We start from the raw sequence: 144,179 nt of genomic DNA on the forward strand, positions 1-144,179 counted from the left end.
CTCATGTATGTGCAAGAGATGATACATAATCTCATGAAGCGCCTTTTTTTTTCATTCTACTCGGAGCACTATTAGTAAAAACTTTTCCTAGTATATGTAATGTGTAGGTGCATTAAAATACTCACCGAATGCAGTCTTCCCCGGTTTCCAGCGTTGCGCCCCTTCTGGGTCACGTGACATATATCAGAATCGACGGCTCACACTGGTTTAGATGTGGACTGGGAGTCTTTCACCAGTGTGTTTTATGGAGTCTTATTTTGAGGCTTCATAGTCTTATATTGGTGAAAATAGCACTGCCACCCTCAGCTGTGTGTGTCTGTGTATGTGTGTGGACATATACATTATATATATATATATATATATATATATATATATATATATATATATATATATATATATATATATATATATATATATATATATATATATATATATATATATATATATATATATATATATATATATATATATATATATATAATATACAATCTGCTCAAAAAATAAAGGGAACACTTATATTTTGTTGTTTAACTCCAAGTCAATCAAACTTCTGTGAAATCAAACTGTCCACTTAGGAAGCAACACTGATTGACAATCAATTTCACATGCTGTTGTGCAAATGGAATAGACAATAGATGGAAATTATTGGCAATTATCAAGACACCCTCAATAAAGGAGTAGTTCTGCAGGTGGAGACCACAGACCACATCTCAGTACCAATGCTTTCTGGCTGATGTTTTGCTCACTTTTGAATGTAGGTTGTGCTTTCACACTCGTGGTAGCATGAGATGGACTCTACAACCCACAGAAGTTGCTCAGGTAGTGAAGCTCATCCAGGATCGCACATCAATGCGAGCTGTGGCAAGAAGGTTTGCTGTGTCTGTCAGTGTAGTGTCCAGAGGCTGGAGGCGCTACCAGGAGACAGGCCAGTACACCTGGAAACGTGGAGGGGGCCGTAGGAGGGCAACAACCCAGCAGCAGGACCTCTACCTCCGCCTTTGTGCAAGGAGGAACAGGAGGAGCACTGCCAGAGCCCTGCAAAATGACCTCCAGCAGGCCACAAATGTGCATGTGTCTGCACAAAGGGTTAGAAACCGACTCCATGAGGGTGGTATGAGTGTCTGACGTCCACAGATGGGGGTTGGGCTCACAGCCCAACACCGTGCAGGACGCTTGGCATTTGCCACAGAACACCAGGATTGGCAAAGTCACAACTGGCGCCCTGTGCTCTTCACAGATGAAAGCAGGGTCACATTGAGCACCTGTGACAGACGTTACAGAGTCTGGAGATGCCGTGGAGAGCGATCTGCTGCCTGCAACATCCTTCAGCATGACCGGTTTGGCAGTGGGTCAGTAATGGTGTGGGGTGGAATTTCTTTGGAGGGCGGCACAGCCCTCCATGTGCTCGCCAGAGGTAGCCTGACTGCCATTAGGTACCGAGATGAGCTCCTCAGACCCCTTGTGAGACCATATGCTGGTGCGGTTGGCCCTGGGTTCCTCCTAATGCAGGACAATGCCAGATCTCATGTGGCTGGAGTGTGTCAGCAGTTCCTGCAAGATGAAGGCATTGAAGCTATGGATTGGCCCGCCCGTTCCCCAGACCTGAATCTGATTGAGCACATCTGGGACATCATGTCTCGCTCCATCCACCAACGTCACATTGCACCACAGACTGTCCAGGAGTTGGCGGATGCTTTAGTCCAGGTCTGGGAGGAGATCCCACAGGAGACCAGGCGTTGTAGGGAGGTCATACAGGCACGTGGAGGCCACACACAAAACTGAGCCTCATTTTGACTTGTTTTGAGGACATTACATCAAAGTTGGATCAGCCTGTAGTATGTTTTCCACTTTAATTTTGGGGGTGACTCCAAATCCAGGCCTCCATTGGTTAATAAATTTGATTTCCGTTGATGATTTTTGTTGTCTGCACATTCAATGAGAATATTTCATTCATTCAGGTCTAGGATGTGTTATTTGAGTGTTCCCTTTATTTTTTTTGAGCTGTGTGTGTGTGTATATATACAGTACAGACCAAAAGTTTGGACACACCTTCTCATTTAAAGATTTTTCTGTAATTTCATGACTTTGAAAATTGTACATTCACACTGAAGGCATCAAAACTATGAATTGACACGTGGAATTATATACTTAACAAAAAAGTGTGAAACACGTAGCCATCTATACACAGTGGGAGGCCGCACGGCGCCCCCCCAGAGACAGCGGGAGGCCGCACGCACACACAAACATATACAGACATATATATACACGCATACACACATTTGAAACACAAAAATACATATAAACAGACATCACACAATGGTATCTGCCTACACACACACACACACACGCCCCCTCACCCTCACCATCCCCCGGCTCCAGTCCTCCTGCTCCTCTCCGGTGCTGCAGTGCAGGCCGGGTGCGCACTGCGTGACGTCACACTAGCAGACACGGCCGCGCACAGGGCTGTTAGCTGTGACGCGGCCGGGCCAGCACAGGGAAGTTAACAGCTGCAGTGCTGGCCCGGCCAAAGAAGAAGTAGCGGCCGTGCGCCGCTGCTGGGGGAGCGGTCCGGGGGCCACCCCCGCCACTGTCTGCCGGTATGTGCCGCAGCGCCGCACATGTAATGAGGGCAATCTGGCCATAGACACCCCGGAGCCTCGGGCGGTAGCCCAGATTACCCTCATTATAATCTGCCTATGGCGGCGTGCGTCCCTGTTTCTAGGGGGGGGCAGCTGCCCCACGGTGGGTACGCCCATGACTTGAATCATATTAGAATTTCGAGATACTTATCTCCTGTGACTGTTCCATCAAAAAATATTGGTCCTAAAACACCAAAACTTGAAATACCACCCCAAACTGACACTAGGCTCATTTAGTTGTTGCTCTAATGTTAAATGCATGTTCTCATTATACCAGTAAATATGTGTTAATATGGCCGGATAAGTTGAAAGAAGCTTCATCACTCCACATAATGTTTTCTAAAATTACTGTATTTTCTTCAATTTCATTAAGCATAATCTCACTAAATTGCAGCAGCCTGTCTGGATCATCCTCCAATAATCCATGAATTAGACGTGGACGATAAGCTTTCCACCCAATAGATTTCAGGATTCGCATGATAGAAGCTCGTGAAATTCCCAATTCCAAAGAGGCTCTTCTGATGGACTTTTTTTGGACTCTGAACAATTGTTTCAGCAACAAGTTGTTTATTATCTTCTGTACAGACTGTTTTGGGTCGACCAGTTTTTGGAGCATTAAGGATTGAGCCAGTGGCATTGAATTTGTCACGAATGCGGTAAATGGTTTGTCTCTTTGGGGCTTGAGTACCAAATGTTTCAACCCAATTTTCTCTAACGGTTTCAGCATTTTGAGATTTCCAATATTCTGTTAAAATCCATTTTCTTTGATCTGTATTTAAATTATTTGCCATTATGTGTTATCTGAATTATCTGAAAAGAAAACAGATTTGGGGGAGATCTATCTGTGAAAACTAGATCTGTGAAACTGGCTCAGTTGCCCTTAGCAACCAATCAGATTCCACCTTTCATGTTCCAAAGAGTCTGTGAAGAATGAAAAGTGGAATCTGATTGGTTGCTAAGGGCAACTGAGCCAGTTTTACTTCACACCATGTTTGATAAATCTCCCCCTTCATAACCTTATTACACTTTCTGTCCACCTACTTTTGAACAACCCTGTATATTACATATATTATATATATATTGCACTTATACTGTAAATGTTGAAAATGGGTTTCTGTGGCCGACCATTTCTTCCCATTACTTACGGGTCCAAATCCTCCTCCAGCAGAAATGTGTTCTGGGAATTCTTCCAAATCAAATAATTTCAGCTGCTGCTGTGGAGTCTGAGATGTAGACAGTCTCCAGGGCTCCGACAACACCTGTAAATCCCACAGGACAAGATGAGTGGTCATGACATTTAATGATGCAAGTCCTTTGCAGTAAATTAATTTATTGAAATAGAAATTTCCCAGTTAAAGGAACGCTAATTTATCCCACTAATATATCATGAAAATCAGAAGTATAAAAGTTACATGTTACAGTTCTGCAATGATTTTCCTGGCTGCTGAAAGAGGAGCTGATGGATTATAAATTATGGGCTTCTGCAACTGCAGGAACTACTGCTTTACTGTACTTTGGGATTTTTGTTGGTGGGTGAAGAATAGTGAATAGAGTGTAATATTTGTAACTTTGCTTTTTTTAATTTGCACTTTCCCGAGATTCACCCTGCTAAGGCTACGCTCCCACTATGAGCTTTTGGTGATTTTTTTACGCTGTCTATTTAAAAAAAAAAATGCAATTAACCTATTTTACTTAATGGGTGCAGAAATGGTGCAGAAAATCTGCAACATCTAAAACTCATCATATGAACGTAGCCTTACACAATTCTGTAGACTTCAGGGCCGAAAACCCACAGCCTTCCTTGATCGCTCAGCTTCTATTTTCTGCATATTAAAATCAGCTCTTTTACCGCCTTTATAGGTGCACAGGAGTTGCAAAAAGCAGTAACAAACCTTTAGGATGGTCTAGTACAAACGTATCGGCTGTGGAAAAGAAATAATCAAAAAGATACAAAAGATGTGGCATCATACAAAATATTCCAATTTTCAAAATGAAAGCAAGCATAAGATTGTGTGGTTCTGGCAATACCATGCAATTCCCATTAATGTCCACATTGCATTGGCCACTTTTAAAGAGATCGTCCACTTAAAAAAAAGTACCTCTTGATGTGCTTAAAATATAAATAGATACAACCTAATATACTTGTATTAAGAAAAGTGTCCCAATCTGAAAGTATCAGCAATGGTGCCATCTGCTCCACTTCTGACTTACACCATAGGAAAGAGTTTTTAGTGTTGGCATATGAAGAGTGCTTTTTCTAAAGGGGACTGGTCAATTGGCTCTTTTCAATAGTCATGGGCGAGTGTCGCAGTGTTTGCTTCATCACCCCAGCCCGCTACACAAATATGGGGACATGCTTGCCCCTGAGTATGTGTGGTGTGCTGTACTTTGAGCTGTATGCTGTGGGAGTCTTTACTCACTTTCATCCTTGGTTCAGATGGGTGCAGATCTTCTGCGCTTTCAATAAAAGACGACCCCATTCTTTAAATACAAACAGTCCAATTTACTTCACCAGCACAGCTGGAAAAGGCCAGGATCCACAAATTGACCTTTAGAGTATAGATCAAACTGTGGTGTGTCCGTTCCTGTTAAGCCTCCTGGTTTCTCCCACACAAACTCGTCTCTCTTCTTCTCTGCCTCTCCTTACTTACTCACTGCTACTTCTTAACTGACCAAGATGGAGGAAACTACCTCCCAGAGATCCCTCAGTCCCTAGCTTGTCACTGAGGGCGGCACCCAAACTTGTTAACCCTGTGTCCCACTGACATAAGGGTAATGTAGTATCAAACAGTACCTCTGCTGCCATCTAATGGACGTACCTGAAAATAACACATTTTCAGATGACTAAAACATATACAGAATTACTAAAACAGTACAGTTCTATAGGGGAGTGGAGTAGACATTCTTCACACACCCCTCACATTAGTAAGTTGTATATACAGTACAGACCAAAAGTTTGGACACACCTTCTCATTTAAAGATTTTTCTGTATTTTCATGACTATGAAAATTGTACATTCACACTGAAGGCATCAAAACTATGAATTAACACATGTAGAATTATATACTTAACAAAAAAGTATGAAACAACTGAAAATGTCTTATATTCTAGGTTCTTCAAAGTAGCCACCTTTTGCTTTGATGACTGCTTTGCACACTCTTGGCATTCTCTTGATGAGCTTCAAGAGGTAGTCACCGGAAATGGTCTTCCAACAATCTTGAAGGAGTTCCCCCTTCAAGATTAGCACTTGTTGGCCCTTTTGCCTTCACTCTGCGGTCCAGCTCACCCCAAACCATCTCGATTGGGTTCAAGTCTGGTGACTGTGGAGGCCAGGTCATCTGGCGTAGCACCCCATCATTCTCCTTCTTGGTCAAATAGCCCTTACACAGCCTGGAGGTGTGTTTGGGGTCATTGTCCTGTTGAAAAATAAATGATGGTCCAACTAAACGCAAACCGGATGGAATAGCATGCCGCTGCAAGATGCTGTGGTAGTCATGCCGGTTCAGTATGCCTTCAATTTTGAATAAATTTCCAACAGTGTCACCAGCAAAGCACCCCCACACCATCACACCTCCTCCTCCATGCTTCACGGTGGGAACCAGGCATGTAGAGTCCATCCGTTCACCTCTTCTGTGTCGCACAAAGACACGGTGGTTGGAACCAAAGATCTCAAATTTGGACTCGTCAGAGCAAAGCACAGATTTCCACTGGTCTAATGTCCATTCCTTGTGTTCTTTAGCCCAAACAAGTCTCTTCTGCTTGTTGCCTGTCCTTAGCAGTGGTTTCCTAGCAGCTATTTTACCATGAAGGCCAGCTGCACAAAGTCTCCTCTTAACAGTTGTTGAAGAGATGTGTCTGCTGCTAGAACTCTGTGTGGCATTGACCTGGTCTCTAATCTGAGCTGCTGTTAACCTGCGATTTCTGAGGCTGGTGACTCAGATAAACTTATCCTCAGAAGCAGAGGTGACTCTTGGTCTTCCTTTCCTGGGGCGGTCTTCATGTGAGCCAGTTTCTTTGTAGCGCTTGATGGTTTTTGCAACTGCACTTGGGGACACTTTCAAAGTTTGCCCAATTTTTCGGACTAACTGACCTTCATTTCTTAAAGTAATGATGGCCACTCGTTTTTCTTTGCTTAGCTGCATTTTTCTTGCCATAATACAAATTCTAACAGTCTATTCAGTAGGACTATCAGCAGTGTATCCACCTGACTTCTGCACAACACAACTGATGGTCCCAACTCCATTTATAAGGCAAGAAATCCCACTTATTATTTCCGGTGACTACCTCTTGAAGCTCATCAAGAGAATGCCAAGAGTGTGCAAAGCAGTCATCAAAGCAAAAGGTGGCTACTGTGAAGAACCTAGAATATAAGTTATGTATAATTTGTTATGTATATAATTCCACATGTGTTAATTCATAGTTTTGATGCCTTCAGCGTGAATGTACAATTTTCATAGTCATGAAAATACAGAAAAATCTTTAAATGAGAAGGTGTGTCCAAACTTTTGGTCTGTACTGTGTATGTGTGTATATATGTATGTGTGTGTGTATGTATATATATATATATATGTGTATGTATGTGTATATATATATATATATATATATATATATATATATATATATATAATATATTATGCGCATGGACTCTACCTATCACAGCAGGGGGTTTCACTCTCGACCCTGCTCTCCCTCCCTTCACAGTGACCTTTGTACATGCTCATTAGACACTTCAATACAACATAAAGGGTCTGATCTATATGGCTAGAAAAGCCCCAGTGGCCAGTGTGAAAATTGCAAGATCTCTATTTTTTATATTTAATAGATTGTGACATGTAAAGAAAAAGAAAACTACCAAAAGAATGGTTAATAATACATGTAACATAAAAACCTGTATTAAACCAATAGGTAATGTTCTGATTATTTTCCCTGCTGCCCACACACTGCAGGGATTTTCTAACACTCAATCAGCTCATGTTGGTCCAGGATGACACTTTGCTTTCCATGGTCGCCTGTGTATGTGCACTCATGACTGCAGTAGTCCTTACTGTGGCTGACTATATAATGTTTAGCTGCTCTCTTCTGTAAGAAATTAGCCAGTTGTCATTTTAATAAGTTATACTCTGGGATTTGCTTCCTGTGCATGTGAAGGAATGACGTCACTTTTGGTTTGCACAAGTTCACCTTGGAACAAAAAAAAGTACAATGTGAATGCAGGTCAGGTTCCCCAGCAATGTTTTGGGTCTAACATAATGTACACAAGGAATATTACGAGTCAGTTCCAGCTCTCCTTACACTTGTAATGTTCCTTCTGCCTGTATAAATTCAACAGCTCCTTTCTGAGTGTTGGCTCAGGTTACACTGCCTGGTTTTTGGCTGGGACTTGCACACATACTGGTGCACTTGAGGCTGAAGGACACAGAGGACGGAAGGCAGCAGCTGCGTCGCTGGGTGTCTACTCTTCTCTATGCTTGTGCTCCAGGAGCCCTGAAAAAAGTGTGATAATCAGGTGGGTCTCTCGTAACTTTATTTTTTTAGCTATTTGTCTGTTGCTGCTGATATTGTCGCTTGCGGTTGTATATGTCCTATTCTACTACTTAGTTTATACACGCTTTATACTTGGCCAGCTGTCCTAATTTGCCATTTTTGTTATCTCTATGGAGAAGTTGTGACCTAGTTGTAAGTGGACTTTATATGTCTCTTTGGAACTTTCTCTAGTTTTTGACCTTTTTATATTTGATGTTCTGCTTCCTGGTATTTGCCATTGTTTAGATTCAGTATTGTCTAATTTTAATGAAGTTTAAAGTGCTGAATAACCTTAGCTTTACAAGCAGGATGTTATTCTTAAAGGCTTCTTAAAGCGTTTTTCTGGGAGTTTGAAATTTAATTCAGGTGCAGGAAATTATAAAATATATAAAATTAAAACAAAAAAAAAAAAACCCATAACTTGCTTACTAGATCCCTTGGCACTTCAGTGCTTGCTTTTCCAGTTGTCCCTTCTGGTCTTTTTTTCCTTTTCTAGAGTGGTGATGTACCGTAGTGACACATGACCGCAGCAGCCAATGACAGGCCTCAGCAGCGATGCTGACATATATAGCATGTGACCACTGAGGCCTGCGATTGGTTGTAATGTAATGTCATCACTCCTCAAAAATAACTAAAAACTATTGGGACCACTAAAGCATTGGTACTGGAGTATTGGAAGATATTACAGGTCGGTTTGTTGTGTTTTTATATAACATTTACTGCAACTAGCTTAATTTCTTTAACTCGAACATAACCTCTTTAAAGGGGATTGTCCAGACATGGGACAGAAGTCTGCAGTCCTTCTATATGACTGCTAAATCATGACGATGTGCACGCTGTCACTATTCCCGGTATTCCAGGTGCGAGCTGGCGGTCACTTGACCACCCATATGCAATTTCAATACTTGCGGTCACTTTCCAATTAGTCTCCTCCGGTTTCTCTCAATTCACTTCTATTGTGAGAAGATGAATGCGTTTAGTCAACATGTGTCTGCTAGTATGCAAATCACATACATGCGATCACTTGGCCACCGGCTTGCATGGACAACCCCTTTAATTTGACATAGTATTGTCATGGCTTTAGGTATAGTGATCAGTATGAAGTGTTGCTATTGTGTATTCAAGTCCATATTAGATAAAGTTTATAAATCACCAGTTAATGCAGAAGGTTCATTCCTAACGATTGAGTATTGTATTTTAATGACTGCCCCTCATTGACGGAAGAGGCCCTTTGCCACTAACACAATGCTGAAATGGATTTTCCATAACTTTGTCGTGATTTTAATGGGACACTACATTACACATAAAGCCTACATCTGAGTGTGCTTTAGAGACCCCACACCCATGGACTGGTCGGCCTTACCCATACTACATGCTGGCATCTTACAGCCGCCAAGTGATCATATTAAATTCCAGGAAATTATCGTAGCTTCTTTTGTGACCAGTCTGGTATTTTTTTTAGGAGGGGGGGGATTCGTTATCTAATATATAGATGGCATATAAATGTTAATGAGCCCAGTCTCTCTACACATATTAAAATAAATAAGAATGACTTTAGAGGAGAAAAAGCATCACTATGATATAGAAAATCTGTGCATGTTTTTCTCTATTAATTGATTTTAAGAAAAACAAGCATAAGTGGAATATGGAGATCTTGTATCTATTACTGGATTATGCAAAAGCTCCAAGTGTTAATTCCTCCACTGGTCTAAATTGTAGATCGGCCTATTTCTATAGGTTTGTCATTTATTCCTCTTGGTAATATTCTGCTTTTTTACACCCTTTTTCTCATAATTCTACCAGTCTAGTTTGAACCTGAAGTCTTGTTTCTCGCTAACCTTTCACATACTTGGATGTCATCCAAAAAGTTCCATGTGAAGATAAGTTTACAAGTTATGTTGTTGCTGCTGTAAGGGAATGTGGTTGTAGCCTGGAGAATATGTAGACAGACCAAGAGCACACTGTCAAATATTTCTTGTGACATTTCACAGGATAATATGGAGAAATACTGTACAATTTATAGAATTGCAAACTTATAAATTCTCATAGATCTACAGGAGGCCAGGAATTGGAAATCATATATGTGAGGGGTGTCTACTTCTGGGTCATGTCGTAGGGGACTTGTCATGATCTGGACCCCCTATCTGAGCCACACTGGAGCACTTGTAATAAAGAATGTCTCTTCGGCCCGTCCCCCCAGACCATCTTTGTAGTATGTATATGGTCAAGCATTCATCTAAATGACTAGCAGAAGCATTAAAGGGGTTTACCCACGAACGAAAGTTCACTTTAATCAATAGATCTTGGAACAATAATAACTTCCACAATTGGATGTGTTTAAATAAAATGTTCTTGTGCTGAGATAATCCCTGTGTAATGGCTGTGTCTGACCGTACAGGAACATGGTCTGATCATACCACAGCTCCTGGCAGGGAAGGAAGCGAAAGAGTATACAGACAGGACAGCATGGGATTGCAGCTGATTCTTTCTGTGAGGTAAATCATTTCCCTGCCTGATTTATAAACAATTACAAACAGTTTTACTTCAAAGAAAGAATCAGCTGTGATCCCATGCTGTCCTGTCTGTATACTCTTTTGCTTCCTCCTCTGCCCAGGAGCTGTGGTAAGATCAGATAATATTCCTGTACGGTCAGACACAGCCATTACACAATACATAGCAGGGGCACATTTATAAGATTATCTCAGCACAGGAACATTTTATTTAAATATATTCAATTGTGGAACTTGTTAATCAATAGATCTTGGAATAATATCAACTTTTTTCATGGGGGAAAACCCCTTTAATATAATACTATAGTGTGGCTACTACATAACCGCTCCATTTCTGAACTCGCACTCCTCAGGCTCAATCAGTTGATCTCTCTGGCTTTAAACTAAAATAATGTAAAGAGACGACTCCTTGTGTTCTTACTTTTTACAAGTTTTTCAAAATGAAATGCCTGGCTACAGTTATTTGAGATATTTTATAGGTCCCCATTCTAAAACATTTTCATTTGAGAATAATTGTCAATGTTTAGTATCATGTGTTTCTTTGTCTGATTATAGTGTACCAGAAGAAATCCCTTACGCAGAATTTACACGTGTCTTTTATGTGTACAAAACTTGGCATGAGTGTTCATTATAAGTGGGTTGTTCTTTGGTTGTGTTACCCTACGTTCATTTCCCTTTTGTGAAGGTCACAAGATGGCAGAAGCTCACCAGGCTGTAGCCTTCCAATTCACTGTGACACATGATGGAGTCGATCTACAATTGGGTCGTGATGTTCTGCGACATCTCTACTTATCTGGGCTGATTGCCTGCAGAAAACGCCTGATCACACTTAAGGTAACTGAGAGGAGTGTACTGTTCTGTGACCTTGTAATGAGAAGTTATGCTTGCAGTATAGGTTTCACAGATCTACAAAACTGCCTTCATAATGTTGATATCCCATGAGCTTTTGATTCCAGATTTGCGAAAGTTCAATATGACTGATTTTCTGTAGATCCGTTAATCAATGCTATGTAAGAGGGACAGCTTTGTACTTGGGCAATGCATAACCTCAAGATTTAGCACTGGATGTATGATATTGTACAATACTTGTCATTCTTGAAACTACGTCCCCGATTCACTAAGACTGGCCTTGTGCATGTCAGTTTTAATGAACGGGGCTGCTCGAGTAAGATTCATCTAATACATTAATGAACTAGGCACGTCTTACATGTGCCGTGCTCCTCCAGCGGAAATGTTGCTCCAGACTGGAGTAAGTTATGCAACTAAAGTGGTGTAAGTCTTTACAAAATTGAAACCCCATCCTGCCCATGCTCCACCCATATCTGCATAGCTGGCCAGGACTGACAGCCAAAAGTCACAATATTTTTGCACAATTTTCAAGTTACGCACAATTTTTGCAACTTATTAAGGTATTTTACACCAGAATTGTGGCATAAACATCATAATGATTTAGCTCATGGTTGGCAGGAATAAAAGTACACTGGCAAACTATGTAAAAAGTCTGCACAATGTCAGGCAGCAGCTCCTATTTCTTTTATACTACTAACTAAAACTCTTTAAGAATTTTTCTCCTTGATTTCTTTATGACAGAGCTCTGTACTTAGTGGTGTCTATCCTGCCAGCCCTTCCACATGGTTTGCTGTTGTAGCGGTGACACTTGGCTCTTTATATGGAAAAGTGGATATATCATTTGGACTCATTAACAAGATCAGTAACCTCTTACCTGGACAGTAAGTCGCCATAACACAACAGATGAGATTTACAATAATAAAAACACATTTTCCACCATTATGTTCCATTTACAAGTTGTACATGGTTACTGGGATTTTTGTGCGACCTACAGTAAATTGCTCATTAAAGTAAATTCCTGTTTATAAGAGTTCATGGTAAAGCTGTGCCGGGCACAGGGTTTCCTACCAGCTTGTATTAGGCTTTGTGTACACTGAGTCTTTTAGACAATTTTTTCAGGCCGCTTCAAGAAAATGTTGTTTCCACTAGGAAGAATGGTCATTTCCAAACCCTGAAGTGAATAAAAGAAGTAACATAAGGTAGAACGTGTGCACAGCAATGTTGACATTGCTGCACATTATGTTCACTTTTTGTGGCGCTTTTCCATACGGATTCCGGGTAGAATCTGCCTGAAAAAAACGCTGTGTGCACATAGCCTTACAGACACACAGCTCTTTATGCAACAGTATGGTGCCTCAATGAGTAGATGCCTATGGAGGTACATTGCGACCCCATAAAATGTTGCCCTATGCATGAGACCTTATGGGTTTAGTCATTTTGTTGTAATATCATTTCATTCCATAGAGCTCTTTCTAAGACCTTTATGTAGCAGGCTGCTGTGTAAAAATGTTACACATCTTTCAAAGCCTCATGTGTCTGATGGCTCTGTTTTCCCCATCCCTTTTATCAGTTTTAGGCCAGTCTCCGATATCTGTGGATGATGGACCGTGCTAAGATTCAGAAGACTCATCTTGATGCCAGGTCTCCCAAGCTGAGCTGTTTCATATATGCCTATGAAGCAGTTAGCTCAGGTCTGGAGATCAGGCAGCTGGGCAGAGTACCCTGAGCATTGTCTGTGTTTCACGGATGTCCGAATCCGGATGTCCGAATCCGAAATAGCAAGATAGCGGGAAGGATATTATATACAGATCTCAAAATCGGAGACAGGAGAAAGTATTGATGGAGAAACCTATATAAAAACTTAGGGGAAACTCAAAAGGTTTCACACGTTTGTCAGTTTTGATCAAATCAGGGAGTCGATAGATCGGAGACAAGAGAAACACACCAATTCTGTCTTTGTCCCAGACTTGTCTGCTCTCAGATGCCTGGTCACATATCTTTATTACAAGCAAAGAGATGAGGAAAAGGGGATTGTCTTTACAGGCTTTACATTACCTAACGTACAAACTATGTAAGTTGGGAATAACAAATTCATAAATCATGGAAACTTAAATTCCTTGAAAACTGGTTCTACCCAGCTTTCTATGCCTTCTGTAACAAGGAAACTTAATACAAAGACATCTCCGTATCAGAGACAACGCCATGTGTTATCGCTTTTATGAATAACACTTATTAAACTAATATTAAAATACAAAATTATCAAAGATATATGAATTGTCTAAATAATAAATCAAAGTATAAATATTTGTCATAACAGTATCTACAGTCTCGGGGAGGGTAGAGGAAAACAGTCTACAGAAAAGGAGGAAAACACATGAAGTGGAAATAAGTGTTGAATAGAAGCTATGAAGATACTGTGGTGCTTGAACCCTCCTGAATTTTCTATATTTATACATAAATTTGACCTAAAATTATGTTAGAGTTTCACAAAAGTACTAAAAGTAGATGACGAGAACCAAATCTAACAAATTAGTCAACCTCCACTTTCATTACCTATTGTGGACCCCCCTTATGCAGTAATAAATGCATTTAAACATTTCCAGTAATTGTTGATCAGTCTTGCACGTTGGCTGGGAGAAATTTTAGTCCAGATGCAGCAAACCATGATCAAACCATAATTCTACCACCACAGTGTTTCACAGATGCTATGAGATTTTTATGCCATAATGCAGTGTTTCTCTCTCAACACATGCTTCTCATTTAAACAAAAGGCTCTATTTTGTCCATAAAACATTGTTCTAATAGAAAGATGTAAAAAACTGCAGTAGCACTGTTGCTATAGTACGATCAGATAGGTAAAGAGCCGCAATCTCAAAGCACCATATGCCCTGGTGCAAATAATAATAAAATGATAAAAAGAAAAGAGATGCGCTGCAAACCACTCATAAAATACCAAAAGAGTGATTCCTACCTGTCTTAGAGAAAATGGTAGTCTAAATGAAGATATACGCGTGCTGCTTCCAGGGGTCCTTTGAAGAAGTCACAACTGCAACTAGAGGTGATGGTCAAGTGCCGGAGTCTGTAGAACAAGCCGTGAGTGTTGCAGAAAATGGGTTCAAACAGCGTATTAACGCCGGAGACAGAGGGCTGCAGAGACTCTCAGAGACTCGGCTTTCAGGTACATGCAGCCATTGCACTAGGTGGATACAGGGATGAAGATCATGGGTGAGAAGGACTGCAGACAGCCTGAAAGGTGTGTCGGCCGGTCACACCTGCTGGACAGCTGATGATCAAGGATATGAGCGCTTAGTATCTATGTGACGTCACAACAGCTGGGGGGATTCCACTGAGGGAAAAATGTCCAGCGCTTATCCGACGCGTTTCCGAGGTCACGGCCTCCTTCGTCATTATCTAATGTGAGATAGACCTTTAGTTGTTTAGAGGTAACCTTGGGTTCCATTATGACCTCTCAGATTATTATATACCTTGCTTTTTGTTGGTGGACCACTCCTGAGAAGGGTAACAATAGTCTTGAATTTCCTTCTTTTGTACACAATCTGTCTGACTGTGGTTTAGTGAAGCCAGAATGCTTTAGTGATGATTTTGCAACCTTTTAATTTTTTCTAGCTGGATGAGCTTCAACAGTTTTTCTGAGGTCCTGAGAAATCTCCTTTGTTAGGCCACAGCCCCACTATCAGTATTCGGTCAGTATTTTTTCTCAGAAGTGGGAGCCAAAACCAGGTGAGGAACAATCAGAGAAAAGGTATAATAGAAACAAGTGCACCAATTTTGCATTTATCACCCACTCCTGGTTTTGCCTCCCACTCCTGAGAAAAAATACTGACCAAATAGTGATAGTGGAGCTGTGGCCTTAGTGCCATGGTACACTTCCACAAATGTGTTATGAAGATCAGACTTTGATAGATCCCTGTTTTTTAGATAAACAGGTTACCAATACCCACCCACACCTACTTTTTATCCCATTGATTTAAAAGACCAGACTCAAATTTCACCTTCAAATAATCTGTTAATCCTAAAGGTTCAGATACTTTTGCAACTCAGACATGTGATATTGGCTCATGTTACTTAATAAAAAAAATGACATGGTCTAATATTTTTGACTCCTTTGTTTGATTTGGTTTTCTTTGTCTACTTTAGGACTTGTCAAAATCTGATGTAGTCTTGCGTCAAATTTATGCAGAAATTTTTAAATTTCTGAAGGGTTAATAAACTTGACACACCACCTAATATGAGCTAATCAAGACAGCAGCACCCTTTATAGGTATAAACCTTACTTCCAATATTTATTACTGGAGGAACACTCTCATAAGATAAAAATTTGAAACTTGGATCTGACTTCAAAGTGCTCATCAGGGGGTCTGATAAGGAATGAGGATTGTACTATAGACTGAAGCTCACTGTAATTGTATTAGTGAAATGTAAGCAGTAATATGTCAAAAATAGTTACATGCAGTAAGTGAACTATTTTTTCCTATAATATAGTTAGATAAGTAATTTCTTAGTGACAAACTTTCAATTACGGTTACTATGGTTAGTATTTAATTATATATATATTTGTGCTGGAAAGTCATGTGATCTGGCTGTTTTGCCTGTTTGCTTATTCAGAGATCAGCTCTTATTATCAAAACAGTTTTTTGTCCCTCCCCTGTTCCTTTAGTGTTTTGTGTCAGTTTTCTTGATGAGCTTTTGACAACTACTTAGGAAAATGACATCACTTTAAGGAAAAGTTCATTTAAAGAGTAACCGTTTTAATTTCATTTTTCATACATCAATAGTTAATGTGAAAATAAGAAACTTTCTAACATTTCTTAGGAGAGAAATCTGATTCTTTCTCCTCCTGAAACTGATCATTTTATTCTCAAAACTGCCAATTCATGGGTAAAATCTGTATTCAGTGAATACAGATTTTCCTCATTAATGAGATAGGAGTTTCAAATTGGTGCTTACAAAATTCTTTGGAGAACTGTAACTGACGTTTCAGGAGAACTTGTAGCAAAATGTCTGTCTGCCTCTAACTGTCCCCTCCAACCCCTGTCACTTCCATAGCTGCCATCTCCTATCTCCATAATGAGAAAGCCTGGCTTCATTGAATACAGATTTTACCGGTGAAGTGAGAGTGAAAGATCAATTCAGGAATAAAAAGTTACAAAGTTGAGTATTTTCATGTGCACTATTGATTTATGGAGTAAAAATGAAAACAACAGTTACTCTTTAAAGTAATACATAACGGCTCATGGTGGACGTTGCTATAAGCTTGTTAGAAAGATTTGCTTTACATTTTGCTTTCAAGCATTTATTACAGTGTTCTCTCTCTTCATTTTTTTTCCATCTATCTGATAACAGATCTGTAATTTCTCCTGTGTCCCGAACTGTGACAAGTGCTGTTATATTCTCATCAGGAGTTTGGGTCTCTGGGATCCTTATCTACCGTCAAGTTCTGCGTGTCCTTCTTTCTTACCATGGTTGGATGTTTGAGCCACATGGAAAAAGGAGTTTAAAAACCAAAGTCTGGGGAGTAAGTCTTTTTTGCTTTCCCTGTACTTAATTCATTTTTTAACCCATATCACAGAAATTAACAGGCTAACAGCAAACCATTTATGTTCTATTTAGATGACATTGTGAGCTATTGTGCGATGTGCTATGGCCATGATCGAGCTGTCACTCCGGCAGCCTGATCCTGTACTGCCAAGGAACTAATATAATCACTCTCCGTAAGACCCCTAAACACAGCACTCATGCCGAATATCCATAAGATAAGGGATAGCTTACTAACCGGCAATTCCAAAAATTGCTGCCAGATGGCTATGCTGGAAAATAGCGCTTGACTATTTCTGGCAGTCTCACAGACAATGAATGGAGCTGAGGTCCATTATTCACCTGTCTCTTGGGATCCCCAGCGATCAGTAGGTTATATTTGTCCTATGCATATTGGATAACTTGCAAATTGGGGAATAATCATTTAAACAAGGAATTGCTGGGGCATTTTTTAAATTATTTTTTATGTTTAAAGTATAACTAAAGCTAAACCATTGTATATTTTTTTTATATAATGAAGCCCTATAGTACCCTGCAGCTCTATGAGGGCCTAGGTTGTGAGACCACCATGGATTGCTCAAAACACAGTGCTGAAGTGCTCCGCTCCAGAATCATTGAGCTACCGCAAAAGCGTGTGCACAATGGTGTACAGACCCACACAGGCTTGGACTGGCCCACAGGCGAACAGGAGAATCCTCCGGTGGGCCCCTGTGCAGGAGTACGCCACCACCCTCTTATATGAGCAGTACTTGCCACTATATACTTCAATCTCTATGTACAGATAAAGGCAGCATCTTATTCATTTAACAATCTACCCAGTTCATTGTTGTTTAAATTTATGATTGAGGATAATGTCACATTTGCATGTAGGTGAAAAGTGGTACCCTGGAGTTGGTTACTGGTGGGCCCTTGGCACCCCAGTCTGACACTGAACCCACAGACTTGTTATTTTGCCCTTACAGCATTATGAATGGGTATAGGCAGAAGCTGATTGCTTGTCCGCTCTAGTTTGTGCGATGAATGGGTTCTCTGACCACTTACACTTTAACTCCTTGCAATATCACGTACAGTACAGACCAAAAATTTGGACACACCTTCTCATTTAAAGATTGTTCTGTATTTTCATGACTATGAAAATTGTACATTCCCACTGAAGGCATCAAAACTATGAATTAACACATGTGGAATTATATACTTAACAAAAAGTGTGAAACAACTGAAAATATGTCTTATATTCTAGGTTCTTCAAAGTAGCCACCTTTTGCTTTGATGACTGCTTTGCACACTCTTGGCATTCTCTTGATGAGCTTCAAGAGGTATTCACCGGAAATGGTATTCCAACAATCTTGAAGGAGTTCCCAGAGATGTTTAGCACTTGTTGGCCCTTTTGCCTTCACTCTGCGGTCCAGCTCACCCCAAACCATCTCGATTGGGTTCAGGTCTGGTGACTGTGGAGGCCAGGTCATCTGGCTAGCACCCCATCACTCTCCATCTTGGCCAAATAGCCCTTACACAGCCTGGAGGTGTGTTTGGGGTCATTGTCCTGTTGAAAAATAAATGATGGTCCAACTAAACGCAAACCAGATGGAATGCCGTTGCAAGATGCTGTGGTAGCCATGCTGGTTCAGTATGCCTTCAATTTTGAATAAATCCCCAACAGTGTCACCAGCAAAGCACCCCCACACCATCACACCTCCTCCTCCATGCTTCACGGTGGGAACCAGGCATGTAGAGTCCATCCGTTCACCTTTTCTGCGTCGCACAAAGACACGGTGGTAGGAACCAAAGATCTCAAATTTGGACTCATCAGATCAAAGCTCAGATTTCCACTGGTCTAATGTCCATTCCTTGTGTTCTTTAGCCCAAACAAGTCTCTTCTGCTTGTTGCCTGTCCTTAGCAGTGGTTTCCTAGCAGCTATTTTACCATGAAGGCCTGCTGCTGAAAGTCTCCTCTTAACAGTTGTTGAAGAGATGTGTCTGCTGCTAGAACTCTGTGTGGTATTGACCTGGTCTCTAATCTGAGCTGCTGTTAACCTGCAATTTCTGAGGCAGGTGACTCGGATAATCTTATCCTCAGAAGCAGAGGTGACTCTTGGTCTTCCTTTCCTGGGGCGGTCCTCATGTGAGCCAGTTTCTTTGTAGCGCTTGATGGTTTTTGCAACTGCACTTGGGGACACTTTCAAAGACTCCCTGAAGAAGCGAGGAGAGAAACAGCGTTGGAGTGGTGTGAGAGGGCCAGGGTATGTTCACTTATTATTTTCTTTATGTTTATGTGGTCTCCCATTTTGGATGTATTATTGAAGTGCTCAGGATCTCCCCATTAGTGAGAGCCTGCACATGGCAGGTATTTAAGAAAATGTATGGCAGCTAATCTTTCTTGAATGGGATTTTTTGTGATGAACTAAATTTGATTTTTTCTTAGATGTATTGCACAAGCACTTTACGCTTATTGACTTTGATATATATATTATTTCCATCACATTTCCATTTTTTTAAGTGACTACGGATGCTAAATTTATAATAAAGTGGGATTCCTTTGGGCTAATTTGTGTGCTTCTCTTTATATGGCGGTGTTTATAGCAATAAATTAACACATATTGTCTGCTATTTTTACTTAATTTTTCTAAGTTGGGATAAATTGATAAATATATTCTGTGCACTGGCACTTTATATTATATATATTTTTTATATTCTTAATATATATTCACACTATACCGCCACATCTTGATGAGTATGTTTGTTGGAATGGTGACTATGAACAATTTATCTAGTAATTGAATCTATGTGATAGACCCATTTGATGATATAAAAATATTCCTTTTTTTTGTGAGCATCCCCTTTCCCCCTCTTGAGTCTTATTTTAATTGTGTTTTATATTCATTTTTAATTTTAGTCTTGTTGTCTGTTTTTATTTCTTTATGTATTCAATAAAAATTATGTATTAATAATTGTCTATATTGTAGTTCTTTATACCTCTTTGTTGGTTCACTTTCAAAGTTTGCCCAATATTTCGGACTGACTGACCTTCATTTCTTAAAGTAATGATGGCCAATCATTTTTCTTTACTTAGCTGCTTTTTTCTTGCCATAATACAAATTCTAACAGTCTATTCAGTAGGACTATCAGCTGTGTATCCACCTGACTTCTGCACAACACAACTGATGGTCCCAACCCCATTTATAAGGCAAGAAATCCCACTTATTAAACCTGACAGGGCACACCTGTGAAGTGAAAACCATTTCCGGTGACTACCTCTTGAAGCTCATGAAGAGAATACCAAGAGTGTGCAAAGCAGTCATCAAAGCAAAAGGTGGCTACTTTGAAGAACCTAGAATATAAGACATATTTTCAGTTGTTTCACACTTTTTTGTTAAGTATATAATTCCACATGTGTTAATTCATAGTTTTGATGCCTTCAGTGTGAATGTGCAATTTTCAAAGTCATGAAAATACAGAAAAATCTTTAAATGAGAAGGTGTGTCCAAACTTTTGGTCTGTACTGTACATGTATGTGATTGTGGGGGTGATCACGTGTTTAGGGGGCTCAGGAGATGAGCTCCTTCCACATGCGGCAATCTCTAACAGACTTAGACAGAGATGAGCTCCGGTCGAGGCTGTTAACCATTTATATGCAACTGTCAATCTTTGAAAGCGGCATTTAAATAAAATGCATGCCTCTGCTGGCGCTTACCGGCTCCCATCAGCACCCTGTGATACGATCGTGGGCTGCCAATGGGTTACTATGGCAGCCAGGGGCCTACTGAAGGTATGCTGAGCTTCAAATGAGACCAAGATTTACACAACAGGACTAAAAAATATAGTAAAAAAATAAGAAAGTAATAGAAGTAATAAAAAAATATTTGGTATCACTATGTTCATAAAAGTTTGATCTATCAATATATCAAATTAATTAACTTTATCAGTAAATGCTGTAATGAGAAATAAAAAAATCAGAAACAAGAAATGTGAAAAAAACAAAAAAAAAACCGATCAAAATATCATGTGTAGACAAAAATGGTATCAATAAAACCGTCAGCTCCTCAGGCAAAAAAACAAGCCCTCGCCCAGCTCAATCGATGGATAAACAAAAGTGTTCCGGGTTTGGAAATATGGCAACATGAACCCAAAAAATTTTTTTGACAAATTTCTGAAAAATTTTTTTTCTACTTAAATAAAAAAAAAATCTATACAAGTTTGGTATTTCCATAATCATACTGACCTGGAGAATCATGATTCAAAATGCCTTTTACCACAACATGTACGCCATAAAGACAACAAAAAAGGCAAAAAATGCATGTTTTTCCCTTTTTCACAATTATTTTTTTCCTCTTTTAGTACATTGAATGGTAAAATGAATAGTGCGATCCAAAACTACAAATCGTCCTGTGTGGACGGAAAAGTTTGTACATGGACCTGGTTGGCTTGCATATGTAAATTATTAAAACTTACTGATATAGTTAATTTATGATAGCTGTGCGGTTTTTCCGTTTTTTGTTGTTGTTGGTGCCATTATGAAGAAAGGTCCATTTCCTCTTTCATTCCGACACAAGCAGAGAACTTCCTCCCTTTCTCTGTTTTTATGATCTACTTGAAATATTCTGGCTATGTCATTCGGTTCATTAACTAAACCAACCCCCTTCTGTCTGCATCAACCATGAAGAAATAAGGGGCTTCACTTATCTAATGACCACACAGAATTTTAGATTATAAATATTTGTATACTAGCCAAATAAGTTTTTATATCCCTTGGAAAACCCGTTTAATAATATACTCCTAACGACATTTTTTTAGTTCTTGCTTGAAATGTGTCTATTCTAGGGTTGCATGAAGGTCATGGCTAGACGACAGCCAATGCTCTACAGCTTCCAGATGTCTCTCCCAAGACTGCCTGTACCACGTCTAGGAGAAACTATAGACCGGGTATGGAAGCCATGCATGTTACTTTAACTCACTCGTTTACAGTTTTATGGTAAATTAATCCTAAATTCTTACATTACTAAGAGGTAATGGGAAGGAAGACCTTTATTACCATGATTTTATGTGCTCCAGAAAATTAGATTTTTAGAGGTATGAATGCATATCTGTATTTAGTGATGTGGGTAAGCCAAAAGCTATTACAGGGCATCTGTCAGTAGAATCAACCCTCCTAAGCCGTCTGTTTAGGCATGCAGGTTGTAGAAAGCTGAATTAAGTGATACCTTGATATCTACGAACCAATGTTATATTCCAGAGAAACCCACACTTTTCTTAATATGTAAATGAGCTGTTAAGATCTATGGGCGGGACACAAATCTACACGAGAATCTGCCCACAGAGCTTTTTTTTAAATGAAAGTGGGCATTACCAGTGTGAGACATCTAATGTCTGCTTTACTGATCTACATGTTTCACACTGGTACCTCCCCCTTTCATTTAACGTAATCTCAGGAGGCAGATTCTCAGGGAGACTTGTGTGCGGCCCATAGATCTTAACTCTTAACAGCTCACTTACATATTAATAAAAACATGGATTTCTCTGGAATAAGACATTGGATCGCAGATATCAAGATATCATTTTATTCAGCTTTCTATGACCTACATGCCCATATAGATGGCTTAGGAGGAGTGATCCTACTGACAGATTCCTTATGTACACACACATACAAAATTGTTGATACCGTTCTGTTAACCACTTAACGACTGCAGATAAGCATTAAAACAATGCTGCTAAGGGGCCTTATTCCTTCATTGCCATTTTAAAACTGCAAACGAGAATAAGGGTATAGTGCCCCCCAGAGTTCTAAAAACTCCAGGGTTTCAGCTACCGGGGGTAGCTGAGACCTTGGAGAACACGAACAGGGCTGGATTTTCCAGTCCCCGATCACGTGTATGCCGTTATTCAATGAATAAAGATGATCACGTAAATAAAAAATTGTGCCTGCTATTAAACTCATTTGTCTCTTTTCTGACATGATATACATGTCAGACGAGAGAGAAATTATGTCCCCAATTCCTCCCACCGGTACCTCCACCATCCCCGGGTTCCTCCTGTTCCGGTCCTCGGCTTCCTCTTCCTGAAAAACTGCATGCGCAGTGCGCCCGCCAAGATCTGCCAGCCAGCACCTGGCAATAGCAGGGATTTTTCCCATTGGTTCCTTTTTGATCATTTTGATAGACCCTTTCACAGTGATCAAAAGCCAATAATTAGTATGTAACTCTCCCAGTGTCATCCTTTTAGTCAGATTAATTTTTACTTTTATTTTATAGTTTTTATTTCTTTCATTCTTTGCCATTAGGTTTAGAGTTGGGCTCTGGGTTAAGGTTGCACTTCGGATTGGGCTTAGGGTTGGGTTTAGGGCTTTCAAAAGTTAAAAAAAAATTATGACGAAATAACAAATAATGTTGAGCGCAAGTGCTCACTACTTGAGTTTGCATCGTTGTGAACGGGTATGCACCGAGTATCGCAGGTGCTCGAGTGACATGCTCAAGTATGTTTCGCTGCTGTTAGACTGCCAAAGAACATGTGGGGATTGCCTGCCGTACATGAGCAATACCCGCATGTTTTTTTGGGTGTCTAGCAGCCGTGAAACACGCGGGGCGGAGACTTGAGCATGTCACTTGACCACCGACTATACTCGAAGCACTCCTTATTAGTGATGAGCGAGTATGTTTTGTTAACCCTTTCGCCGAGTATGCTCGGCCGAGCACCGAGTATTTATAGCGTGCTCGGGCTTTACGTTTTCGTCTCTCCGTGAACATGATTTGCGACTGTTTGACAGATTTAATACATGTGAGGAATGCTGGAAAAACAGGCATTCCTCACATGTATTAAATCTGTCAAACAGTGGCAAATCATGTTCACAGAGCGCCGAAAACTTAAAGCCCGAGCACGCTATAAATACTCGGTGCTCGGCCGAGCATACTCAGCGAAAGGGTTAACAAAACCTACTCGCTCATCACTACTCCTTATGCTAAATCGAGTAGCGAGCACTTGCGCTCAACACTAATGACGACATATTCAATATGATGACCTAATGGTATCAAATTCTGTGTTTTACCTGTGGGTTCAAAATACTCACTATTGCCCTGGATAAAATCTTTTGGGGGTGTAGTTTCCAAAATGGGGTAAGTTGTGGGGGGCTTCTGCTGTTTGGGCACCTTAGGGGCCCTTCAAATGTGACATGTCGCCCACAATCAATTTCAGTCAATTTGTGTTCCAAAATTCAAATATTGCTCCTTCCGTTCTTCCAAACAGAACTTTTTGACTATATGTGAGGTATTGCTGCACTCATAAAGTGGTTAAAGGGAACCTGTCACGTCATAGCTACTATCTATACTGCCCCCATAGCATTGTTAGTGATGCAATGTGTATCACTAACAAGCTTTTTTCATTAAAATTGGTGCAACTATAATGATTTTATAACCTTTAATATAGAGACAAACAGCAGACACATAGCCCCCCTAAAAAATAACTTTTATTAATAATCTCTAAAAAGGACCTAAAAGTCCATAGACAAACAACAATAATACTCTAAATGATAGGACATATAGAATCAGGTAATACACCGACCGGGAGGGAATACAGATTCAAGCTGTCCCTGTTATGTCCCTAAATCCTGTCCCTACCTGACAGCGGAGGTTGGCACCCTAATTTGTACTTCGTGGCGCCCCCGCTCAACGTCGGTATCCCTAATGTCCCTACAAGGACCCTTGTCTTAAATTAAACAAAACCACAATAGTGAGAAAGGGTAGAAAAAGTGAACGTATAAATACAAAAGCCGATAATAGGTCAATGATTATAGATGGCCAAATTCATTTGGTCGGGTAAACATAAATGCTCTAGGGTAGAGGAGCACAGTGCTTGTTTCTCCATAGCCAAAACAAATCAAATAGCAGCCAGAGCAATCAAATATGGACACATGCTACACTTTGATAGTCCAGCTATATACCTCAAAAGGGGGCTCAGAAAGCAAAATCCCACCCAGGTAGATGTCTCCCCATACATCAAATGGGATTTAAGTATTGGTATTTGAAAAAGCATAATATCTATATCAAAGTATCAGGTCCAGACTCTGTCTGTCATAGATGTATATAATAGTAGACAGAAAGAAGGACACTTATCATTATTAGTCCCTATACCTTTTCAAAGAGAGACACTCATCATTATTAGTCCCTATTCCTTTTCAAAAGACCAGAAAATGGCAATCAGAATATACATTTTCATTAGTAAAAAAAACAATAACACTAAAACCTTAATGGTCCCCAATTCCAGCAGTCAGAAAGTAGATATCATTAGTAAGTAAAAAAATGACACTTATCCTTAGTAGTCCCAACGCGTTTCCCCCTAGTTTCCACCAGGGTTCATCAGGGGATCTGGGGAAGACCTCAATCCCTCACCCCAGATTGCCAGACAATGCTGCATGTGTAGGAAATTCCTGCACATATACCTCCCTTATAAACTCAGCTCAGCCCCATAATTAGTGATAATCGCAAACGCCTGTGTACTGCTGTCATCGTACACATGCCCGGCGTCCACCGCCAAATGTAAGTCCGTGGACCGCACATGGAACGCACGCACCCGGAAATGACGATATGCTAATGACGCCCACCGGAAATGACGTCACCAGACTGCATCAGAGTATCTGAAGCGCATCTGGAACGCACACACCCGGAAGTAACGGTGTCTAACTAGCGTCCATCGGGATATGATGTCATCCAAATGTGGCGGTACATAGTTAGGAGGCAAAGTCTACACCCATCCCCATATACGTTTGTCAGTAATTGTCATGGTAGCCAGCAATGCAAACACCGGCCAGACGGGCATACCTCCCACCAACATACCCCATATATTTAAAGTGCCGACCTGTCCGTCTATGGCACTTTAAATATATGGGGTATGTTGGTGGGAGGTATGCCCGTCTGGCCGGTGACGTCATTTCCGGTGGGCGTCATTAGCATATCGTCATTTCCGGGTGCGTGCGTTCCATGTGCGGTCCACGGACTTACATTTGGCGGTGGACGCCGGGCATGTGTACGATGACAGCAGTACACAGGCGTTTGCGATTATCACTAATTATGGGGCTGAGCTGAGTTTATAAGGGAGGTATATGTGCAGGAATTTCCTACACATGCAGCATTGTCTGGCAATCTGGGGTGAGGGATTGAGGTCTTCCCCAGATCCCCTGATGAACCCTGGTGGAAACGCGTTGGGACTACTAAGGATAAGTGTCATTTTTTTACTTACTAATGATATCTACTTTCTGACTGCTGGAATTGGGGACCATTAAGGTTTTAGTGTTATTGTTTTTTTTTACTAATGAAAATGTATATTCTGATTGCCATTTTCTGGTCTTTTGAAAAGGAATAGGGACTAATAATGATGAGTGTCTCTCTTTGAAAAGGTATAGGGACTAATAATGATAAGTGTCCTTCTTTCTGTCTACTATTATGTACATCTATGACAGACAGAGTCTGGACCTGATACTTTGATATAGATATTATGCTTTTTCAAATACCAATACTTAAATCCCATTTGATGTATGGGGAGACATCTACCTGGGTGGGATTTTGCTTTCTGAGCCCCCTTTTGAGGTATATAGCTGGACTATCAAAGTGTAGCATGTGTCCATATTTGATTGCTCTGGCTGCTATTTGATTTGTTTTGGCTATGGAGAAACAAGCACTGTGCTCCTCTACCCTAGAGCATTTATGTTTACCCGACCAAATGAATTTGGCCATCTATAATCATTGACCTATTATCGGCTTTTGTATTTATACGTTCACTTTTTCTACCCTTTCTCACTATTGTGGTTTTGTTTAATTTAAGACAAGGGTCCTTGTAGGGACATTAGGGATACCGACGTTGAGCGGGGGCGCCACGAAGTACAAATTAGGGTGCCAACCTCCGCTGTCAGGTAGGGACAGGATTTAGGGACATAACAGGGACAGCTTGAATCTGTATTCCTTCCCGGTCGGTGTATTACCTGATTCTATATGTCCTATCATTTAGAGTATTATTGTTGTTTGTCTATGGACTTTTAGGTCCTTTTTAGAGATTATTAATAAAAGTTATTTTTTAGGGGGGCTATGTGTCTGCTGGTTGTCTCTATTTATTAGGCCCCTCATGTGATATTTTGTTTAGGTGTTTAAAATAACCTTTAATATACTTAGATCCTACCTGCTCGTTCATTCATAGGGGTGTGATTCTCATATTCAGTCATGGATGGGCGCAGCAATCAGTCACTGCTGGCGCCGCCCATGTATTTGAATATTGCTCCCGGGAAGCGCAGTTATTATGGGGTGCATGCGCATTTGTACATGCCCTGCCGCTAGTCCCGCTCCTGCGCAGTGAGGCTGTGTGATTACAGCTTCACTGCGCATTCGCTATGTTCCCACGCATGCGCAGTGGGGCTGTGTAGTTTGCAGCTTCACTGCGCATGCGCTATGACGCTCTGTTCCCCACGCATCGGCAGTGAAGCTGCGAACTACACCACCTCACTGCGCAGGCGCAGGACTAGCGGCAGGATATGTACAAATGCGCATGCGCCCCACAATAATAGAGCTTGCCAGGAGCAATATTCATCACTAACAACGCAGTGTAGATAGTAGCTAGGATGTGACAGGTTCCCTTTAACAAACTGTGGGGTCTACTTTTTGGTGTTACCTCTTACAAAAGTGAAAAATTTGGGGCTAAAGCTTAATTTTAGAGGTAAAATTGATTTTTTTTTCCATTCCACTTTGCATTAATTCCTGTGTAGCAACTGAAGAGTTAAAACATTTCCCGACAACAGTTTTAAAGTATTTGAGGGGTGTGGTATTTAAAATGGTAACACTTCTGGGGAGTTTCCAATATATAGGCCCCTCAAAATCCACTCTCCCAGTGGGTCACGGCACTCGCAAACCATAACTGTAAAATCTGCACTATAATATGGTGCTCATTCCCTTCTGAGCTTTGCACCATACCTCAAAAGTAGTTCCCGATTACATGTAGGGTATTAGCGTACTCAGGAGAAATTGCACAACAAACTGAGAGGTCCATTTTTTTCCTATTAGCACTTATAAAAATTAAACATTTGGGGCTAAACAACATTTTAGCAGTAAAAATGTAATGTTTCTTTCTTTACTGCCCAATGGTATAAATTTCTGTGAGGCACATGTGGTGTCAACATGCTCACTGCACCCCTGTATGAATTCATTGAGAGGTGTAGTTTGTGAAATAACATCACTTATGGGGGGTTTCTGCTGTTCTGACACCTCAGGGGCTCTGCCAAATGTGACATGGCATCCTCAAACCATTCCAGCAAAATCTGAGCTCCAATATGACGCTTCTTCCCTTCTGAACTTTTGCACTGTGCCTCAAAAGAAGTTTTCGATCACATACGGTTATCAGTGTACTCAGGAGAAATTGCACAACAAATTGTATGGTCCATTTTGCTCCATTACCCTTGTGAAAATGAAATATTTGGGGCAAAACTAACATTTTTGCGGGAAAAAAAAATATTTTCAGTTCATCCTTATAAACTTCTGTAAAGCACCTGTGGGTTCAAGGTGCTCACCACACATCTAGATACATTCCTTAAGGGGTCTAGTTTCCAAAATGGGGTCAGTTGTTGGGGGGGTTTCCACTGTTTAGGCAGACCAGGGACTCTCCAAGCGTGCAATGGCATCTGCTAATGATTCCAGCAAATTTTGCATTCAAAAAGTCAAATGGCGCTCCTTCTCATCTGAGCCCTGCCATGCAGACAAACAGTAGTTTTTCATCACATATGGGAAATCTGCATACTCAGGAGAAATTACACAACAAATTGTATGGTCCATTTTCTCCTGTTACCCTTGTGAAAATGCAAAATTTGGGGCTAAAAAAACATTTTTTGTGAAAAAAAAGTAAAATGTTCCTTTTTACCTTCCACATTCCATTAATTCCTGTGAAGCACCTGAAGGGTTAATAAACTTCTTGAATGTGGTTTTGAGGACTTTGAGGGATGCAATTTTTAGAATGGTGTAACTTTTGGGTATTTTCGGTCATATAGGTCTTTTAACCCTTCTAAATTCCTAACAAAAAAAATTATGTTTCAAAAATTATTCACATGTAAAGTAGACATATGGGAAATGTTATTTATTTATTATTTTGTGTGGTATACATATAGGATTTAAGGGCATAAAAATTTAATGTTTGAAAATTGTGAAATTTTTAATTTTTTTCTCAAATTTTCGATATTTTCATAAATATACGTAAATTATATCGACCAAAATTCACCACTAACTTGAAGTACAATCTTAGAATCACTGGAATCCATTGAAGCCTTCCAGAGTTATTACCACATAAAGTGATACTGGTCAGATTTCAAAAGTTTGGCCTGGTCAAAATTAGTTCAGTCACTAAGGGGTTAAAGTAAGAAAAATCCACAATGATCACTGACGTAACTTGAAACTGACAAAAGTAATTTTCAATTTAAATTTGCTGAATATCAACTAATGTTATCAGACATTACTTTTGAATTGTGGTTCAGCAAAAATTACGGTAAATAAAAAGCAAACTAATGAAAATGGACTGGAAAAAAATGATGCTAAGAAATAATTTGACCATGGGGACATGTTTAACTAAGGAGTGTCCTGTAATTAGCATGACAAGTGTATTACTTTAACAGAAGGGTGTTAACATTTTTGTCCATGTGTGTTTGCGTGTATATCATACCATTGCTTGATCTCGTTGCAGTACCTAGAGTCAGTGCAGCCATTACTTGATGAAGAAAAGTTCAATCGCATGAAGGAACTGTCAGAAGAATTCCAAAAAGACTTGGGACGCAAGCTACAAAAATATCTTCATCTCAAGTCTTGGTGGGCAACAAATTATGTAGGTACAGTATATGTTCTATAGTTCTAAGCACAACAATATAATGCATGGATATGCAACCTCAGGAATATGATACAAAAATTATAGAGGGTGCCTATAAAATATAACTTTTAGGGTATTTTATAGGCATTCAATACTTTCTAGTGATCAAATTTCTGTTTCGCAGACTAGCGACTCCGCAAGAGAATTTGACATGTTATGGTCCTGAAAGACGCGCTGCATGTCAGTGTCCACGGGTGATTTGCAGCCTCTGATGCACGCATAGTGGATATGGGATTTCTAGAGATCTCATCCACTATGCTGTAACATCTGGACGCTGCTGGTTTGACTCTGTATAAACATGCAGCGCGAAACCTGCAGCGGTCCTGACCGTGGCCGCATACCCAAACTCACCCGCAGCATGTCAATTTCTGTAGCGGACACGCTCTGCTGCAGATTTTGACTGATTGAAGCGTCCTTATTTGCGGTGGATTCAAATGTACTGACAACAAAAGTGTGGCATTAGAACACCGCCTTTTGGACGCAACATAAATACGCTGTGTCCAAAGCACTGCTGAGTGCTGATCGGGGGACCTAATGGCTAACGAACCAGCTGTGAAATGTTAATTATGGCCAGGGAAAATGTTTGCCTAATGGCAGGTTCCCAGTCTAAAATTAACAGCTCACAGCAGTCGCATAAATTACATAAATAGAAATGCTAATGAAGATTGGGTGAATGGGACTAGCTAACGCCAAGCTCTGTTGTTTGGTTATGTCAAGGTGTCAATCAGACCTTTTCATGACCAAACTTAATTAAAGTAAAGTGAAGAGTTAAATAAACACACAGACACAGTGTAAACACTTTATTTGAATTACAGCAGACATTATTTAATCATTTACATGAGCCAATAAACTCACCTCAGTTCTATGGTAATTCAAGGGTTTAAGCAATGTCCCACCAAAAAAACTTTATTTAGCTCCAAAAAGCATTAAATGATGTACAAAAACATATGTAAAAACACATAAAAACGCATGTAAATCCGCATGCGTTTTTTCTGCCAGGGAGAGGCAAAAACGCTCAGGAAATTTCTGCTTCAAATCCACATTGTGGGCACATACCCTTATTTCATCAATAAAATAAAACTATTTTGCCCTCTTTCATCTCTCTGAAGGGGCACACCAGGGTGTATCTGTTTCCCCCCAACACACCCTGCTATTTTCTAATCTCTAAACCTTAATGCAACAGTATTAATATACTCCTACTATAGGAACACCACCACTGTGGTTGTTCTTTATATTTTTTGTCTTTTCACTTTGTCACTTTATTAGCACGGAGACACTTTTTGCCTGTTAAAGTCTAGAACTTATACTGCTTGGACCTTTTTGTTCTATTCCCCATTATTGCAAGTACACTCCCCTGATGAATTCTCCTCATGGAGAAAGAAAGACGTCGGGTAGGATTATTTTTTGGGGCAGCAGCATGATTACCACACTTGGGTACTACTCTTGTTAGGGTGGGAGTCAAAGCAAGGGGCACGACAGGGTAGACAGTCTGATCCAGTCGACCAACAGTAAAAAAAAGACCCCCTTGTGATGTGACTCCTTCACGGTAATGAATGGGTGAGATCCATACATGTCTGTGCCCCTTCAGAGAGATGAAGGAGGGTAAAATAGCTTTATTTTATTGATGAAATTAAGTTATTTTTTATAGGCATCTTCTATGCTTGTTGCAGTATATGTTCTGTTTAGTATTATTCACCTACACTAGTTTCAGAAATGAAATGATGACATATACATCTGTGTACCTTGTGGGATTTGAAATGTTTGAAGTTTGTCTTATTAAACTATGTGCATTATTTTTATTTTGCTAATAGATTTAAAGTAGTTTTGTACTCCAGAAAAATTCCATCCAAATAAACTTTGAGTCATAGTGGACTAATTAAGGGAGGAATTATTTGGCACACATTGTTTGGCAGTATGTGACATGAGGGCTCTATAGTTAAATCTATTGTATTTTCCATTAATTCCCGTATTGGCATCATGATAATGTCTTACCTTAAATTGAATCCTTACTAGTGTTGAGCCACCCCCGTAGTGTTCGAGTTCGGTTCGGTTCGTCGAACACCCGTGTGTTCGCCGAACTGTTCGTCGAACTGTTCGTCGAACACCGTTAAAACCAATGGCAGGCAAACAAAAACACATAGAAACACATAGAAAACACCTTCAAAGGTGTCCAAAAGCTGACAAACTGCTCAGAAGACACAACTAACACATGGAAAAGTGACAAGTACATATAGTCATGCGAAAAGAAAAGAGGTGGAGGAGTAAAAGGAGGGGGAGACACAGATATAGGCATGTCATGCCCTTCTAAAATCCAAAAAGTGAGAAGCCGAGACGGCCAGTCCGCTCCTGCCCGTGCCACCTCCGTGTCGCCGGGTTTGTGCCAGAGCCGCGGTGAACCCTGACGGCCAGCCCCCCTCTCCCAATACTGGTGCCTGTCCGCTGGTGGGTCGAGAGAGCCCCCCTGTGGTGGAGGCAGCTCTAAGCTTTTTAATTTAAATTGTCCCTCTAATTTGAATGAATACACTTTAAATCCATTTACAAGGATCTATTGGAGGGCAAGTCTCATGCCAGCAGCCGCGTAATTCCAGCTCCAGTAGCGTCCACTAAAGCTGCTGCAGTTAAAAAGCTTTTATAAGGATCGAGCTCGGCTGTCCACCGCAAGGCATCCTAGTGCCAGTCCCAGCCCCTATGCCTTGGGGTGCCTCCTGATGCTCTTCACTAAGTATCCCGTGGTCCCGAAGCATTTCCTTTGAAAAAATTAAGTGTCCAAACTACAGGTGGTGTAGCTTGCTTAACAGCCGGGATAATCCGCTGACTAGCAGACACTGCTACTAGGCACAAAGTATTTCCTGGGCTAGATGCAGTTAAAAATTTGTAAGTAGATACTCTCGTTGGATGCTGAGAAAGCATTCCATAGAGTCTCCTGGCACGCCATATATGATTCTCTTAAAAAGCTTGGGGTAGGGGTCTAGGGGACCCTTTTATAGCCAAAATCACGGCCCTGTATCACAATACGTCACCTAGGCTGAAGATAAATGGAACTGTAGCACCGAGGGCTCGGTTGCTACAGACGTATTGCACCTCACCCAGAGGTGTGATATCTCACTCTCAGATAAGGATGGAGTGTGGATCAGGACCCGACACCTGCATGCATTACACCACATTGCCGTGGGGCAGGGCGACCAATATGCCCCTGAGATGGGCACGACAGTCCCTGTCCCTGGCTGGAGTGGGGGGAGGGAACACTGAGGAAGGGGAACCCTGCAGTGCAGGAGCAGGGAGGAAGCAGTTCCTGGGTGCATTGAGAAGGGAGTATAAAAGGTTGGCACCATCTTAGTTCAGTGCAGAGAAGTCTGAGCAGAAGTGGCAGGGAGCAGGGGCTCTGCATGAGCTCTGCTCCGGAGGCGGGCCTAGTAACAGAGGCCCAGGCCTGCAAGAGGGAGAAGGAAGGAAGAGGAGCGGAGAAGGCTCCAGGAACGAGGAATGAAGGGATCCCAGGGGTGCGGACGGGCGAGTCGCCACCGCACGCCCGAATCCACCTGCGTGGAGGGGTCAGGCCAAAGGGGGAGACCGGTCCCCGAACTAGTGGAGGCAGGAAACGACCCTCAGCTAGAAACCGGAGGCTCTGACATTTTATGTGGCGCAGCCCCTTGCTCCACCCGCTAGGAAGGCACCACATAGGGTCAAGGAAACTGGCGCCAAGTTTACCAAGAGGAGGCCCGAGGCAGCCGGACAGAAGTGTTGGTAAGAAAGGCCAGACAAAGGACACACAAAGGGGGTCCTGTGAAGCGCTCCAAAGTTATCTGGGAGTTGTCTGAGCCCCTCACCTGGTGAGCACAGTACGACGTGGGCAGCCGTTACCTGCAGACGTGGTCTGGATAATAAGAACTGTGAGTAAAGGCCCTGAACTGCATCACTGACTCCGTGTCGTTACTGCTGCTGCCCTGCACCATCACCCCCATCCTCCGCATACACTGCCCTGAGGCTATACTCCTCCCGTGGGGAGTTATGCTACGCTCTGCTGCACCCACAACACCAGCCTTAGCGGTCTGCCCTGTAGCGGCGGTTCACTCTGACCGCAATCCACGGGTGGCGTAGTCGGACATTTAAACATCAAAACCACATAAATAGTTCCGCCACTGGTTTGACCGCCCTGAGCCACGGAACCGGATCGCCGCCACGAAGACTACAACCACCAGCATCCACCAAAAAGTGTCCGGCTCCGGGTGTCCCAAGGCCCAGGGGGTGCGTCAGAACATTTTCATCACCTTTCACAATCACCAATGGGACAAGGCAGGGATGTCCTCTGTCCCCTCTCTTATACATCCTAGTGACGGAGCACCTGCTCTCATCAATTCGCCATAACCCCAATATTAGGTGGATTGAGGTGGGAGGCACCGAGTACAAGTGCTCTCTATTTGCTGATGATGTCCTAGTATATATCACTCAATCACATATATCCATCCCTGCTGTTATGGCTGAAATAGATCACTTTGTTACATGGTAAAATTTTAAAATCAATGCAGCGAAGTCTGAGGCCCTCGATGTCTCCCTCCCTAAATCCATATAGGATTCCATCCAGTCCAACTTTCCCTTTGCCTGGCCCTCACAGGGTATCAAATACTTAGGAATTCCTATTCATAGAGACCTCTCCCATCTATGTTATCTTAATTTTGGGCCCTTTATTGAACAATTCCATACAGACCACGGTTGGCAAGTTAGAACTGTAAGATTCACTACGTGAACCACTGGTGTTTTGTGGAAAAGCACATGTACACCGCGTTCCAAATTATTATGCAAAAAGTGTTTAGGAGTGATAAGGGAAGAATTTGTTTGTTTGTCAGTTAAACTCATTGATGGTGATGTGTGTCAGGGCTCTTTATATCACTGTAAGCAATTGCAGACACCTGTGCTAATTAGTTTGGCAGGTGTGTCCAATGAAAGGCAAGACTACTTAAGAAGGCTCTCTCACATTATTAAGCAGCCTACATTTTCTGCCAAAATGGGAAAGAAAAAGGATGTGTCGGCTGCTGAGAAGCAACAAATTGTGGAGTGTTTAGGTCAAGGCATGACTACAATCAACATTGTGCGATGATCAGGATGAAGTGTCTTGGCAATCAAGAAGTATGTAGCTGATTCACAGTACACACGTGTGCGTGCTGATAAGGGCAAATTGAGGACTCTTTCCTACAGGCAATTACGTCAGGTTGAAACAGCAGCGGCAAAAAAGCCTTGTCATAGCAGCAGACAAGTTTTTGAAGCTGCTTGTGCCTCCAACGTCCCCCGAACAACAAGATGCAGGGTCCTTCAGAGGTTTGCAGCTGTGCATATGCCATCCTGTCGACCTCCTCTATCCACTTCACACAAGCAGAAACGGCTCCAGTGGGCCAAACATTACATGAAGACTGATTTCAAAACTGTTTTGTTCACGGATGAGTGCCGTGCAGCGCTCGATGGTCCAGATGAATGGAGTGGAGGATGGCTGGTTGATGGACACCCCACGCAAACACGGCTACAGCGCCAACAAGGAGGAGGTGGAGTAATGTTTTGGGCTGGAATCATGGGGAGAGAGATTGTCGGCCCCTTTAGGATCCCTGAAGGCGCTAAAGATGAACTCCATAATGTATGTGGATTTTCTCAAACAGCACTTCCTCCCATGGTTCAAGAAGAAGAACCGTGTATTTCACAGCAAGATCATTTTTCTGCATGATAATGCACCATCTCATGCTGCACATAAAACATCTGCATCTCTGGCTGATATGGGCATAAAAGGGGACAAACTTATGGTGTGACCCCCATGCTCCCCTGACCTCTACCCCATTCAGAACCTTTGGAGCATCATTAAAAGGAGTGTCTATGATGGCGGGAGGCAGTTCACATCTAAGCAACAGCTCTGGGAGGGTATTCTGTCCTCATGCAAAACAATTGAAGCAGAAACCATCCAAAACCTGACAAATTCAATGGACGAGAGAGTTCAGAAGCTCCTTTCGAACAAGGGGTCCTATGTGAAAATGTAACATCACCTAGAATAAAGTTTTGAGTTGAAAACTGTTTGATTTCAGTTTCTAACAACCTGCTAATGCTTATAATTTCAAAAAATGACCATTTTTTTGGTCTTTATTAAAATGAAAAGGTTGATCGAAAAGTTTGGGGGATCTAAGAGTGTGGCAACCCAGTAGTCATGATTACTTCGAATTCTGACAATATGAGGGTCATGCTGCAGGTAGTGCAGCAAGAAGGCACTTATGTGTCTTGCGCATCTCGGAGCCCCAAAATTATTTTCCGGGCTAGATGCAGCTAAAAATTATTTTTAATTTTAAATCTGGTGAAGCTTATTATAGATGGCCTAATAGGATCAGTGCTGCACACTGCTACAAAGCCCAAATTATTTTCCAGTCAAGATACAGATAAACATGATTAGTAATTTGAAAGCTTAAAACGGTTGGTAGGGTGATTTTAACCAATCATCAAGCTTTTACTCTCCTCAGGATGACACAGGGGTAGAAAAGTCGTTTCGGATCCATGATTTGTTCATCTTTATGAACGTGAGTCTGTCTACATTATCAGTGGAGAGCCGCGTGCGCTTATCTGTCAGCACACCACCAGCAGCGCTGAACACACGTTCAGACAGAACGCTGGCTGCGGGGCATGACAAGATCTCCAAGGCGTAAGTGGCTAGCTCCGGCCATTTATCCAGATTGGAAGCCCAAAAAGAGCAAGGGTCCAGTGACACAGTCGTGGCTTCAATGTTTACTTGGAGATACTCCTGTACCATCGTCTCTAGGCGTTGACTATGTGTCAGACTTCTTGTCTCCTGTGGCCTTGCAAAGGATGGGCTAAAAAAGTGGTGAAATGATTCCGCAAAATTGATGTTACCAGCAGATACTGTGGTTCTGTTACGGTTTGAGTGCTGAACACTTGACGGTCCCACGGTTGGCAAGTTGGAACTGTGAGATTCACTACGTGCACCACTGGTATTTTGTGGAAAAGCACATGTAAGATTCTGCAACAGTCTCTGCTGATACTCCTGCATGCGTGCATCCCTTTCTATGGCAGGAATAATTTCTGCAAATTTACTTTTGTACCGGGGATCTAACAGTGTGGCAACCCAGTAGTCAGGATTATTTCTAATTCTCACAATTCGAGGGTCATGTTGCAGGTAGTGCAGCAAGAAGGCACTCATGTGTGTTGCGCATCCAGGAGCACCAAGTCCCTGTTGTGTTGGTGGCGAGGTAACAATCATGCTTCCTTCCTCTGTCCTCTCCCCCCAACCTCGCACAACAGAAATGTGATCAAGGTCTCCCTCATCTGATGAGTCTTCCATCAGTTCGTCCTCCACTTCTTCCTGGGCTCCTGCACCTTCCTCACTAGTTTGGCTGCTACCATGCGCCCTGGTAAAACCATCTCCCCCACCCTCACATGCCTGCCGCCTTGGTGCTGCCGACCGTCTGGACCTTGCAGATGTTAGCCCTTCCGCATACAACTCCTCCTCCTCTACTTCCTCCACCTCCTCTTGTGCCACCACCTGACTCCGAATTCTGTTTAACATGTGCTCCAGCATGTAAATCACCGGAATAGTCATGCTGATAATGGCATCGTCAGCACTAAACATCTTCGTCGCCATTTCAAAACTGTGCAGAAGGGTGCATAGGTTCCTGATCTGAGACCACTCCTCCAGCGTGATTTGCCCCACCTCTGAATCTCGTTGGCCCAGGCTATACGTCAGAACGTATTGCACCAGGGCTTGTCGGTGCTGCCACAGTCGCTGCAACATGTGCAGAGTTGAATTCCACCGGGTAGGCACATCGCATTTTAGCCGGTGAAGTGGCAGGCCCAACGACTTCTGTAGAGATGTAAGTCGCTGAGCTGCGGGATGCGAACGGCGGAAGTGAGCACACAGCGACCGTGCCCTCTGCAGAAGGCCATCTAGTCTGGGATAGTGGGCTAAAAATTGCTGGACAACCAGGTTCAACACGTGAGCCATACAAGGCACGTGTGTGACATTGCCCCGGCGAAGGGCCGCACCCAGGTTTGCAGCATTGTCGCACACGGCCTTCCCTGGTTTCAGGTCCAGTGGAGACAACCATTCATGAAATTGGTTCTCCAGAGCTGACCACAACTCCTCAGCTGTGTGACTCACATTTCCCAGACATTTCAATGTAAAAACCGCCTGATGACGTTGAGCCCTACTGCCAGCATAGTAAGGAGGTGTGCAGGATCCCTTCTGCGCAGTTAGAAAGCTTGTGGCATGACCAGACAGGCTTTGGGTGCAGGTGGAAGACCGAGAGGAGGTTGAGGAGGCAGAAGCAGTGGAGGAACTTTGACATAAAGAGGATTGACGCACAACTCGTGGGGACGGCAAGACTTGGACAGCAGCCCCTTGTCCTGCTGTCACCATAGTTACCCAGTGCCCAGTCAGCGACATGTAACGCCCCTGTCCATGCCTACTCGTCCAAGTGTCTGTGGTGAAATGCACCCTGTCACACACAGAGTTTCTCAAAGAAGCGGTGATGTTGTGTGCGACATGCTGGTGGAGCGCAGGCACACCTTTCTTTGAGAAGTAGTGCCGACTGGGCATCTGGTACTGGGGCACTGCGACGGACATAAGGTCTCGAAAATCCTCTGTGTCCACCAGGCGGAAAGGCAGCATTTCTGTAGCCAAGAGCTTGCAGATGGTGAAATTCAACCTCTTAGCTTTCTCATGGCTAGGAGGAAATGGTCTTTTACTTGTCCACATCTGAGGGACCAAGGGCTGGCTATTGTGCTTAGACGGGGTTGATAAGGGTGTCCCCGGCAAACTGCCGGTCTGTGAGGAAGATGCAGGCGGACATGTTAGGTTGCCTTGATCCAAAGGTGGTGCTATCGATGTCGGACAGCGCTCAACACCAGCTGGTGTTACCACCTCCAAAGAAAATGATGACCTGCCAATCACGCTGGCTGTTGCGGGTAAAGAGGTGGCAGGTCTGCGCCCCAAAACAGGTGTGACTGCTGTCCCCCCAGTCACAGAGGATGAAGAGGCCGCGGATGCACAAGATATGGCAGACGGTGATTGGCCCGGCCGGCTAGGCCGCATTGTAGCACACTGAGCTTCCCACTGCAACTTATGCTTCATGTCCATGTGCCGGTTCATGCATGAAGTACTCAAACTATGTATTTTTTGGCCTCTACTTAGCTTTTGCTGACAAATGTTACAGATAACACGAGTTGGGTCATCTTTATCGATCTGAAAAAATGCCCAGGCTATGCAAGGCTTAGCACCCATGCGACCTGAAGAGCCACCACGACTTGTGGTGAGAGGCAGAGTTGTGTTTGAGGATGCAGTTGTTGACGTGCTTCCAGTACTACGTCTCTGTCCAGGAAGGCGCAACCTGACCTCGTCGTCACTAGCATCTTCCTCCACCTCCTCTGCTGACCTCATCTCTTGGCTGACTGTGGGTTGACAGTAAGTGGGATCTCCGACCTCATCATCATCACCCTGTGCGTTATCACACCCGTCGTCCTCAGAGCCAACCTGTTCCTGCCCTGACAAAAAACTAAAGTTGTCGCTCCAATCAGGTATTTGAGTCTTATCATCGTCTTCCTCATTGTCTCCACCAACAGGAGTTACAGTTTGGGAATGAGGGTCTACATTATGGTCAGAACCTTCTGCGTCTGGTTTTGGATCCGACTCATAAAGATTCTGGGCATCAGTGCAGATCATTTCCTCGTCTGGATTCACAGAAGCGCTGGAGTCGACCTCTGATTCCCAGGCTATAGTATGAGTAAACAGCTCTGCAGACTCAACCATCTGTTCTACCTCATACTCAGACGGGCAGCTGGAGATTTGGGAGCTGTGAGGAAGCAAGTGCGATTTGGGTGACACCTTTGAGGACTGGAGTATTTGTGATGTTGAAGTTGATGTGGAGGAGAGCCCACTTAAAGGAGCACTTGATATCCGTTGAAGCACCTGCTGTTTTTGTGCCTCATCTGGAATTTGTAGCGATTGGCGTGGCCGTAAGAAAGGGATCTTATCACATTGTCCGCTAAAAGAAGTAGACATTTTAGTTTGGCTGGAAGATGGTCTTTCTTCTGCACCTACCCCACGGACACAACCTTTTTTCCCCTTCCCAACACGCCTATTCCCCTTTCCACCAGCAGCAGGCCTTTTTCCACTCATTTTGGTGGTTAACTAATTCACAACTCTGGAGTTGTTTGCACAAAAAAACAATGGATGGTAACCGAGCAGAGCTGAGTGGCCAAACTGTGGTATTAGGCCAAAACTATTGGCTGGGCTAGATGCAGAAAAAAATTATTTTTAATTTGCAACCTGATGGAGGTCAGTATAGATGGACTAATAGACCAAGTCCCACACACTGCTAGAAGCCCAAATATTTTTTCAGAGCTAGATGCAGAAAAAAATTATTTTTAATTTGCAACCTGATGGAGGTCAGTATAGATGGACTAATAGACCAAGTCCCACACACTGCTAGAAGCCCAAATATTTTTTGAGAGCTAGATGCAGAAAAAAATTATTTTTAATTTGCAACCTGATGGAGGTCAGTATAGATGGACTAATAGACCAAGTCCCACACACTGCTAGAAGCCCAAATATTTTTTCAGAGCTAGATGCAGAAAAAAATTATTTTTAATTTGCAACCTGATGGAGGTCAGTATAGATGGACTAATAGAACAAGTCCCACACGCTGCTAGAAGCCCAAATATTTTTTCAGAGATAAATGAAGAAAAAAATTATTTTTAATTTGCAACCTGATGGAGGTCAGTATAGATGGACTAATAGAACAAGTCCCACACGCTGCTAGAAGCCCAAATATTTTTTCAGAGATAAATGAAGAAAAAAATTATTTTTAATTTGCAACCTGATGGAGGTCAGTATAGATGGACTAATAGACCAAGTCCCACACACTGCTAGAAGCCCAAATATTTTTTCAGAGCTAGATGCAGAAAAAAATTATTTTTAATTTGCAACCTGATGGAGGTCAGTATAGATGGACTAATAGACCAAGTCCCACACACCGCTAGAAGCCCAAATATTTTTTCAGAGCTAGATGCAGAAAAAAATTATATTCAGTTTGCAACCTGATGGAGGTCAGTATAGATGGACTAATAGAATGATGCTATGCCCAAAAGATTTTACTTCACTAGGTGCAGTAAAAAAATTGGTATTCTATACACAGGTGGTATATCTTGCAACACAGATAGGCTACTCCACTGACTAACACACTCTGCAATAGGCCAAAAAGGATTAGCTTTGCTAGATTCAGCCAAATGCTGTGAAAAAAACTTGCACAGCACTGGCACAGACCTGCCTGGCAAAAACTGATAGGAACTGATGTAACCTAGTCCTGAAAAGGACTCCAATTACAATTAGTCTTTACTCCCACAATCTATCTATTTAAGAGCACAGACCTGCCTGATAAAAGTTGTAGGAAATGCTGTAACCTAGTCCTTAAAAGGACTGCAATCACAACTATTCCCTACTCCCAAGCTATCTGTATATTTGTGCGAAAATTGGCTTGAAATTAACAAGGTATAGCGCACACAGCAACAGCGGTGCCGTCTAACACGCAGCTGCAGCAGTGAGAAAATGGTGGCGACGGGGAAAATGGCTTGGTCTTATAGGGCAAGGACATGTGACATACACTGCCAATCACACATGCCCTTGCTTGTGTGAAAAAAAGCACTTCGCTCCGTGTGTGCGCTGCTGATAGGCTGACAGATTGCACCTCCCCACTGCAAATGCGGGAAAGAGAAAAAAAAATGGAGATCTTCATTGTTCCTGCAGAGATCCATCCCCTGCCCCTCCCCCCGCCCCGCTGTACACTCAAACTGCGTATTAACATTAATTTTCATCATTACTGAGAAAAAATCCAGTTATGATTTTGGTGCACGAACAGTTATCGAACATAACCTCGAACAGCCGAATTTTTCTCAAATTGTTCGTGTTCGCCGACCGGCTCGAACACCGCCCAAAACAGCTCGAATTTGAGATTGGCGAACAGTTCGAGTAGAACAACGCTCATCTCTAATCCTTACACTATCTTCACTTTCAAGACATTTGGAAAACGTATATATCCCAGTTATGAACTGTCCTGTCAACTAGAAATGCAGATTCTGTAATAAACATATGTAGTTTATATGGTTTATGTCACTATCTTTAGCCAGCATTATCTTGTTTTGCTTAAAAACTTGAATGAAAATAGAATTTGTTTGGTTTGCTTAGAGCATGAATCTATTTATAATGTATTATATATTCTGATTCTGTAGAATATCTATCTGCATTATATCATGTGTGGTACCATGCATTTCTTACTTTCTGCAGGTCAGTGACTGGTGGGAAGAGTATATTTACCTTCGTGGTCGAGGACCAATAATGGTGAACAGCAACTATTATGCAATGGTGAGACACTACAGTGTGACAGGCAAAGCCTACCCTTGTGCAGCATTTTCATATCACAAATATACAACCATAAATTTCTTCCTCCATGAGATGACTTTAATTTCAGCTTGGTGCCCCATCTAATCCAGGGGTCTTTCAAGATAGACAAAGTCCCTGAGCACTTCATACATTTGTAGATATCTGTATATGGAGATTGGAAAACCTTTACATGGTCTATCTGTACAAGATAACAGAAGTCAGTGCATGTTATTTCAGTGCTGGCTGACTTGACTTGGACTTCAGTATACATTTTCACTTGAAAGGAATATGAAGTTTATTAGGTTATCTTTTTTAGTATTATTATTATAGCACCATTTATTCCATGGTGCTTTACATTTGAAAGGGGTATACATAGCAAAAACAATCTTTATAACAGGACACTACTTTTCTGTGTTCCAGTCAGAGTATTAGAATCAATATATGTTCTCTAGGGGCATATACAAGTAACAAAAGTCAATCAAGTTAGACTAATGTTGGCCGAACCTGCCGATATCAACTGGTTCGGCTGACGGTCTAATGTGTATGGCGGCTTCAGCCAACTGATAGGGTAGATGTTGATCAAGCATGTCCAATTTTGGTCTATTGAGCACATTGTCCTCACAGAGATGTTACCAGCCGTCTTATCAGTCAGCGACTTTCTCATAGAGAGCACAGGAGCGCTCATGTATATGGGAGAGATAGCTAATATTGCTGACGGCGGAAGCATTGTTTGGCCGATAGCTATCTAATGTGTTTGGCTAGCTGTTCTGGGCTGGTTGCTGTAGTTTCAATAAAATAAGGGTTTTATCAGCAGGAGATTAACACTTTAGAGCTAGTTGTTATGCTCTGTGTAGACACAAACTGCAGCAAGCAACCCAGTAAGTTACACATCAATGGAATCAGGGTTTCCGCCCCTACATCATGCTGCTCTCAGATTAGATATCAAAAACCTGGTGACAGATTCCCTTTAACCAATAACCAACAACAGTTTATGCTAGATTGCAGAACACAATGACAATCCAGTGACTGCACTCTTAGAATCAAGGACATCATTAAAAGCTTACAATTGCATTGGAGATAAATTATTTAAAGCATAAGGCATGGGGGTATTCATACATGATGCTTAGATAACAGGCATGCATAAATCCCAATAACCCAGTATGTCAAGCCGGTGCATTTCTTACTGGTCTTTAGGCCAACCATAAAAGCAAATGATAGTATGTATAAAACTCTCAGAGTCCATGTATATTAATATTTAACCCCGCTAACTTGTTTTTAGAAGCCAAACATCTGGACAGAATTATGTTCTGTCTGACTACATGTCCCCTGATGAACCTGTTATACACATGGTAAAAGTGTTTGTACTTTGCATTTTAATGATAGGATTATTACATAGGGTGCCAACTGACAATAAATAGAATTTGCTGGATGTCATTTGTATAATTTTGATCATTTAAATTTTTAATTAAAAATTATGTTTTGATGGTGGCCTCTACACATGATTTAAGGTGCATTTATATTGCACAGTTATCGTGAACGAGTGTTATTACCATTTTACGATAATCTTACAGTCTAAGCTGGCAGCCGATCACACGACGAGTGAGCAAAGCGCTCATTCATTATGTGAAATTATCTTCTGGTTTGTACAAAGATCTTCTTTCTTGGTACTGCATCATCCTGTGTAAACAGGATTTGTGCTGCCAAAAACAATGACAGCCTGTGCGCACTGAGTGATCTATTACTGATTGTTCAGTGCGTATCTGAAGCGCGGTCGACCTGTTTAAAGAGGCTATTAAATGGCCGTCGATCAGCAAACATTGTGCTGGTCAGCGGGTGCATTGCGCAGTGTCAATGGAAACTTGGCACTGAAGGAAAAAAATCAAGAACTCCTCTTGAAGACCAAACTGTTATTAAATCAATTATTCCTAGTTGGCTCACTTAAACTGGCAACTTACGATCTGCTCCTCGTAAACTTTTGAAAATGTTCCATATAAATAATATATAAAAATAAGCAGCCGTGTATACATCTACATATAGCCTTCACATATTTGACAATTTTTTTCTATGCATTTTAGTTTATTTTTTGATATATGTTTGTCTCTATGAAATAGGATTTCTTAACTGTGAATCCAACCACAAACCAAGCAGCACGAGCTGGTAATGCCATACATGCCATGCTAATGTACCGCAGAAAACTGGAAAGGGGCCTCATACCACCAGTAAGTGAAGCCAAAATGAAGCTTGTCACAATCTGTTATCTTCTGTTCATAAAGTAGATTAAAGCCATCACAAGGGTGGAACAGTGAGATGACCATGGAGGGTTGCCAAACACAGAAGATACCTTTTACCTCGTCCTGGAATGAAATCTAGTTAACAGCTATAACTTACTTTTGTCACCAGGTCATGGCTCTTGGCATAGTCCCCATGTGCTCATATCAGATGGAGAGGATGTTTAATACTACAAGAATTCCGGGAATGGAGACTGGTGGGTACAAACATAGGAAAGCACAAAGACACAAGTCAACCAATTTCCATGCCCATGTATTTGGCATTTAGGCCAAGGATAGATTGTGCGGTACTGCCAAATCACCACTTATGAAGAATGTGGTTGCACTGCTGGATTTCAGCACCACCACATTCACTATTATTAATTGCCATTGTAGCAGCACGACATTGCAATCTTAATAGGTCTTGGCAAAGGTCACTGTCTAGTTCTTATCATAAACTGATAATTCTACAGCTGGGAAATAAAAAAAAAATTCTGATATCCATTAATTTTTCTAATTTAAATTTTTAAAATGTTATGTGTAAATGCCTTCATAAAATGGGCCTAAAACAGTTAAAGGCAAATATTGAGCAATATTTATGTTAAAATAGAATAAAAATCCCTCAATCTCCCTTCTGTGTGTTTTGTCCGTCCACAGACCACCTCCAGCACCTGGTTGAGAGCCGCCATGTATGTGTGTATCACAAAGGCCGTTATTACCGGCTATGTCTATATGATGACAGAACACTCCTTAGCCCAAGGCAGTTGCAGACACAAATTCAGCGCATTCTTGATGACCCAAGTCCACCACAACCGGGTGAGGAGAAGCTGGCTGCACTTACAGCAGGGGAACGGTGAGCACATTACAGTGGAAGGGAAGGAAATATTGCGGTGTTCTTCTGAAAAGTCTGAAATCAGCATTCAAGTATTTGTTTTTATGTTGAACAGGTGATCACAAGTGCAGTTTCAGTTTTACATTACCATCCAGAAATTGTAGAAGCAATGCACACTTGATATGTGTCTACTGTCTTGTGACTATTATGAAACAGAATGTATAAGTTTTATAGTAAATTTATACCAGAAAAAGGGAGAATATTATTTAAAGGGCCCTTAGTTTGCGTTTTGGTTGAATCACAAAGGTTCAACTGTATCATAGGGTCGGTGTAATGATTCTTATCAGCATTAACATCATAAGAGTAGAAGTAAAAGGAGATGACCTATAATGTGTTTAAAATATAGTGACCCCCTGAAGAAGCAGACATGCGAACCATGTGTCAAGGTAGTACCAGGCACACGGTGTACCACCTGTTCAATATACCATAGTTAAGAACTGTTTCTAAATTGACCTGCAGTTTGGCATTTGGTAGTGAATTATGATGCTCTATTTCTTCTCACTCCAGTTCTTGGCCAGTTCATTAAGATATAAAATTTCCATATATGTAATATAAGGTATATGAATGCTTTGGTATTGTGGGTGTTATACCTCTTTTCTATGGAATTTCCTCTTATGGACCTCAAGTATAAGGTAGAACTAAATTGATGGTTTTAAATTTGTTAAAGGTATGATTTTATTCTTAATTTTGTGGCTCTGTGTCCTTTTCTTTTTTTGTGTGTTGTGTCATAGTGGTGTCCACATCAGTGTAACATGTACAAAACTCTACACTGTGTTCCAAATTATTATGCAAATAATATTTTCTCAGATTTTCCCAAATTACCTATATGAATTGCAGTCATTGTAATTTTCCAGTCAAATAATTATTAGAGTACAATTGAAAGGTTTTTGTACAAACTGCCTATGATAACAGTATATTTTTAAAAAGATAAAAAACTCAAACTGCACTCAAAATGCATGTTCCAAATTATTATGCACAGCAGAGTTTTCAACCTTTTCATTTTAATAAAGAACAAAAAAATGGTCATTTTTGAAATTATAAGCATTAGCAGGTTATTACAAACTGAAATCAAACAGTTTTCAACTCAAAACTTTATTCTAGGTGATGTTACATTTGCACATAGGACCCCTTGTTCGAAAGGAGCTTCTGAACTCTCTCGTCCATTGAATTTGTCAGGTTTTGGATGGTTTCTGCTTTAATTGTTTTGCATGAGGACAGAATACCCTCCCAGAGCTGTTGCTTAGATGTGAACTGCCTCCCGCCATCATAGACACTCCTTTTGATGATGCTCCAGAGGTTCTCAATGGGGTTGAGGTCAGGGGAGCATGGGTGCCACACCATAAGTTTGTCCCCTTTTATGCCCATAGCAGCCAGAGATGCAGATGTGATATGTGCAGCATGAGACGGGGCATTATCATGCATGAAATGATCTCGATGGTCCAGATGGATGGAGTGGAGAATGGCTGGTTGATGGACACCCCATGCAAACACGGCTACAACGCTAACAAGGAGGAGGTGGAGTAATGTTTTGGGCTGGAATCATGGGGAGAGAGATTGTCGGCCCTTTTAGGATCCCTGAAGGGGTAAAGATGAACTCCATAATGTATGTTGAGTTTCTCAAACAGCACTTCCTTCCATGGTTCAAGAAGAAGAACCGTGCATTCCGCAGCAAGATCATTTTCATGCATGATAATGCCCCATCTCATGCTGCACATAACACATCTGCATCTCTGGCTGCTATGGGCATAAAAGGGGACAAACTTATGGTGTGGCACCCATGCTCCCCTGACCTCAACCCCATTGAGAACCTCTGGAGCATCATCAAAAGGAGTGTCTATGATGGCGGGAGGCAGTTCACATCTAAGCAACAGCTCTGGGAGGGTATTCTGTCCTCATGCAAAACAATTAAAGCAGAAACCATCCAAAACCTGACAAATTCAATGGACAAGAGAGTTCAGAAGCTCCTTTCGGACAATGGGTCCTATGTGCAAATGTAACATCACCTAGAATAAAGTTTTGAGTTGAAAACTGTTTGATTTCAGTTTGTAATAACCTGCTAATGCTTATAATTTCAAAAATGACCATTTTTTTTGTTCTTTATTCAAATGAAAAGGTTGAAAACTCTGCTGTGCATAATAATTTGGAACATGCATTTTGAGTGCAGTTTGAGTGTTTTATTTTTTAAAAAATATACTGTTATCATAGGCAGTTTGTACAAAAACCTTTCAATTGTACTCTAATAGTTATTTGACTGGAAAATTACAATGACTGCAATTCATATAGGTAATTTGGGAAAATCTGAGAAAATATTATTTGCATAATAATTTGGAACACAGTGTAATATATAAATGGTTCCAGATGAACATTGTTTAAATTAAAATATACATATATATTCAACTTACTAATATACTTTATAGCTATTGAAGAGTCAATTGACCAGTTCCCTTTAGACAAAGCACACTTCATATGGCAACACTAAAAACTCTTTCCTATGTTGGAAGTCAGAAGTGGAGCAAGACAGCACCATTGCTGATACTTTCAGATTGGCCACCTTTCTTAATACAAGTATATTAGGTTGTATCTATTTATATTTTAGACACATCAAAAGGTCCTTTTTTTTAAGTGGACGACCTCTTTAAAAGTGGCCAATACAATGTGGATATTAATGAGATCCATACCATCTTATGCTTACTTTAATTTTGAAAATTGGAATACTTTGTATGATGCCACATCTTTTGTATCTTTTTATTGATTATTTATTTTCCGATATGTTTGTACTAGACCATCCTTATGGTTTGTGTTACTGCTTTTCGCAACTCCTGTGCTCCTCTAAGGCAGTAGAAGAGCTGTTTTTTAATATGCAGACAATATATGTTGAGCAATCAAGGAAGGCTGTGGGTTTACGGCCCTCAAGTCTACAGAATTGTGTAAGGCTACGTTCCTACGATGAGTTTTTGATTTTGAGGATTTTCTGCTTTGTTTGTGCACTCATTAAGTAAAATAGGTTACTTGCATTTTTTGTAAAATATGCAGCGTAAAAAAAAATTACCAAAAACTCATCATGGGAAAGTGCAAATTAAAAAAAGCAAAGTTTACAAAGTTATGTTTATGTAGCTCATCTCTGCACACAAATTTTAAAATAGTGTTTGAAAGTTAAATTTCCATTAGTGCCACTATATGATGTAAATTATCACTATTTAAAAGTATTATCTGTGAAGAATCTTGTTAAAAAATGTACATTAATACAATATAGTAACAGCAAAACTTTTATCCTTAGAGTTCCTTGGGCTCGGGCTCGGGCTCAGTTCTTCACTCATGGTGTGAATCGGGTCTCATTAAGTAGTATTGAGCGGGGTGTCTTCTTTGTCAGTCTGGATCCTGAAGAAGGAGGATTTCAGGAGAGCGACAAAAACTCCCTGAGTGTATATGCAAAGTCTCTGCTGCATGGAAACTGCTACAACAGGTCACTAAACTTTGATTATTACACTTACTATCATGTATTGCTAAGTCATACCGTGTTTTCTTTAGTAGGGATATTGGTATTCATATTTATAAATAAAAACCATTAAGATATATTACTGAGAAACATTCAAATGATGGTTATCGTGAGTCTTGAAAATTATATTACAGGTAGAATTTCAATAACATCCACTTTGTTATGCTACTATGGCATCTAGTAGATGGCCTCTTTGAAGGGGTTGTCCACCAGGAACCCAGAATATGTCAGAGTGAAAAAAGAATCTATCACTTTGCTGTTTAATTGCTGACTGTACGAGCACCATTGCTCCCATGATCTTCCACGTACTAATCTTATATGCCATCATTGATGACTTAGTATAGGATTTTGTCTGCTAAATCGAATCACTGGCCTCAGCGGTGATGCATGGAAGCACAGCTTGTTAACGCGGAAGCTGATATGGCATGGAAAAAAGATACATAGAGCTTAACCGTCTTTTTCATTTCATAAATCAATAGCACACATCAAATTAAGCAACTTTGTAATATATCTTATCAGAGAAATCTGCTTCTTTCTCTGTCAAAATTGATCAGTCATTATCAAAAATCTCAAATATGAGGTAAAATCTGTATTCAGGGAGGACAAACTTTCCCATTACTGAGGTAGGAGATGGCAGCTGCTACAGATAAGATTCTATGAAGATGGGAGAAAGTAGGAGCTAGAAACAGCGCTCCTCCCTCCTCATCCGCCTCCTATCCAGACAGAACATTATCACTAGCAGGTGCCATCTCCTGTCTCAAGTAATGGGAAAGTAGTACAGATTTTACCTCAGAATTGAGATTTTTGGCACAGAAAGAAGCCGATTTCTCTGACAAGATATATTACAAAGTTGCTTATTTTCATGTGTACTATTGATTTAGAACTAAAAATGATGGTTGCGCTTTAACTCCTTCATGACCGATGTTTAATATTTACATCATCGGCCGTGTCCCTGCCTTTGATGCGGGTTCCGCTGCTGAGCCCTCATCTTTCACTGCACTTAATGGCTGATTTAATTAGCCATCAAGTTCCTCTAACAGCCGCTGGTGGATCCTAAATCCACCCACAGCTGTTAATCAGTTAAATGCCGCTGTCAACCACTGACAGCTGCATTTAACTCAAGCCGACAGTAAGCGCCTCATTGCTCCTGCCCGTCACGTGATCACAGGGCGCCGATGGGTTGTCATGACAGCCGGGGATCTGCTGAAGACCCCCGTGCCTGTCATCACAATCCTCCTGTGAACGCTGGCCCACGGCCGGCTTTCATAGGAGATCGTGATTTTTGCTATACATAGCAGTGCTGAAGCCCTACTATGTATAGCACAAGCAATCAGACAATCACAACTTCAAGTCTCCTAAGGGGACTATTAAATTAAGTAAAAAAAAAAGTTTAAATATTAAGAAAGGAAAAAAAAAAAAAAGACAAAAGTTCAAATCACCCCCGTTTTGCCACATTAAAATAAATAAAAAATACTTGTATTTGGTATTGCCACATTCAGAAATATTTGATGTATCAATATATATTCAACTGGCTACCACACACGAATTTTCTACTATATATATATATACGTGTGTATGTGTGTGTATATATACAGTACAGACCAAAAGTTTGGACACACCTTCTCATTTAAAGATTTTTCTGTATTTTCATGACTTTGAAAATTTTACATTCACACTGAAGGCATCAAAACTATGAATTAACACATGTGGAATTATATACTTAACAAAAAAGTGTGAAACAACTGAAAATATGTCTTATATTCTAGGTTCTTCAAAGTAGCCACCTTTTGCTTGGATGACTGCTTTGCACACTCTTGGCATTCTCTTGATGAGCTTCAAGAGGTAGTCACCGGAAATGGTCTTCCAACAATCTTGAAGGAGTTCCCAGAGATGCTTAGCACTTGTTGGCCCTTTTGCCTTCACTCTGCGGTCCAGCTCACCTCAAACCATCTCGATTGGGTTCAGGTTTGGTGACTGTGGAGGCCAGGTCATCTGGTGTAGCACCCCATCACTCTCATTCTTGGTCAAATAGCCCTTACACAGCCTGGAGGTGTGTTTGGGGTCATTGTCCTGTTAAAAAATAAATGATGGTCCAGCTAAACGCAAACCGGATGGAATAGCATGCTGTGGTAGCCATGCTGGTTCAGTATGCCTTCAATTTTGAATAAATCCCCAACAGTGTCACCAGCAAAGCACCCCCACACCATCACACCACCTCCTCCATGCTTCACGGTGGGAACCAGGCATGTAGAGTCCATCCGTTCACCTTTTCTGCGTCGCACAAAGACATGGTAGTTGGAACCAAAGATCTCAAATTTGGACTCATCAGACCAAAGCACAGATTTCCACTGGTCTGATGTCCATTCCTTGTATTCTTTAGCCCAAGCAAGTCTCTTCTGCTTGTTGCCGGTCCTTAGCAGTGGTTTCCTAGCAGCTATTTTACCATGAAGGCCTGCTGCACAAAGTCTCCTCTTAACGGTTGTTGTAGAGCTGTGTCTGCTGCTAGAACTCTGTGTGGCATTGACCTGGTCTCTATTCTGAGCTGCTGTTAACCTGCGATTTCTGAGGCTGGTGACTCGGATAAACATCCTCAGAAGCAGAGGTGACTCTTGGTCTTCCTTTCCTGGGGCGGTCCTTATGTGAGCCAGTTTCGTTATAGCGCTTGATGGTTTTTGCAGCTACACTTGGGGACACATTCAAAGTTTTCCCAATTTTTCGGACTGACTGACCTTCATTTCTTAAAGTAATGATGGCTACTCGTTTTTCTTTACTTAGCTTCTTTTTTCCCCTTCTCCCATGACAGCACCACCTGAGAGAGGGTATCCGCGCACCAAGGACAGGAACCTACTGAATAAGAAGGCGGTACCTCTCTTCCGCATCAGTTTTAGTTCCTGTCCTTGATGGGAGCCTCTCTAGGCGGTGCCTCGCCTATCTGTTCGCGGGATCTGGAGTGGATCCTGGGATCGATGCGGCCTGGAGGCCGTGAAGAAACAGCGGTTGGTCCTCTGTTCCCAGCCCCATCCTGCTGTTCCTGGGTCTGCGTGTGGAGGGGGTGCCTTCCGGAGTACTCTCCCGAATGCGCCGGGTCCTGGGGCCGGGTCTGCGCACGCACGGCGGTCGTGGCTGGGCGCGCCGGCAGGCAGGCCTTCCGGGCTGCGCACGTGCGGGGTCGTGTTGCGCCCTAGCACGAGTGCGGCGGAAGTCCGGGTCTGCGCTTGTTTGGGGTACGATTTCCTGGGTCATCCCCGTTGCAAGCGCGCCGGGAGCCGCTGGGTCTGCACAGGAGGGATCCTGCGGCGTAGCGCGCCAGCTGGCAGGTGTAGGAAAAATATATATATAAAAAAAAATGAGAATATATATGTATTTTACAGTATAATATGAAAATATATATAGGTGGAGCTCCTTATGCTTTAAAAGGATGCGAAGCCGTCAAGATGGCGGTGTCTGCATTCCCGTCATCATGAGTGAGGAGCCGCACTCACCTGGGCAGCAGTTGTCACCGCCGCAGGAGGAACAGCAGCTGCCACAAGCGCCTAAGCAGCGTAAACAGCTCAAGCAAGATGTGAGACAACCGGAGCAACGGGAGTCCTCCCATCATCAGAGCCACAGCAGTGGGGGTCATACGAGTGCCGGCAGAACTGGTCAGAAGAAATCTCGTGAATCCACCTCTGCCAGATGGGAGCGTTCATGTGAACGGCAACCACCGCCTCCGGTACCCTAGTCTGAACGGCTGTGTGGTGAGTGATCTTCGTGAAAGTTCACCTTAGTAATGTGCTCTTCTCTGTTTTTTTCCCTTTTCCCTCTTTTCATTTCTTTCTGGTTGTTAGGAACCAAAAAAGAGTAGTTCCAAGAATAAGAATAAGGAGTGTGCATTATGTAAAGTTAGCCTTCCCAGCTCCTACGCTAAGAACCTTTGCTCGGGTTGTATCCAGAAAACTATAGCAGAGGAGTCCCCTAGTTTTTCTATGGATTTAAAAACCTTAATCCAGACAGAGGTCAGGGATTCTTTAAAAAACTTGACCTCTCGTAAGAGGAAGAAGCAGAAACGGGTTTCCTCGGACTCAGAGTAATCAGTAGAGTCCCGTTTCACGAAGGAATATCCTTCCAGCTCTGACCTCTCTTCATCGTCTTCATCAGAGTCTTCGGATGATGATGGGGGGCGGTAGGCCTTGTTTTTCGGTGGACAATACTGAGAGATTGGTCAAGGCTATTAGAGTGACAATGGGTATTGCCGATGCCAAAGCTCCCAGAACAGTTCAGGACGTCATGTTCGGGGGCTTAGATCAGAAGAGGAGACGCACATTCCCAGTTAACGAGAGGACTCTTATAGATAGGGAATGGAAAAAAACAGAGAGGAAAGGTCAGCTGCCTTCTTCTTCTAAGCGGAGATACTCTTTTGAAGAGGAGGATGCAAATAAGTGGGACAAAACCCCTAAAATTGATGTGGCCATCGCGAAGTCCTCGAAAAGATCCACACTGCCCTTTGAGGATTTGGGGACCCTAAAAGATCCGCTTGATAAAAAGGCAGAGTCTTTTTTAAAACAGGCCTGGGAGTCCTTGGCAGGGGCTCTGAAACTGGCAGTGGCAGCCTCCTGCACTGCCAGGTCTATGATGATCTGGCTTCAACAGTTAGATGACCAGATCAAAGGGAATGTCTCTAGAGAGAAAATTCTGTCGGGTCTTCCTCTTTTGCAGGGGACGGCTGCATTCCTTGCAGATGCATCAGCAGATTCAGTTAGGCTGGCTGCCAAGTCAGCAAATCTTTTTAATGCAGCCCGTAGGGCATTATGGCTCAAGAGCTGGCCAGGGGATGTGCAGTCAGAATCTAAACTCTCTGCTCAATCCCTTGCGAAGGGGACTTTCTTTTCAGGAAGGCCTTAGATGACATCCTGGATAAGGCAGCGGACAAGAAACATTGGTTTCCTACTGTGTCTGTTCCCTGATATAAGAGCTCCTTTCGGAAGAGGAAATACAATCGGAGCAAGTTTCCCAGAGACCAAAGTGGTTGGAGAGACAGAAAGCCGAATAACAGAGGCTTCATGTTCGGGGGTCCATCCTCCGAGAGTAAGAAAGCCCCTAAGTGACGGACCTCCCCAGGTGGGAGGAAGGTTGTCCCACTTCCTTCCCGCCTGGGAAAAAAACTCATAGAATGCTTGGATTTTAGGGATAATCAGGAAGTTGGAGTTCAGAAACATTCCCAGGAACACCATCAGGATTTCAGCCCCCATAGGCCTAAGGGAGCAGATGGCCCTGCAACAGGAAGTACTCACTCTGGTTGTGAAGGGGGTTCTTGTAGAAACACCTGTATTCGAGCAGGGGAGAGGGTTTTACTCAACTCTCTTCCTAATAAAGAAATCGGATGGCTCCTTCAGAACCATTGTCAACTTGAAGAAGCTAAACGACCATTTGATTTACAGGCCATTCAAAATGGAATCAATAAAATCGGCCATAAAAATGTTGTTTCCAGAATGCTATTTGTGCGTCCTCGATTTGAAGGATGCTTACTACCACGTCCCAATCTTTCCTGCACACCAACAGTTTCTGAGGGTGGCTGTACGGTTCGGCAAGCACATAAGGCATTTTCAGTTTGCAGCTCTTCCCTTTGGAATCTCCATGGCTCCAAGGGTTTTCACAAAGATTATCCTGGAAGTCACAGCGCCTCTAAGGGAGAAAGATATCCTAGTTATCCCTTACCTGGACAATTTTTTAGTGGTGGGCAGATCATAACAGCTCTGCACTCTGGCTCTGGCGGAAGTCATGGCCAGTCTAAATGGCCTGGGGTGGATGTTAAATTTAGAAAAATCGAGACTAGAACCAAAAAAGGTTCAATCATTCCTGGGTCTCATTTTGGATTCTGAAAACCAGTCTTGTCTTCTGCCAGAGGACAAGAAACTGAAGATCAGTTCCCTCTTATCACACGTAATCAGCAATCCATCCATGACATTGAGGAAGGCAATGTCTCTGTTGGGTACGATGACATCTTGTATCCCAGCAGTTCAGTGGGCTCAGTTCCATTCCAGACGTCTTCAGCAGGAGATCCTGAAAGCAGACAAACGGTTCAGAGGTCGCCTGGATGGAAAAATATCCCTTTCAAGTTTAGTAATCAACTCGCTGGACTGGTGGATGAATCCGGTAAATCTATTTCTGGGGGTTCCTTGGTCTTTCCAGGTGTCGGATACGATTACGACAGACGCAAGCGCAGAAGACTGGGGAACTCACCTGAGAGATCATTCAATACAAGGCCTCTGGTCGGACAGCAAGACCGGCCTCTCCTCCAACATGAGAGAGCTTTTGGCAGTCAGAAATGCGCTAGTAGAGTTCAGTTCTCTTCTTCAGGGTCATCACATCCGGATAATGTCGGACAACCGAACGACAGTCGCCTACATCAATCTTCAGGGGGCTACCAGTTCCCTTCCTCTGATCCTCTGATGTTAGTAGCGGACCAGATCCTTCGCTTTGTGGAGAGTCATCTATTTACGCTCTCGGCGCTGCATATAAGAGGAGAGGAAAACGTAAAAGCCGATTTTCTAAGTCGACACATCTTGAAGCAAGGAGAATGGGAGTTGAATCCAGCAGTATTCCAGCAGATTGTCGGCCGAATGGGACAACTTCAGATAGATCTGTTTGCGAACAAACACAATCGGAAGACCAAAATCTTTTGCTCCCTGAATCCAAAGGACATGCCGTTTGCGGTAGACGCGCTGCAAATTCCTTGGGACTTTACCCTGGCCTATGCCTTTCCCCCTCTAATGCTGATCCCTACTATCCTGAGGAAGATCTGAGAAGAACATGCGAGGGTTATATTGATCGCCCCGTTTTGGCCCAAGAGACCATGGTTCACTTTGATGAAGAGAATGTCCCAAGCGGATCCATAGGTTCTTCCAGACACCCCAGATCTCCTCAGGCAGGGCCCAGTCTTCTATCCCCAAAGATAGGGCCTACATTTGACGGCCTGGATTTTGAAAGGTCACTACTAACGCAGGAGGGGTTCTCTCCAGGTCTAGTTACTACTCTACTGGCAAGTAGGAAGCCAGTGACGACTAGGATCTACGGCAGAACCTGGGCTAAGTTTCTGTCTTCCTCGGGTCAGTCCGCCAAAGGGAGGGTTCCTATTGGGGCCATCCTGGAATTCCTTCAGAAAGGCTTAAGCATGGGGTTAGCCACCAGTACCCTTAAGGTACAAGTATCAGCTCTGGGGGCACTATATAATTGCGACTTGGCAGCGAATAGGTGGATCATCAGATTCATTAAAGCTTGCAGTAGATCTAGACCTATTCCTACTCCAAGGATGCCTCCTTGGGACCTTAATCTGGTTCTAGAAGCGCTAACCAAGTCCCCCTTTGAGCCGTTAGAGGAAGTTTCGGAGAAAATTCTCACCTTAAAAACAGCCATGCTGGTAGCTCTAACGTCAGCTCGTAGGGTTAGTGATCTGGACATGCTGTCAGTTAACCATCCGTTCACTCAGGTGTGTATGGATAGAGTAATCTTAAGACCAGACCCAGCCTAGCTTCCAAAAGTAGCCTCCAAATTCCATAGGACACAAGTAATTACTCTCCCTTCCTTCTATCCGGACCCTAGAGATTCAGAGGAACAAAAACTTCACACTGTAGATGTTAAGAGGGTATTAGTCCAGTATTTGGAGGTAACGAAGGCCTGGAAGAAAAGTGACGCTCTATTTATCTCATTTCAGGGGGCTAGGAAAGGGCTTAAGGTTACAAGGGGGACCATAGCTAGGTGGGTCAGGGACACCATTGGCTTAGTATACTGTTCTAACAATCTGCCAGTTCCAGAGAACTTGAAGGCCCACTCCACCAGGGCTGTAGCTGCTTCTTGGGCTGAGAAGGCGGATGTGCCCATCGACATCATATGTAAGGCGGCAACTTGGTCATCCCCCGCTATATTTTACAAGCATTACCGTCTTGACCTTTCCTCTTCTACTGATCTGTCCTTTGGGAGGAAGGTGTTGCAAGCGGTGATCTCTCCTTCTGGTGTCTGATCTCTCTAAATCTCTCAGGTGGTGCTGTCATGGGAGAAGGGGAAAAGATCCTAGTTACTTACCGGTAACGGGATTTTACAGAGCCCATGACGGCACCCTATTAATTCCCTCCCCTTTTTTTCACTTATAGTGTGCACTTCTTAGGGTGTTTTTATTAAGAAATGTTTAGGTGGTAGTTATGTACTAACCTATTTTTCGGAGGCCCTCTCATGCTCTGAAACAAAAACTGATGCGGAAGAGAGGTACCGCCTTTTATTCAGTAGGTTCCTGTCCTTGGTGGGCATATACCCTCTCTCAGGTGGAGCTGTCATGGACTAGTAGTGGTAGTAGGACTATCAGCTGTGTATCCACCTGACTTCTGCACAACACAACTGATGGTCCCAACCCCATTTATAAGGCAAGAAATCCCACTTATTAAACCTGGCAGGGCACACCTGTGAAGTGAAAACCATATCCGGTGACTACCTCTTGAAGCTCATCAAGAGAATGCCAAGAGTGTGCAAAGCAGTCATCAAAGCAAAAGGTGGCTACTTTGAAGAACCTAGAATATAAGACATATTTTCAGTTGTTTCACACTTTTTTGTTAAGTATATAATTCCACATGTGTTAATTCATAGTATTGATGCCTTCAATATGAATGTACAATTTTCAAAGTCATGAAGATACAGAAAAATCTTTAAATGAGAAGGTGTGTCCAAACTTTTGGTCTGTACTGTGTGTATGTGTATATATATATATATATATATATATATATATATATATATATATATATATAGAAAATGTGTTGTAGCCCGCTGAATACAAAATCATATTCTTCACCCAATTCGAGTGAAAATTTACACAGCCTGTCTTTAACACCAGACTAAACATAATGCGAGCATTAAAACTCGAAATCTCCTCCCCTTCCTGAGATTTGTCTTAAAGAATTAAAGCTACAGCGCCCAAAGATTCGATCTTAAGGGGGCAGCCACCATATAGTCGCTAAGCTGGGGCAACCAGTCGCTCTAAAGCATGTAATTATAGCAATGGCTGTTGCAGAAGTAACTGGGGCCTCATTTACTGTGAGGCAATTCTCATACGACTGTTCTGGTTGCCTATAGCAACAGAGTGCAGCTTTCAGCATTGAAGCTGCTGAGGTAAAGTGAAAGCTGAGCTCTGATTGGCTACTATAGGCAAATAGGGCAGTCTGACTGTGAGGCAGTTTTCATAACTGAGATTTGAGATCTTTCAGGACACACATTTTCTGCTTTATAAATGTATTTTATATTCTATATATATGCCTATTAGATCTCTGATCAGTCTGAGGTGATTACTACCAGTTGAAAAAACAAAATTTGAAACTCTGAAAATGTAACCTTAGCAATTTAACATCTCAAGTGAAGTCGCGGGTATTTTGCTAGTATAAAATAAATCTGATTGGTAAATGGCGTAATGAGAAAAAAAAATCAAACCGCCAGAATTAAGTTTTTTTTAGTTGCCGCAACATTGCAATAAAAAGTGATTAAATAATCAAATCTACCCCAAAATGCTATCAGTCAAAATGTCAGCTCAGGGCGCAAAAAAATGAGCCCTCATCCAGCCCCAGATCCCGAAAAATAAGAATGTTAGGGGTCTCGGAAAATGGCAACAAAAGCGAAAACATTTTTTTGACACATTTGTGATTTTTTTTCATCACTTAAATAAACAAAAAAAATATATATATTTGCTATCTGTGTACTCGTACGGACCTGGGGAACCCTATTTCTAGGTCCGTTTTACCAAATATTGAACATGGTAAATAAAAACAAAAATAAAAAACAATTGTGAAATTTCATCACATTTAGAATTTTTTTTACCGTTTTCAAGTACACTCTATGGTAAAATCAATGGTGTCATTCAAAAGTACAACTCGTCCTGCAAAAAACAAGCCCCCACACGGGCTTAAAAGTGAAGATCTCAGTGCACATTTTTCTCACTTTGTCAATAAATAATTAATGTTAAGGCTGATGATGGTGTATATATACTGTACTATTTGCATAGGAATTCTGGGAGAAAGATTTACTTCCAATCTGACTGTAGCACATGGCTTTTAGCTACATTTGCCACTAAGGCCGTGTTCAGAGTGTCATTGTGGCTTCCTTTTATAATGTCACACTGACAGGTCATTGAAGTGATGCCACTGGAGCCCAACAGACCTTTTTGACATATAATGGGTGGGTTTCATCAGGTTACATAGTAGTTTCTGTCATTTTCATGGGAAGATTAGCGCTGCAGACAGAACTATTCTTTGTATAAACAGTGCTGAAATGGCCGAGGGAGGCTCCAAATGGAGTGTCTGATGGTAGCAAGAACAGAGGAAGAACATAGAAATGTACTCGACAGAATGCAATATGTAAGATTGTGGATATTTTCTTTATTGGAAATATAAGCAAAGTAAGATTCATAGTGCAAAGCTCACTTTTACTTCCTATCTAGGTTTTTTCAGGCAGCATCTTGTCACTTGTGAAATGTAGTCTTTTATTATAAAAGTCCTAGACTCAAATGGATCCTGCTATTACCCCCATCTGGAACATGTATAGATTTTGTCTGTACTTCTTTTTGTTTCAGGTGGTTTGATAAGTCCTTCAGTCTGGTGGTGTTCAGTAATGGGAGGCTGGGTCTGAACGCTGAGCATTCCTGGGCTGACGCGCCAATCATTGGACATTTATGGGAGGTACTTTGTGAAATTTGCTCTGATTTCAACCTATACAGAGAGACGTTATTTATTATAATATAGCAATATAATAAGAGTCTAAAGTATAACTCACCTCTCAGGCAGTGTTCCCCTTAAGTCTTTAAAGCTTGTGAACATAGCGGTAAGGATGTGTTCTGAGGAGCGTGTTTTCGGTCAGTATGTGCCTCGTGACCAACAGAAAACACATGACCACCATGCTGACCTATGTAAGTCAATGTGCTAGTGCATGGGAGCGATTTTCCATACATTCAACATTCATCTGAACCCGGCATTACGGAGCAATTTCTCCTCTAAGTTTGGACAATCAAAACAGCCTCAGGTTAATGTTGCCGTACAGTAATAAAGTAATTAGATAAACTACAGCCAGACACACAATGTCCAGGTATAGAATAGTCATATAACAGCCAAATAAATTGTGTCATACAGCATCCAGAATAGTGATGGCACGCCTATAGATGGCACATACAGAGTCTGAATGAATAGTGGCAGATGGCATACACCTACTCAGCAAAGGTCCAGATGAGATCCTATTGTCAACTTCTAGTTTGAAACAAATGCATTTAATGCAGAGATGCCTCAATCCAAGGGCTCAATGCCTCAATACTGTGTGTAACTAGTAAGATTGTTAGAAATCCAGCAAAGGGAGGAGATCCATAAAAACTTGACGTTTATTGAAAAAATCTACAAATATATAAAAACCTGCCATGGTAATGAACCACAGCAAACGCGTTTCAGACGTCATCCTTATTTATTGCTTTTGCATAATCCATTTGCTGGATTTTTTCTTCTTCAGCTAATTTTCCCTTGACGCACTGCAAGGTTCCGTGCATGGGGGATCCTGCCCTGGGCGAGCTGAAGTTGCCTCTGTGTCTGCTAGTAAGATCATTCCTTCATTGATAGACTGTAACCACAGGCACTTGTTGCCTCAAACTGATTAAACATATTTCTAGTCACAACATTATTCGGTTGTGGGGTATCAAGTCACAAACCACAAATCCAAAACTGTCACTCTATGGGTAGGTTCACGTTAGCATATGAAAGAATCGTTTAGAGTTTCATCCAGAAAAGTGGGACGATTTTTTTTTCACTTGTCATCTGTGTGCTGTCCGTATATAATCCTTTTTTTTTACAGCAGCAGCAATTAATCATTTACAGGACCATTCACAGTTTCCTATGTTACCGATTTTTTTTACTCATCCATAGACTTGAATGGGTAGGTCTTTCACGGACAACACTCGGACTGAAAATAAGGTCTTGCGAACAAGCTCTAACAAATACTGCATGGAGACTGTGTACTTTAAGCTAAGGGCCATGTTCACACAATTACCTGGTGGTAGGGTTGGTAGTTTGGAAGCTTTGATAGTCCTACGAAGTGCAGCTACTGGTATTTGCTGAATGCCTCCATTGTAGAAGTTGTGTGGCTGGGACACTGGTCCCAGGTCAATATTCAGACAACTGAAGTCACGCTACACCTTTGGGCATGAAGTTATGCTCCTGCATGTTTCATTAAAACGCCTTACCATTATTTAGCATTTAATCTATGAATCCTATGTTCTCTCTAATGTATCTAGTTCATGCTGGCCACAGACTGTTTTGAACTGGGGTACACTGAGGATGGGAACTGTCGTGGAGATCAAGGACTCTCATTGCCGCCACCCTACAGACTTCACTGGGAAATTCCGCCCATGGTGAGTATTTTAAACAGTTCGAAACAGCATTTTAGTGAATTTGAGTAAAATTGAAAAATTGCCCCTTTCTCCAATTAGATTCAATAGGTTTTAATACGTGTTATGTGCTAGTAAACAGATGAAATTCTTTGCTATGCTATGCTATTAAGTTTTCTCCAACTTAATTTTCATCTTCAACACTTTATTATAATGGTTATTGCTAATTAGCTAATATTAGTGCTTGGCTGAGGTTACAGAAGTATGTTTGGTCTCAGGAGACTGAATACACCGTGGCCTTCCATTTATCCAGATCAGGACATCTTTGTAGTGTGTGTAAAAGGCTTTATGTATCAGATAAATGTTTGAAACATTGTGACTAATACCTCATATTTCTTCTCTAGTGTCGAGATGTCATTGAATCGTCCTATTTCACAGCTAAAACGCTAGCAGATGATGTGGATTTCTACTGCCTCCGCTTCACAGATTTTGGAAAAGGAGTTATCAAAAAATGCCGGAGCAGCCCTGATGCCTTTCTACAGATTGCACTCCAACTGGCTCACTACAGGGTAAATCCACCACCAAACATTTCTATGAACATTGTTTATATTTTTCCTGGCTGCTTTAAAGTTTTAAACCGTTAAATATTAAAGGGGTTGTTCACGATTAACGTGCTCCATATAAAAGAAAAAAAAACAACCACCTCCTGGACCAGCGCAATTCTAGCGATATCTGCCCTGTGCCTCCTGCTGGTCATGTGACATTATGTCACATGACCGCTCCTGCAAATCTACATTACATCAGAGTGGTCTATGATTGGCTCCAGTTGTCATGTGACAAACGAATGTGACCGGCGTGGGAAACACAGTGCCGACATCATTGGAAATAGTACACATGAATAAAAAGGAAGCTCATGTACACATGACAGTTTATTCTGAAAACTTATTGGACAGTCCAATTACATTTTAATTCTCTCGTTTTGACTTTGTTGCTCAAAACTGACAGACAAAAGAATTATCATTGTCTGGTAGGTATTTTGGTCTAAATCGTCACAATTGTGCACAAATATTTGCTTTTTAACATCATAGTATGATATGAACTTCTGATTATGACTTGACTATCTTGTACAAAATGCAATACGAGTATTTTTTGGACAAATTATCTGCTGACAATTGGTTTGCTGGAGAAGCAGAGGGAATCTGTTTCAGTTGACAGTTGCCATACTGCGGGAAGCTGGCTGTCAATCAGCAGGACGTTGGCAGTCACGCCCCATCAACAGAGCAGCCCAGAAGAAGAAGAGCTGCTCTGTTGATGTGGAGCAGCTGAATTGCCGGCAGGAGCGTTCGGTGACCACTCTGAGCCTGCATCGTGTAGAACAGAAAGATAGTTGCCTCTGTTAGCAGCTACCTGCCTGTTAGTTTTTAGGCCCATAGTAAAAGAAAAAAAAAACTCATGGATAACCTCTTTAAGCTTATTCCATCTTAATTTTGACTTCTCTTTTGACTTTTTTTCTATTTCTATTGAATATGTTATGGCAGGATAAGGGTCACTTCTGTCTGACATACGAAGCCTCAATGACTCGCCTGTTTCGGGAAGGTCGAACAGAAACTGTTAGGTCTTGTACTTCCCAGTCGTGTGAATTTGTAAAAGCCATGGAGGATCCCAATCAAACTGTGTGTATAGAATTTGTTTCTTTATCTTTTCTTCATTCTTAATGTGTATATTTAGATGAATTCACTGTGATCATTATACCTTTTTACACAGAAAGAGAAACGTCTGGCTCTTTACCGAGCTGCGGCTGAGCGTCACCAGCTAATGTATCGTTTAGCAATGACTGGTAAAGGAATTGACCGTCACCTTTTCTGCCTGTTCCTTGTATCTAAGTATCTGGGAACTGAGTCTCCTTTCCTTCAGCAGGTGAGAACTAAAAACATGTTGTGCATAGAGAGATCTTTTAGTAACACTGCAGATTAAAGGGAACTTGTCAGCAGATTAATGATGTCCTAACCCAGGGGTTGCACAACCTATACCCTGAGGGCCACATGCGGCCCGCGATGCTATTCTGTGTGGCCCCCAACCATATCTTACTTCTCTGGGTTCAGTAACTCTCATAAGCTATGGGGATATCAGTGCTCATTGTATGGTCATCTTGACTGCTTTTTTTCTGGGCTGCTAAATAAGGGGGGCAGAATGCCCTCTTTTTCTATAATAGTGGATGTTCCAAAATAAAACCCCAACTTAATAGAGTATGGCATACTAAATATAGTAAGGTTGATATAGACCTCGTATCAGAATACCCCATTACATTTTTTGTGGCCATTGGGAGTGGTACAATCGCAAAATTTGGCACTCAGAACTAAAAAGGTTGTGCGCTTCTGTTCTTGACATATCACTCTCCGCAAGGAGAAACGCTACTCATTGGATGCCGGTCAGACACCTCTCATCCAGCCAAACCAGATCTCACACTTTGCACTGATGAGGGGCAGTACCCCGAAACAGTGTCTGCAAGTGGAGATTTTGCTTTTGGCTTTTATCCCAAGTCATATAGAAAGGCTCGTTAGAGAGTCGATATTGACTTTTAGGATTGCTACTTCCAATCGGTGACACTAGAGTTCTAGTCCTATTCCTCTCTGAAGAGACAATTTACATCTGTTACAGGCTCCCTGATAGTAATGAGTCATGTTTTTAGTTGGAAATGCTGTTATGTAATATGTTGATATCAGAAAATTCATAGTTTGAAATAGCATCGGTGTCAGGGAGAAGTGTTTGCTGGGCTGCTTTCTTCTGGCCTCTAACTGTTCAGCTGGAGTTGATTGAGGCATCTTTCCCTATAGTCCTTTTCTAGACTGACACCCATATGTAATGTCAGAGCCACTTGTAAGCAGCTGGGATATAGCAGATATCACTGAAAGTCACTAGTGATGTCAGTTAGTAGAGCCCCTATGTTATTTGTGGAGCCAGGAACTCAGCCACTTGGTGCTCTCACAGCAACAAAATGCCGGAAACAAATTAGTGATGTCACAGTGACTTTTTGACTGAAAGATCTCGTGGTATCACACCAGCTAATGAACCTGACAGAAAGACATTAGTGATGTCACAGCTGCCTATCTATCTGAAACAATCTTGTTATATTCGTTTTTATTAGTTCTCAACGGTGTACAAATCAAATGGTAATTATAATATGGGAATGAGCATAGCCCCGTACCTATGACATCATAGACAGCAGAAAGCGCTATATATCCCCACAATTGCTAGAATGGAAGTATCACAGGGTTGGACTAGCCCACCAGAGAACCTGAGAATCCTCCGGTGGGCCCTGGCTTCTCCTTTAGGAGAGTTCATAGTGCAAACCTTGCAGCCGCTATGGGGCTCTTGAGTGGAGAAGAAAAGTGGGCCCTCAGAATCAAATCCTCTGGTGGGACCAATATTCTTCAGTCTGACACTGGAGTACCATTCCCCTATTCTTCCTCACTGCAGTTGTACCCACAGTGGCTGGATTACATGTGACATCTGCCACTCCATTCTTGTCTATGGGATTGATGAAGATAGCAGAGTATTGTAGTTGACTGCATTCCTCAATCCCTAAGACACTAAATGGAATGGTGATGGTCATGGGCGACCATGCACTCCTTCCAATAACCATCTCACTGAGGAGAAAAGATTAACCTGACACATTGTAGTGACTAGTGGGGGTCCCAGGAGGGGGGCTCACTCCCAGCAATCACATATTTATCACTTAACTCTTTAAGTCCAAACCTCTTTGGATTGCAGTTTCATACAGTATAGCATCAAGGTGTTGCTGGTATGTTTTATTATTAGAAAAAAGCGTATTGTTATCATATAGAAATGATTTTACATTTTTTATGGGCTAAACTTGTGAGAATATATGTGTAGTGTAGGTGTATTAATATGATCATTATTGCAGTCGCTCCAGTCAGCATCTTCTGAGTCACGGGACTGAAGTTCCAACTCTCCAGATAACACTGGGCTCTATGTATGAGCCAAAAGTTGCTTTTACAATGTATGCCAAGGAGTTTCAGAACGAGGTCCCGTAGGCTTACCTTTTAATAGTGACTTCTGGCTCTCACACAGACCCTAGTGTGAGCTGACAAGTCAGAATGGTTGTTACATGCCCAAAAGAGGACTAGAGTGGCGCTGGAAACCGGAGAAGACGATGATTGGTAAGTATATTAATACACCTACACTACATATACATTCACATGGATTTATCTCAGAATGATTTTAATGGGTGTGTTTCTTTAACTAATTTTATTGCAAAAAAAATCAAAAACAAATATTACTTTTTATTCGCTATTCTTCACCCACCAGCGAAAATCCCAAAGTAAAGTAAAGCAGTAGTCCCTGCAGTTGCAGAAGTCCATAGTTTAAAATCCATCAGCTCCTCTTTCAGCAGCCAGGAAAATCATTGCAGAACTTTTATACTTCTGATTTTCATGATGTATTAGTGTGATATATTAGTGTTCCTTTAACTGGGGAAGTTCTATGGAAATTTCTATTTTAATAAATTAATTTACTGCAAGGGACTTGCATCATTAAATGTCATGACCACTCATCTTGTCCCGTGGGACTTACAGGTGTTGTCGGAGCCCTGGAGACTGTCTACATCTCAGACTCCACAGCAGCAGCTGAAATTATTTGATTTGGAAGAATTCCCAGAACACATTTCTGCTGGAGGAGGATTTGGACCCGTAAGTAATGGGAACAAATGGTCGGCCACAGAAACCCATTTTCCACATTTACAGTATAAGTGGTATATTTATTGATTATTCTACTAGACTCTGCTTAATCTGTATATCCATTTACTGTAAACTACATTCATACATGAACCATGAAGGCTGCAGGCATTTATATACATACTTAAATTTGAAGTTTAGCTGTTGCTTTTGTACTCTGTAATTGAACATTTATCATTAGAAAAGTTTGATTTTAAACAGTGGTGCAATAGTTAAAGGGAATCTGTCACCAGGTTTTTGTTATGTAATCTGAGAACACCATGATGCAAGGACAGAGACCTTGATTCCAGTGATGTCACTTACTAACCTGTGTTTTTCAGTTTCAATACAATCAGTGTTTTATCAGCTGATTATCGCTACAGGACAAGCTGCCTACGTGCCTCTTAGTCCAACCATGTCCCCAGCACTGATTAGCTGCTTTCTATCACTATTCAACGTACAGCTGTCAATCAGTGGTGTGGTGGCGTTATACAGGGCTCAACATTTGAGCGCTGATAGATCTGGAACAGAAAAAACTGTGATTCTAAGTGTTACTTCACTGGAATCCAGGTCTCTGTCCCTACATCATGCTGCTGTCAGATTACTTAGCAGAAACCTGCTGACAGATTCCCTTTGATTTGATGATGCAAAATCACTATAGTAAACATTTACGTTCTTACAGGTGGCTGACGATGGTTATGGGGTATCATACATCTTTGCTGGAGAGAATATCATCACCTTGCACATTTCTAGTAAATTCTCCAGCCCTGAAACGGTACGACTCCTTTCGGTTTCTTAGAATTTAATTAAAATGCTGTGTAGATCTTTGCTAAGGGGTATTTTGTAATATTAAAGAGATGTTTGATATAGAAGTGTATAATGTAGATGAAAAGAACTATTCATTACACCAGTTGAAGACCGTGTTTAAACTTATTTGTTAATAATTATGCTGCCAAATAAGGATGAAAATTGACAAAAAAAACCTAATGCGACTTTTCACATAGATATCTTTGTTGAAATCCAGTTTTAAAGTTAAAGTTTTTTGTGCTTTCCTTTCATTTTTGTAAGTTTTTATTTCTTTATCTTTAGTAAAAAAACAAACAAACATTAAAGAATCAAAAATCTTGCAATTTTCACAAAGGTTACCAAGCCTAGACTCCTATTTCCTGCTCTGTTCAGGTGACTTTTCAGCAGTTATTACTACACGATTATAGTGGAAGGTAACACATCTATCTAGATAACATAGTATCCATCATTCACGGTAAGTCATGGTCACAGCTCGCCTCCCCTCCTCTTGTCACAATGATATTTGCCTGGATCGGAGCATGCCTAGTAACTCCCGTCTAGAAGTCAATGAGTCAGAGCCAGACTATTGCTTCCTATGTCCATTTGGTTGCTGAGAAGAACAGGTATTATAAACCCAATATTAGGCATTGTAACTATTGTGCAAATTGCAAGATTTCTGTGTTTTTTAATATACTTAAATAGAAAATAAAAAAAACATTTTATTTGGAATAGCACATTTAACATAGAATCCTGACTTTCTACATCATTTTCTGATGACACGCTCTCTTGAAACTGAAAACTTTGTATTAAGTGCTAATCCTATTATACGAACATGGCATTTATTACCAGAATAGACAACAATTGGTACATTAATGAACAATAAAGAATCCTTGTGGAATTTGTCTTCGAGAACCTGTCACCTTATTCATGCTGCCCAAACTGCGGACAGCATGAATCATATCCTTTCGGCACAATTGTAGCCAGATATATTTTTCTCTGAAGCGATCTGTTTCAGAGAAAAAATGCTTTTAAGATCCGTATGGGAACCACAGCTGGAGACGAGATTAGTCTGGCACCACCCTCAGCCGGCTTCTCTCAGCGCCACTTTCGGTGATTGACAGGTCTGTTGCTATGGTAGAGACTTGTCAATCACCTGCAGTAGCACTGAGAAGTCTCTAGCTGTGGTTTAGGCATCATGAATGAGGTGACAAGTTCCCTTTAATAATTGTTTCCAACTATTTTTGGTGTGAAATACAATGGAAACAAACCACAACTGTGTTTAAGGTGTTACCTAGAAGAATTTAATAGGTTTTTGATATGACTCAGTGGCAGAGGGTTTCTGCCTAAAACTTAAACATTGTCCTATGTTTTAAAATTAGAATTGTGTCTTTTTACACTTGTTCAGCTTTGTAAATAATAACAACCGTCAGTCTCTTTTGTAAGAAACTATCAGATTCTAATGAAGTTTAGATGAGACAATAATAGCGAATGGAGTGTTCATTAGATCATTGTTAGGTGAGTATCGACTTTTGTAAACATGCTGACAATCGCCCAATTGACGAGAAAAACGCTCGCTCATTGGGTGAGTGGATTTTTCATGCCAGTGTTAAAATCATCATTGTCTGCAGCACATTGACCCTTGTTAAAGGAGATGTGCTGCCGACAATGATGATATTCTGTGCACCCTTAGTGATCATATTAACGATCATTCAGTGCACATAGAATTCTAGTCGGCCTGTCTAAATGGGCCATTACATGACCACTGTTCGCCTTGTATGTATCCAATTGGCAGTAGTTTACCAGCTGCGATCAGAAAGTGCAAATACAACTTAAATTATTCAACTTGCTGCAATTAACCGTTATTAGACCACTCTTAGGTAATGAGATAGAAATTGTTTTAACCCATTATGAAATATGCAATAAATTTACTGCACTGGCGCTATGTAGTTAACTCCAAGTTCTCTAAATATACAGTGTGGACATGTCATGGATGATGTATAACTAACTTGCTCCCACATTGCATTCATGTTACTTTGGCAGGGATTAAAGGGGTTGTCTGGCCTTGTGGTGAAAGTCTGCAGTCTTTCTATTTGACTACAGATATCTGAATCCTTACAGTGCGCGCACTGCACACTGTCAGGATTTTCCCGTGTCGCCGCTAAGAGCAGGCAGTCATGTGACTGTAAGTATGCACTTTTCATACTTGTGGTCAAGTGTTGACTATGCGTGCTTGGCTCCACTATTACAAGTGAATTAAATGAAACTGAGTACGTCTAGTCAGAATGTGGCTGGAAGTAAGCAAATCACAAACTTGCAGTTTTGTGTCCATCCACTCTCAGCAATGACACCAAAGAATCCTAACAGCGTGCAAGGATTCAGAGTTTCACCACAAAGGCTACCCGGTCTGCCATGTTTTTGAACCTATTGGGACCCACCAGTGAAAAACTGACAGGCACAGTACCCTAGAGTAAAAAAATATTTTTTTTATAGATGCAGTCAACTGATTACTGCTATAAACAATTGTGAATAAAAAAGCTAATGGGTTAGGAAGAAAAATTCAAAGTGAAAAGAAAACAAACAAAATTAAATTATTTTAAAAACCCACAAAAAATTGCCACAAAACGAACAACCGATTGTAGTATTTATTTTATCTAGTGAATGCAATGAAAAAAATGTAAATAAAGCAAATGTACACACTCTCATGAAGTTCTTTTCAGGTTCTAAAAGTATTGTGCAAAAGTAGCAAAATATATATATATAAAAAAAAAATTACCCCCAAAAATATATGCAAATAAATATGAAAGTTTCCAATATATATTTCTATATCAATTCCTTCTGGTTTTAAAGATCTCTGGTTCCTTTTGACCAACAGGAACCTTGATAATTTTATCTTTTGAGTAAAAATCGGAATAGCCGAATGTTAGTAGAACGTGATTGAATGGCAGATTAAAATATGCCAAAATAATTTTATTTTTTGATACTGAAAGCAGGTAACAAAAAGATAAAAAGTGCTTAACATTTTAAATAATTACAGATTACATATCAAGTATATCCCATAAAATATTGCACATTAAATCCAATTAATATCAGATGTCATACTTGAATTACTGTTAGCGGTTTATGCAGCAATTTTTGGAGCGTAAACTATACCTCCTGGACATAAAACAAATTACAGGAAAGTTAGTGATTCTAAAGCAGCATACAAATAACTTTCTTTTTGCCTCTGTATAATGTTGTCGCGACTCTTGTATTTGCAATGTGTATTACTCTTTTAACTGATGTGACATTTCTGAGTTGTCTCCCAAAGAGGTATGGCTGGATTGCACAACTCCAATAACCAAGGAATCCACTTGGAAATGTCACAGCAAACAACATATATAGACAACATACACTCCAGGGTGATAGTGAAATAAAAATGTCTCTTATTCCGCCATATATAGCACAACGTTTCGAATCCAATGAGTCTTTTTCAAATGACTCATTGGAATCGAAACGTTGTGCTATATATGGTGGAATAAAAGACATCTTTATTTCACTATCACCCTGGAGTATGTGTTGTCTATATATGTTGATTTCTGAGTTATCTGTCATTTTTGTTCCTTTTACACCTACAGATAAGGTTACTCTAATGCAGCTTACATTTACCACAATGTCACTGACTTTATATAGCTGACAGAGTCACATTACACTGCACCTAATCCTATGTAAGGGAGTCTGAGTATTCTTATATGATATACCTTCAGTCTGTCTTTCCTGCCTCCTGCTTGTGATTTTTCTACATGTCAGCTCTTTCAAGTAGGAAATGGGATAGAGCTGCATCTCATTAAACACGGGAGATTTTGCACAGATTACTTACTCACAGATAGTGTGAGACAGAAGAGTTTTGGAGCTCTGTAGATCACTTATGTAATAACTCATCCTCTAAATAACTCTCTTACATACAGTAAAGCAGAACGTATGCCTTAAATTGGTTCTATGGGTATATATTTATTTGACTAACTTTTAAAGTGCCATTCCACAGTTCTTCACAGACATCATCAGAAGTGTCTTAACTGGGGCTCACAATTTAAGCACCCTAACAGTATGATTTGGAGTATGGGAGGAAACCGGAGAACCCGGAGGAAACCCATACAAACACAGAGAGATCATACAAACTCCTTGCAGATGTTGTACTTGGTGGGATTTGAACTCAGGACCCCAGCACTGCAAGGCTGCAGATGGCAATGGGGGCACATTTGATTTGCATAAAAATATATTAAATGTACATCGAATTTCTTTGCCAAATTCCAGCTGAATCTGCTGAATTTGAATTTCGGCAGATCCGCTCATCCTCAGTGCTGATACTATTGCCTATTAACACTCTGATATACAGAATTCTTTATATATGTCCTCTAAACTTGCTACTTAATTGGAAACTATTACAAAAGAAAAAGTAAGAAGTAGCGTCAAATGCCCCTGGCTGGTGACAGTATACCTTAGGAATGTAGGCTAAGCAATAATTGCCATAAATTGCAATGCATTATATAGATGAAGTGATTAATGATGGGTTATAATGTGCCCGCTGGAACTTCAGGAGGACGTAAGCTCATTTTCTGCTGCTAAATTAGACTCCTTTTGATTTGTCTTTCTTCAGAACTCTCACCGATTTGGTCAAAGGATCTGTCAGTCCATGCGTGATTTGGCTGAGCTCCTCACTGTCCCACCTCGTGGTGAACGTTGATACCCAGCCACTGTACAAGATCACATGACACATCACAGAACCCATGTTACTTTTTATTCACTCCATGCCTAATCTACTTGTTATAGAGAAAGCAATTATGCCAATGTCTTGTGTGTTACTGATGATAGGATGCTGCCACACGGTCAATCAATATATATATGGCTATTATCTGCACTCGAATAAAAAATCTGAATGTATGTAAATAAATTTTATTATGCCAAACCACCAAATATCATTGCTTGTTCTTTCTACAGTTGTATAATTCAAGTTTGAAAATTTCCAGTAAACCCCATATTACAGCAGTAATTAAGTAATTACTGAACACCGTTGATTTGGGCAAAGATATTTTATTCAGATTTCCAGCGTGCATGTGAAAGGACATATTGTGCCCGCCTCCTGGCATTTCCCAGGGTATGATCATGCTCTTACGGTTTGTATTTGCACACAAAGTGGTTTTGTTCTTGACATGGGGCATCATTCCACTGGCGGAAAGCTGCGGACAAAGAAAGAAATATGAACCTTCTACATGGCCAATAATAATTTTATGTAGTGTACGCTATGTTAGTACTCAAACAAATGGATGGCGCCATATCCTTAAGGTGGCGCTGTAGTCAAGCACCATTTTTCCAGTACTCTAGAGTTCTGAGGTTGTTCACACGTTGCATTTTTGCTGCGGAAAAAAAGTGTTTTACAATATCAGCAAAATAAATGAGATTCCTGAAATCTCATCTACATTCTGCTTATTTTTTCGTTGCAGATTTGAACCATCAAAGCATTTTTTTAAATCCGCAGCATGTCAATTCTTTCAGTGTTTTCGCAGTTTTTCACCCATTCAAATAAATAGGAGGAAAAAAAACATGTAAAAATGCAGGCAGAAAATGTCAAAAACTCTCATATTGTACCCAACATTTTCCTGGCAGCACTGTTTACTGCTGTAGAAAAATCTGCTGCAAAAAAACATCTGCTGCTCAACGTGTGCACATAGCCTTATAACAGATGCATGTAACATATAATGTGCAATCTTTACCTGCTTGTTTAGTTCTCGGAGCACACAGATGCATTGATACTTTAATTTAACCTTAAATATTATCAAAATAAAGTACATTTCTCTTAATTACTGATAAAAAGAAGATGTTTCACATGGCTCACCCTGATCCCTAATGGCATTAATACCCTTATCCCAGATGTCAGATTGCCCCAAACCCATGAAATAATAGCAAGTTATAGTGAATATTATGGCTGACCCATTCTTCCATTCTCACACTATTGTCCTGTTCCACTGTGACAATTTTATCCTTATTAGCTTCTAGCTAGAGCAGAACCATGTGTTCTAAAATATTTCAGGCATACATAAAATCACTCCAGGGGGACTGGAGCACATTTGCAACAAAAGTTTGTGACTTTTTCAAAAGTCACAAATGATGAATCGAGTGCAAACATCTGGAAGACAAATACCACAAACATATGTATCTTTAGTACTTTCCCTACCCCAACCTGTGAAACCCTGCATATACCTCTGCCTGCTGTACGCCTGCAGTTACTGTGATCAGTGAATTGACATTATTATTAGAAATGAGCGAATCGATCCTCTGAGGATCGTCTTTGAGTCAAATTTCCTTGAATGCAAATTAAAAACTTTGCCATTCGATTTGCATGGATCGCAAAAAGCAAAACCAATGGCCAGTAACTGTTCACACAATGCTGAAAAGTCAGAGTGGGCTAATGTGAGAAGCAGCCATGTGGGCTTCCACATAAAGCCTTGCAGCTATCACATGGTCTAGGGAATGAGAGGCTATTATAGCCTTTATAAAAGATGAGGGCTGTCCAAGCTGTGCCATTTTAGCATTTTACAGCATAAGAATAGTCAGGGTAGGTCAGAGTGCACAGATCATTCCAGATTGGAATAATAAGGCTAAGTCCCCACAATGAGCTTTTGGTGACTTTTTTACACTGAGCATTTTTGAAAAAATGCTAGTAACCTATTTTACTGAATAGGTGCATTAGTGCTGCAGAAAATCTGCAACATCAAAAACTCACCAAAACCTCATTGTGGGAACGTAGCCTTAAAGTCCTAAATCCGATTGTGGTATACTACTGCAGTAATGAAACACATTGAACATGGGAGGTGCTGGATGTAAGGTGTAGGGAGGTGCTGGACCTGGAGAGTAAGGGTACACTCGAGCGTATAACACGGCCGAGTGTTATCTGATGTTTTATCGCATAGCACTCAGACCAGTGTTACTCTATGGTGCGGGGCAGATCTGTGATTGTTTTCTCATGCAGATTCGGCATTAGAAAATAATTCCAGCATGCTGTGAGTGACTCCAATATTCGGATGATGTTTACCCATACAAGTCTATGGGTGCGTGTGAAACATCGGACTGCACTCAGATGTCATCCGAGTGAAGTCCAATTACCGAGGACACAGAGAATGGAGAAATTAAGTCCCCTGTCTTCTCCGCACCTGAGCTGCCATTCTGTCATGCGAAAGAATGAGATCACACTAAGGTGTGGAGTTTTATCCACGTGACATTAGCATGAGAGAATCGACGGCCGTGTGAGCTAGCCCTTAGCATGACCGTAAATTGATTGATCTGTGATATACTGCAGCTACTGCACCTTTACTGTATCACAGCATTTTTTTGTATTCTTCACTAGTGATGAGCGAGCGTGTATTGTTAACTCTTATGGCGAGCACGCTCGAGCGTTCGCTTAGTATTTGCGGCGTGCTCGGCAATGTTAGTGTCACCACGGCGGCATGTGTTACTGCTGTTGGACAGCTGTGACACATGCAGGGATTGCCTAACAAACATGCAATCCCTGTATGTGTCACAGCTGTCTAACAGCAGTAACACATGCCACCGCGGCGACACTAACATAGATGCCGAGCACGCCGCAAATACTCGGCGAACGCCCGAGCGTGCTTGCCTAAGGAGTTAACAATACACGCTCGCTCATCACTATTGCTCACACATTGCAAACAAAGAGGGCAGTTTAATACCTCTTTGTCCTAATTTTGCTACTAAAGAAAAACCCTGAAAGCACATTTTAATTTTTTGATATCCGTTTTAATTATCCATTTAGCAGCCTTACACCCCACAACTATACTGCATTCTGTTGCCGCGTGTTTGTTTCCGAGAGTGAACCTACATGTTGTATACAAGTTTTCTGGGTAGTTAGAGGCTTTTGCAGTACTGAGTGTCACAGTGAATCAAATCTTTCAGTAAAATTCGTTGAAGCTAGCGATTTTGAGTTTCAGATTATTTGCTCATCTCTAGTTATCATATTTCTGCAACGTTTTTTTTTTAATAAATCCTACAGTCTATTTCCAAACATGCATATGAAGTCATGGGATCTTTTTTAGTTTATACTTCTATTTGTTCCATAATCAGGCTTACCACATAAAATGCATTTTGTATTCTTATAATCCACCTTTGCTTGGTACTTTGCTTTATGTGTTTGCTATTCAAAGTTAATGTTTTTCTCTGCTTGGGTTCTCAAGGACTCTCCAGCATATTCTATTGGACATTACAGCCATTGTTCTGCAATCAATATCACTTACTTGTTTCTCTGGTCAGTTCCCCACAGTACTCAGCGTTATTCAGGTTATTAGGCTCTCCAGTCTTCCACGAACGATAGTTATACATTGATCCATCATTCCATTTCCAGCGACGGTTCTAAGACAGCAAGTAAAGTATGGTAAATATGACAATCTGACAAGCAAACAAAATCTATCATTCAATTACAGAAATGTGCGAGTTCTTTCTTTATAGTTTTCTGAATTACTGCACTAGCTAAAACATCCATAAATTTTGCACAGGGTACTCATTTAAGGCTACATTCCCACGATGAGTATTTGGTGAGTTTTTCATGTTGCAAATTTTCTGCACCGTTTCTACGCCTATTAAGTAAATAAGGTTACTTGCGTTTTTGTCATTGTGTTTTTGTGTGTGTTTTTTTCAATGCGTTTTTATTGCATTTTTTGATGCTGCCGTTTTAGTCTCATTTGTAAGGCTACTAATAGAGTAGCAATAGTACCCAGGTTAAAGAGTAAAGTGGCAAGTGCATGAATGTAAACCCAGATGTGAGTGAGGCCTAACACATATTTGTCCTGCTAATGTTGTATTGCTCTTGGTATTCATTGCAAGTGTTGCATTTTTATAGTATTCATTCCATAGTTTAACATTAACCTGAAATTAGCTTGTGTTGAACGGTTTTTATTAATGATGGGTGTCAAGGCTGCTGAACATTTTACTTCTTTAAGCTCTCAAGTTTTTCTCTGTTTATTTAAGAATTAATTTCATGACCGTGGGGTCTCTCCTATAACTGAGGCTACCCCTGGATACTTGGCTCAATCAATATGTACGTTTTCGACTACTTTTACCTGTTCGGGGTCATGAAGTCCAATCCAGACATCTATATTTGGGGAGTAAGCGGCCACATGACTTGCGATAATGGATGCTTCTGAGTCATCTAAGATTGAAGCCAGATGTGCACCATGTCCATAGCTGACACACTCAAACTGCAAGAAATGAACGTTATGGATCATTAATATATATAAAAAAATACAATATCTTTGCAATTAGTGCAGGTGTTCTGCCCCGCTTTTCTCACCTCAGCCTCAGACCAGGGCAGTCTGAATCGGAAATAGCCATAACAATTAGATTTGTAGAAAAACCATCCAGGAGGACAGGATGAGCGAGGTGCCCCTGTAGAAAATATTAGTGTTAAAGAATTTTTGCATAGAAATAAATATTATATAGGGAGAAGACAATCTACTTACTGTATGTCACATTTAAAGTCTGTGACAATGTATTATGGCCGAAGAAAAGAAGTAGGTTATGGTAGCCTCACAGGTGGAGCTAAAAGGGGCTGTGGGACTGTAACATGGTGCGGGGAGCATCATACATGCCCCTCCGCGTTACAGGAAAATAGGATCCTTGCTAGGTGTGTGTGCTGATGTTATCTCTGCGATGCGTCTCTGCACGCCGTGTGCTGCGTCTCTGCACGCCGTGTGCTGCGTCTCTGCATGCCGTGTGCTTCCATTGTACTTGGACCAGATAGTATGGTGATGATGAGGTTGACCAGAGTTAAAAAATAAACTTATTTTCTTAACAAGAACTTGATGTGAAGCAGTAGCGTAGCAACTGGGGTAAGAGGGGGAACGGCTACTCACTCAGAGGGGCCCATCCGAAGTTACCACCACTCTACACAGTATCGGCGTGCACAGCGTGTGGGGAAAGCTGTGGGGGAGGCTGCTGGGGGTCATCATATTGTGTGGGAGGGCTACTGTGGGCCATCATACAGTGTGGGGGGGCTAATGAGGGTCATCATACGTTGTGGGGGGGGGGCTTCTGAGGACCACCATGCTGTGTATAGGAAGCTATAAATCCATCATGCTGTGTATGTGGGAACTGTGGGGAACATCATGCTGTGTAGAGCGGAACTATATATGGGGGGACTCGGGACATTATTAAATGTAAAGTGGGCACTTAAGAAGCATAATTGTTATAGGGGCACTCAGGGTATTGTGTCTGTCAAATGGGCACACTCAGGTCATTATTACTTTCTAGGGTAAAATGTGGACATGGTTTTCTAGGTTGCTTGCATAGGGCATTAATATTTTCTAGGACACAATTTTACCATCTAGAAGGACCAAAGGAGGCATTTTACTTTGTAAGAGGACAAGTGTTGGGCATTATTATGTGAGGCAGTAAGAGAATCAGTAATAGGGACACATATACAGCAGCAGCTCAGCATTGGGGTGAGGAGTTTATGCAGGTTGAGAAAAGATGGAGACGGTGCTGGAAATGTGAGAAGTCAAATGTGGCTTTGTTGTAATCTGGACCAGGTGGAAAAGATGGGAAAAGTGAACATCTCCATCAGAAAGAATGTCAGCAGAAAGTCCCCATCTAAAACTGCACTGTAATCTCTCATATGTGCTGCACCATTGGTTTCTGTCACCATATGGCAGTAATATCAGTGTTGGTCTTTGTACAAAGATTTTCAGTAACAGCTTAGTCGTCTGAGGTTCCTCTATACCCACAATTAGAGTGCGTCACCTTAGTTATACACACAGTTACCTGGCTAGGGGCCCACTCAGATGTCTTCCCTCACCCCCCCCCCCAGCTGAACCCCTAGCTATGTATCTGATGAGACGTATATACATCAGAAAGTAGGCACAACACTTCATGAATGCTTCTTCTGCATCATGCTGAGACAGGTACTTTATAGTTACAAGTAGTGGTACATTACTTTTGTTTTGTGGAAATTGCCAATTCCCTTTCTCGTTTGCAGTGGGAATGTTTTCGGACTTTGGCGCCAGGAGAAAAGTGGCCAGGGGAGCTCTGGGTGTTGGTATCTGAGCATTGGGTTCATTGATTAGACCATCCCTTGCAGACAGTACATGGGTAGCATACAAGGCCACTTGGGAAGAGTGGGAGGCCTGGAGGCAGAAATTTTGCGAGCTGGGGTCTGAAGAGGACCCTGTGGGTGCATTGCTTTGTTGGTTGAGTCGGGTGGCAGCGGAAAGGTGATCAATTGTTTTATGGCTGGTGTAGCATTTGGTTGTAAGTTTAGGGGCTTGAGGTACATCACAAAGAATTTCCTTGTAAGTCAGGCATTGAATGGTTTTAGGAAGGGGCTTACAAGAACAGATACTTCTATGCCAGTTTCATTCAAGCTTTTGGAGGAATTTGGAGACAAGCTTATGCAACTGTGCTATTCGCATTTTGAGGAAACGCTATTTCGATTAGTCTTTTCATGGTCATTTTTTGGGGCCATGAGGGCTGGGTAGTTGGTGTCACCATCCTCGGGTAAAGGGGGGCGGTGTGTTGGGTCAGGATGTGGTAGGGCTAAAAAAAGTAGGGTAGGGAAAAAGTTATTTTGGGTGCATTGAAAGGGTCCTTTATGTGCCCAGTCAAAAGCGTATCTAGGGGGGGCAGCCAGCTGGGAAGGCGCAGTTGGGCCGCCTAATGCGGCGGTCTGAAGTGTCTCCCCCGGTAGCTGCACTCTGCCGCCTCCCGGTCTGGGATTTGGACGTTATCTGAGCTGCCTGTGAAGCTGACACCCGGATCAGATAAGCTGCAGCGATCTGGCTCCCGGTAATTGTACTCGCGTCTTGACTCACGTACAATTGAAGCTCTGACCCCCGGGTCAGAGCGACACCAGAAGCGTGATCAGGTTATGTGATCACGCTGCTGACGTTACTCGCCGGTGCCTAGAAGCGTGAAGAACATGGGCGGTAAGTGCTCCACACTGGAGCTGAATACACCAAAGATTACCGGGGGGGGGGGGGGGGGGTGTATTTACCGTGGGGAGTATATTCTCTGTGTGGGGGGTGTATTTTCTGTTGGTTGTATGTACTGTGTGTGTGTGGGGGGGTGTATTTACTGTGGGGAGTATATACTCTGTGTGGGGGGTGTATTTGCTGTGGGTTGTATGTACTGTGTGTGTGTGGGGGGTGTATACTCTGTGTGTAACGGGGCTGGGGGGGGATTTACTGTGTGGGGGAGATTTAGTGTAATTGGAGGGGAAGATTTGAGAACACAAGTTTGGGGAGCAAGGAAGGGACTGCTGAAGACACAATATGGGGAGTCGGGGCAGTATGGAAAGTGAGAGGGTAAATATATGAGGAGGGAGGGGGAAACGTGTGAGGAGACTATTGAGGGAAATAGTATGAGGAAACAGTATGGGGGTAGAAAAGTGCGAGTGGGCATAGAATAGAGACTGAGTAGTGTTAGGGGATACTAGCTTGGAGTGACAATGTAAGGGCACAGCCAGTAGGAGACAGTATGCTAAGGAGGGGGAGTGTGAAGAGGGGACACAGTATAGAGACTGGGCCCTATAGGGGGGACACAGTGTGAGAGGACAATGTGAAGAGGGGGCCCAGTATAGAAAGGAGAGGGCAGTGTGGAGGGCATGTACCCATGAGAGGGACAGTGTGGGGGTCATATTTTGTGCAGGAAATATAATGAGGGGCAGTTATTTATTCAGGGGCTCAGCGTAGGGCAGATCTTTTTATTCAGGAGCATTATAATGACACTGCTATCTAAGGGTATCGTGTCGAGATGTGTTGCAGAAGACTGGAGACAATGGAAGTCTGCAGAGACTAGCTGTGGATGAAAAAATTCATCATGGCGTCTGGACAAGATGAAGTAGTAAAGAAAGAGAACGACTCCAGAGACAACTTCATCTATCAGGTACCTGGATGTAAATGTTTTTTTTGTGATACTGACTAATTCTCATGTTTTATTACGGTTAGGAGCATTACAGGGGTTGTCCAAGTTTGTGCTGAGTCTGCAGTCATTCTATGTGACAGCAGACTTCTGAGTTCTCACAGTGCGCACTGCACGCTGTCAGGATTCTATCATGCCGATGATTTGCATACATGCAGTCCCATGCTGACTAGACATGTGTGACCTCAATGAAAATAAATTGAGCGAGGCCAGATACGTCTAGTCGGAATGTGGCCAGAAGTATACAAATCACATACTTGCGCAAGGGAGAATCCTAAAAGTGCGCTGGGAGAATTCAGAAACCTGCAGAGTGACTGCAGACTTTCATCTCAAACCTGGACAAGCCCTTTAATTATAAAATGAAGCTCTGCAGCATGTCAATCCTAACAGCGTGTAATATTCCCACTGTCAGGATTCAGCTCTGCTTGCAGGCTCCAGCAGTTATCACATGTGTTTAAATATGTCTGTTCCCCTCCCCCCCTCCCTCTTTTATTTGTGTACCCTCTCCTCCCCTTCTTCCCGTTTTATAGAAAATTTCAATAAAAATATTTAAATACAGCAGTTATCACATGGCCACTTCACTCATATGTCATTTTTATACTTATGGTCATGTGACAACTAGTTTCTCTTCCTGCTTCTCTGTTTTTCACTGACCATTGAGAGAATTAGGAAGAGCAGCTTGTTGACATGTGACCGTAATTGTGCAAGTCGCATAATTGCTTGGGGTGGTGGGGCGCCAAACTGAATTCTTGCCCTGGGTGCCAGAAGACCTAGATACACCTCTGTGCCCAGTGGAGTTGTTTAAAAAATTATTTGGGCTTTGGGAGCATCATACTGTTTGTGGGGTGAGCAGGGGGTATCAAATTGAGTGTGGTATGTGGGAGATTAATACTGTGTGGGAGGAGCTGTTGGTCAAAGTGCATCTATACTTCTATATACTTAGAGGACCTATCAGCAAATATAATTATGTAATTATATATATATGTGTTTGCTTGTTTTAGATGGATGCTAACTGCTTTGAAAAGTCAGCATCAGCCTAAAATGTTTGATTTAAATAACTATTTTCCAGTGGAAGCGCACCAGCATCTTGTGGATGACAAAGCTTCTCATACATCAATCTGCACCATGCATGCTTATCACTATTTCCGGCTGAACAACATGAGCTGTATGATTTACAGATCTCTATAAACTTTATGAAAAGCAGTAGGTTATTTGGTTTTGATTGGCTGCTGCAGATAAAAATTCATGTTACAATAAACTTTATAACATATATCAGCAGTAGCAGCTAATCAACAGACTTCATTCTGGTCAATATTAAATACTAAAAAATTAAAATAATAATAAATCTGAAAAATGTTAATAAAAACATTCTTTAAAAAAATAATAACAATATTAAGCAAAATTAATATCAGCCTATTGGTTTGGTCTTCCACAACAGTAATGGTGTCTCATATGAACCATTGGGAAAATGATTTGCCTGCCCCTGCTTGATATGATCTGCATGTAATGGTGTCTGCCCTCTGCTGGCGAAATGTGAACATTGCATGCAAGATGTTTAGCTTTTATCAGCACATGTCAGACTCAGGAGGCTTTACATGCAGACAGCCGAGGAATGGGATAGTTACATGGCTGCTGGTTTGGGTAGTCCTGTCCTGATTTGTAGATATAAATGCCATATGAATACATACATGCATTAAACATATGATTTCATGTATTCATATTCAAAGAAATACTCCTGTATGTTTTGCATGCGCCCTGAATAAACCATAAATGTCTAATAGGAGGATGTTCCGTCACTGCAGCCCCCGCGAAATAGAATCCCTCATGAAAACAGCTCATGCACAAGTCCGCTGCCTTAAAGTTTGAAATGTCAGCATAGTTTTGAGATATATTGCTATTAGCTAGTTTATTTTACTTACCTTCTGACAGAGACACCCCAAGGACCAAACAGCCCAGAATTGCAAGATACATGGACGATGACATCCTGGGGATAAAAACAAGGTTTGGGGCGTACAAAGCTATTTTTACAGAATGTAGCAGGAATGAAAATTTATTAGATATTAAAAAGCCAGGGTGCCCAAAGCCTCCCCCTCATCTATGAAGGCATCAGCAGCACAGGCGATGCTTCCACTGGGTGCCACCTGTAGTTTGCAATAGGAATCAGTCCCAAAGCTTCTGATTGCAGTATAAAACTCACTATGGGATATATAGGTTTCATGCTAATGTTATATAATCAGGACTTTGGTGCTACTATACTACTTGTCTTTGTAATGCTCCTGTCTGTGTATTCCCATTAACCCATAAAGCCTTACCTGCTCCGGAAAGTAGACCAGGTGAGTGTGAAGAAAGGTTTTCAGGCTGACCCTTATATAAGCACATGCTCCCCCATGTGCTCTGTGCTACTTAGGAGGTGGCATCATGTGGCAGATGGAAAGCAGGTAACAAGGACAGGAACAAGCAATAAGGATATGGATAGTAAAGTGAATTCGGGGGCATTACCTGCACACCTATGCAATAAACACACCCAAAGAATATATCACTATAACAACGCAAGTCCTATTATTAGTAATATGTTCCTGGAGCAAGGGAATTTATTTCAACAAATCATATAAATTGTTATTGAGGTCTTTGTTAAAGGGGTTTTCCACAAATTAAATGTTTTACCCCTTAGGCTCCCACTGGTTAAATATATAAAAAAATGCTTTATTCCCCCTCACAGTGCTGGGACTGAAATCCAGGCCTAGTATTTGAGAGCACACAGACCCACTTACTATGCAGTCATTGTGAAATATGGGTGGGTTATGGCTGATCAGGATGTTTTATCACAGTTACAGAATACAAATGGTCATTTGCCTAATAATGCCAGCAATCACCATACTGCTACTGAACAAACTCCAGTACAGCAAGATGAATATTACCAATAATGATGGAATATAAAGGACAAATAATACAATCACATAATGCCACATAGTACCAACAGGTAGTGATTGAATAGTACCATCATGCCGTCATTAACAAAAACCACAGCACCAAGGAAAATATCATAAAAACTGCAAAATTAAGGACAAATAATGTTACTGGTCCCAGACCATAGCCACGTATTACTAGCATATACCAAAGCAATAATACCACCATACTGGAAATTAAATGGTTGCTCTCATCTTGAGGCTTCAAGAACGCGCCGATCCCAAACAGACAACTTTGCAATTACTTGGATTGACCACTTTGGTTATCGTGATCCGCACTGTCTACTATACTATAAAAGCCCTCTTAAGGTTACAGCAGCTGACTGCTCATTATGGGGTTGGTGGGGGGTATTGGGGAGCACTGTCTTACATGGACTAAACCGCTCCAGGACATGGATGTGGGCAAAGCTGAGGTGATCACATCTAAAAAAATAAATGTAAAGGAGAAATGTAGAGGAGAAAGGTGGCTGGGATCACGAGCTACCGCTCCTGAGATCCCTGCCAGCTTTAGTGTAAAATGTCCAGTGTTACTGTATTCTAGCAACGCATGCTTGGCTACCACTATAGTGCAGAAGTCAGGCCGGTCCCTTTGCAACTATCTGTAAACAATTAAATACTAAAATGAAGATAGCAGGAGATCGGTGCAACATAGAAAAGGAAAGTAATTGCCAACTAGTTTATTTTAAGACGGTCTTTCTGCTAATCCCAATTTCATACTTTGGAATAACACTTTAACATAAACTACTGTACAAAGACTAATATTGCCACTATACAGTGACCCTATAATGGTAGATATCACAAATCTATCCAGGGTCTCCTAGACAATGTACGTAAGCATATACAGTACAGATGTATCCACTGACTCACAGGTGATGTCTTATCTGGAGTCAATAATTTTCTTTTTTCTTCTTTATTCAGCCTAGACTCTTTTGATGATTTCTTTCATACACGACTCGTTTCTGGAGAATTTCACACACATTTTTGGTTGATTGCTTTTCTAGTACCCTATCCACATTTCCCCACTTCTACACAGATTCCATCATGCTATATTAATGCAGGTGTCAGAATGCAACGAGCAGAATGACAAAATGAGGGCAGTCAAATAGCTATAAGTAACAATTTATATATGTACTAGATGGTGGCCCGATTCTAACGCATCGGGTATTCTAGCATATGTCTCCCGACCCTCCTTTATAATGCCCCATGCAGGAAGTCACATCCCCCCTATATAATACCCCATGCAGGATGTCACTTGTTCCCCCATATAATGCCCCATGTAGGATGTCACCTCTCCCCCCATATAATGGCCCATGCAGGATGTCGCCTCTCCCCCCATATAATGCCCCATACAGGCTGTCACATCCCCCCTATATAATACCTCATGCAGGATGTCACCTCTCCCCATATAATGCCCCATGTAGGATGTCACCTCTCCCCCCATATAATGGCCCATGCAGGATGTCACCTCTCCCCCCATATAATGCCCCATGCAGGCTGTCACATCCCCCCTATATAATACCCCATGCAGGTCGTCCCATCCCCCCATAGTGCCCCATGCAGGTCCCCTATGGCCCCATGCAAAAAAAAAACATCCAATACTCACCTCACTGCTTCTCTGGACTCGAGCGCAGCCGGCATCTTCACGCTGTGCGCTGTGACCGGTCAGGAGAGAGCGCGGTGTAAAGACGTCACCGCGCCCTCTGACCTGAGACGTCACAGAGCATCAGCGGAAGACACAGGAGCTGCTGCGGAGGCACGGGGAGGGGTAAGTATGACGCTGGGTGCCGGGGTCCTGATCGAGCGGGGGGAGGGACGGGGTAAGTATGACGCCGGGTGCCGGGGTCCTGATGGAGGGGAGGGGAGGGGTGGGGTAAGTATGACGCCGGGTGCCGGGGTCCTGATGGAGGGGAGAGGAGGGGAAAGGAGGGGAGGGGAGGGGCGGGGCATCACACTTGTCCTCGGGAGATAAGCGGCCGCAGCCGCTGATCTCACGACGATAGCCGCATGTAGGTCAGCGGCGCCTGCGGTCGGGGGACTTATGCTGCGAGCAGCCGGCTGCATCTCCCGGCTGCATCGCCGCTGACCTCCGTGCCGCACATGAGCCGCTAACGGCCGCCATGTTTTTCTGAAATGCCGCGTCGCTGATTGGCCGTGGCTGGACCAATCAGCGACCTGGGATTTCCAGGACAGACAGACAGACGGGATAAGACAATTATATAGATACTAGATGGTGGCCCGATTCTAATGCATCGGGTATTCTAGAATATGTATGCGGCCGACAGGGCGCAATCAGAAGAGCGGTGTTTAAATTTGGCGCCAAAATCGCTGATTGGTCGAGGCCGGCAAAAGTGACCAATCACCAAAGCGGTGTTAAAATTTGGCGGCTATATTGCATATTGGTCACGGCCGGCGGTCGCGACTAATCAGCAGAGCGGGGTTTAAATTTGGCGCCAATAATGCTGATTGGTCACGGCCAGCGAACGCGACCCATCAGCAGAGTGGGGTTTAAATTTGGCGCCAAAATCGCTGATTGGTCGCGGCCGGCAACTGCGACCAATCAGCAAAGCGGTGTTGTAATTTGGCGACTATGTCGCTGATTGGTCACGGCCGGCGGTCGCGACTAATCAGCAGAGCGGGGTTTAAATTTTGCGCCAATAATGCTGATTGGTCGCGGCCAGCGAACGTGACCAATCAGCGGAGCGGGGCTTAAATTTTGCGGCAATAATGGTGATTGGTCACGGCCGCGGCCATTCAGCAGAGCGGTGTTTAAATTTTGCGGCAATAATGCTGATTAGTCGTGGCCGGCAATTTGGCGCCAACAATGCTGATTAGTTGTGGCCGGCAACCGCGACCAATCAGCAGAGCGGGGTTTAAATTTGGTGCTAAAATCGCTGATTGGTGGCGGCCGGCGGTCGCGACCAATCAGCAGGGTGGGGTTTAAATTTGGCGCCAATAATGCAGATTGGTCGCAATCGCCGACCACGACCAATCAGCAGAGCGGCGTTTAAATTTGCTGCCCATCTCGCTGATTGGTCGCGGTCGGCCGGCCACCGCGACCAATCAGCAGAGCGGTGTTTAAATTTGCCGCCCATCTCGCTAATTGGTCGCCGTGGCCGGCAGCGACCAATCAGCAGAGCAGCGTTTAAATTTGCCGCCCATCTCGCTGATTGGTCGCGGCCGGCCACCGCGACCAATCAGCGTCGTATTAGTGTGGGCCCGGGAGCGGCGCTGCTTGTGCGGCTCCGTATTAGCGAGGACCGGGGAGCGGCGCTGCCTGTGCGGCTCCTTCTGCTGCGAGAAACCGGGAGATGAGCGCTACTCGCAGCAGAAGCATCCCGACCGGCGGCGCCGCTCCCCGGTCCTCCGTTCACACTTGCTGTCGGGAGATCAGCGGGCCAAGCCGCTGATCTTCCGACGTTAGCCGCATGGAGGTCAGCGGCGCCGGTTGGGGTAGTTGTGCTGCTAGCGGCGCTCATCTCCCCGCTGCATCGCCGCTGACCTCCGTCCGCCGCTAACGGCCGCCATCTTTTTTCAGAAATCCCGCGGCACTGATTGGCCGCTGCCGGACCAATGAGCGACGCGGGATTTCCCAGACAGACAGACAGACGGGATAAGACAATTATATATAGATAGATATATTAAACAAAGCTGACAGGGATTGCAACTGGGGTTAGTAATGAGAACAATAACAAATACTTATGAAATATCAATAAAATCCTTCTATAAAATATTATATCTAGCTCAAATATGGGATTAATCACTGAAGTCCATCGGTTCTGCGAATGGCCCTAGCGGGGGTCTCCGGTTATTCCCACTAGGTCTTTAAGTCTTTTTCAGACAAAGTCAATCAGATCCCGTTTGGCTTGGTCCACCTCACCCGTCCCTCTCCCAACCTGATACTCTAAACCCGATTGTTCCCGGTACCGTGAGGGAGCGGTTGAAGTGACAACCCTGTTCAGTGATGACACTCGTCGGCTTTTGCTGACTTGATCTCTCCGGCATGACTCGTTTCTATCCTCTTTGTCCTGTCAATCGGGGCGATTTACCACGTCGTGGGTAGGAGGGTCTTGTACATTTCCTTAATGTCTCCAAGTCCCGGTCCTCTTCCGTAGCCGTGACACCCAAGGGACTGCTGCGCTGAATCCCGCACTCGTTCACTGGCAGCCACCCGTCTTGCCTTATGGGTCTCTCACCCTGGTCTCTCTCGCTGGTTTCATCAGCGTGTCCGGCCTGCGTCACGTCTCTTCCTGTGTCTGGCGCTGAAATCACCTCAGGCACTACGTGCTCCACCGTTAAATTTTGAAATCCTCTGCTGGAGGTCACCTTACCGAGTCCAGCATACAAACTTGAAATGCTCACCAGATGGCGCTCTTTCTCCTTATTACATATATCACGCACTGATTCTCTGAAAGACTTTTCTCCTTCTATTACACTATAATCACTTAGTGCCCTGGTCTGTATTACTGTCCCTCCTACCAAGTGTCCCACACAGTAATAGCGACCCTATTGTGCCTTCACGTATAATCTTTAACATTGAAAGTGCAACACCAAGAAGGAAAAGTCATGAAACTCTGGATATCACACGATCAATAGACAGATGTACTTGATGAGAGACAAGTCTGTAGATGCTGCAGGCCATGGAAGCATATTTAGTCCACGTAAGCTTCTCATAGTTGCATCTCAGTAAATTAGAATATCATCAAAAAGTTAATTTATTTTAGTTGGTTGTGGTTTCCATAATTTCACAACGTTTCTTTCTTGGTGTTGATATCTAAGAAGTAATGTTTCTCTTTGCGGAGAGCGACATGCTAAGCACGTCAAGGTGAGGAGACTTTTCGAGCTGAAATACTCCTCTGGGAAATATGCAAATTGTCTCTTCAGAGAGGAAAAAAACTAGAACTCTAGTGAAACCTATTGGAAGTAGCAATCCTAAAAGAAACTCAATTTGCAGACACTGTGTTTCGGGTTACTGCTCCTCGTCAGTGAAAATTGAGAGTCCTGTGTGAGTGTAACGTTTCTCCGCAAGTAGAAATGTTACTATTTAGATACCAGCCTGATGCCTCTCACCCATCCAAGCCAGAACTCACACTTTGCACTGACGAGGGGCAGTACCCCGAAACACAGTGTCTGCAAATTGAGTTTCTGGTCTTGGCTTTTATCCTAAGTCATGTGATAAGGTTCGTTAAAGGGTCAATATGGACATTTAGGATTGCTACTTCCTGTAGGTGGCACTAGAGTTCTAGTACTCTTCCTCTCTGAAGAGACAATTTGCATACTTCTTGGTGTTGCAAATGCTTTGCTGAGGATTGTAGTAATAGTGCCCTCTCTTTGTCTCTATATACTAATGGTGCCCCCTATGTGCTCCAGCAATAAGAAAATGTAAAAAATTGAAACGCACATGACCTCATAATGTGTAGTGGTGTCTGCTTCTTTCTTCTCTGCATTATACAGATGGCACAAGCAGCATGATGAAGTGATGTCATTGTGTCACCAAAAATCCTCTGCTATACCCCACCCTCTGGCAGGCCATAGGCCTGAAGCATCCTGTGGCTTGTCTAAGTGGCAGAGCAGATGGTTCTCTGCACTGCAAAAGTTTTTTTATTTTTAAACAATATATTTTTATTTGGTTTTAAGAAAATAACAATAAACAGTGTATACAATACTTTAGACTGACAAACATTGAAGTCTACATAGGAATTAAACCTACAGAAAACAAAATACAACATAACATACAGGGCTGGTTTCAACAGATTTCAAGGATTATTCATTAATGACTACTATTAAATTAGAACAATATTTTCTGGATGATTCAACCAAACCTTCCAATTAACATTGAAAACTTGTAACTTATTATTTTTGTGTGCTATTATTTTTTCAAAAGCACAAGTTTTATTGGTCATATATTATCTCTTCCTTAGCAGGAATACCTGGGGATTTTCAATATCTTGTAATCGCTATTTTTGTGGCTAGAAGAATATGTGAGACAATTAGGCTGCGTGCACACGATGCGTTTTTCAAGCGTATATGCTGCAGAATTTCCGCAGCGTAAACGCTTGTGAAACGCTAGGTAATCCGCCCCCCATGGTCCCCAAGGGGATTCCGCAAGTTCTATGCACATGCTGCGGATTTTTCCGCAGCGTTTGTGCTGTGCTCAAAAATCCGCAGCATGTTCATTAATTTTGCGTTTCCGCAAGCGGAATTGCCTTTGTGCAATGCATTAAAAAACGCAAGGCAATTCCGCATGTGGAAAACGCGCGATAAACGCACGAAAAACGCGCGATAGACGCGTGCGGAATTCCGCATGCGTTTTTCCGGGAGAGGACATGCGGAAATGAAGCAGAAATTTTCTGCTTCATTTCTGCAACGTGGGCACATAGCCTTACTCTGCCATTGGAGGGAATAGAATGTATATCTAACAAAAGTAATGCTAAAGAAAGAGATGGTTTTATTTTTTGGTGGAGTAGAGAAGAGATCAGGTGAAAAGCAAATGACCAGGTGGAAGTGATTACTGGACAGCTCCATAATGTGTGGATTAAAGAATGTTTTTGGCCACAATTACGCCAACAGAGTTGAGTAGAGGAGGGGAACAGAGAATGCAGCCTCATTGGGGTGTAATACCATCTTAAAACGGTTTTCATACAGGACTCGAAAGATAAGAGGCACATTTGAAGGTGTGAGCTGCAAAAACTAATGAGCTTGTCCTTTCAATACTCGAAAATGTCTTAGGCTGAGTTCACACGATGCATTTTTAATGCGTTTCCGCGGCGTTTTTGCAGCTGCGTAAACGCTGCGGAAAAGCATTAAAAACGCATGGTAGAAGGGCAGCAATGTTCCCCAATTGAAATCCGCATGTGCTGTGCCCATGATGCGGATTTTTCCGCAGCGTAAACGCTGCGCTCAAAAATCCGCAGCATGTCAATTAATTTTGCATTTGTACTTGCGTTATTGGCGCGTTCTAATGTGCGGATGGTACACGAGTGTGGAGAAGATGAGATTCTCCTCCACACCCAGGTACCATTTAAAAAGCTGTAAAACAAGAATAAAATAAAAAATAAAGATATATTCACCTTCTGACGGCCCCCGGTCTCCTTCCCTCTGCTCGCGTGCAAGACTGAAGGACCTTCGGTGACGTAACAGTCATGTGACCGCAGGCCCTTCAGCGCAGTGTCTCGCGATATCCCGGCAGCCAGGAACGAACCTGGCAGCTCACGCCGGGCCATCAGAGGGTGAGTATAGCTTTATTTTTTTTATTTTTAAACATTCTTATACGGTCACACTATATAAATCCATGCTGTTTGCATGGATTTAAATAGTGTGACCTAGTTGTCAAGCACTTTCCAAGTGATGCTAAAATCGCCTGGAAAGCGCTTGTCAATCCGCATGCGGAAACGCATGTGAATCCGCATGTATTCCGCAGGAAAAACGCATGTACAATCCGCATGCGTTTTTTTCTGCCAGGGAGATGCAGAAATGATGCAGAAATTTTCTGCTTCATTTCTGCATCGTGTGCACATACCCTTATTCAATTCTTTTTCCCATGATAAAAAGGGAGTCGACTTTATAAAAACATTTTTCATGTCTATTAAATTATATATACAGTAGGTTTTAGGCCCCCTTTATTGGATGAAACATTTGAAAGAGTCAATATTAATCCTGAGTTAACCATTCCCTCTGAGATCGGAAAATGTTGTAATGTGTGCTGAATTTAGAGATATTTGTCGAACTCTTTATTGGGAATTTTGAAATGAGAATGTAAAGAAGTAAAAGAGAGGAGGTTAGGACCTTCATACAAATCTTTCACTAATACAATGACTCGTTTTGTCCAGTCTTTAATATTAAGATCTGGTATTAAGAGTTCTAAAGTTTCCAATCTAGTCATGGACATAACAGGGGCTGAAGCATTGTAACCTTTTTCATGGAATGCTTTCCAGCTGGAGATGGATGAAATCGTCAGAGGAAGGGCATCTATCTTATTAGTTGGAGCAATGAAAGAAGCACTAAATAGAGCTTTTAAATTTTTAGAGGCCGCACTTTGTGATTCAATTTAAACCCAATTACTAGTTTTGTTCCCATTCCACCATGCTCTAACGATCTAATTGGGTAGCTAGTAGTGTTGAGAGATACCTTCCGATATCAGGAAATATCGGATCGGATTGGATGGGGCCGATACTCAAAAAGTATCGGATATCGCCGATTCCGATACCGGAAACCAATGCAAGTCAATGGGACACAAATATCGGAATGAATATAAACCCTTTCTTTCCTTGTAGGTTAATTCTACATGAAGGAAAACAACTAAGAATAATGTAGAATGTATTACATGAAAAGCCGGCAATTCAGCAGCAGCATACACTGGTACCCGACAATTTAGAACAGAAAGAATAGAGCTTCACACATAGATTAGATAGATAGAAACATGTCAGTCACATATATAATAAGTACAGTGACAGTGTTGCTTACTGTACTTGTCATTTAGTGTAAAGGATTTATTTAAAAAAATAATAGTGTTTTCATGCACCGTCTCTTTAAAAAAGCCGGCCGGCAATTCAGCAGTGGTACCCGACAATTTAGAACAGAAAGATAGAGCATCACACATAGATTAGATAGATAGAAACATGTCAGTCACATATATAATAAGTACAGTGACAGTGTTGGTTACTGTACTTGTCATTTAGTGTTAAAATAAAGGATTTATTAAAAAAAAAATTGGCGTGGGGTTCCCCGTAATTTTAGTCTCTAGCGGAGGTTAAGCAGACGGCTGGGGCAGATGTTTGAAGCCTGGGAAGAGGGTAATACCCACAGAGCTTCCCAGGCTACTAATATCAGCCCCCAGCTGAATACCTAGCCTTTACTAGCTATTAAAATGGGGGGCCCCCAAAAAAATGACGTGGGGTCCCCCCTATTTTAATAGCTAGCAAAGGCTAGGCAGACAGCTGGGGGCTGATATTAATAGGCCAGGAAGGGTGCCATGAATATTGGCCCCCTCCCAGGCTAGAAACACCAGCCGTCAGCCGCCCCAGAAATGGCGCATCCATAGGATGCGCCAATTCTGGCACTTAGCCTCGCTCTTCCCACTGCCCTGTAGCGGTGGCAGTGGGGTAATAGGGCTGGGGTTGATGTCAGCTTATAATGCCAGCTGACATCAAGCCCAGGTTAGTAATGGAGAGGCGTCTATAAGACACCCCCAGTGCTAACCCCATAGTCAAAGTTAAAAAAAAAACACAACACCCAGAATAAAGTCCTTTAATTGAAATAAACACACAATTCTTTATTGTTCTAAATTAAACCATACTTACCATCATGCCCATTCCAGCTGAAGCCAACGATCTCCTGCAATAAAAGAAAAATAATAAAGCAGCATCATCCTTACCTTTCCATGGTTCCCACGACAGCTTCAGCTCTGCTACATCGAGATGACAGGCTGGACCGCAGCAGAAAGCTGCCATCTAGCCTGTCATCCCGCAGACACTGAGAAGCGCAGGTATGCTTGCATTCCTCAGTGTCTGGCTGTGACGTCATCCAGATGAGCCGACAATGAACTCAGCTCACCTCATGCACGTCACTGACAGCGTGGGAGAATTCTCCTGCGCATGTGGTGAGCGTGAGAGAATTCTCCTGCTGAAGCGCTGAGCGCAGGAGAATTTTCCCACGCTGTCAGTGACGTGCATGAGGTGAGCTGAGTCCATTGGACATGACCTCGGCTCATCTGGATGCCGTCACAGCCAGACACTGCAGAGCTCAAGCATGCCTGCGCTTCTCAGTGTCTGCGGGATGACAGGCTGGATGGCAGCTTTCTGCTGCGGTCCAGTCTGTCATGTGAATGTAGCAGAGCTGAAGCTGTCGTGGGAACCATGGAAAGGTAAGGATGATGTTGCTTTATTATTTTACTTTTATTGCATGAGATCGTTGACTTCAGCTGGAATGGGCGTGATGGTAAGTATGGTTTAATTTAGAACAATAAAGAATTGTGTGTTTATTTCAATTAAAGGACTTTATTCTGGGTGTTTGTGTTTTTTTTTTAACTTTGACTATGGGGTTAGTAATGGGGGTGTCTTATAGACGCCTCTCCATTACTAACCTGGGCTTGATGTCAGCTGGCATTATAAGCTGACCTCAACCCCAGCCCTATTACCCCACCGCTACAGGGCAGTGGGAAGAGCGAGGCTAAGTGTCAGAATTGGCACATCCTATGGATGCGCCATTTCTGGGGCGGCTGACGGCTGGTGTTTCTAGCCTGGGAGGGGGCCAATATTCATGGCACCCTTCCTGGGCTATTAATATCAGCCCCCAGCTGTCTGCCTAGCCTTTGCTAGCTATTAAAATAGGGGGGACCCCACGTTATTTTTTTGGGGGGTCCCCCATTTTAATAGCTAGTAAAGGCTAGGTATTCAGCTGGGGGCTGATATCAGTAGCCTGGGAAGCTCCGTGGGTATTACCCCCTTCCCAGGCTTCAAACATCTGCCCCAGCCGTCTGCTTAACCTCCGCTAGAGACTAAAATTGCGGGGAACCCCACGCCAATTTTTTTTTAAATACATCCTTTATTTTAACACTAAATGACAAGTACAGTAAGCAACACTGTCACTGTACTTCATATATATGTGACTGACATGTTTCTATGTATCAAATCTATGTGTGATGCTCTATTCTTTCTATTCTAAATTGTCGGGTACCGCTGCTGAATTGCCGGCCGGCTTTTTTTAAGAGACGGTGCATGAAAACACTATTATTTTTTTTAATAAATCCTTTACACTAAATGACAAGTACAGTAAGCTGAGCGCTGCCATCCAGCTTGTCATCCTTCAGAGACACTGCAGAGCGCAGGCATTATGGGAACTTCCGATTCCGGTATTCGATATTCTAAAAGTATCGGAACTCAGTATCGGAACTCCGATACTGCGAATATCGGCCGATACCCGATATTTCAGTATCGGAATGCTCAACACTAGTAGCTAGATAGTAATCTTGAATATTAGGGAGGTTGAGCCCCCCAAATTTCTTAAGTCTTTTCATTAGGTGAAAGATAAGCAAAGTCGGTTGTTCCTCCACACAAAAGTGTTTAAGATTCTGTGTACCTGGTGTAAAAAAAGTTTTTGGGAGGGAAATTGGAACAGTGCGAAACATGTATAATAATTTGGGTAATGAGAACATCTGAAAGGCCGCAACATGTCCCACCCATGAAATGTTGTATTGACCTATTTTATTTAGGTCAGATTCTAGAGTCTGTAATAAAGGAAGATAATTTGATTTATATAAGATTGATGTAGATATAGCTATTGATGTTCCTAAATATGTAATTTGGTCCAGACACCAATCAACAGGAATAACATTCTTTAGTGAATGTAGTAGAACCTCAACGGGGGTGTTTGAAGGCAGAATCTGGGATTTGTTTCCGAAATGTTTGATTGTCTCTAGGGCTTCCCCAAGTGAAGTCTCAGGCTTCGCTAAGGTTAAAATCACGTCATTAGCATATAATGAGATACAATGTGAAGTTCCAGAAATCTCCACCCCCTTTATTCTTTAATTTTGCCTAATGGCCTGTGCCAAAGGTTCAATAGTGAGCACAAACACCAGGGAGAACAGGGGGCATCCCTGTCTTCTTCCGTTTGTTATTAAAAATTCTTCTGATAAGCTGCCTGTGATGACACAGTTTTTCTTCTTAATTATGCCAGACAAATTCTGTAAGCCAGGAGCCATATGCTTTTATCTTCATATTGACTTTTGCATTGGTGTTCTACTTTGGTTGATTACCGCAGGCTATTGCTTGAAAAATCTGGAATGTTGACACCTGAGTTGAGATGTTTTGTAACCTATTATCTACAAATCTTGCAAGATAGAGACATGGCGCAAACTGTGATAATATGCTGATTACGTATTATAGCAAACCATGCAAGTTGATAGCATGCTTAAACAATGAGTCAGGGGCCCCTTCCACCTTGATCCCTGACTCTTGACCTGTGAATGATGGCTGCAAGGACAGTTGTGATCTATAAAAAATGGGTCTCTGCCTTTATTCTGGGTCATTCTTCAGTATGTCAGCTTAGGGGACTTCAGCCCCAGCTGAAGGACTACAGATCGGCTTCATTGACTATTGCTGAACCCTCAGACGTCTTGAAGAATCCAGGTTGGAACAATCAGGCCACCTGGCCCCAGACTTCACTGTTCTCGGCTAGTTTCCTAAGCTTGTCGTTACCTTCTCTCTTTGGGGGCCCACCAAAAGTGGGGTGCTATGGCGGGGTAGTTGACTCTGGAAGCCCCGAAATCGCAGCTACTGTATTTTCGGCGGGCCAGCGGAAGGGTAAGGACTGTGTAATGTTGCACCATCTTGGGTAATTGCTGGGACTGTTCTATGTGTTTATTGTCCACTTTGTGGTTCAATAAAGTATTGCCACACTGTTTTACCAGCACCCTGTGTTGTCTGAGTAGTGTTACGCCCACAGAAGACCCAGTGTCTTGACACTGCCATTAGCATAAACTCTTGCTGAGGGTGTGGGATAAGGGGCTTTAAAGGCATTTAGTATTGAGCCCCTGAACCCCATTCTACCCAACACTAAGAAGGCGAACGACCAGTTAACCCGGTCAAATGCTTTCTCGGCATCCAAAGCCACCAGGACCGCCGGAGCCCTCCTATTGTTTATGACATCAATCAAGTCTATGACCCTCCTTTTGTTAACTGCTTGTCTCCCTTTTATAAAGCCTGTTTGATCTAATGATATTAATGATGGGAGAATAGAGGCTAGGTGTGTCGCTAAGCATTTAGCGTAGATCTTAGCGCACCTGCCAGCAGGATTGTGCTCAGTAAACTACATACACTGTCAGGTGGGCAACATTACACTGAACAAAATGATACCTTGGTTGATTAAATCCATCCAGTGGTTCTTGTGTAATCTTTACTTTCAGCAGCAGAAGGGAAGGAAGGGAGACACAGATTCTCTACTTCGTGGGTAGGCGGAGCCCCATAGGATAGTCACCTCAGATTGGAAAAAGACGACCGGCCCCTCCAGTATATAGGCTCCTCCTACTCCCATGTTCATCAGTCTTTTTATCTGAGGTCTCAGAGGATAGTCGCTGCTTCGGCAGCTCCTCAGAAGAGTTGTTATTTTATATCCAGCGAGTCCTGGACCCCCCGTGGTCTGGGGGTCTCGGCGCTGCTGAGACCCCTGACCCTCCCCTGGCAGCTCTGTGTACCCCTTGAGGAGGTTCCCACTTATGCCTGCCGGCCCCGGGGGATACAGGGCGCTCCCTGGCGGAGGCGCACACCACACATCTGAGAGGGTCCCTGCGTGCTCCGCCATAGGGGAGAGCAAAGGGCCATGGCGCCACACATCCCTGAGGATGTGGCGTTCAGCCGGGTAAGTGCTCTTTGGTCTAAAGAGTATCTTTGACGGCTACGGCAAGTGTACTGCCTGTGTGTTTCTTGTCTATTTCAGACGTTGCCTTGACTGGGGAGCAGAGACGGAGGCCAGTAATTTTTATTTTTATTTTTTATTTGCGCATGCTTTTTCGTTTTTGCTTCCTGCCTTCATTGAGGCAGGAAGCTCCCTATATTGGTGCGCGTTTTCTTGCTTTTATTGACTTGCTTCCTGCCTTCATAGAGGTAGGAAGTTTTCTGCTCTCATTTTTGCTGTTTGAATAAGGCGGGGGGCGTGGCCTAGCGGAGGGCGTGGCTTAGCATCTCCTGGCTTCCTGCCGTCATTACTTAGGCAGGAAGCGCTTGGTTGAGCGTGCGCTGGCGGTCCCTGCTTCTCCCTCCGGCGTCCAGCGGCGCCTCCTGCTCTCTGCTCCCCGTCCGTCCACACACTTAGGAGGAGCGGTCGCCGCAGTACCGGTGAGTCCCCTCTGCCTCTGGCAGGGGTTCTTTGTCAGTGCTGTCTCTCCAGGCTACCTATTAGGAGTCCTCAGGAGCACTGTCGCTTTCTCTCCCAAAGCTATTTACTTCACTGACCTTTTAGGCTGTGTAGTATTATAGTTGCTGTGATGTTAACCCCTTCTGAAAAAGTGGAACTTTAGGGGAAACACATGGTGTTTAAGGGAGTTTCCCCCTATTGATTTTTTGCTCGGCATTTCTGGGGTAGCTCTTTTCTAAGGGTGAGCTTTAACCCTTCAGAGCCTGTCGCATATATAAAAAAAATAAATAAATAAAAAAAAAAAAAGTGAGTTTTGAAAACAGGCTGTGCAGCTTTCACACCTTTTTGCCATCCTTGTTGTACATCCTGGCATCTGGTGTGGGTGGCATGTCGGATCAGGGGCCTGGGAGTGCGGATCGGTCTCCTGATCCGTTTCAGGTTCAGTCGCACGCCTCTGATACACTCAGGCCTTCTACTACATCAAGTTCAACGCTCAGTGATGTTAAGGTGGAGGCGCTCACTCGCTCCATTGATAGTCTCTCTAGTCTCCTGGGACAGTGGGTGTCAGCTAGATCACACCCAATGCCAAGAGGTAAAAAGCGCCGCAAGACTATGGTGGCGTTGTCTCCCTCGCAGAGCGCATCAGAGGCTTTGGATTCACCAACAGATTCGGTTGATGAAATTTCTGAGTCCGAAGAGGAGGATCAACAGGATCGCTCTGTTTCTCTTTCTGGTCACGTAGATGGGCTTATTAAGGACATGCGGGAAGTATTAGAGCTGTCTGAAGAGCCGACAAGACCGTCTGTATCAGAAGACGCGCCGTGTTCGTTCTACATTACCTGCGCATGAGGAACTTAACGAAGTGGTGGAGAAGGAGCGTCAGTGTCCGGATAAATGCTTCCGAGGAATGCGTTTTTTTGATGCCCTATATCCCTGTGCCAAGGAGATGGTTACTAATTGGGTTCCCTCTCCTGAGGTGGATATATCTCTGTCTCAGCTGACCAAGTCTTCCCTGCTTCCTGTTAAAGGGAGAGCCAATCTTCAGGATCCTTTGGACAGAAGATCGGAGTCAGCGGCGAAATCCATCTATGAAGCCGCGGGTCATGGTTTCCGAGCGGCCTTGGGGGGCCATGTGGGCCGGTGAGGCTTCTCTACGGTGGTTGGATCAGCTGCGTGTGGCGTGGCAGGATGGGACTTCGCGTTCAGAAGTGGAAAAGCTTTTTTAGTGAATGGAAGAAGCTATGTGTTATGGCAGAGATGCAGTACTGGACACTGCTTCAATTCTGTCCAGGGCTCAGGCTTCGGCAGTCACGATTAGAAGAGCTCTGTGGCTTAAACAGTGGACCGGGGATGCAGTATCCAAACAGGGATTGCTTAGTCTGGCATATAAGGGCGGTCAGCTCTTTGGTTCAGATCTTTCGGAACTAATTGCCAAAGCTAAAGCTAAGGATGTTACTCTGCCTGGGAAAAAGGCAGTGGCATCCACAGCCAGCAGGACAGGGCCCGGCAGAGGTCTTCGGTCCTTTCGGGCCAGGGGACGATTCAGTCAGCCTTCTTGGAGATTGGGTCGTCCCTTATCCTCCGGCAGATCCGCCCAGAAATCTTGTACTCCTTGGAAGCAACGGTCCCATCAGGACAGACGGGAGGTTGATAAAAAGTCCGCTAAGGCTGACTGACTCCAGGGATCCCCCAAAGGGCTCTCGGGTGGGAGGTCGTCTGCTACAATTTGGGTCGTTCTGGGCATCCCACATAGCAGACGCCTGGGTGACACGGGTTATGTCGGCAGGCTATTTCATAGAGTTTCATTCGCTGCCTCCAGACAGGTTTCGTCTGACGGGCATTCCGTCCGTGCCAAGACTGGCTGCCGCACTGTTTCAGGAGGTCTACTCTCTCCTACAGCAGGGTGTGGTGGTTCAGGTTCCTCCGGAAGACCAGGGAAAGGGTTTTTATTCCAACCTTTTTGTGGTCCCCAAAAAGGAGGACAAGTTTCGTCCGGTGCTGGATCTCAGGGATTTGAATATTTACGTCCGGACACGGAAGTTCCGCATGGAGTCTCTCCGATCGGTGATAGCGACCCTGTCTCAGTACGATTTCTTGGTGTCCATAGACATACGCGACGCCTATTTGCATATCCCTATCTGCAGGGCTCACCAGCGTTTCTTGCGTTTCGCTATAGGTCAAACCCATTACCAGTTTGTGGCCCTGCCTTTCGGGTTGGCCTCAGCTCCCAGGGTTTTTACAAAAATTCTGGCTCCTCTTATGGCGCTTCTTCGAAGACAGGGGGTTACGATCCTCCCCTACCTGGACGACCTGTTCATAGTGTCACCCACAGCGGAGGAGGCAATAGCGGCTTGCGATCTCTCCCTTCAGTACCTGATGGACTTCGGGTGGCTGATCAATTGGAAGAAATCGTCATTGGAGCCAGCACAGTCCATTCTTTTCCTGGGGATGCAGTTCGATACTGTTCGGGCAGTTGTGTCCCTGCCTCCTGTCAAAGAGACGAACCTTCGTCTTCTGGTCCAGGCTATGAGGTCGGCGCTGTCAATGTCCCTTCGGGAATGCATGCGCCTTCTGGGTCAAATGGTGGCAACTATGGAAGCAGTACCATTTGCACAATTTCATTCCCGGGATCTCCAGAGCCTTATTCTGACCCACTGGGATCGATCGCTAACTTCTCTGGATCTGGATCTCCCGCAGGGTGCGAGAATCTCTTGGATGGTGGTTACGTCCGGAGACTCTATCCATGGGGAAATCCTTCCTTCCTCCGAGATGGTCGGTGGTGACAACCGATGCCAGCCGGACAGGCTGGGGGGGAGTTTGGAACAACCTCTGGATTCAGGGAGTCTGGTCGCCAAAGGAGTCGTCTCTCCCGATCAACATTTTGGAGTTGAGAGCAATATTTCTCTGCCTCCAACATTGGGCGGTCTCATTGAGCGGTCTACCGGTCCGGATCCAGTCGGACAACGCTACGGCTGTCGCGTACATCAACCACCAAGGCGGGACGAGGAGTTCCAGTCTCATGTCGGAGGTCTCTCGGATCCTGGTCTGGGCCGAGTCTAAAGTTCCAGCAATCTCTGCAATTCTCATTCCAGGGGTGTTGAATATCTCGGCGGACTTCCTCAGTCGCGAGCAAGTGGACCCTGGGGAATGGAGTCTCCATCCAGAAGTGTTTTCTCTGCTTTGTTCCTGTTGGGGGACTCCTCAGGTGGACTTGATGGCATCCAGGCTGAACGCCAGGGTTCCGACGTTCATGTCCAGGTACAGGGACCCGGAGGCGGTGGCGGTGGATGCTCTAGTGGCCCCGTGGGGTCAGTTCAAGCTGATCTATGCGTTTCCGCCGATATCCTTGCTACCTCTGGTGATCCGACGGATCAAACTCGAAAGGGTATCAATAATTCTGATAGCACCAGACTGGCCGCGGAGGACATGGTATTCGACGCTGGTGTCTCTTCAGGCGGCACCTCCGTTTCCGCTGCCCCTTCGCCCGGACTTGCTCACTCAGGGGCCCATTCGTCATCCGGACCTGAGGTCCCTTCGTTTGACGGCGTGGCTCTTGAGACCGAGATCTTGACCCGTCGCGGTTTTTTGCCCGAGGTCATTGCTACCTTGCGGGCGGCCCGGAGTCCAGCTACGTCCAGGATTTATCACAGAACTTGGGAGTCTTTCTATTCATGGTGTTCTGGATCCTCAAGAAACCCGAGGGTTTTTTCCATCCCCAACTTCTTGGCCTTTCTGCAATCTAGTCTGGCCAGGGGTTTGGCAGTTAGTACGGTGCGGGGACAGGTATCTGCTCTTTCCGCACTTTTTAGGAAGGCTATTGCCTCTCGTAGGGATGTGCGCTCTTTTTTTCGCGGAGTCGCACGTCAGTTTCCGCCACGGAGGGCAGTTGTGGCTCCATGGCGGCTTAATCTAGTCCTGGAAGCCCTTCAGCATAGGCCTTTTGAGCCTATGGACTCTGCTAAACTTTCACTACTTTCTTGGAAGGTGGCCTTCTTGGTGGCAGTCACCTCTTTGAGAAGGGTATCGGAATTGGCAGCACTTTCTTGCTCACCTCCTTTTCTGGAATTTTTTCCGGATCGCGTGGTGCTTCGTACTCGTGAAGATTTTTTGCCTAAGGTAGTGTCACAATTCCACATTAATCAGGACATTGTGTTGCCTTCTCTTTGTCCAGGACCTAAGAATCCAAGGGAGCGGGCCTTGCACTCGTTGGACTTAGTGCGGGCATTGAAGTTCTATCTTACGATCACCCAAGGTTTTCGGAAGTCGGACTCTCTTTTTATAATTCCGGCAGGTCGTCGGCGTGGTCAACGTGCTTCCAAAGACACGATAGCTCGGTGGATCCGTTCAGCTATCCTGGAAGCGTACCGGCTCAAGGGCGAGCCTTGTCCGGTTAAAGTTAAAGCTCATTCCACGAGAGCCATTGGCTCATCGTGGGCTTTTCATCAGGGGGCCTCGGCAGCGCAGCTCTGCCGGGCGGCCACCTGGCGCTCCGTTCACACCTTTACTAAGTTTTATAAGGTGGACGTAAGTGCTTCAGCCGATGCGGCCCTGGGACGCAGGGTCCTGCAGGCGGCGGTAATTTAAGTTATCCCTTTACTTAGTTTTCTGTTATTTTAGCGCGGTTTGTGCTCTTGCCTAAGTTTTGGGGTATGGAAGCTTCTGCCTCTATTTCCCACCCTTAAGTAGGTACTGCTTTAGGACGTCCCACAAAGTAGAGAATCTGTGTCTCCCTTCCTTCCCTTCTGCTGCTGAAAGCCGGATTTTGGTAAGAACTTGCCTGTAAAATCCTTTTCAGCGAAGGAAGGAAGGGAGACACAGCACCCTCCCAGGGCAGAAGTGTTTTTTTGTGTTTCTAGATGCAGCGCGTCTCCTTCCTGATGTCAATCTTCTGGACTGGGTTTAGCGCTCTACGGCTCTCCTTCCAGTTTCGCCAGCTCTACACAGTTGTCAGTTGTCAGGTCCAATGGGGTATGCCTAAGACTGTGTGTTTCTATTACATAACCTGTTTTCTCTGAAATTTCAGAAGGGGATATGTTGTTCTGCTGGTTGGTCTGCTCTTCCTTAGCTTGTGTACGGACTGATGAACATGGGAGTAGGAGGAGCCTATATACTGGAGGGGCCGGTCGTCTTTTTCCAATCTGAGGTGACTATCCTATGGGGCTCCGCCTACCCACGAAGTAGAGAATCTGTGTCTCCCTTCCTTCCTTCGCTGAAAAGGATTTTACAGGTAAGTTCTTACCAAAATACGGCTTTCAGTTTGGATACAATGATATACATGTGCTTTGGAGCAAGACTGTGGGGTGGGCTCTATCTGGTGCTCTGCTTACATATTCATCTGTATGCTTTTATGACAGGTCACTGTGCCTTCACTGACCTGCCTCCTATTTTACATAATGCATCTAGTAGTGCAGGGATAGTTAAAATAGGAGGCAGGTTAGTGAACGATCAGTGAGCTGTCATAAGAGTATACAGATGAATATGCAAGCAGAGCACCTCATAAAGCGCCCACCACAGGCTGCCCCGGAGCAGGAGCATATTATCTCCAAACTGAAAGTAAAGATTACACAAGAACCACTGGACGGATTTCATCAACCAATGTATCATATTAATCAGTGCAATGTCGCCGCCTGACAGTGTATGTAATTTACTTAGCAAAATCCTGATGACAGGTGCACTTTAAGGTTGGTATTTTATAAGTATATGGGTTTAAAATTTTGTGGGATGTCCGGCTGCTTGCCGGGTTTTGGTAATGTTATTATTGTGGCTGATAACATCTCTTTGGGAAATGAACCCTGAGATACCGCATACTGAAGGGTCTCTGTCAGATATGGGGTTAACTGATCTATAAAGACTTTATAATACATATTTAAAAAACCGTCAGGGCCCGGCGCCTTATGTGATGGTAGAGATAAGATGTTTTTCTTTATTTCTGCATTAGTAAGAGGGGCACTCAACTGCTCTAACTGATCCTTATATGACATGCAGAAGTAGTGCTGTTGCTTCAAAAGCATGCAGCAACTATTAGAAGTAACACAAGCACAGGAGACAGGAAGTGTTGTGCTCCAGAAGCATCCAGCAACTAGAGGGGTTTACACAGTCACAGGAGACAGGGAGTGTTTTAGCAGAGCCCCAGGGGGATTGTGGGGGAGTTGTTTACGGTTTTGGCTGGCGCCATAGAGAAAAGTGGTGTGTGATCTGTATCTCACAGAAGACAAGGGAACAGAATTCAGGTTAGGAGGGAAGCTAAACACAGGTCAGTTAGACTCCCTGAGCTAACAGTGTGGAGTATTATCGGGCAGAAATATATGGACTGGAAGGAATCATGTCATAGGGATCATCTCTCTCATCAAACCCTCTCCCCCTCCATCTCCATGCAGGATAAAGAATGCTGTGTAGTAGTGAGTCCTTGTGAAGGAAAAGCCTGCTGTTTATGCATAGAAGTGTGCTACCAAGAGATCTAATCTTTGCTTAATAATGCTACTGTAGAGACTGACGTTACTGTGCCTGCTTTATGAGACTGTGCTGTAATGAAGATTGTTGCTGTAATATCCCTGAATTGCACTGGCCGTGCTTCATATTAAATTCCACTGTTAAACTGTTGAAAAAGACTCTTGTCAGATGTGTCTGGTCAGCAACTGAATCTATTGTGTGCCTGAGAAAAGCTGCAACCTATGGTCGCCCTGAGTAACGGTTCCCCCAGGATTCCAACGAATTCATGAAACCCGTTTCGTCCTATCTGAACCTAGCGGCGTACGTGTAACACTTAGAGAAGGAAGATTTAAGATGAGAAGGACTCAATGTCCAACAAACTGTGAGGAGTATGTTCAGGGGCAGAATATAAGTTCTAAATTGAGGAATAATCTTCCTTAAATTTGTTTGCAATATCTTTAGGGCTGTATAATTCTGTTGTTGAGAGCCATTTTTGAGATAGGGGATTTTTGTATTAATTTCTCTGGATTTTAGTCTATTCTGCCTGCTTCCACATAAAAGATCTTTTCTGTCGACTGTTAAAACCATTAACATTCATCAAGCATATCTTAATCACCATTTTTAGAATTAGGAAAATGCTGAAGCCAGATAAAATCTGTGATTAACCATATACAGATGTGCAACATCAACTCCATCTTTCCCAAAATCCACCAAAATTTCAGAATTAGCCTGTATGTAAAAGAGAACATAAAAATAAAAAACATTAATTTCACCAACATGAACAATTAAGTAGCAGATATACTTATGCTGTGCGACTGACTAGTTAGTAACCCAGAAGGGGGGAAAAGTTCCGCCGGATTGGTCGAAAAAGGCACACGGTTCCCTCTCTAACCAGATGAAGAAGATTCTATCATTCAGCACTGAGACTTGTTTTTAGTTGAAGAAAGTTGCCAGCCCGTTTCCACGAATCGTGGGTGGGGTCTCTTAGGACGAGTATGTTCTATTAGTGTAAAGTTCCAGCATGAGGTTTTCTCCCTCTTCAAAGGAGGGAACTGTGTGCCACTCTCCTCTGTAATTTATAAGAAGCTTCAGTGGGAAACCCCATCTATATGCCACTTCCTTTTCTCTGAGTCAAAGTGATGGGAGTCAATAATCTGCAAAAATGGGGAGTCACTGACGAAACTGCCGCCAAGATTTTAATTTGTTGCTAAGGGTGTGGGAGTTCTCCCTTTTTACTAGTAAGGACTAGTAGGTCTTCTTTTATATGAAAATGGATGTAGGCCAAAACATCTCCGGGCATTGATTCAGGTAGATGTTTTGGGCGCTGTACCCTGTGAATTCTGTCAATGATAGTGTCTATTGGGAAGCCGTTAGGGATAGCTGCTTTAATCAGACCTTGAAGGAATCTCCTCAGTTCTTGAAGAGGCACATCTTCTTGTATCCCTTGCAATTTTACATTGTTTCGCTGAGAGCGATCCTCTAGATCCACTAGTTTAGTTTGTATGGCTTCCAATTCATCTGAGAGTTCATTATGTGCACCTGTCAGCTTGTTGTGTGATTTGGCAAAGTCTCCCATTTCATTTTCCATGTGAGATAAACGCTTATCTTGTTCCTTAGTTAGAGTTTGTATAGGCAATAATAGAGTGGCAATATCCTGAATGCCATCAGCATATTGTGACATGCAGAAGTAGTGTTGTTGCAGAGTGTGACATGCAGAAGTAGTGCTGTTGCTTTGAAAGCATTCAGCAACTGATAGAAGTAACACAAGCACAGGAAACAGGAAGTGTTGTGCTCCAGAAGCATCCAGCAACTAGAGGGAGGGGTTAACAAAGTCACAGGAGAAGGGGGAGTGTTTTAGCAGAGTCCCAGGGGGGTGGTGTTGAAGTAGTTTACTTTCTGGCCCCAGTTGAAGAGAAAAGTGGCTTATGATCAGAATTCAGGGCAGGAGGGAAGCTAAACAAAGGTCAGATAGACTGCCTGAGCTAACAGTGTAGAGTATTATCGGCCAGGAAGATAAGGACTGGAAGGAAGCCTGTCTTAGAGATCATCTCCCTCATCACACCATTCCTCCCCCTCCATCTCCATGCAGGATAAAGAATGCTCTGTGTACTATTGAGTTCTTGTGAAGGAAAAGCCTGTGGTTGTGTATGCATTAAAACTGTGCTGTACTGTGCTACTGGATAATATACTGTGTACTGCTGTGCTGCAAAGGAGACTGTACTGTAATTACTGAAGTCTGTTGCTCAAAGAGACATTTGCATTGCACTGGCCGTGCCTCACTAAATGTTACTGTTCTACCGTTTATGAAAACTCTTGTCAGATGTGTCTGGTCAGCAACTGAATCTATTGTGTGCCTGAGAGAAGCTGCAGCCTATGGTCGCCCTGAGTAATGGTTCTCCCAGGATTCAAACAAATTCATGCAACTGGTCTCGCCCCTATCTCTTAGGCGGCGTGCGTGTAACATTGGCGGCCCGTACGTGGAATCCTGAGAGGAAATGAGCGTGTAGAAGAGGAAAAGTGTCTGGAAAAACACAGCAGCACAGCACCTCAACTCAACTCTGCTACACCAGTTAAAGAGGACCAGCCCTAAAGAAAACTCACTGGTAGCAATGGTTGTGGAAATACTAATGGACAGAATTTGTGAATTTTTCTTCAGTTAACCTGTGAAGAACTGAGAACAGTAGCAGAACATATAAATGTCAGAAGAACAGATTTCTAAAGCACACAACCGCAGGCAACTGTTAGCTGCCATTAATGCAAAAATGGATGAGCTGGGGAAGAAAGAAGCTGAAGACGTCATGGGGACGTTCCTCCAGCAGCTAGCACAGTTTCTAACCGGGTTGAAGTTGGAGGATGGAGGGGAATCTCCGTCCGCAGACTGAACTACAGGAATTGAAAGAACAACTCAAAGCCCTAACAACAGCCGTGCAGGAATCAACCAAAACCTCTGAACGGGTGACAGACTCAGACAGAACCTTTAACCTGGTCGGGTTAGATAAATCAGGAAGACAGTCCTCTCTAACACCACAAATCACCATAAGGAAAGAATTCAAGATCCTGGGACAGATTGGAGAGTGTGAACAGAAAGAGAAACTGTATTATATGAACTTGTTGCACCAGATCGATGCAGGATTACAGAAAGGCTACCAGCCAGATGAGATCGTTGAGGGGGTGGTGAAAGCGATCAGCCCAGGACTGAACCTCCATAGTATGCTAGAAATGAAGAGTCAATTGACCTTGACACAGCTTCAGATGATTTTAAAAGGGCACTAAGTTTCTTGTTCAGAGCAATTGAACTTAAGGATAGACTGTTGTTTGCATCCAGAGATGTAGAAGGGATGGAGAAGTTTGATGCTGGACTAGTCCATAAGTTCTTGAGATCATTGGGAACGGGGTTAATCAGCAAAGACATCAAGTTGCAGCTGAAACAGTATCTAGAAGATACTGGCGTTCTGGACGAAGTCCTAATTGAAAAAATGAATGAGGCAGCTAGTTTGGAGTCAGAGAGCGAACAGAAGTTAAAGAAAGGCTCTGCTCCTAAAATCACCAAAACGAGTCAGCTGAAGTTGGAGATTCCCGGTGGCCAGTCCGAAGATCATCATGGAGACCATCCAGTAACCCTCTGAGAGGGAACCATAAAGCACCAACAAAAGAGAGGACCGCCAGCGCTGACTGGAAGGAAGAAATAGGAGAACTGCGAGCCGAGTTGATTGAGGTGAAAAAGTTGATTCGTTCCAGGCCAGAACCTGTATCCCTCAGACCCAGGAGTGGGTTCCAAAACAGAAGATACTCAACGTGCCGTTAATCAAATCAGAGTACGCTATGTGTCCACTGTCTAAGATGTGGTGAGGAAGGACATTATGCCAAGGAGTGCAAATGGTCATGGTCGTTTGGGTTAAAAGACAGGAGGTTGCCAGTGCGGGGCGACTGGTAACCGCGACATGGAGGAGGCCCCAGAAGCAAATCCAAATCTCACCAAACCCCAGAACGGTGCATGAGGTAAAACGGCTGCGTCAGTATTATCCCCAAGTGTGTTCCCATCTACAACAGCTGCAAGGGAGACAGGGGCATCAGTTACTTAATACCAAGTGCGGAGGTCAAACGATGTACTTCTGGGGGGAGGATTCCTCGGTCAGTAAAGATAGCCTCATCAGTCTAATTGATGAAAGGTGCTTTTTACAGTGCTAGCTAGATGGACTCCTGGTAAAAGCACTTTGGGACCCAGGAGCCCAAGCGAGCCTTTTAAATGAGGAATGGAGAAGGTGCTACCTGTCACACACTTGCCTTCGGTCGCTAAAAGAACTCTTAGGACTTGGGACCAGTGGAACTCCACAGCAAATCTGTAAACCAGATCGAAATCCCTTTCATAGGCTGGGTGGAAGTGACTTTCCAACTGAGGGCCACAGAGAACAGCAACACCATTGAGCTTTTGGTACCTTTTCTCGTGACCAGTGATCAAAACGTGGCAGAGGAGCCTATTCTGGGTTATAATGTAATCAGTGAGGTCATCACGAAACACAAGTCAGGGATTCTGGTGATGGATGCAATTGCCACATCGCTTGCCATACCCAACGGCATGGCAGAAAATGTGATTCATAGAGTAAAGAAAGCACAGAATACAATGGACCTAAAAGAAGTCAAGGTAGGCTGGCGCCCAGCCATCATCCCTGCAAACCAAATGGTGGGGGTGAGGTGTGGAGTCTGGGTAGAAACGGGAAGAAAAGTCCAGAAAAGACTGTTCATGCCAAAAGACTCCTCAGAACTTCCGGAAGGCCTAGTTCAAGGTGAGACTGTGCTACGATTCCTACTGGTGGATTTGCTTGAGTGACAGTACCGGTGATGAATACTACGAAACACAAAATTAGACTGGATCTAAAGACTGTGTTAGGTCACATCGAAACCATTAAAACGGTATATCCAGCCAGTGTGAGACCCGCTCAAGGTTCTACCGTGAATTCAGTCTCCCCACCAAGGAACAGGAGTTACCCAGGGGAGGAAATTGCACGACCCACCTCAGGGTCCTGGGATCCCCCAGTATCCTTGTAACACTTGTGTGCTGAAGATATAGCGATAGCAAGACTGATGCTGAGAATAGAATGTCATGCATTCTCTAAAGATGACTCTGATATAGGCTGTATCCCGTCGTTGCAATTGAAAATCAATTTGAAAGACATGACCCCAGTAACCAGAAGTTACATGTCTGTGCCAAAACCATTACATCATGAAGTGAAAGAATATTTACAAGATCTCATCAACAGAGGTTGGGTCCAAAAGCTGAAGTCATCTTATTCCTCTCCTATTGTCTATGTTAGGAAGAAGGACGGTACGTTGAGACTATGTTGTGATTACCGGGAACTAAACCGAAAGTCAGTAACTGTTCGACACCCGATACCAAAGATCCAAGATATACTGGATAGCCTATCAGGAAGTACCTGGTTCTCTGTCCTCAATCAGGGTAAGGCATACCACCAAAGGTTTGTCGAAGAGTAGAGTAGATCCTTGACAACATTTCATCACACCGTGTGGATTATATGAGTAGATCTGCATACCGTTTGGGCTCAGTTCAGCTCCAGCAGAATTCCAGAGGAATGTTGAGGAGGATTGAGGGACGATATCTGCCAGATGTACTTGGATGACAATGTGATACACAGCAAAACCTTCCGGGAGCATGTTGAACACGTGAGGAGTGGACCGTATTACAGCGGTATCAGCAACATAGAGTTAAGTTGACCCCATTGAAGTGTGAACTGTTCAAAAGGCAAGTCCGATTTCTAGGGAAAATTGTGTCCAGAGAAGGATATACCATGGACCCAGCAGAAATCGCTCTGGTTCTGGCCTTAAAAGACAAGCGGCCCTCTACTATCAGGGAGTTGAGGCAGATCTTAGGATTCCTCTCCTACTATCGTACTTTCGTTCGGAACTTCTCCAGGATTGCCGCCCCGCTATACCTCCTCTTGGGGGGGCACGACAGAGTCAACAACAACCACGGAGATAAAGAAGAACGCAGATAGGACCGGGCTTAAAAGAAACAACACCGTTTCGTTCCAACAGCCTATTCTCTGGACAGAAGATCAACAGGAAGTATTGGAAGAACTAGTAGACTAAATGGTAAAACCACTCATCTTTGGAAATACTGATTTCAATTTACCGTTTGTTCTTCATTGAGACGCTTCTCAAGTTGGACTGGGAGCTGCCCTGTATCAGCATTAAGATGGAAATTGAGAGTCATCGGTTACGATTCTAGAATATTGACAGACGCCGAGAAGAATTAGCATCTACATTCCGGAAAATTGGAGTTCCTGGTACTGAAATGGACTATCTGTGAACGATTTAGAGAATATCTCTACTACAGCAAAGAGTTTGAGATATACACTGACAACAACCCTTTGACCTATGACTTTACTACAGTCAAACTGAATGCAATGGGTCAAAGATGGGTCGCTGAACTAGCTGAATTCAATTTCAGCATCAAGTACAGGCCAGGAAAATGCAATGCGGATGCTGACGGATTGTCGAGAATGCTTCTAGAGCCTGAGGAGTTCATGCAAGAATGCTCCGAGGAAGTCAGTTTGGAAGCAATTGAGAGCACTACCCAAGAAGTACAAGCTTATCAGGAGGAAGACACACCATTGTGGTGTCCGTTAACGGTGGAAACCACCATAAAAGCGAGAGAACAAGATTACCCCCTGTCTATTCAACAACTACCAAAAGGGAAAATCCGTTGAGCACAACGGGAAGATCAGATAATTGGTAGAATACTACTTTATGTGGAACAAAATAGGTTTCCAAGTAAACGGGAGAGAGACAATGAGTCACCAGCAGTATCTGTTTTAATTAAAGAATGGACAAAGCTCTACCTCAGTGAAGACAGTATCCTGTATCGTAAAGGAGGACAAAACCAGCAGTTGGTACTACCCAGAGTATTCCGTAGGTTGGTCTTCAAAGAACTCCATGAAAACATGGGACACCTGGGAGTGGAAAGGACAACAAATTTGAGCCATGAACATTTCTTCTGGACTTACATACAGAGAGCTATTGAGAGGTACATGACCAGGGAGTGTGGGTGTTTGAAAGATAAATGTCCCAACACATCAACCCGGGCACCTATGGGCAACATCCAAACTACGTATCTGTTTGAGATGGTCTCAATAGACTTTCTACATCTCGAGATGCGCAAGGGTGCTTACGAATACATCTTGGTGGTGATGGACCATGTCACTCGATTTACTGAAGCATATGTCACCACCAATAAATCGGGTCGAACAACGGCAGAGAAGATCTTCAATGATTTTGCTTTGAGGTTTTGGTTCCCTACAAGGTTACACCACGACCAAGAAAGAGAATTTGAGAACCAGCTCTTTGCCAAGCTAGGAAAGTACTGTAGAATTCAGAGATCCCACACAACGCCCTATCACCCAGAGGGTAATGGACAAGTGGAACGTTTTAACCGAACATTATTGTCGATGTTGCGCACTTTAACATCTGATGAGAAGAAAGACTGGAAGAGTTCTCTGTCAAAAGTGGTACATGCCTATAACTGTACAAAGAGCTATGCAACGGGTTACTCACCCTTTTTCCTATTGTATGGACGATCGCCAAGACTACCAATCATCATCATGTTCGATACTCTGGTGTCAGAGACTTACAGAATGTATCCGGAGTACGTTCGGAAATGGAAGGAATGGATGGCAGAGGCATACAACATAGCGTCCAAAGTGGTTGCACAAGGACAGAGCAAGAGTAAGGAGTACTATGATCAAAAATGTTATGGAGCAGAATTGGCACCGGGAAGTCGGGTGCTAGTCAAGAACATACGTGAGAAAGGCGGTCCAGGAAAACTTTGCTCGTACTGGGAAGACAAGGTGTATGTGGTCGTAAGGAGGAAAGCTGATGACAGCCCAGTATATGAAATCCGATTGGAAACGGGAGACAAGAAAACCAGAATAGTCTATTGGAATTTACTGCTACCCTGTGATTATCTCCCACCACAACAAGACTTCCCTGAAGTAGACCGACATCATCCGAGATTGACTAAGGGACCACCACAGACTAAAGCTCCGGAGGTGGATAGTGACCTTGAAAGTTCCAATGGAGAAGAACACATCGCTGTACCATATGTACCATCCTCAGGAGAGTGAACTAAGTCCTGAGGCTCCAGAGTTCGTACCAAGAAGTAAAGATGAAGTCCAATTCAGATCTGATGATTGAACACCGGTCCCTGAAGAAGACCGATCGACACTCAGGAGGAGCGGAATTACCAGACAGTGCGGAAACAGATGTCTCAGGAGAAGTACAGGAATTTAGAGAGGCAGCTTCAAGAGCATCTGAGGAAGCACCGGAAATGAGTGCGCCAAAAGAAACTTCTATGACCGAAGAACCCGTGGCCTCAGAGGAACAACCCACCAGGAAGATGTCGACTTGAGAAGTGAGGAGGCCCGTGATGCTGACGTATGAGACACTCGGTGAACCGAGTCAAGTGCCAAGGAATGTCGACTGGAAACAGGTATCTCTGCCTGCGAACCAGGTGAGCCCACTCGAGTGGTATTCACAACCGAGAGGCAGTATGGAAGATGTTGCCTGGTGGAAAGACTTCTTTTCATTCATTACACGAAAAGCTCCAGCTAAAAAGATGCTGATTGTTTAAATTGTGTTAATTGTTTATTTCTTACAGGCATCCTACAAGAAAAAGGTTGTAAGATTAGGTTGTTATCAATGTTTATGAACGCTATACTAATTTCACAATGCCAATTTGTATATAAAGTTATCCAACTTTCACCACTGTCTCAGAATTGGTCAGATTGACCAATTAAGTTGAATGTCAAGGACGACATTCAAAAAGGAGGGAAGAGTGTGACATGCAGATGTGGCACCCTGCTACCACAGGTACCACAGGACCCAAAAGGGTGCACGAACAGACTTCTCCACAAGAGGCCCTCACTACAAACAGACACCTCCACCCTTCCACCTCAGACCACCAGAGGGAGCCCTGTTAGGGTTATATATATATGGAGGGTGGAGTTAGGCAGTTAGTTCAGTTCAGACAGAGAGGAAGTTTGAGAGCGTGCTGGCGCTGAGACCAATGAAGAAGCAGCATGTCTGCTGCTGTATTGAGGGCCCCGAGAGTGGCCGGAGGCAAAGAGGAGAGGAAAAAGGAGTTAAGGGGGCAGAGGAGCATCACAGGCTCACCCCAAGACATAATCCGGACACCGGGTCCGCGCCTACAGGGTCCTCTATACCCAGTAGGGACAACTGGCATACCAGGAGGCTTCCAGACCCCTGGTCATCCTGAAGCTACCAGCAATAACTGGACTAGGAACCACGAAGGCCCCGGTGTCCAGGGATAGTGGTTGCCAAAGAAAGGTCCTACTACCAAGCGGTCAGGTGAGAGAGCAACACAACACAGAAGCTAGGCCAAGTTCCAGGCTGGCTAGAAGCTTAGAGAGAGGGACACACGGATCAGGAGGCCTTATACCCGCTCACTGGGGAGAAGTCCTGAAGTGCACCCTTCCTAGCAAGTACCCTGGGCCATACCTGCCGTTACACCAGTAAAGGTACTGAAGCGAACCCCCTGTGTGCGTGTCCGTCATTCCCCTTGACCTGGCCATCTCTCACCTGCATCCCTTCCATCAACTCTGCCCTGGGGGTCTGCTCCACCTGTGGGGAGCAGAAACCTCCCAGCTGCAATTTCATCAACCCCGGAGGTCTGCAGCAGCGCCGGTACACATTACCGGAAACCACAGGTGGCATCACGAAACAAACTTTGCACTAAAGAACCCCCTTTTTCAAGAGAGACCCCGGGAGCCGACTGCCGTGACATCCTAAGCAAGGTAAAAGGCCCGGGTACCGAGTCCCCTATATCCCCCTGGGTAACACATCTCTCTTCGTGGCGTCACGAACAGGATTTCGTGCCCGTTCCCACCGGGTACTGTGTGCCGTATTGAACTGTGTTTTAACTGTGGTGAACATCGCCGCCATTACTGCGTCGCCGCGCGGGAAGAAGAGGGGCATAACCGCGGGAACCAGAGAGACGTGACTGTTGGAAGCGCGCGAAACTCAGGCCCCGCCTCGCACCTCGACGCCGAACCAGGAAGCGTCAGGTCCTGGAAGGAGACCGTCGTCAAGCGTACGCTCTGACGTTAGCCGCGAGGGAAACTCAAGGTCCTGGAAAGAGACAGTCGCCTGCGGAGCTGCGGCCTACCCGATCAAAAGTAAAGGAGGTAGGCTACGGTTCACTAGGGGGGCGCAACCATGGCCGACAACCAGCAAAACACCCGAGCACCCGTTAATGCTCCTGATGCTCAACTCGCGCCCGGCGATGCTCAGGCCGGAGCAGCCGCCCCACCAGCAGGGGTCGCGATTCCAGTCATGCCCATGGCCCTGCTGTACATTCCCGGAGCAAAATGGCTTCCTCAGTATGATGGCAAACCAGACACCCTGTGTGGATTCAAGAGAAAGATATGCGGTGTATTGGACATGTATTCAATGACTGGTAAGCAGAGAGCCGCTGTTGTGCTGGGACAATTGACTGGTGCCGCAGAGTGGGAAGTTGAAACCTGGCCAGCCGCAGACCAGGAATCAGTATCCATTATCTTTAACCCCTTTACAGCCCATGACGTATTAATACACGTCTGTGCCCTGGGCTTTAAGAGCCTGACCCGTATTAGTACGTCATCACGATCGCGCGCGCACACAGGCTGTGCGGGCGCGATCGCCGCCGGGTGTCAGCTGATAGTACCGGGTGTCAGCTGTGACAATGTGCAGGGAGCGGTCCCGCACCACTCCCGGCACATTAACCCCCGCAATGCTGCTATCGAAGTTGATCGCAGTATTGCGGTGGCAAGGGGAGGTGATCGGTATACTCACCTCCTCTTCCAGCCTCCAGAGCTGTCTGCCGCGGCTTCCCAGGTGTTGCCATGATGACCCGATGTCGTCATGACAACATCCGGGTCACCAGGCAGCAGGAACATTGTTTGGTCATGCGCAGTGCACGACCACACAATGTTCTCACTGTGCAGCGCTGACTGCCTGCATGGCACAGGGATGGTGCTCCATCCCTATGCTGTGCAGGCGATCAGAATAAAAAAAGTTAAAGTCCCAGAGTGGGACAAAGTAAAAAAAAGTGTAAAAATACTCAAAGTGAAAAAAAAAAATTGTAAAAATATAAAAAAAAAAATAAAAAAAATAATCCAACAAAAATAAAAATATAATGTACCCATCAATAAATATTATTATGAAAAAAAGCAAACAAACAAAAGTACACATATTTGGTATCGCTGCGTCCGGAACGACCTGACCTATAAAACTGTCCCACTAGTTAACCCCTTCAGTGAACACGGTGAAAAAATAAATAAAAAACAAAGCAAAAAACAATGCTTTATCATCATACCGCCAAACAAAAAATGGAATAACACGCGATCAAAAAGACGAATATAAATAAAAATGGTACCGCTGAAAAAGTCATCTTGTCACGCAAAAAACAAGCTGCCATACAGCTCCATCATCCGAAAAATCAAAAAGTCTCAGAATAAAGCAATGCAAAAAACATATTTTTTTCTATAAAATAGCTTTTATTGTGTAAAAGCGCCAAAACATAGAAAAACAATATACAGTAAATGTGGTACCGTTGTAAACGTACTGACCCAAAGAATAAAACTACCTTATCAATTTTACCACACGCGGAACAGAATAAAAAAAAAAAACAATTCCTGAATTGTTGGTTTTTGTTTATTCTGCCTCCCAAAAATCGGAATAGAAAGCGATCAAAATATGTCACGTGCCTGAAAATGGCACCAATAAAATCGTCAACTCATCCCACAAAAAACAAGCCATCACATGACTCTGTCTGCCAAAATATGGAAAAATTATAGCTCTCAAAATATGGCGATGCAAAAACTAGATTTTACAAAAAATGCGTCTTTTAATGTGTGACAGCTGTCAATCATAAAAACCCCATATGATTCTGGTATCACTGTTATCGCACCGACCCGAAGAATAAAGTCGTCTAATCACTTATACCACACGAGGAACGGCGTAAAAAATAAACTCTCTAGTTAGGGTTGTGCTAGGGTTGGGGTTGGGGTTCGGGTTGGGCTAGGGTTAGGGTTGTGCTAGGGTTAGGGTTAGGCTAGGGTTAGGGTTGGGCTAGGGTTAGGGTTAGGGCTGGGGTTGGGGTTAGGGTTGGGGTTAGGGTTGGGGTTGGGATTTTTTTCAAAAGTAAGAAAAAAAGATGACGATATGGCGACTAGTGTTGAGCGCAAGTGCTCGCTACTTGAGTTTGCATCGGGTGCTCTGGTATGCATTGAGTATCGTGGGTATTTGAGTGACATGCTCGAGTCTCCACCCCATATGCTTCGCGGCCAAAAAAACTTTGCGGGGATTGCCTGCCATGCACGAGCGATCCCTGCATGTTTTTTTTTGGGTGTCTAATAACCGTGAAACATGCGGGGCAGGGACTCGAGCATGTCACTCGAGCACACGCAGTACATGGTGCATACCTGAGTACCCGATGCAAACTCAAGTAGAGAGCACTTGCGCTCAAGACTAATGACAACTTATTCAATATGATGACCTAATGTTATCAAATTCTGTGTCGTACCTCTGGGTTCAAAATGTTCACTATACCCCTTGATGAAATCCTTGAGGGGTCTAGTTTCCAAAATGGGGTCACTTGTGGGGGGTTTCCACTGTTTAAGCACACAGGGGCTCTCCAAACGCGACATGGTGTCCGCTAACAAATTGAATGGAAAATCGGCTCAAATTGTTAGTGGACACCATGTTGCGTTTGGAGAGCCCCTGTGTGCCTAAACATTGGAGCTCCCCCACAAGTGACCCCATTTTGGAAACTAGACCCACCAAAGCACCTATCTAGATGCATAGTGAGCACTTGGAACCCCCAGGTGCTTCACAAATTGATTCATAAAAATTAAAAACTGGGAAAAAAATACTTTTTCATTTTTACGGATTAATTTGTGAAGCACCTGGGGGTTCAAAATGCTCACCACCCATCTAGATAAGTTCCCAGGGGGGTCTATTTTCCAAAATGGGGTCACTTGTGAGAGGTTTCCACTGTTTAAGCACATCAGGGGCTCTCCAAATGCAACATGGTGTCCGCTAATTATTCAAGCAAATTTTACAATCGAAAATTCAAATGGCGCTCCTTCCCTTCCGAGCCCTGCCATGCGCCCAATCAGTGTTTTTCCCCACATATGGGGTATCTGCGTGCCCAGGGGAAATTGCACAACAAATTTTGGGGTCCATTTTTTCCTGTTACCCCTGCGAAAATAAAAAAAATTGGGTCTAAAGTAACATTTTTGTGAAAAAAGTTAAATGTTCATTTTTTTCTTCCACATTCCAAAAATTCCTGTGAAGCACCTGAAGGGTTAATAAAGTTCTTGAATGTGGTTTTGAGCACCTTGAGGGGTGCAGTTTTTAGAATGGTGTCACTTTTGGGTATTTTCTGTCATAAAGACCTCTCAAAGTGACTTCAAATGTGATGTGGTCCCTAGAAGAATGGTTTTGTAAATTTTGTTGGAAAAATGAGAAATCGCTGGTCAACTTTTAACCCTTATAGCTCCATAACAAAAAAAAAATGTTGGTTCCAAAATTGTGCTGATGTAAAGTAGACATGTGGGAAATGTTATTTATTAACTATTTTGTGTGACATATCTCTCTTATTTAAGGGCATAAAAATTCAAGTTTTGAAAATTGCAAAATTTTCAAAATTTTCGCCTAATTTCCGTTTTTTTTCCCAAATAAACGCAAGTGATATCGAAATTTTTTTACCACAATCATGAAGTACAATATGTCATGAAAAAACAATCTCAGAATCAGGGGGATCCGTTGAAGTGTTCCAGAGTAATTACCTCATAAAGTGACAGTGGTCAGAATTGTAAAAATTGGCCTGGTCATTAACGTGCAAACCACCTTGGGTTGTAAAGGGGTTAAGAGACTGCAAATTGTCTTTGAAAACCGCACTGAGACAGATCTCCGGATGAGGTTCTACCACTGTACCCAGAAACCTGAGGACAGTATCCGGGACTATGCCTGGCGCTTACAGGAAGTCCTGCTGGCCCTGAAGCAGGTTAGTCCAGCCAGCATACATGGTGAGGACAAAATGCTGACGGAACAGTTCATCTGGGGGTTGAGGTCCCAGGAGGAGAGCAGAACCATACCGTGGTGGTCCTTAGATCATCCAAATGCCACCTTTGATGCCCTGAAGGACATGGCTATTAAGGGTCTGCAGCCCCTGGAACCATCAGATACTGCTATCCAGCGTTACCATGGTGGGGCCACCCCAGTGCCCGCAACACCCACTGCTACTTCATTAACGGCTGAAACAAAGATGCAAACAGTGCCCCCTAGCGAGCTGGACAGCCTGCGCTCTGAAGTGCGTCAGCTAAGTAAAACCTTGACCACTGTCCTGAGCGCCCTGCAGCTACAGGCGGAGCCCTAGCCGGAGGGAAGGATCCTACTTGCCGACAGTCCTGAGGATGTCCCCTGGATGAGGAGAAGAAGGACGACACCACCCCGTAGGAGCACAACGCCACCTCGTGGGAGGACCAAGGACCAATGTCGCCCTCCGGGAGAATTCATCTGCTACCGTTGCCACAAGGCAGGCCACACCGCGTGGAACTGTCCTTTAAACGGGCAAACTCTGGGGCCAAGGGCCGACACCCAGGAGTAGATCAACCAGGCCCATCAAGCTGGTACGACCGGTTTGTAGGAGGAAGACCTTTACTGTCCATCGTGCTGGACGGCATAGCAACACCTGCATTACTGGACACCGGCTCACAGGTAACCATCATACCTGATGTCCTCTACAAAAGGTACTGGTCCATAGATGAACTCCACCCGCCAGCCCCGAACCTCTCTGTGTATGCCTCTAACGGCCTTCCTCTTAACCTAATAGGGGTTAAGGACGTGACAGTGAAGGTGGGGAGAGTGGAACTAAAAGACTAAGGACTAATTGTCATAGACTCTAACCCTGGCGATACCAATAAGTATATGATACTTGGTACAAATATTGTTGGTAACTGTTTGGGTGAAGTGTTGTTTTTACTCCAACAGATTGCTGACACTGCCAAACCAGGACAGAGGCAGGTGCTCCAGAAAGAAATTCGAGCCCTCCTGTACCAGCAACAGGTAAAGCTAACAGGTGGTGAGATTTGTAATGTACGGGTGACAGACCCGATACCCATTGTGATTCCCCCAATGAGTGAAATGCTGATTTGGTGTAGGGCAGCAATAGGTCTCAAGTGACAGAACTACCAGGCGGTAGTGGAGCCCATTAGTTCAGAACACAGACCTACACTCCTAAATGCTAGAGGGGTAGTTGATGTACGCAATGGAAGGGTACCTGTACGTCTCCTAAATTGTGGGGAGGAGGAAGTCAAATTGCCACGATACGCCACTGTTGCCCGACTGTATACTGTGAATGATGATGCCATACACACAGTGGAATCCTTGACCCCACCAGACACAGTGGAAGACAATGACTCCGAAGCTCAGCTGGAGGATTGGTGTCAACAGCTCCATGTTGGAACTGACGCCACTCCTGTCCATCAGAAACACGGTGTTTATAGAGTGGTTCAGGAATATGAACAAGTGTTTAGTAAACACCCACTTGATTTTGGGAGGGTTAAAGGGGTACAACACTACATACCCACCGGTAACCATCCACCCATTAAGGAGCGTTACAGACCCGTACCACCAGCACATTGCTAAAAAGCCAAAGAAATGTTGCATGACATGAAAAAGGCAGGGATAGTAAGGGATAGCTGTAGCCCCTGGGCAGCTCCCCTAGTCCTGGTCAGAAAGAAGGACGGTAGCATGAGGATGTGTGTAGATTATAGACAAATTAATCGAATAACACATAAAGATGCATACCCTTTGCCCCGTACAGAGGAATCCCTGGCTGCACTAAAATCTGCCAATTACTTCTCTACATTGGATCTCACTAGTGGGTACGGGCAAGTCTCTGTTGCTGAGAAAGACCGGGAGAAGACAGCCTTCACCACCCCGATGGGATTATGCGAGTTCAACATTATGCCGTTTGGGCTCTGCAACGCCCCCGGGACGTTCCAGAGGCTGATGGAGTGTTGCTTAGGACACCGGAACTTTGAGACAGTGCTGCTATACCTGGATGACGTTATCGTGTACTCGAGGACGTATGAAGACCATCTAAAGCACCTGGCGGTGGTATTTGAGGCATTGTCCCGGTATGGGATGAAACTAAAACCTTCCAAGTGCCACCTGCTCAAACAGAAGGTTCAGTACCTGGGACACGTAGTCAGCTCGGAGGGAGTAGCATCAGACCCGGAGAAGGTCACTGCCATCCAGAAGTGGCCTGAACCGAGAAACATCAAGGAAGTACGTCAGTTTCTGGGACTGGTCGGGTACTACCGGAGGTTCATAAAGGATTACACCAAAAAGGCAGCACCTTTACAAGATCTCCTGGTGTGACAGTTCACGAGAGGTAAAAGTCCCCCATTCCAGTGGGGTAAGGAACAATCGGAAGCTTCGCCCTACTGAAAGGAACCCGGAGAATTACAGTTCCTTCAAGCTGGAGTTCCTGGCCTTGGTCTGGGCTATCACTGAAAGATTCAAGCATTACCTAGCCTCAACTAAGTTCACAGCCTTTACCGACAATAATCCCTTGACACACCTGGAGACAGCCAGGTTGGGAGCCATGGAACAGCGTTGGGTGGCCAGACTGTCGAATTATCAGTTCACAATCAAGTACCGGGCAGGTCACAAGAATACCAATGCTGATGCCTTGTCGAGAATGCCCCACCAGTTGGACACCAAGGATGAAGTGGATGATCTCGAAGAAATTGAACTACCTGCTTTCCACAGAAATGGAATGGTCCACGAGCAGCACGCCTCCAGAAGATGTCATGGTAGGACGCCAAACCCTCTACCTCATCACAGCTGGAAGGAGACCAAGGACAGTGACCCGGTTGTCAGCCTCATCAAAAGACTGATAACCCAAGAAGGTTCTCACCTGGAGAAGAATGCTCTCCCACAAGCCAAACACCTGTGGAATGAGAGAAGCTGGCTGTTCATCTACAGAGAGAAGCTGTGCAGAAGGTATGTCAACCCCAAGACCCATGAAATGGTGTGGCAGATTGTTGTACCTAGGACAGATATCCAGATGGTGTTAGAGGCCTACCACGACCAGGCAGGTCACTTTGGCTGGAAGAAGCTGGAAACCCTGCTGTAAGACCGGTTCTATTGTGTTGCAATGTGGAGTTCCATAGAAAGGTGGTGCCGGAATTGTGGACCCTGTAGCCTCAGAAGGAAAGACTATGGCAGCCAGAAAGCACCCTTGCAGTCAAAACAACCCAACCCCTGGAGATTGTCGCTCTGGATCACGTGAAACTGTCACCCAGCAGATCAGGCTACTCCTATGCCCTGACCATGGTGGATCACTATTCCCGGTTCCTGGTGGTAGCCCCTGTCAAGGACCTGACTGCAGAAACTGCAGCAAGAACGTTCCAAGACTACTTCTGCAGACCCCATGGATATCTGGAAAAGGTGCTCACAGATCAAGGCCCTGCTTTCGAAGCTGAGCTATTCAAGGAATTCTGCCACCTGTATGGATGCAAGAAGATCCGGACTACGCCATATCATCCGCAAACCAATGGTATGTGCGAGAAAATGAACAGCATCGTTATAGACCTGTTGAAAACCCTACCTTTGGAAGAAAGGAACCAGTGGCCAGAAAAGCTACCTAACCTAGTGGACCTGTATAACCACATACCTGTGAGTTCTACTAATTGTACCCCAGCATACCTTATGAGAGCAAGACCTGGAAAATTGCCCATGGACCAGGAGCTCGGAGTGGTAGAACCTGCTGCAGATACGTCCACTGAAGACTGGGACACAAGTCGGCAAGAGCAGTACAGGAAAGTACAGGCCTGTGTCGAAGACAGTCTAACAAGGTGAGGCAAAGACAGGAAGAGCAGTATAACAAAAATGCACCAGCAGAACCCTTGGCACCTGGAGAGATAGTGCTAAAGCGGAAAAGTAGAAGTCACAAACTCGATGACCAGTGGGAAAGAGAGCCCTACACTGTGCTAAACTCCAGATTTGACAACAGTAAAACCTGCCTGGTTAGCAAGGATGGAGGTTAGACAACCGCAACAGTCTCAAGAGACCACTTGAAGGTGTGCCCAGGTCTACTGAAGACAACGGAGGAAGAAGTACCTCCTATAGCACCGGAAGAACCCAAGGAAGACGTGCTTCACACAGTTCTAGGAGATTTCCCTGTGGACTGGCCTCAACTTGATGGAGCAGTTATTATACCTGTAATACACTTCTATCAACCACAAGAAGAACCTGTGAGCGCCCTAGAGGAACCTGCTCAGGAACAGGAAGAGTCGCCAGTCAGAGGAGGATCACCCGTTGAAGCAGAGCCTGCCAGTCCCATAGAGAGATTGCAGCAGTTTTATAATCTACCAGCATGTACACCTGATAGGTTAGCAGAGAGTGCATGCACAGACACCAGTATCACGCCAGTGCTACGAAGGTCCACACGCAGCACACAAGGCCAAATCCCTGCCAGGTTTATGGATTAAAATACAAAAGTAAAGTATAAATACTTTAGTATAAACACTAAAGTATAAATAGTTATCCAGTTGGGCATTGCCTATTGTTTATTGTGTAAACGGAAATTAATGTGTGCCTGTAGTTACCCGTCAGAGTACAGAGACTTGTAGGCTGAGGACTGTGAGCAGCCAAAAACTGTCCTTGTAAATAGTTGCACTCATCAAAAGTGCCCCCCTTATTTGACCACTGAACAAAAACTCGTTTGGCGTGGCCGAAGACGTGGTCCAACACCTGGATCACTTATGCCCTGTAGCCACGCTCAGGGCCTACGTTAAGGATTTTCAGGCGGGTCCCTCATGTTACTCATTTTACGCTTTCTTCGGTGAAATGGACACCGGGTTACGGGACTTACTGTAACTTTATTATTGGTATTATAGTTATTGTTATTGTTGTAACCTGTTACAAAATGCTTCAGTCCAGGAGTACTAAATTGTACTAGGGGGGGAATGTGGCACCCTGCTACCACAGGACCCAAAAGGGTGCATGGATGGACTTCTCCACAAAAGGCCCTTACTACAAACAGACACCTCCACCCTTCCACCTCAGACCACCAGAGGGAGCCCTGTTAGGGTTATATATATATGGAGGGTGGAGTTAGGCAGTTAGTTCAGTTCGGACAGAGAGGAAGTCTGAGAGCGTGCTAGCGCTGAGACCAGTGAAGAAGCAGCATGTCTGCTGCTGTATTGAGGGCCCCGAGTGTGGCCGGAGGCAAAGAAGAGAGGAGAAAGGAGTTAAGGGGGCAGAGGAGCATCACAGGCTCACCCCAAGACATAATCCGGACACCGGGTCCGCGCCTACAGGGTCCTCTATACCCAGTAGGGACAACTGGCATACCAGGAGGCTTCCAGACCCCTGGTCATCCTGAAGCTACCAGCAATAACTGGACTAGGAACCACAAAGTCCCCGGCGTCCAGGGATAGTGGTTGCCAAAGAAAGGTCCTACTACCAAGCGGTCAGGTGAGAGCGCAACACAACACAGAAGCTAGGCCAAGTTCCAGGCTGGCTAGAAGCTTAGAGAGAGGGACACACGGATCAGGAGGCCTTATACCCGCTCACTGGGGAGAAGTCCTGAAGTGCACCCTTCCTAGCAAGTACCCTGGACCATACCTGTCGTTACACCAGTAAAGGTACTGAAGCGAACCCCCTGTGTGCGTGTCTGTCATTCCCCTTGACGTGGCCATCTCTCACCTGCATCTCTTCCATCAACTCTGCCCCCGGCGTCTGCTCTGCCTGTGGGGAGCAGAAACCTCCCAGCTGCTATTTCATCACCCCCAGAGGTCTGCAGCAGCGCCGGTAACCATTACCGGAAACCACAGGTGGCATCACAAAACAAACTTTGCACTAAAGAACCCCCTTTTTCAAGAGAGACCCCAGAGTACGGGCCCGGGAGCCGACTGCCGTGACATCCTAAGCAAGGTAAAAGGCCCGGGTACCGAGTCCCCTACATCCCCCTGGGTGACACACAGAAGTAGTGCTGCTACAGAGTGTGACATGCGGAAGTAGTGCTGTTGGTTGAAAAACATTCAGCAACTATTAGAAGTAATACAAGCACAGGAGACAGGAAGTGTTATGCTCCAGAAGCGTCCAGCAACTAGAGGGGTTAACACAGTCACAGGAGAAGGGAGAGTGTTTTAGCAGAGCCCCAGGGGGATGGTGTTGAAGTTGTTTACTTTCTGGCCCCAGCTGAAGAGAAAAGTGGCTTATGATCTGTATCACACAGAAGTCAAGGGAACAGAATTCAGGTCAGGAGGGAAGCTAAACAAAGGTCAGTTAGACTCCCTGAGCTAACAGTGTGGAGTATTATCGGCCAGGAAGATAAGGACTGGAAGGAAGCCTGTCATAGAGATCATCTCACTCATCACACCCTTCTTCCCCCTCCATCTCCATGCAGGATAAAGAATGCTGTGTACTATTGAGTTCTTGTGAAGGAAAAGCCTGTGGTTTTGTATGCATTAAAACTGTGCTGTACTTTACTACCGGATAATATACTGTGTACTGCTGTGCTGCAAAGGAGACTGTACTGTTATTACTGAAGCCTGTTGCTCAAAGAGACATTTGCAATGCACTGGACATGCCTCATTAAATGTTACTGTTCTACCGTTTATGAAGACTCTTGTCAGATGTGTCTGGTCAGCAACTGAATCTATCGTGTGTCTGAGAGAAGCTGCAGCCTATGGTCACCCTGAGTAACGGTTCCCCCAGGATTCCAACAAATTCATGTAACCGGTCTCGCCCCTATCTGAACTTAGGCTGCGTGCGTGTAACATTATCTATAAGTAAGTTGCCTGATGCTGGTTCATCTGATGTGCTGAACTGTGCCAGTGTTAGTGAAGCACTAGATGTAGCAGAGCTTGATGTCTCCCCTGCTGACACTTGCAGCTCCTCCTCTAGCTTCTGTCTACATCCTCCTCCATGTCTGCCAGGGTATTATATCTTGAACCAGGTGAGTGATTTTGCTGCGGGGAGGGACCTGGGGCTCCTGTACTCACTGCGGGCGGGGAGTGCAACTCCGCTGGATGTGTCTGTGTCACAGCGGGCAACACGCCATCAGCAGAGACATAGCTGTGAATGGAGGTCTCGGTGCCATCTTTGCTCGGGTCTTCTGTGAAGTAAAACTCCAATTTTCCTTGGTTCTTCTGATTTCTTTTACCTCAGATCATCATGTCAGGTGATAGGTGAGAGGGATGAGCCATAAAAAGTCGAATGACCGCTGCATACGTTGCTGAACAGGCTCTGGGTGAGAGGAAGCTCAGTACTCACACAGCCATGTTAGTCGGCTGCCTTGCCACTCCCCCGCACTGCATAAGTTTTAATGCCATTACAAGTGTTATAAGAAATATGGAACAGAGTGGCCTACTGCTGGCCCAGCCTCTCTATCATTTGTCAGACTTGCCAGATATACAGTAGTGTTCAAAATAATAGCAGTGTGTTAAAAACATGAGTTACGCACAAAAACCTTTATACTAGTATTCTTTCCATGCATTGGGAAAACGGCAATCGGGAATAAGGGTATAGGGCCCCCCACAGTCAGAAAACATGATCAGGGCTGGATTTTCTGGTCCTTGATCACATGATCACCGTTATTCAATGAATAACGATGATCACATGATCGCCGTTATTCAATGAATAACGGTGATTCTGTAAAAAGAAAATTGTGCCCGCTATTAAAATCAGTTCTCTCTCTTCTGACATGATATAAATGCCAGGAGAGAGAGAAGTGATGTCCCCAAGCCCCCCCCAGTACCTCCGCCGTCCCCTCGTTCCTCCTGCCCCATCCCCCGGCCCTCTGCTTCCTCTTCCTGAAAAAAAATGGCGGGCGCATGTGCGGTGCGACAGCCGAGATCTGCAGGCTGGCACCTGGTAACAACAGGGATTTTTCCCATTGGTTCCTTGTGATCACTGTGATAGACCCTTTCACAGTGATCAAAAGCCAATAATTAGTATGTAGTATGTCACTCCCCCTCCCCGTGTCATCCCCTTAGTCAGATAATTTTTTTTTATTTTATAGTTTTATTTCTTTCATTCTTTGCCATTAGGGTTAGGGTTGTCTGCGTGACAGCGTGGCTAATCAGGGATGTTCATGGACGGAGCCGATTTTTTGTCGCGAACAAGTCGGAACCCCGAACATGAACACGAATTTGACAGGAACAAATTCGCTCAACACTAGTTATTACCACATAAAGTGACACTGGTCAGATTTTAAAAATTTGGCCTGGTCATTAAGGTCAAAATTAGCTTCGTCACTAAGGGGTTAAAGTAAGAGAAATCCACTGAAATAACGTGAAACTGACAAAAGTAATTTTCAATTTAAATTTGCTGAATGTCAATTAATGATATCAGACATTGCCTTTGAATTGTGGTTCAGCAAAAATGAAATAAACATTTTAGTCCATGTGTGTATATCAAATCATCGCTTGATCTCATTGCAGTACCTAGATGAAGAAAAGTTCAATTGCATGAAGGAACTGTTAGAAGAATTCCAAAAAGACTTAGGACGCAAGCTACAAAAATACCTTCATCTCAAGTCTTGGTTGGCTACAAATTATATATTTGCAGTATATGTTCTGTTTAGTATTATTCACCTACACTAGTTTCTGAAATGAAATGATGACGTATATGTAGTAGTGGGGAAGGACGTAGCTCCTCTTTAGGCACTAAAAAGGTTAAAGAGAATGTTCCTCTCAGATCTCTCTGGGCTGCAGTTAGGTCCAGTTAAGGGGTTAGCTGTGATAATCCAGCCCAGTAGAGTAAATGGGAACCCAGTGCTAGGGTTGAGCATAGAATGTGAATAAGGTTTTGTTCCTTGTATGGTTCCTTGTGGGCTGTATTATTGATAACTAGCCACAAGATGCCACTGATGCAGATATTTAGGACAATGAGGGGGTTAATTGTGTGTGATGACAGCCCATAGTGGGTGGGCACATTAGGAAAATCTCTGGTTAGGTTCCAGAACCAGGAAGTGAGAGTTTAGTGAGAGATAGTACTTGGAACAGTATGGGCAGCCTCAGTATAGTGGCTGCTAGGGCAGACATGAGCCCCGTACCTCAGACTGTAGGATCACCAGAGTGAATATTCCCCTACACAAGAATCCCCTTAGCTGGCCGGAGAAACTCAAGAGAGCTATTGAGGACCCGGGGGCACATTCTGTCTGCAGACTGCAGAAGAAACTAGGACTCAAGTCTAGGACGTGGGGAGAACTAGGATCCGGATATACTGTCATTGGTGAGGAAGATTCTCTAGGGCTAGAAAACAGAGCAACAGAGATGCTTCACTTAAAGAGGGAACCAGAGCTAAAGTTGTATCAATTACCTGTGGGAAAGATGACAACCCTTTGGGCCTTATACATTATATCTGCCTGTAAATATTGTACATATTTCTTTTCCCCAAGTAAAGTCCCAGTTATTATTATGAACCTTGTGTCCTCTGAATTTATTGCTGTCTTGGTTCAAGAAGAGAAATGCCTGGAGACAGACGGGACCGGCTGGTCTGAAGTAAGTGGAAAACACCACATACAATGCAGCACACCAGAGGGAGGACACACGTTGTCTGTAGGGTGCCAGAGCGATCAGGGGCCACAAGCTCACCCATGACTACCTTGCTGGGGCACCTTACATATACATCTGTGTACCTTGTGGGATTTGAAATCTTTGAATGTTGTCCTTATTAAACTATGTGCATTTTTTTATTTTACTAATAGATTTTAAAGTAGTTTTGTACTCCAGAAAAATTCCATCCAAATAAACTTTGAGTCATAGTGGACTAATTAAGGGAGGAATTGTTTGGCACACACCAAGGTAAAGAACTGCAGGGGCCTATTAAGTTCTGCAATTAGTTATGAAAGATTACTGCAAAATAGATAAACTGTAAAAAAATAAATAAATAAAAAGTATGTGACATGAGGGCTGTATAGATAAATCTATTGTATTTACCTTTAATTTCCGTATCAGCATCATGATGGATGTCTTACCTTAAATTGAATCCTTATACTGTCTTCACTTTCAAGACATTTGGAAAACATATATGTCCCAGTTGTCAACTGCCCTGTCAACTAGAAATGCAGATTCTGTAATAAACATATGCAGTTTATATGGTTTATGTTACCATCTTTAGCCAGCATTAAATAAATAGAATTTATTTGGTTTTGCTTACAGCATGAATCTATTTCTAATGTATTATATATTATATTCTGATTCTGTAGAATATCTATCTGCATTATATCACATGTGGTACCATGCATTTCTTACTTTCTGCAGGTCAGTGACTGTTGGGAAGAGTATATTTACCTTCGTGGTCGAGGACCAATAATGGTGAACAGCAACTACTGTATTATGCAATGGTGAGACACTACAGTGTGACAGGCAAAGCCTACCCTTGTGCAGCAATTTCATATCACAAATATACAACCATAAATTTCTTCCTCCATGAGATGACTTTAATTTCAGCTTGGTGCCCCATCTAATCCAGGGGTCTTTCAAGATAGACAAAGTCCCTGAGCACTTCATACATTTGTAGATATCTGTATATGGAGATTGGAAAACCTTTACATGGTCTATCTGTACAAGATAACAGAAGTCAGTGCATGTTATTTCAGTGCCGGCTGACTTGACTTGGACTTCAGTATACATTTTCACATGAAAGGAATATGAAGTTTATTAGGTTATCTTTATAACAGGACACTACTTTTCTGTGTGCCACTCAGAGGATTAGAATCAATATATGTTCTCCAGGGGCATATACAAGTAACAAAAGTCAATTGTCAGATCATTTTTTATTTTATAAATAAAAGCATATGGTACTTTAAAGGAATCTGTGAGTAGGTTTTTGGTCTGTAATCTTGAGAGCAGCACGATTTAGGGGCAGAGACTCTGATTCCAGCGATGTCACTTAAGGCCCCAATTGACATTAGACTAATGTTTGCAGAACCTGCCGATATCCACTGGTTTGGCTGACGGTCTAATGTGTATGGTGGCGTCAGCCAACTGATAGGGTAGATGTTGATCAAGCATGTCCGATTTTGGGCTACCGATCATATTGTTCTCAGAGGTATGTTACCAGCTGTCGTATCAGTCAGCGACTTTCTCATAGAGAGTACAGGAGCGCTCATGTATACGTGAGAGATGGCTAAGATGGCTGTCCGCCGAACGATCGGCTGAAGCATCGTTTGGCCGGCAGCTATCTAATGTGTTTGGCTAGCTGTTCTGGGCTGGTTGCCGTAGTTTCAATAAAATAAGGGTTTTATCAGCAGGAGATTATCATTTTAGGACTGGTTGTCATGCTCCGAGTAGACAAACTGCAGCAAGTAACCCAGTAAGTTACACATCAATGGAATCAGAGTTTCTGCTCCTACATCATGCTCCTCTTAGATTACATTGCAAAAACCTGGTGATAGATTCCCTTTAACCAATAACCAACAACAGTTTCTGCTAGACTGTAGAGCATGATTACAAGCCAGTGACTGTACTCTTAGAATCAAGGACACCATTAACAGCTTATGACGCGCCCCCAGGGCCGTGGGGTACTCGGCAGCCGGGCCTCTGGTTGCCGGGGGATATCACGGTGGCTGGCCCGGTCCGTGACCCAGGGCGGTCAGTGAAATGGGGAAACTTCTATTATTTGGGGTTTTTGGAATTATTCGTGACGCCACCTGTGGTACCTGGTGATGATCACCAGCACTGCTACAGTCCTCTGAGGCAGATGTTAGGGCAGCTTGTGATGGGACGGCTCCCCACAGGTGGAGCGGGCCTCAGGGCAGTGTGGGGGATGTACTGGATGGTGGTGCAGGGGAGAGACAGCAGGGCGGTCCTGGAGGAAGGATGGACACGCACACAGGGGTAAGCTTCAGTACCTTTACTGGTGATGCTGCAGGCACGGTCCAGGGTACTCCAGGTGAAGGGCGCACTTCTGGACTCTCCCCAGTGAGCGGGTATAGGGCCTCCTCATCCACTGCTCTATTCTCTAAGCTTCTGGCCTGCCTGGAGCTGGGCCTAGCTTGATTACTGTCTCTCTCTGCACCTGCTGACCTGGTGGTAGGGCCTTCTCTTTGGAGATCACTCTCCCTGGATGCTGGGACCTCTGTGACTCCTAGCCCTGGTACTGCAATCAGCATTAGGTGGACCTGGGACCTGTAGTTCTCCAGGGGTTCCAGTGGTTCCTACTGGGTATAAGGAATCCTTGTAGGCGCGGACCCAGTGTCCGGTATTTATATATCGGGGTGAACTTACTATGCTCCTCTGCCCCCTGAGTTCCACTCTCCTTTTCTCCTCGCCGTCTACCACACTCGGGGTCCTCACTACTTGGCAGCTGGCGTGCTGCGTCTTCACCACTCTCTGAGCGTCGGCACGCTCTCTGCTCACAGACTCACTTCTGACTGAGCTAACAACTAACTGAGCTGCCTAGCTCCACCCTCCCTTTATATATCCCTATCAGGGCTCCCTCTGCTGGTCTGAGGTGGTAGGGTGGAGATGTGTGAATGTGTGAGGGCCTCTTGTGGAGAAGTCCATCCATGCACCCTTCTGGGTTCTGTGACACCAATGCGCAGCAGGGCGCCACTTTCCCCCCTAGTAAAACTCAGTACTCCTGGACTGAAGCATTTTTGCAAAACAGGTTAACAATAACATTTCTTCCCTTTATGGGAGGCACTTTCTTGAACGTTACAGGTATAAAAACATAATAAATATATACCGATATAGAGCGTCCTCAGAGTCTTACAAGTTAATGGTGTCCATCTCACCGGTGAAAGAACATGAGGCACATGAAGGACCCGCCTGAAAACCCTCAATGTAGGCCCTGGGCGTGGCTACAGGGCATAGGTGATCCAGGTGCTGGACCACGTCTTCGGCCACGCCAAATAGGTTTTTGTTCCGTGGTCAACTAATGGGCACTCCAGGGAGTGCAACTATATACATATGAGTTTTTGGGCTGCTCACAGTCCTCAGCCGCTGAGTCCTTTATATATACACCCTTACGGGTAATTAATGTTCATATAAATTGTCCATTGTAAGGCAAAAGACATCAATAATTAAATACATGAAAATCACACAAGAATAACATACCCCAGGGGCAACTATTTATACTATAGGTATTTCTACTTATTCACTAAACCTGGCAGGGGCCTGGCCTTTAGTGCTACGTGTTGATCTGCGTAGTACGGGAGTGTGGATGGTATCTGTGTCTGCACCGTCTGCTACCCTGTCAGTTCTACGTGTGGGTAGATTGTAAAACTGCCTTAACCTCTCTATGGGACTGGCAAGTGTACCATTGGCTGGGCCTTCTTGCTCTGCTCCAACCAGGGATCCTTCTTCCGGGGATTCTTCTTGAGCAGGCTCTTCTGGGGCACTTACAGGTTCTACTTGCTGTGGAGGGTCTTCTGGCTGTTGATAGAAATGCGTCACAGGTATTATTAATGCTCCACCTAGCTGAGGCCATTCTGCCAGGAAATCTCCTAATTCAGTATGTATCACTGCTTCTTTAGGCTCCTCCTGTACGATGAGAGGCACTTCTTCCTGGGGCTTTAGCAGACCTGGACACAACTTCAGATGGTCTCTAGATACCGTTGCAGTCTTTCTTCCTCCATCCTTGGTGATTAAACAGGTCTTCCTGTTATCAAATCTTGAATTTAACACAGTGTAGAGTTCCCTCTCCCACTGGTCATCAAGTTTGTGGTTTCTTCTTTTTCTCTTTAACACGACTTCTCCAGGTGAAAAGGGTTCTGCTGGTGCACTCTTGTTGTACTGTGCTTCCTGCTTGTCTCTTACCCTATTCAGAATGTCTTCGACACAGGCTTGTACTCTCCTATACTGTTCCTGTCGCGTCGTATCCCAGTCCTCAGTGGACATATCTGCTTCGGGTTCTACTACACCAAGCTCCAAGTCCATGGGTAACTTTCCGAGTCTTGCTCGCATGAGATATGCTGGAATACAATTGGTGAAACTCACAGGTATGTGGTTGTACAGATCTACCAGGTCAGGTAGCTTGTTTGGCCACTGGTTTCTTTCCTCTAGCGATAAGGTCTTCAGCAGGTCGATGACTATCTTATTCATCTTTTCACATAACCCATTGGTTTGGGGGTGGTACGGTGTAGTCCGGATCTTCTTACACCCGTACAGATGGCAGAACTCCTTGAACAACTCGGCTTCAAAGGCAGAGCCTTGATCCGTCAGCACCTGCTCCGGGTATCCATGGGGCCTGCAGAAGTACGTCTGAAACATCTTTGCCGCAGTTTCTGCCGTCAGATCCTTGACAGGGGCGACCACCAAGAACCGGGAGAAGTGATCCACCATGGTCAGGGCATAGGAATATCCTGACCTGCTGGGTGACAGCTTGACATGATCCAGGGCCACGATCTCCAAGGGTCGAGTTGTCTTTATGGGTTGCAGGGGTGCCTTCTGGCTGCTGTAGTCTTTTCTTCTGAGGCTACAGGGTCCACAATCCCGGCACCATCTCTCTATGGAACTGCACATCCCACCCCAATAAAACCGACCTTTCAGCAGGGTTTCTAGCTTCTTCCAGCCAAAGTGCCCCGCTTGATCGTGATAGGCCTCCAACACCATCTGCATGTCCGTCCTGGGCACTACGATCTGCCATACCATCTCATGGGTCCTCGGGTTGACGTACCTTCGGCACAGCTTCTCTCTATAGATGAACAGCCGGCTTCTCTCTTTCCACAGTTGCTTGGCTTGTGGAGACGCGTCTGTAGCACCCCGAGGACTCGGCTGCTACAGGGTACTGCACCTCGACCCAGAGGTGTGGTATTCCACTCCCGGGTAAGGATGGAGTGTGGGACTGAGCTCAGTAGGCTGCATGCACTACATACATCCCATTTCCGGGGGACAGAACTACGGTACTCCCACCAGATAAATGTGCAGGTACGACAGCGTCTGTCCCTGGCTGGAGTGGGAGGGGGGTGGAACATCCCAGTAGTGTAGGGGCAGATAGGGGAGGGGCTCTGGGCATAGAGATAGGAGCCCATTGGGTGCTAGTCACCTGGACTCACACATAGAGGGAGTATATATGGTGGGTACCATCTTAGATCAGGGTCAGTTCAGCCTGAGGAGAAGCCGAGCAGAGGAGCTCAGCCAGGAGGGCTGACAGGGAGCTGTGGCTCCTGCTGGGCCCAGCTCCAGGGCCAGGCTTGTAGTGGAGGAGGAAGAAGAAAGGCCCAGAGACGCAGAGCCAGAGGGAACCCTGAGATCCCAGAATTAAGCCAAAAGGGTGAAGGGTTGGCAGAAGAGGGCACCGGATCCCAAGCTGGCGGAGGCAAAAGTAACCCTTAGCCAGGAACCGGAGGTCGTGGTCAAGCTTTGCCACGACCCTCACCACATCCACCAGGAAGGTACACCAAGAGTAGGGTCAGGAAAGCCAGAGAAGGTTTTGCCACCAGGAGGCCCAAGGGAACCGGACAAAGGTGGATCCCTGGTGGGGACGGCCAGCAGAGAGAGAAAGAGAAGGGAGCTCAGGACCACGCTCCGGAACTGCCTGGGGGTTAGCCGAGTCCCACACCTGGTGAATGCAGCACGGCTCGGGTGGTCACTCAAGGCCAGAGTGACTGAAGGAACACCAGTGAGTAAAAAACCCTGAAACTGCATCTCACGTCTCTGACTCTCCTTTCTGCACTATCACTACCCCCATCATCCGCACCAGCTGCCCTGAGGCCATACCCCTCCCGTTGGGGGTTATACCACCATCGCTGCACCCATACTACCGGCCTCAGCGGACTGTTCTGCAGCGGCGGCCTTGTGACCGCAAATCAACGGGTGGCGTAGTCGACACTTAACAACATCTACAAAGACTGCCACACACTTAGTTTGACACCCTGGGCACGGACCGGGTCACCGCCACGAGGACTACTACCCCTGTCAGATCCGGCTCCGGGTATCCCCTGAACATGGCCCAGGGGGCGCGTCAACTTTGGCGTAGTCGGCAGGATCACGTGCCCGCAACTACCGGGTACTGCGTGCCTGAAGAAAAGTCTAAATGTACCGTAAAAAGAAGTCTCCCGCCAGTTCCGGAGGGTCCCCGCCATCGGACGCCATCTCGGATCATTTCCCGCCGGTTGCCCGCCATCTGCAGCTTTTTCCCGCCATCCACGGAGTTTCCCGCCACTGGGAGACGATTCCCGCCATCAGAGAAGATTTCCCGCCCTGGCAGAGCGGACGCCATTATGGGCGTGCCAGAGGGTGGCAAGAGACCACCTCCCATCGTGGGCCAGGTCCAAGAATGGCCCCAAAAGCGAAGACCGCCCCCACCATCAGAGACTGTAATGATTGAGATGTCCGTCAGCGTGGGGGGTCTGCCCCTGGGACTGACAATCACCAAGTTGCCCCAGGACCGCCCTGAGTGTAGGCGGATCAAGAACAAAAGAGTGAGGATGGGTGCAGCCTGGAGGAGTCTGGAGAGGTCGTACCCGGAGATGGATGGAGAGTCAGGCAGCACCGACCCTGTGGTCAGGAGCCTGTTGCAAGCCACCACCCCACAAGACCTGGTGGAGATCCTGGCACAGCTCCCCCGAGACCGGGAGCGTGCACAGACCGCGCTGGAGGGCCTCGCACGGAGAATGGCCCAGGTGCAGCGAGAAACGCTGACTGAGTGGAGTCGGGAGATGGCCCAGCAGGCTGGAACCCGCCAGCGGAGCACGCCAACCGAGACGAGGAGTCTGACCGCCTCTGAGGATGGTGCAGGAGGAATGAAGGCCGGAGACGACGCCGTGGAAGGAGCTGAAGAGACGGAGGCAGTAAAGGGGACGTCACTACCCCAAGCCTAGAAACCGTAAGCCTGCCCCAGCTCCCCGTCGCAGAGCCCGAAATTCCCCCTACCGTGCCCGTCGCTGCACCGCCACCGCTCCGGACTAGGCCTCAAGCAGGAGCCGCGGCCACGCCCCCTGTGACGTCACGCGCCTCAACCCTGAGCGCGGCCAAGCAGGAGACGCCACCGGCCCGGTCGCAGGGCCGAGTACCCCCGGGCGCCGTTGTATCCAAAGCGCCCTCTACCTCCATCATGCCACCGGCCTGGTCGCAAGACCTGGTGGACCCGGGCGCCGCTGCCTCTAAAGCGCCCTTCACGTTCAGGATGCCTTCGGCCTGGACGCATTGCCAAAAGTCCCCGGGCGCCACTGCCTGCACAGCGCCCTCTACCTCCACAGTGCCACACCTGGGCGAAGACCTGTACGCGCAGCACACTAGCCCGGACGGGCTGCCGTTCGAATGGCCACCGGAGTATACCAACCCACGACTCCGGAGGGAACGGCCCTTGTGTGAGCCCCTAATCCCGGCTCCGGCGCCTGTCAAGATCGTCCCGCTCCCGTTGGAGGAGGCGCAGTTCGAATGGGACCCCACCGGAGAAAACCTCATTGGGTTTACCCACGAGACCCGGGCGGCCGCAGCCCAGCGAGCAGAGTGCTGCCGGCAACAGCTGGAGGTCTTCGACCGGGAACGGCGAGAGAGGCGGGACCGCGAGGAGCGGCTACAAGTGCAGAGCGCGGAGCAAAAACGCAGGGCCCGTCGAAACTCCCGTGCAGCCCATGGTCCCCGCGCCACCGGAACCGTAATTAAATTCCAACTGGAGCACGGTTGGGGTTTTATCCGGGACCACAGAACCCCCGGCGACGTCTTTGTCACCCGCAGGGACGTCGAGAGCCATCTGCCGGAGGGACACAGAGGACGTGATCTATACCTGGGTGATGAGGTCACCTTCACCCGGCATCAATGTGCCAAAGGTCCATATGCTCTCCATGTACACAGATTGACCGAGGAAGAGCTGCGGTTCGAGGAAGGTCAAGAGGACCCGGACGGGTCTGGAGATTACCCTCAGGGAGGAGCAGGAGGATGCCGTCAATGAAGTACGGCACAGTGGAGCTGTAAATAGTTACCCGTAAGGGTACAAGAACTGTTACCAGTAAAGTATAGTCCCCGTAGGGACCAGCAAACTGTTACCCGTGTGTCCCTATCCCCCAACAGGCTGAGGACTGTGAACAGCCATCCCTTATTCCCTCTACCTGGCCGAGGACTGAGAGCGGCCATACCCTTGTATATAGTTGCGCTTCCTAAGGCGCCCCCTACCGGTTTTATAGAAGAACTGTTTTCTTCCAAAGACTGTGGCACTTTACCTGGTCACAAGTGCACAGTGGCCAGAAGCACAAGAACATTTTATATAAAAGAGTTTGATATGAAAAAGGTTATATTGCTAGAGTCTAATAATGTTTATAATGTTTTATATGTTCGTGTATGTTTTAAAAAATTTTGTATGTTTATATGTTTTACTCTTTTACAGCCCGAGGACGTGCTGTGATTTACCAGGGGGGAATGTAGCACCCCGAGGACTCGGCTGCTACAGGGGTACTGCACCTCGACCCAGAGGTGTGGTATTCCACTCCCGGGTAAGGATGGAGTGTGGGACTGAGCTCAGTAGGCTGCATGCACTACATACATCCCATTTCCGGGGGACAGAACTACGGTACTCCCACCAGATAAATGTGCAGGTACGACAGCGTCTGTCCCTGGCTGGAGTGGGAGGGGGGTGGAACATCCCAGTATTGTAGGGGCAGATAGGGGAGGGGCTCTGGGCATAGAGATAGGAGCCCATTGGGTGCTAGTCACCTGGGCTCACACATAGAGGGAGTATATATGGTGGGCACCATCTTAGATCAGGGTCAGTTCAGCCTGAGGAGAAGCCGAGCAGAGGAGCTCAGCCAGGAGGGCTGACAGGGAGCTGTGGCTCCTGCTGGGCCCAGCTCCAGGGCCAGGCTTGTAGTGGAGGAGGAAGAAGAAAGGCCCAGAGACGCAGAGCCAGAGGGAACCCTGAGATCCCAGAATTAAGCCAAAAGGGTGAAGGGTTGGCAGAAGAGGGCACCGGATCCCAAGCTGGCGGAGGCAAAAGTAACCCTTAGCCAGGAACCGGAGGTCGTGGTCAAGCTTTGCCACGACCCTCACCACATCCACCAGGAAGGTACACCAAGAGTAGGGTCAGGAAAGCCAGAGAAGGTTTTGCCACCAGGAGGCCCAAGGGAACCGGACAAAGGTGGATCCCTGGTGGGGACGGCCAGCAGAGAGAGAAAGAGAAGGGAGCTCAGGACCACGCTCCGGAACTGCCTGGGGGTTAGCCGAGTCCCACACCTGGTGAATGCAGCACGGCTCGGGTGGTCACTCAAGGCCAGAGTGACTGAAGGAACACCAGTGAGTAAAAAACCCTGAAACTGCATCTCACGTCTCTGACTCTCCTTTCTGCACTATCACTACCCCCATCATCCGCACCAGCTGCCCTGAGGCCATACCCCTCCCGTTGGGGGTTATACCACCATCGCTGCACCCATACTACCGGCCTCAGCGGACTGTTCTGCAGCGGCGGCCTTGTGACCGCAAATCAACGGGTGGCGTAGTCGACACTTAACAACATCTACAAAGACTGCCACACACTTAGTTTGACACCCTGGGCACGGACCGGGTCACCGCCACGAGGACTACTACCCCTGTCAGATCCGGCTCCGGGTATCCCCTGAACATGGCCCAGGGGGCGCGTCACGTCCTTCTCCAGGGAGGAACCTTCCTGGGTTATCAGTTCTTTGATACGGCTGACAACCGGGTCGCTTTCCTGGGTCTCCTTCCAGCTGTGGTGAGGCAAAGGGTTTAACGTCTTACCACGATACCTCCTGGAGGCTCGTTGCTCGTGGACCATCCCATTCCTATGGAAGGCAGGGAGCTCAATCTCCTCCAGGTCATCCACTTCTTCTTCAGTGTCCGACTGGTGAGGCATCCTGGACAGGGCATCGGCGTTGGCATTCTTGCAGCCTGCCCGATACTTAATGGTGAACTGGTAGTTTGACAGCCGAGCCATCCATCGTTGTTCCATGGCTCCTAACTTCGCTGTTTCTAGATGAGTCAAGGGGTTATTATCAGTGTAGGCAGTGAACTTACTGGAGGCTAGGTAGTGCTTGAACCGCTCCGTGATGGCCCAGACCAGGGCCAGGAACTCCAACTTGAAGCTGCTATAGTTCTCTGGGTTCCTCTCGGTTGGGCGGAGCTTCCTGCTTGCATAGGTGATCACCTTCTCTCGGCCATTCTGCTTCTGACTTAATGCTGCTCCTAATCTCTCGTTGCTGGCATCAGTGTACAGCAGGAATGGTTGGCTGTAGTCAGGGTAGGCTAGGATCTCTTCGCCAGTCAGGATCTCCTTCATCACCTCAAAGGATTCAGCTTGCTCTTTACCCCACTGGAACGGGGGGTTTCTGCCTCTCCCGGACTGTCCTACCAGGAGATCTTGCAAAGGCGCTGCTTTCTTGGTATAGTCCTTCACAAACCTCCGGCAATACCCAACTAGTCCAAGGAACTGACGTACCTCCTTGAGGCTCTTCGGCTCCGCCCATTTCTGGATGGCAGTGACCTTCTCCGGGTCCGGTGCTACTCCTTCTGGACTGACGATGTGCCCCAGGTACTGTATCTTTCGCTTGAGCAGGTGGCACTTGGAGGGTTTCAGCTTCATCCTATACCGGGACAGCGACTCAAATACCTTCAAATGCTTCAAATGGTCCTCGTATGTTTTGGAGTACACTATCACGTCATCCAGGTATAGCAGTACAGTCTCGAAGTTGCGGTGTCCCAGGTAGCACTCCATCAATCTCTGGAACGTTCCGGGGGCGTTGCAGTGTCCGAACGGCATACTGTTGAACTCGCAGAGTCCCATCGGGGTAGTAAAGGCCTTCTTCTCCCGATCCTCCTCAGCAACAGCTACTTGCCAGTACCCACTAGTGAGGTCAAGAGTGGAGAAGTAATTTGCAGACTTTAATGCAGCCAGGGATTCCTCTATACGGGGCAAAGGGTATGCATCTTTGTGTGTTATGCGATTTACCTGTCTGTAATCTACACACATTCTCATGCTTCCATCCTTTTTCCTGACTAGGACCAGGGGAGCTGCCCAGGGACTACAGCTATCCCTTACTACCCCTGCCTTCTTCATGTCGTGCAACATCTCCTTCGCCTTCTGGTAGTGTGCTGGCGGTATGGGCCTGTAACGTTCTTTGATGGGTGGATGGTCACCTGTGGGTATATGGTGTTGTACCCCTTTAATCCTCCCAAAGTCAAGTGGGTGTTTACTGAATACCTGCTCATATTCCTGAACCACCCGGTGTACACCCTGCTTCTGATGGGCAGGAGTGGTGTCTGTCCCAACATGGAGCTGTTGACACCAATCCTCCACCTGGGTTCCCGGGTCATTATCCTCCACTCCGTCTGGTGAGGTTAAGGACTCCGCCGTGTGTATGCAGTTGTTATCTACTGTGTACAGTTTGGCAACAGTGGCGTAGCGTGGTAATCTAATCTCATCCTCCCCACAGTTTAGGAGGCATACGGGCACCCTCCCATTACGTACATCCACTACCCCTCTGGAAGTCAAGAGTGTAGGTCTATGCTCCGAGCTAAGGGGCTCTACTACCACCTGGTAGCTCCGTCCTTTGAGACCTATTGTTGCTCTACACCAAATCAGCATCTCACTCATCAGGGGGATCACAATGGGTATCGGGTCTGTCACCCGTACATTACCAATTTCACCACCTGATAGCTTTACCTGTTGCTTGTACATAAGTGCTCGGATCTCTTTCTGGAGCACCCTCCTCTGCCCTGGTCTGGCGGTGTCAGCCATCTGATGGAGCAAGAACAACACTTCTCCCAAACAGTTACTAACAATATTTGTGCCAAGTACCATATACAAGTCTGTATCATCAGGATTAGTCTCTACTACAATTAGTCCCTGGTCCTTCAGTTCAACTCTTCCTACCTTTACTGCCACATCCTTAACCCCGACTAGGTTAAGGGGAAGGCTGTTGGAGGCATACACGGAAAGGTTTGGAGCTGGTGGGCAAAGTTCGTCTATGGACCAGAACCTTTTGTAGAGGACATCTGGCAAAACCAGGGGAGGAGTCCTGAGGAGATAATTTGCATATTCCCACTGCATTTTGGGGTAAGTGAAGAGTCTCCGCGAGCTCAAAGAACACTGGATTTTGGCTGTTGGAGCTGAAAAGAGGACATCGGTAAACCAGGGGAGGAGTCCTGAGGAGATAATTTGCATATTCCCACTGCATTTTGGGGTAAGTGAAGAGTCTCCGCGAGCTCAAAGAACACTGGATTTTGGCTGTTGGAGCTGAAAACAGGACATTGGTAAACCGCGCGCCAGCATTTTGAAGCTTTTTTTTTTAAGCTTTTTTCACTGTTTTCAGAACATTAACAATAAGAACATGGAAGAGTCCAGGAACCATTTGGTGAGCTGCATATCCTGCTACATGTTCACAGACTTGCCAGTGGAAAAGCCAAACTTCACATGCCAGAAATGCAAGCTTGTGTCCCTGTTGGAGGAAAAGTTGCGAAATCTAGAAGAGAGGTTAACTACCTTGAAAATCATTAAGGAAGGTGAAGAGTTCTTAGACAGAGCAGAATTATCTCTTCATGATTCAGAAAGAGAAGAAATTCGAACTGCACCTGACGAAACAGAGGAATGGAAGCATGTGACCCACAGAAGCAGGAGGATCGAGAGGCAGTCAGCACCCATACTGCTCAGGAACCAGTACCAGGCTCTCACGCAGGAGAACCATGAAGAAATACAGCAAAATAAGACTTTGCCAGCAATGAATAACCTTGTAAGCCCTCAGAATCCTCCTGGATGGAGAAAGAAGAATGTTGTGAAGAAAAAACGGAGAGTGTTGGTCATGGGGGATTCCCTGTTAAGAGGAACAGAGGCCGCTATCTGCAGACCAGACATAACCTCAAGAGAAATGTGCTGTCTTCCAGGAGCAAATATTAAAGATGTGTCTGACAGGATATCAAGACTCTTCAGACCTACAGATCACTACCCATTCCTGCTAATACATGTGGGGACAAATGACACCGCAAGAAAGGACCTGGAAACCATCTGCAATGACTTTGAAGACTTAGGCAAGAAAGTGAAAGAATTGGGAGCGCAGGTGGTCTTCTCATCCATCCTCCCAGTGGATGGCCATGGAACAATGAGGTGGAATAAGATTCTACAGGTGAACAACTGGCTACGTCGATGGTGCCGTCAACAAGGATTTGGATTTCTGGATCACGGAATGAATTACCTATACGATGGACTACTTGCTAGAGATGGGGTGCACCTTACGAAGACTGGAAAACATGTATTTGGAAGTCGCCTTGCTACACTCATCAGGAGAGCTTTAAACTAGAACAATGTGGGAAGGGAAGCAAAAGGCCAGAAAAAGCCATACAGCTGACAAATACTATTGAGATCTCTGCTACTGGAAGTGGAAAGGAAGAACAAAGACAAAACAATTTAAATAATAAAAATATGGGAGGAAGAGAAACCAATCACAAACTAAAATGTTTTTATACAAATGCACAAAGCATGGGCAACAAACAAGGAGAATTGGAACTACTAATGCAGGAAAAGGAATATGATGTCATTGGAATCACTGAAACTTGGTGGGACGATACACATGATTGGAATAAAAGGCTAAAAGGATACAACTTATTTGCAAGAAACAGACTTGATAAACGAGGAGGAGGTGTTGCATTGTATGTTAGAAAAGCGTATATCTGCACAGAGATTGAAGCTTCAGAGACTGGGAGTTCTGTGGAAACTGTTTGGGTAAGAATACAAGGAGAGAACAACGGAAAGGACACCATTGTAGGCATTTACTACAGGCCACCTGGGCAAGCTGAAGATATGGATGAACTCTTTATGTATCAAATGACCAAGTTCTCCAAAAAATATGACGTAGTGGTCATGGGAGATTTCAACTATCCAGACATTTGTTGGGAATCTCTCTCAAGTAAAACTAACAGGTCAAGCAAATTCTTATCCTCTCTTGCTGACAACTTTATCTTCCAAAAGGTAGGGGAGAAAACAAGGGGATCTGCTACTTTGGATCTAATCCTTATAAACAGGGAGGAAATGGTTGAGGAGGTAAAGGTGGCTGGGACCCTAGGAGGCAGCGATCATGCTATTATAGAATTTTGGATAACTAGAGGAGGAAGACATGTGAAGACTCAAACTTCAAGGTTAGATTTTAGAAAGGCAGATTTTAAGAGACTCAGAAAGAGAATAGGAGGGATCCAATGGCTGGATGTCCTTAAGGACAAAAATGTCCAGGAAGGATGGGAAATTTTTAAAAATGAGATTCTCAAAGCACAATCGTTAACAATCCCGAAAAGTAGGAAGAATGGGAAGCATTTAAGGAAACCAGGATGGATGAACACAGAACTTAAACACATGCTAAAAAGAAAGAAAGAAATGTTTATTAAATGGAAAGAGGGAGGCATATCTAAAGAAGATTATAATGCAGTCTGCAGATCCTGCAGGGCACGTATCAGGTTAGCTAAAGCTGACAATGAATTAAGGCTTGCAAGAGATGTCAAAAGCAATAAAAAGGATTTTGGGGGTATGTCAAAAGTAAAAGAAAAGTCAAAGATGCTATAGGATTTTTACAGGATGAAAATGGAGAAATGGTAAGAGAGGATGTTGAGAAGGCCGAACTTTTTAATTCCTATTTTGCATCTGTTTTCTCTCAGAAAGAAAATGTAACATCAACTGATCTTCACTGTCCTTTTAAAGGAATAGAGGAATCCAAGTTATCTGTAAACAGAAAGATTGTGAGGGAATATTTAGCTAACATAAATAAGTTCAAGTCTCCAGGTCCAGATGAATTACACCCCAGAGTACTGAAGGAGATCGTAGAAGAAATTTTAGAACCACTCTCCATAATCTTTGAAAATTCTTGGAGAACAGGAGAAGTCCCAGAAGACTGGAGAAGAGCAAATGTTGTTCCTATCTTCAAAAAGGGGAAGAAGGTGGACCCAGGGAACTATAGGCCGGTGAGTCTGACTTCTATACCAGGAAAGATCTTTGAACAAATTATTAAACAATGAAGTGATTAACCAGAGTCAGCATGGGTTTGTAACTAACAAGTCATGTCAGACTAACTTAATTTCCTTCTATGACAGAATCACTGACTGGGTGGATCAGGGAAATGCTGTAGATATAGTATATCTTGACTTCAGCAAAGCATTTGACAAAGTATCTCACACCATCCTTATTGAAAAAATGACCAAGTATGCAATGGACCAGGCAACTGTTAGGTGGATTCATAACTGGCTTAGTGATCGGACTCAAAGGGTGGTTGTAAATGGCTTCACATCCAGCTGGATGAATGTCTCAAGTGGGGTACCACAGGGCTCCGTCCTGGGACCTGTATTGTTCAACATCTTTATCAATGATTTAGATGAAGGAATTGAGGGTAAACTGATTAAATTTGCTGATGACACAAAGCTAGGAGGGATAGCTAATACTAGAGAAGAGAGAGAGAGGATTCAAAAAGACCTAAATAAACTGGAGCAGTGGGCAGCAACCAACAGAATGGTTTTTAACAGGGAAAAATGCAAAGTACTACATCTGGGCAATAAAAATGAAAAAAGCATATACAGAATGGGAGGAATAGAGCTAAGCAACAGTACATGTGAAAAAGACTTAGGTATACTAATAGATCATAGACTGAACATGAGTCAACAGTGTGATGCAGCAGCAAAAAAGGCAAATACAATTCTGGGATGTATTAACAGAAGCATACAGTCTAGATCATGTGAAGTCATTATCGGTCTTTACTCCTCTTTGGTCAGACCTCATCTGGAATACTGTGTACAGTTTTGGGCGCCACATTTTAAAAAAGACATAGACAAACTGGAGCAAGTTCAGAGAAGAGCGACCAGAATGGTGACTGGTCTGCAAACCATGTCCTATGAGGAACGGTTGCAGGATTTGGGAATGTTTAGCTTGCAAAAAAGAAGACTGAGAGGAGACTTAATAGCTGTCTACAAATATGTCAAGGGCTGTCACATTGTAGAAGGATCATCTTTATTCTCATTTGCACAAGGAAAGACTAGAAGCAATGGGATGAAACTAAATGGGAGGAGACACAGATTAGATATTACAAAAAAACTTTTTGACAGTTAGGGTGATTAATGAGTGGAACAGGCTGCCACGAGAGGTGGTGAGTTCCCCTTCAATGGACGTCTTCAAACAGAGGCTGGACAGACATCTGTCTGAGATGATCTAGTGAATCCTGCTTTGAGCAGGGGGTTGGACCAGATGACCCAGGAGGTCCCTTCCAACTCTACCATTCTATGATGGTTACCTGAGATCCAGTGTCCAGCAGGGCAGGTGTCGCGAAGCCGTCCAGCACAATGAACAGGAAAGGTCTTCCTCCCACGAACCGGCGGTACCAGTTGGATGGGCCTGGTTGGTCTACTCCTAGGTGTCGGCCCTCGGTCCCAGGGTTTCCTCATTTAAAGGGCAGGTCCGCGTGGTGTGGCCTGCTTTATGGCAGCGGTAGCAGATGAAGTCTTCTGGTGGGCGCCGTTGGTCATTGGTCCTCCCACGGGGTGGCGTTGTCCTGCTCCGGGGTGGCGTTCAGTTGTCCATACCCCAGTCCTTGGAACGCAAGTGCAAATATGCAACCAACGCCCCACAGGCCACACTACTAAATTCTCACATTTTACGATTGCTTGCGCTCGAAATGTTGCCTTTTAGACTCGTGGAGACGGAAGCATTCCGCAACCTGATGGCAGCCGTCCCTTGGTACTCGGTCCCCAGCTGCAACTATTTCTCCCGGTGTGTCGTCCCCACATTACACAAGCACGTGTCTCAAAACATCAGCTGTGCCCTCAACAACACAGTTACCGGGAAACTCCAACTAACCACGGACACGTGGACAAGTGCTTGTGGGCAGGGACGGTACATCTCGCTGACGGCACACTGGGTTACCATAGTGGAAGCCAGGACCCAGTCGGACCTTGGGACGGAACACGTCCTCCCGATGCCAAGGATTGCGGGCCCTAGGTTAATCAGGGTTGCCCCCACAGTCTACAGCTCCTGCACCTCATCCTCCTCAGCCTCCTCCTGCTCTTCAGCCTACATCTCCGAAATTACCACATCAGTCACAAGCTGGAAGTA

The 144,179-nt window shown here is 44.2% G+C and overlaps 2 protein-coding genes across 2 annotated transcripts; one reads left to right on the forward strand and one right to left on the reverse strand.

The window, feature by feature from the left end:
* The first annotated feature begins 7,811 nt into the window (after window positions 1-7,811).
* On the forward strand, window positions 7,812-71,854 carry LOC141166177 (carnitine O-palmitoyltransferase 1, muscle isoform-like). The gene is made up of 19 exons (XM_073652627.1): window positions 7,812-8,145; window positions 11,358-11,506; window positions 12,263-12,402; window positions 16,886-17,057; window positions 21,896-21,997; window positions 29,771-29,908; window positions 42,270-42,347; window positions 44,477-44,584; window positions 44,766-44,850; window positions 45,290-45,485; window positions 48,802-48,987; window positions 59,603-59,708; window positions 61,301-61,417; window positions 61,798-61,962; window positions 62,932-63,066; window positions 63,158-63,310; window positions 65,989-66,102; window positions 66,809-66,901; window positions 71,546-71,854. Exons 2-19 carry the CDS (start codon window positions 11,366-11,368, stop codon window positions 71,630-71,632), a joined length of 2,316 nt encoding a protein of 771 aa, XP_073508728.1. The 5' UTR covers window positions 7,812-8,145; window positions 11,358-11,365; the 3' UTR covers window positions 71,633-71,854.
* A 109-nt stretch (window positions 71,855-71,963) lies between these two features.
* On the reverse strand, window positions 71,964-82,276 carry LOC141166181 (regenerating islet-derived protein 4-like). The gene is made up of 6 exons (XM_073652630.1): window positions 82,182-82,276; window positions 81,789-81,853; window positions 76,247-76,341; window positions 76,017-76,154; window positions 75,195-75,309; window positions 71,964-72,125 (listed from the first exon to the last, which is right to left on the reverse strand). The coding sequence occupies exons 2-6, from the start codon at window positions 81,850-81,852 to the stop codon at window positions 72,058-72,060; spliced, it is 480 nt and encodes a 159-aa protein (XP_073508731.1). The 5' UTR covers window position 81,853; window positions 82,182-82,276; the 3' UTR covers window positions 71,964-72,057.
* Window positions 82,277-144,179: the final 61,903 nt, after the last annotated feature.

Source organism: Phyllobates terribilis, unplaced genomic scaffold, assembly GCF_046119375.1.
Source record: "Phyllobates terribilis strain yellow unplaced genomic scaffold, ASM4611937v1 Scaffold_11__3_contigs__length_659146591, whole genome shotgun sequence".
NCBI lineage: Eukaryota > Metazoa > Chordata > Amphibia > Anura > Dendrobatidae > Phyllobates > Phyllobates terribilis.

Bases quoted from the DNA above. Each gene is read 5' to 3' on its own strand.
- LOC141166177 (XM_073652627.1), top strand. From the start codon at position 11,366: ATGGCAGAAGCTCACCAGGCTGTAGCCTTCCAATTCACTGTGACACAT. The intron at 42,348-44,476 runs GTGAGACACTAC...TCTATGAAATAG, and splicing joins ACAGCAACTATTATGCAATG to GATTTCTTAACTGTGAATCC. The intron at 61,418-61,797 runs GTGAGTATTTTA...TTTCTTCTCTAG, and splicing joins ACTGGGAAATTCCGCCCATG to TGTCGAGATGTCATTGAATC.
- LOC141166181 (XM_073652630.1), bottom strand. From the start codon at position 81,852: ATGTCATCGTCCATGTATCTTGCAATTCTGGGCTGTTTGGTCCTTGGG. The intron at 76,155-76,246 runs GTGAGAAAAGCG...CATTTCTTGCAG, and splicing joins TGCCCTGGTCTGAGGCTGAG to TTTGAGTGTGTCAGCTATGG. The intron at 75,310-76,016 runs GTAAAAGTAGTC...TTGCTGTCTTAG, and splicing joins GACTTCATGACCCCGAACAG to AACCGTCGCTGGAAATGGAA.